At 36.0% G+C, this 144,179-nt stretch overlaps 1 pseudogene; it reads right to left on the bottom strand.

Annotated features, from left to right (window-relative positions):
* Positions 1–22,843: 22,843 nt before the first annotated feature.
* LOC122450034 lies at positions 22,844–120,612 on the bottom strand (annotated as a pseudogene).
* Between the last annotated feature and the right edge of the window lie 23,567 nt (positions 120,613–144,179).

Raw genomic sequence — 144,179 nt, 5'->3', positions numbered from 1 at the left:
AAGAGTCTTCTCCAGCGCCACAGTTTGAAAGCATAATTTCTTCAGCACTGAGTCATCTTTATCGTCCAACTCTCAAATCTGTACATGACTACTGGAAAAAAAAAAAAATAGCTTTGATTGTACTGACCTTTGTCAGTGAAGTGCTGTTTCTGCTTTTTAATACACTGTCTAGGTGTGTCAGGACTTCCCTTGTGGCTCAGATGGTAAAGAATCTGTAATGCAGGAGTCCCGGGTTCAATCCCTGTGTTCGGATATTTTCTGGAGAAGAGAAGGACTACCAGTATTCTTGCCTGGAGAATTCCATGCACAGAGGAATTTGGTGGACTATAGTCCACTGGAGTCACAGTATCTGATGGACATAGCTGAGTATAGATATATTTGGTTTATGTTTCTTCCTCGCTCTTGTGGCAGAATCCTTAATCGTGCTTGTATGTCTTGATCAAGAAGCAACAGTTAGAAAGAGACATGGAACAATGAACTGGCTCAAACTTGGGAAAGGAGTACCTCAAGGTTGTATATTGTCACTCTGCTTATTTAACAATTATACAGAGTACATCATAAGAAATGTCAGGCTGGAAGAATCACAAGCTGGAATCAAGATTGCCAGGAGAAATAGCAATAACTTCAGGTATGCAGATGATACCACTCTAAAGGCAGAAAGCAAAGAGGGACTAAATATCTCTTGATGAGAGTGAAAAACTGGCTTAAAACTCAGCATTCAAAAAGTTAAGATTATGGAATCTGGTCCCATCACTTCATTGCTGATATATAGGGGGAAAGTAGAGGAGGTGACTAATCTTATTTTCTTGGGCTCCAAAATCACTGCAGATGGTGACTGCAGCCATGAAATTAAAAGACACTTGCTCCTTTGGAGGGAAAGCTATGACAAACCTAAATAGCATATTAAAAAGCAGAGACTTCACTTTGCAAAGGTCCATATAGTCAAAGCTATGGTTTTTCTAGCAGTCATGTATGGATGTGAGCATTGGAACATAAAGAAGGCTCAGTGCTGAAGAAATGATGCTTTTGAATTGTGATGCTGGAGAAGACTCTTGAGAGTCCCTTGGACAACTAGGAGATCAAACAAAAGGAAATCATTTCTGAATATTCCTTTGAAAGACTGATGCTGAAACTTAAGCTCCAATATTTTGGGCACCTAATGTGAAGAGCTGACTCATTGGAGAAGACCTTGATGCTGGGAAAGATTGAGGGCAGGAGGAGAAGAGGGTGGCAGAGGATGAGATAGTTGGATGACATCACTGACTCAAAGGACATAAATCTGAGCAAGCTCTGGGAGATGATGGAGGACAGGGAAGCCTGTCATGCTGCAGTGCATGAGGTCATAAAGAGTTGGACAGGACTTGGTGACTGAACAACCAATAGGTTTGCCATAGCTTTCCTTCCAAGGAGCAAGCATCTTTTAATTTCATGGCTGAGACATTGTCTGCTATGACTTTGGGCCCCCAGAAAATAAAATCTGCCACTGTTTCCAATTTTTCCCTTTCTATTTGCTATGAAGTGATGGCACCAAATGCCATAATCCTAGTTTTTTGAATGTTGAGTTTCAAGCAGGGTTTTTCACTCTCCTCTTTCACCCTCATTAAGAGGCTCTTTAATTCCTTTTCACTTTTTGCCCTTAGAATGTTATTATCTACATATCTAAGGATGTTGATATTTCTCTTGGGAACCTTGATTCTAGTTTGTGATTCATCCAGCCTGGCATTTTACATGATGTAGTCTGCATATAATTTAAATAAGTGGGATGACAGCGTACAGCTTTGTCAAATTTCTTTCCCAATTTGGAACCAGTCAGTTGGATCAAATCCATTTCTAACTGTTGCTTCTTGACCTGCATACAGGTTTCTCGGAAGACAGGTTAGGTGGTCTGGTACTCCCCTCTATTTAAGAATTTTCCACATTTTGTTGAGATCCTCACAAAGGTGTTAGTGTAGTCAATGATGCAGACATCAATGTTTTTTCTGGAATTCCTTTGTTTCTTGTATTATCCAATGGATGTTGGCAATTCAATCTCTGGTTTCTCTGCCTTTTCTATCCAGCTTGTACATCTGGAAGACCTCCATTCTTCTAAAGCCTAGGTTGAAGGATTTTGAGCATAACCTTGCTAGTATGTGAAGTGAGCAAAATTGTGCAGGAGTTCGAACACTCTTTGTTATTGTCTTTCTTTGGGATGAAACTGAACTTTTCTAGTCCTTTTGCCACTGCAATTTTCCCAAATTTGCTGACATTTTGAGTATAGCACTTTGGCAGCATCATATTTTAGGTTTTGAAACAGTTCAGCTGGAATTCCATCAGCTTCCCTAGCATTGTTCATAGTAATGCTTCCTAAGTTCCATTTGACTTCACACTCCAGGATATCTGGCTCTAGGTGAGTGGCCACACCTCATACTTATCCTGATTATTATGATGGTTCTTGGTATAGTTCTTCTGTGTATTCTTGCCACTTCTTAATCTTTTCTGCTTCTGTTAGGTCCTTATAATTTCTGTCTTTTATCATGCCCATCCTTGCATGAAATATTCCCTTGATATCTCCAATTTTCTTAAAGAGATCTCCCTTCTTTCCCATTCCATTGTTTTCCTCTATTTCTTTTCACTGTTCATTTAATAAGGCCTTCTTATCTCCTTTCTAGTCTCTGGAACTCTGCATTCATTTGGATATGTCTTTCCCTTTATCCCTTGCCTATTGTTTCTTTACTCAAAAACTTTGCCTCCTTGAGTTTCTTTTTTTTTTTTTTTTTTGGTAAGTTTTGGTCACGGCCTCTTGTACATTTTACCATACATCTATAGTTATTCAGGCACTCTCTCTACCAGATCTAATCCTTGATTCTATTCATAATCTCCACTTATAATCATAAGGGATTGGATTTAAGTCATGCTTCCCAGGTGGCGCTAATGGTAAAGAACCCTCTGGCTAACAAAGGAGACATAAGAGACACGGGCTCAATCCCTGGGTTGGGAAGATCCCTTAGAGGAGGGCATAGCAATCCATTCCAGTATTCTTGCCTGGATAATCCTATGTGGTGAGGAGCTTGGTGGGCTATGGTTCATAGGGTCGCAAATGGTCAGACAGAACTGAAGCAACTTAGCACACACAGGATGAACATTCCTGAATGGCCTAGTGGCTTCCCCTACTTTTCCTATTTAAACCTGAATTTTGCAATAAGGGACTAATGATCTAAGCCACAATCAGTTCCAGGTCTTGTTTCTGCTGACTGTATAGAGCTTCCCCATCTTCAGCTGCAAAGAATATAATCAATCTATAATCAATCTGATTTCAGTATTGACCATTTGGTGATGCTCATGTGTAAAGTTGTTTCTTGTGTTGTTTGAAAAGGGTGCTTGTAATGACCATTGTGTTCTCTTGACAAAACTCTGTTAGATTTTGTCCTGCTTCATTTTGTACTCCAAGGCCCAACTTGCCTCTTATTCAGGGTATCTCTCCACCCTTTACATTTGCATTCCAATCCCCTAGGATGAAAATGTCATTCCTTTTTGTTGTTGTTCTAGAAGGTGTTGTATGTCTTCATAAAACCCACCAATTTCAGCTTCTGCAGCATCATTGGTTGCAGCATGAGTTGGATCACTGTGATGTTGTGTGGTTTGCCTTGGAAATGAACTGAGACCCTTCTGTATTTTTTGAGGTTGCACCCACGTACTGCATTTCAGACACTTTCATTAACTATGAGGGCTACTCCATTTCTTCTAAGGATTCTTGCCCACAGTAGTAGATATAATAGTCATCTGAATTAAATTTACCTATTCATCTTCATTTTGGTTCACTGATTCCTAAGATATCAATGTTCAATCTTACCATCTTCTGCTTGACCATGTCCAATTTAATTTTATTTGTGGACCAATATTTCAGGTTTCTAGGCAATATTGTTCTTTATAGCCTCAGACTTTACTTTCACCACCGGCTACATCCAGAACAAAGCACCATTTATGCTTTGGCCTAGCCACTTCATTCTTTCTGGAGCTATCAGTAGTTGCCCTCCACTCTTCCCCAGTAGCATAATGGATACCTTTCTACCTCTGGATCTCATCTTCCAGTATCATATCTTTTTGCCTTTTCATATTGGTAATGGAGTACTTAAGGCAAAAAGATGGGAGTGGTTTGCTATCTCCTTCTGCATAACTCTACACTTTGACCTGCCTATCTTGGGTGGCTCTGCAAGGCATGGCTCAGCACTTCACTGAATTATGCAAGTCCCTTCACCATGACAATCCCCTTCACAGGTCATAGACTTGTCATGGCAAAAGGGCTTGTGTAATGCAAAATCTTTGAGCCATGCTGTGCAGGGCCACCCAAGACAAACGGATCATAGTAAACAGTTCTGATGAAACATTTTCCACTGGAGGAGGAAATGGCAAACTGCTCCAGTATTCTTGCCATGAGAACTCCATGAGAAGTATGTCCAGATACAAGATTCTTATGTTCTGTGGAGGCAAACAAGAGGAAAGGTTGATTTTATAAATAATAAACTTTTCTTTATTTTCATATAGTGGAATATAATTTGCTTATAAATTAAAATCTATTCATTATAGTTAAATGTTTCTTAATATATGTCATCATTAATACATTTTATACATAAGCACTTAAAATCTATGGCTCTGAGATAAAAACTGCTTCCACATTACTATTAAAATACTAAAGCTTTCAAATTAAGTTGAGTTGAAATGTTTACAATATTTGTATGAAACTTACTTGAAAACTCCAGTAATTTTATTGTCTCTTATATTTACTACGTTTTGTCTATATAAAAATTTAAATCAGTATAAATAATGATTCTGTAGGCAAATGTCACTTCTGCTTACCATTCAGAAATGTTCTGTTGAGATTGTAATTAAATAAGAATTGTAAATTCTTCTTTAATACTAACAAATATAAGCAATTTTATTATTTGATGATTAAGTATGGTGAAAACTATTTGATAGTACCAGGGAAATATTTGATTCAAATATATACATTCTATGCAAAACCAAAGCTATCAAAAATCTTGAAAATCTGAAATTCCATACAAAATCAAATACCACTTTGAGTTTTAAAGATGTTGTGATCAGATCAACTATTTGAAAGACAATTTGTTAACTGGTTTATTTGTCACATTGTCAATTTTTTTGTCCTTTCATTCTAAAATGAGTCAGTTCCTCAGTAATTATGGTGTATCTGACAGTTGTAGAAATGTAGAGAATTGAAAAATGAGAGATGAGTACAACCCTCAAATAAGTTACAATTTAGTACAGATATTTGCAAAATTAACTGTAGTACAAAGTGCCGTGCAATGAGAAACTTAACTGAGTCATGAGTTCTGAATTAAAAGAATTCTTTCAATTGCGAAGTATCAGGCAGTGTTCCATTGACAACATAGCATTTGAGCTGAGACTTGATAGGATATTGAAAGCCACAAATTTTAATATGCAAACACAAGACTGAAGAATAAGTGAATGCATCTACGTCTCAGAAAACACAGAGTCCAAAACTAGACTTACTGATACAATGGGAAAAGATTGTTTAGGAAGTATGTTTGCATCCAGATTCTGTAATCTGGAGTAAATTACTTAATTTTTAGTTGCCAGTGCTTCTATGTGATAAACATTTTTGTTACAAGGATTAAACATGATGATTATCATAAATCATATTTTGGATAATAGGTGTGTAATAAAAGATAGTTTGCCAAAGAGTGTGTTCATAAAGGCAATAAACTCTCTTCCTTAGAAAGAGAACCAGCTATAGTGTGTACTCTATTCCCCGCTCCTTACATGCTTCCCTGCTTCTTTCTCTATAATTATGTGCATCTTCATTCTCCTCTACTCTATTTTCATCATTTAATGTTTTTCAAATCAAAGGCTCAGACCTAATACTTCCTGATTCTCTTCACTGAGCTATTATTTAGAAGTTATTTTTATCACATCAGTAAATAGGAGGGAACTTGTGATCCTTCACAAAATGTGTTTTTGAGCAGCAATACACATGCTGGTATTTGTTGATAGTACATGGCATTGCTCTGAAAGGAAAAGAAACATCATATATTCATCTTTTTCCATCAAAATAAGAAGAAAGAACAGTATGTCACACTTATTTCTTATCCAACCAACTAATCAGTGCTTTTCTTTTCTCCTACATACTCAAATTTTCTTTGCAGGACATTTTTCTTGAAAACAACCTTCAGTGTGATATGAAGAAACAAAGATTTTCAAACTGACTTTGCAGCATACTGAGGGATTGAATTAGGCAGAAAAGCTGCATGAAGCGTTTCACGTGCATATAAAAATAGCCTTTTAAATTAAAGAGAAACATTTTTGTCCTTGAATATTCTTGAGGACTTCATGTGGAACAAAAGTTTACAGGAAAACCAATTTTTGCATTTCCAAAATAGGTTTATGGCTCAGGCTCAAAGTTAACATTTTATGAGTTCAATTTTAACATTTGCCTATTTTGCTTTAACCAATAGTAATCTCCATTATACTGATTCATTGCACTCTACCTTAGATTTTATATACAGATGAACTGGAAGTTAGGCCTGAGAAAGTTTTACCTGATAATCTGAGTATAATTCATTTCATTCAGTAGTCAAATCTTCTCTTGTTCTATAGTCATTGTGTTGTTTTAACCTACAAACTATGTCAAATAAAGATGAATAATACATAATTTTAGAAGTTAAATAATGCTCATGAAACTGAACATTGCTTGAATTTTTTTAAAGAATTTTGGTATATTTTTAAAGCATCATTCTAATTCATAAATAATCGAGTTCTTTGTATATCTACATAATAAATGCCATCTAAGAAAAACTGGAGCAAATAATTTTGATTAAACAGAGACTAGATCAATAATTCATGAGTATCTGCATAGAGTGATAGCTAAATTATTCACGTCATGAAACCATTGAAAGGAAACCATACTAGAAAATTATGTTAATTATACCACATTATAAGACTTTATCAAGCTAAAAATGCCTTCAGTTCAGTCAGTTCAGTTCAGTCACTCAGTCTTGTCCGACTCTTTGCTACCCCATGAATCGCAGCACGCCAGGCATCCCTGTCCATCACCAACTCGCAGAGTTTACTCAAACTCATGCCCATCGAGTCGGTGATGCCATCCAGCCATCTCAGCCTCTGTCATCCCCTTATTCTCCTGCCCCCAATTCCTCCCAGCATCAGGGTCTTTTCCAATGAGTCAACTCCTCGAATGAGGTGGCCAAAGTACTGGAGTTTCAGCTTCAGCATCAGTCCTTCCAATGAACACCCAGGACTGATCTCCTTCAGGATGGACTGGTTGGATCTCCTTGTAGTCCAAGGGACTCTCAAGAGTCTTCAACACCACAGTTCAAAAGCATCAATTTTTCGGTGCTCAGCTTTCTTCACATTCCAACTCTCACATCCATACATGACCGCTGGAAAAACCATAGCCTTGACCAGATGGACCTTTGTTGGCGAAGTAATGTCTCTGCTTTTTACTATGCTATCTAGATTGGTCATAACTTTCCTTCCAAGGAGTAAGCGTCTCTTGATTTCATGACTGCAGTCACCATCTGCAGTGATTCTGGAGCCCCCAAAAATAAAGTCTGACACTATTTCCACTGTCTCCCCATCTATTTCCCATGAGGTGATGGGACCAGATGCCATGATCTTAGTTTTCTGAATGTTAAGCTTTAAGCCTACTTTTTCACTCTCACCCTACCTTTATTTAAAATTTACACTTCATCACTAATCTAAAAGTCATTTTCTTCCCAATGTCTGTTATTTTGCTTGAAATAAATATAAGGTACATAGCATAAAATTTGTCAAGATGATTGTCACATCAAATAGAGTAACATAAATTATTAAGTGGTACAATCTGCCTGCAATGGGTAATTCCTGGGTTTGATCCCTGAGTCAGGAAGATCGCCTGGAGAAGGGAACAGCAACCCACACCAGTATTCCTGCCTGGAAAATCCCATGGACAGAGGAGCTTGGCAAACTACAGTCCATGGGGTCGCAGAGTCAGGGCTGAGTGACTAACACACACAATCATTTATGCATAAAGACTTTATACTACTTTATACTACATAGTATGTGGTACATATACTACTAAGTAGAATAATTAAATCATGGTATTTTTAAACAAATGCTTTCAACTTAGGTTAATGTAACATGGGATAAGGATTTTGACCACTATTACTATTTGAATCATGGCACATTGGTCTCTGTGTTTCATTTTCTTCAACTGTACCATGAGGATAATAATATCTACCCTGTGAAACTGTTGCGTGGATTTAGTTAGAAATGGGATCTAAATTTCCTTGCACAGGATCTGGTAACACAGGACACTATGTTAGTTTTTGCTTAACAGGAAATGCATATTTAAAAACAATACTTAGATATTCAATTTTATAGGCATAAATGCTTAGGAATTTTTTTTTTAACATTAGTTAATAATGTATGAATGTGAAATATAGCAAATAACACTATTAATGTTAGGGCCCTTCTTTATTTTAAGTAGTTTTAATAGGGTGTACTTTTGAATTATGACAGTGGTGTGATAAGCTTGCCAACAATTCTCATCAAGCTATATGATTAGTCTTCTAAAAGCCAAAAGTGACTCTTTCTGCAAAGTGCACAGTTATTTTAGCATTCTCTTGTGTAATTTGGCAATATCAAACATGAGAAATGTTGCCTTTCACTTTCAATTATACTATAGTTTATGAACATTTTATTTGAAATTAAATCTGCAAAGAGCTGAAATGAAAGAATTAAGGAAGAGAGTAAATAGGAAGGACAATTGTGTGGTGACCTAGACTAAGCAGAAAGACTGCTTTACAAGACACAGGGATATTATAAATATATACTTCTGAGACTATGTATATCCAATCTGCCTTGAACATTGTTTCTGAAAGTAAGATCACCTTTAACTTTCACATGGCCAGATAAAAACAAATAATCTCATTACTCATCTGATCACTTTCTTCATCATTCATGCCAAGGAGAATTTGGAATAGTGGTTATTCTCAACAATTTCAGCTATGGTATGCAGTCAGCTCTGCATTTTAAGGACAACTCTCTTATTTTGTTGGATTTCTTTGAAAGTCTAGGGTCTAGTTAGAAGGATATATCTTATGAGAACAGACCTCAGTACTTAACCTTTCTTCTTCATTTATTTCCTGATTATTATTAAAGCTCAAGGGTGCCCAGAAGCATATGATTTGCAAATTCTTTATCCATATTCAGCCATTCCTTTAGAGGAAAAAAATATATATATAAAGATCTTCTGGATACCCTGGAAAATAACTTAGTCTTCAGAGATTAGTATGCAAGTGTAATACACTATTTTTCAATGGTTTTCTATCATTAGCTTCACTGGTGGGTCCTCTACTTATTAGTGGAATTCAACCAATGGGATTCATTTCACAATGCTTTCATGAAAGAATTAATCCTATTTTTGTTTAGTCTGATATGTCATATTTCTAGGTCACTCTCACAAATTATATCTGACCTAGGTTCTTTTAATCTGGGAACTGGAGTCTCTTTATGGACAAGCGTTGACCAAATGCACCATCTCAAGTCAAGTTTACACAGATTTACAGAGGCAATCTTTCTCGATTCTAGATGAACTGTCCCTACCAATTCTCATATTTTTAGGGGCTAGTTAGTTAAGTATGCTTAATTTTGATTTATTCAGAGCACCTTACAAAATGCAAAATGAATACATCAGTTTATTTTTATGAAAAGATTTAACCTATTCAGGTACTAGTGTTTACACATTTTTAAAAAATCTAATAAATTTTCCTAAATGTTCCTTCACAATTGTTGCTTTCTTTCTATGAATAGTTGAGGATTCAAATTTAAAATTGCATATTGCTTGCCTCAGATGAGCTTTGTAATTCATATGATAGAAATTTCCTCTAGTCTTAGTTCAGTCCCTAGCAAATGAGTGTTACTTGTGAAAGCTACATTTGTTTGTGAAGGTAGTCTGTCCAGACAGATAATTTTGCAGACCTGTGTGCCAATATGACTATGTCAATAGATTTTACTAGAAAGTGTAGTCATTATTCTAGTGAGAAATACACAGGCTAATCTAAGTGGGAAATTATAGATAAATCTATAGAATTGTTTGGTGTTCAATGTTCTGTTTTATCAATATCATCACACTAAGCCAATGTAAGATATTACTTTGAGCAAATAATCTAGTCTTTTGGATTTTCAACAGATCTTTGAATTTAGGCAAGTTAGTTAACTCTCTGATTATTTTCATCATCTATAAAATAAATGTGATACTTACTCATACCTCACAGGGCTATCTTGAAAGTTAATAGATTTAATCACATGTAAAACACTTAAAACAGCACTTGGCACATAATATTTTAGATTTTTCTTAGGTATTTTTACTGCTAGTTAGAATCCAGGTTTTGCAGTTATACTATAATAAGACCATTCCAGGTTATACCCTTGCTTAGGAATCAATTCTCTTCTGTATTTAATTTTTGGCATTGTTGTCCTGGAATTGAACATCTTTTATTATTTTATTATTGGACTAATGAAAAAAACATAAGGAAAATAAGATAGACTCAGAGTTATTACAGCTCTTTTTATGACATTCTGCTCTAGACACTCCTCATGGCATTTTAAAATTTCCTCAGGTACTTCGTAGAGTGTTTTCTCTTACCTCACTTAGATGGATTGCTGATAATTAAAAATCAATCTCATCTGCCATTATTATATTGTTAAGGTGGCAAAGATTAAGCTTTTTAAATATCAAATAGATCAGACACAGCTTCATCTACCAACTTCAGTCTATAGAAAATCTGTACCAAAATCTCTGTCCTTATCACTAAATCTCATGAGCAAATATCCAAAGAATAATACACCTATATTTATTTTTACTTGTTTATTATACTGTGATTGGAGTGGTCTGCTCTGATTTTGTTCATATTATGCCTCACTCACATGGACAAGGGTTTCTGTGGGCTTTGTATTTTTCAACCTCCCACCACTATATCAAATTTGTTTCTATCACAGTTATTAGCATATTTTCTGAAGTAAGGAAAGTATTCAAATTGATGAAATTATCTTCCTTTTACAAGTTTTTGTGAGGAGTTGTTAAAAAAAAAAAATAGTACCCTCTTAAATTGCTTACAATGTAAATTAGCTACACCTGTCTTGAAATCATTTTGTCATCTCAAGAAGAAAATTATATATTCTTCACTTTTAATTCAGTAGCTTTACATCTAGAAATTTGTGCTAATAAAACCCTTGGAGAGTTCCAAAAGAATAATGCATACAATTTGCATAATAAAATTATTTACTAAATTTTGGTAATAGAAAATAAAAATAAGTAATTATATAATATTGCCAGTGATGTTAAATTAAATTAAAATTATTTCACATAAATTTATATCAATCATATACAAATTACTATGCAAGTGTGTTAGGTATGGCAAGTGAAGCTTAAATGCAGTTAGCTATAATTTTGTTTGATTAAATTTATATTATATATTATATATTTGCATTACATATAATTTGTATATAATTTTATATCATATTGTATTATGCACTTATATTGTATATTTTTATAAACTCTCTCCTATTTAAATTAATCTTCATCTTGGAGACATAATAGGGAGGCAGAACAGTTGGAATAAAATGTGTTTCATCTTGGCTTTCAACTTAAATAATATACTGCAAAAACTGCCTATTAAGAAAAGAATCTATATTAATTCCCTCTTCCTTCTCTTCTTAGCTAAATAAAAATATCTGGGCTATAAGAATTTAACAGAGTAAAGTAATTAGGAACACCATAGATAACAGAATCTGATAGCGAGTAGATTATGTGCTTACCAAGTGGGGAATTGGTAAATGTTGCAGGAATTCTACCAATATCCTCATCTCATCTAAGCTTGACATAAAAAACATATATTGTAAGTACTACGTATAGTTTTAAGCATATAGTCAAGCTTCCCGGGTAGCTGAGCTGGTAAAGAATCCACCTGCAATGCAGGAGACCTGGGCTCAATCCCTGGGTTGGGAAGATCCCCTGGAGAAGGGCATGGCAACCCACTCCAGTATTCTTGCCTGGAGGAGCCTGGTGGGCTACAGTTCATGTGGTCACGAAGAGTAGGACAAGACTGAATGAGTCAATACAGCTTAACACAGCACAGACATATAGTCTCCTTTAGGCTAGTGTACCACTTTTATGTGTAGTTAATAGTGCCAGAAATGTGGTTCTAATAGTTTCCAGGTTTAGAGAGTTCTTGAAATTGTGATTATTAGCAAATATCTTCATGTGTCGAAGGCCAGAAAGAAAGAAGGAATTGTAATTACCTTTACAATTGATTGAGAAAACTCTAAATTAATTGAATTTACTAGGAGTCATGAGAATTAGATTTTTGATCATCAGCAGAATGGGTATTCAAGCCTTCAAAAAATACTACAAAGTAACAGTAATCAAAATAGTATGGTACTTGTACAAAAACAGAAATAGAAGTCAACGAAACAGGATAGAACACCCAGAAATAAGCTCACACACTTATTCTCAATTAATTTACAACAAAAGGATCAAGAATATACAATGGAGAAAAAAGTTTCCTCAATAAGTGGTGTTGGGAAAACTGGATAGTTATTTATAAAACAATGAAATTAGTCTAACACCGTATACAAAAATAAACTCAAAATGGATTAAAAATGTAAGTATAAAACCAGTTATTATAAAAGCCCTAGAGGAAAACAGGCAGAACACTGACAAATTACAGCAATATTTTTTTGATCCATCTCCTGGATAATGGAAATAAAAACAAAAATACTACTAACATAAAGGATCTTAAAAAGTACAGATGAACTTATTTACAAAATGGAAACAGACTCACAAATTTAGAGAATTAATTTAGGATTACCAGTTGTGAAAGGTGGCAGAAAGGAATAGGGAATTTGGAATTGACATGTACGCCCTGCTATATTTAAAATGAGTAATCAACAAGGACCTACTGTATAGCATAGGGAACTCTGCTCAATATTATGTAACAATATGCATGGGAAAATAATTTAAAAAAAAGATGCAAGTATATGTATAACTGAATCATTTTTAGTAAACCTGAAACTACATTTTTAATCAACTACACTCCAATATAAAATAAAAAGCAAAAGTAAGCAAATTAAAAATGACAATAGCAACCAAAAGAAAAAAAATGGACCTAATTAAACTTAAAAGCATTTGCACAGCAAAGGAAACCATAAAGAAAATGAAAGGAAAACTTACTGATTGGGAGACTATATTTTCAAACAAGGCTACTGAAAATGGATTGATTTCCAAAATGTACAGAAAGCACACGAAACTCAGTATCAATAAAAACAGCCCAATCAAAAACTGAGCAAAGACATAAATAGACATTCATCCAAAGAAGACATATGGATAGACAGCAGATACATGAAAAGATGCTCAATGTTGCTGATTATTAGAGAAATGCATGTCAAAGCTACGGTGAGGTATCCCCTCACACCAGTCAGAATGACCATCATCAAAATATCTACATGAGGAATACTGGAGAGGATGTGAGGAAAAAGAATCCCCCTACATTACTGCTGGAGATGTAAATTTTTGCAGCCATTATGGAGAACAGTATGGAGATTCTTTAAAAAACTGAAAATAGGGTTACCATATGAATCTGCTAGTCCCACTTTTGGTCATATATCCAAAGAAAACACTAATTCAAAAAGATACATCCACCTAAGCGTTCATAGCAGCACTATTTGCAATAAGCCAAGATACAAAAGCAAGCTAAACATCTATTGATAGATGAATGGATAAAGAAGATGTACAGAACAGACTTTTGAACTCTGTGGGAGAAGGTGAGGGTGGGATGTTGCGAAAGAACAGCATGCATATTATCTATGGTGAAACAGATCACCAGCCCAGGTGGGATGCATGAGACAAGTGCTCGAACCTGGTGCACTGGGAAGACCCAGAGGAATCGGGTGGAGAGGGAGGTGGGAGGGGGGATCGGGATGGGGAATACGTGTAAATCTATTGCTGATTCATGTCAATGTATGACAAAACCCACTGAAAAAAATAAATAAATAAATAAATAAATAAAACATAAAAAAAAAAAAAGAAGAAGATGTCGTATTTATACGGAAGAATATTACTGAACCATAAAAAAAGAAATAATGCCATTTGCAACAACATGGATGGACCTAGAGATTATCACATTAAATGAAGTAGGTCAGAGAAAAACAAATATAAATATATATCACTTACTTATAGAATTTAAAAAAAAAGATACAAATGAACTTCTTTACAAAGCAGAAATAGACTCACAGACATAGAAAACAAATTTGCAGTTATCAAAGAGGGGAGGAAGATAAAGTAAGAGTTTAGGATTAACATACCTACTGCTATATATAAAATACGCAAACAACAGGGATCAACAGTATAGCACAGGGAACTATACTCAATGTCTTGTAATAACATAATGAAAAAGTGATGTGGGAGTTTTGTAAAGTTAAGGACCAGGAAAGTCACCCTGCCAGGGAGGTCCCAGTCTATACATTACCCTCAAACATTTAGAACTTGTAATAAGTTTTTACTCTTCAATAATTGAATTCAGGGAATCAATCAAAGGTTAGTGACTGAAAAACAAGAAAAATCTTTTACATTAAAAGAGATTATTAAAAAGCGAAACAGAAAATGTGCAATTTTCAGGAAAGCAATTATGGAGGGTTAAAAATATCATCAAAAATTTTTAATTACATACTCAATTCAGTGAAATAAACAAGTTATTGCAACCATTGAACAAGTATAGTATACAAATTAAGAAAACAGAAATAAGGGCTCTTTGCTCTTGAACATTAAAAAACATGATAAAGAGAGGACTCATGAAAAGACTGTGAAAATGAAGTTGTTTATCTCCCAGAAAATAACTTAAAACAAAAAACAGAAATTGGAGAGAAAGCAGAAAAATTAGAAGACAAATCCTATTAGGGATAAGAGAATTTCATAAATAGAAAATGAAACCTAGGGAAAAAATTATCCTTGAAATGTGCAAGAACATTTCTTAAGAGGGAAAGACAATACTGACAGTGAATGAAAACAGACTGTATCATCACAGAACTGTCAAAAATATAGGACAAAGATAAAATGAGAATGATTTTGCAGATCAGTAAAAGTGCTAATATAAACACAAAAACTATAAAATTTATTATATGAACCATAACCTTTTTAACATCAAATGGGGGTACTATTAATAATTACATTGTAAAAACAGACATAGAAGGCTGTCTCTGGCAAATGGGGACATGCAACAAACCTACATATAATAACTCAGTACCAAGAATGACTTCATTTTCATGGCAAGACTGGAAAAGAAATGTTATGGGACACTTCCTTCAAAATTCTGAAGAAAAGATTTACAGTCAGCAATTCTATTTCTGACCAAAAGTAGTGTCAACATACACCAGATTTTGAAAGAAAAGAAAGAGAGCCATTGGAGGATTGTACTCTATCAACAAGTAAGACAAAAAAAAACAAAAACAAAAACAAAAAACATATGACACAGAAACAAAAGATGCAAAAATCAAGATAGGTAGAGAAATTGTTTAGATTATAGCAAAGGAGGATCCATGGTACAACAGATGGAGAAGGCAGCCAAATTTGATTGGTGTAGAAAAATGCACTCTGGAAAGGACTCTCTTAGGAATGCTAACTAGTGAACTTACATGGTATGTCTAAACTTCAAGATGATATTTAGATAACTGGCAAGAGTTTTTTTTTTTTTTTTTTTTTAATGAAAATTGCATGTCACATGAATGACTGATTTCCAGGAAAACAAAGAGTTGTGTAAGAAGGAAAGTTAATTATGATTTTTTTTTAAAAAATAGCTCAGATTTGAATAAGGTTTGGAGCATCATGTCAAAGCAAACAATGAATGGTGTTCTCACCAAAATTACAACATGACCAAGTTTCAAGAATAGGTGAATGAGAAGAGTACGTAAGTTGATGAGTAAGGTTGGAAGAGGAATGTGCCTGTGGAAGGACAGCAAAATACCCATGTTCTATACCAGAAGTGATTAGTTCATGCTTTCATGCCTAAAACTAAAAACTCTAGAGAGGCAATATTAACATGTTTCTTAGAGGCATGCATATAAATTCTAAAATAATTACTTGAAAGAGATTAAAGTTTGGTTTGCTCTGATGAGAATGAAGTTAGAAAAAAAAGGTGAAGCAGAGAAGCTGTTATTTTTCATCACAAACATTGTAGAATTGACTGACTATTAATATGTTCATAGAATTTTCTTTGAAATTAGACACTAAAAAGATATATAAGGCAATACATATATATGAAATAAATTGAGTTCTATCTACTTTTATGGTTCCAAGATGCAGTTTACTAAAGTGTAGGGAATATCTATGCTGTTCTCTCTTGTCCCAAGATAATAATTATCATCTTATTTAGACTAAAGGATACTAGAATATAGATGGTTCAGAGTTTGACTTGATGCACTAACCCTTGCTACATAATCTCCACTAAGGCATCATATATAGCATATTGAGAGTAAGTAAGAAATATTGTCAAATATATATCTACAGTGTTGGACGGCCTATAGAGTGTTTGAAATGGCAACCCACTCCAGTATTCTTGTCTGAAAAGTCTCTTCCACAGAGGAGCCTGACGAGCTATTGTCTCAAGGATTTCAAAGATTCGGACACAACTGAGCATCTTAGCACACAGCATTGTGTTTGTTTTATGTAAATTAAAATTATATAGGAATATTCACAAACTGACTAAACAGAAAGGGTATTCTAAATAGAATAATACTTAAATATCTCAAAATTAAGAATTCTTTTGAAAATATTGTGAAAAATGTAAAAGAATTAGAATTTTAGATTGGTACTTGAATTGTGTCAGTGGGCCATGATGGTGATTTGATGGTGGGAGTCATTTTGAAGATTAAATTATATTTTTGAAATCTTTAGTTGCATAATTAGGTACATAAATATAATTATGTTTGATCTAGCTATTTTGGTCCATGGAAATTTTACTGGTTTTAACTTTTAAATGATGAGAGGTTATAGATACAAATACTGTAAGATTGAAAACTACATGTAGAATGTGAGATGTTTTCATATGTATGTGGTGATGTGTCTTAACTGATGATTTAACACAGCAGTCCCCAAACATTTTGGCACCAGGTTTTGTGGGAGATAATTTTTCTGTGGATCAGGGTAGGGGGATGATGTTGGAATGATTCAAGCACATTGCATATATTGTGCACTTTACTTCTATTATTATTCCATCTATTCCGCCTCACATTATCAGTCATTAGATCTCAGAGGTTGCGGTCCCCTGATTTAACATATATATATATATATACACACACACACACACACACATACATACATGTATATACAAATATATATGTTTGTGATGAGTTATGAATTCATATTATAAAAATAAAAGGGTCTTTAATTAAGAAAGAAATGTTTGATGTACATTAATGTGAAGAGAGAAAAATGAGGTAGCTGAGATAAGTGATGATAACTATGAACATATGATAGCAATGTCACCAGAACTGAATCAAAAGGAATGTCAGAATCTCTAATTGTCATTGTCTAATTTGTTTTGGAGTACAAATGTGCTTATTTGACATTACATACAAAGGAAGTTAAGCTGGGAGAAGTATATCAATGGCTCAAGGGTACACAGCAATTTAAAGATTGAGATGTTAAACCCCAATTCAATCTGGTCACATATCCAAAGTTCAATATGCCATTGCACATTACTCTTTTATCTTACACAATTTCAGGGGAATTTTATGATTGTTCTATCACTGTTGTAAACTATAATCTTCTACTACCATCATCATCCCCACTGTACTGGGATAATATACTGTAGATACAAGCTATTGATAGAAGCTTTCCCATATTGTTTTTGCCAAGAGGGACCTGGTATACACCCACTGTATCAATTAACTTGGAGTTCTGCACATCCTGGGTGCTAAATGCATGTCTTGTGATAAATAAATGTGTGAAGTAATGAATTCATTTTTGGTGGTAAAGTTTTGACAATTTAAAATAATGCTCCCTGAGAAAAAACTGGTCATGTTTTGGCAAAAATTACCTTACTGTCCTGGTCAGAAGGAGAATATTCAAGCTTCACTGAACTATTTTTTCTGACTCAGTGTAGTATCCTGTATTTTCTTTAAAGATTTTATATTTTAGTATGCATTTAGTGGAAAAGTTACTTATTGAGATTTTGGAGCCTAGTCATGTAGTAATATGCAGAATTTCAAGTCGTAGATCAGATAATCCATCTCAAGCACATATTTTCAATGAAATGTGTTTTTATTTAATGGTCCTTTACTTAAAGATTTTTTTTTCTTTTTTTCTTTTCTTTTATGAATGACAATATAAGGAAAATAAATGAAAATTGAAGCAAGCCTCCTTGGGCTTGATTATCTGTACTTGATCAGAGGAAATACACTTTCATCATACAGTAAATTTCCACTGAAGTAAAATTTCCACATCTTATGAGAGGTATATATATTAAACAAAACAAAAAAACAAAAACAGGCAGATAATTCATGTGTTCTTCTACCTTATAACATCAAATAAAAATTCTGTTGTACTTTCAAAGTCTGTACATTCATTGACATAGATATTAAACTATGATTTGTTATGTTGTAAATTCAAATCTATCTAAGAAACAGAATGCTGCAAATTTCTTTCATTCAATGTTGAATATATGATCTAACATGGGTGTTCAAAATATATATAAGAATTACCTAATAGAGGCATCTTACACAGTACCTTTTATATTATACATATTTTGAAGAATAAACACTTAAAGTATACATTAGCTCTGTTCAATTCAGTTCAATTGCTCAGTTGTGTTCAACTCTTTGCGACCCCATGGACTGCAGCATGACAGGCCTCCCTGTCTATCACCAACTCCTGGAGTTTACCCAAACTCATGTCCATTGAAACGGTGATACCATCCAACCATCTCATCTTCTGTCGTCCCCTTCTCCTCCCACCTTCAATCTTTCCCAGTATCAGGGTCTTTTCAAATGAATCAGTTCTTCACATCAGGTGGCCAAAATATTGGAGTTTCAGCTTCAGCATCAGTCCTTCTGATGGATATTCAGGATTAATTTCCTTTAAGATGGACTGGTTGGATCTCCTTGTAGTCCAAGGGACTCTCAAGAGTCTTCTCCAACACCACAGTTCAAAAGCATCAATTCTTCAGTGCTCAGCTTTCTTTATACTTCAACTCTCACATCCATGCATGACTACTGGAAAAACCATAGCTTTGACTAGATGGACCTTTGCTGGCAAAATAATGTCTCTGCTTTTTAATATGCTGTCTATGTTGATCATAACTTTTCACCCAAGGAGCAAGTGTCTTTTAATTTCATCATCTGCAGTGATTTTGGAGCCCCCCAAAATAAGGTCTGTCACTGTTTGCATTGTTTCCCCATCTATTTGCCATGAAGTGATGGGATCAGATGTCATGATCTTAATTTTCTGAATGTTGAGTTTTAAGCCAACTTTTTCACTCTCCTCTTTCATTTTCATCAAGAGGCTCTTTTGTTCCTCTTTGCTTTCTGCCATTAGGGTGGTGTAATCTGCGTATGTAAGATTATTGGTATTTCTCCCAGCAACCTTGATTCCAGCTTGTGCCTCATCCAGCCCAGCGTTTCTCATGATGTACTCTGCATATAAGTTAAATAAGCAGGGTGACAATGTAAAGTCTTGATGTACTTCTTTCCCAATTTGGGAAATAAAGCAGGAGTTGAAGTTTTTCTAGAACTCTCTTGCTTTTTCAATGATCCAATAGATGTTCACAATTTGATCTCTGGTTCCTCTGCCTTTTCTAAATCCAACTTGAACAGCTGGAATTTCATGGTTGATGTACTGTTGAAGCCTGCCTTGGAGAATTTTGAGTATTATTTTACTAGTGTGTGAGATGAGTGCAATTGGGCAGTAGTTTGAGCATTTTTTGGCATAGCCTTTCTTTGGGATTGGAATGAAAACTGACATTTTCCAGTCCTATGGCCACTGCTGAGTTTTCCAAATTTGCTGACATATTGAGTGCAGCACTTTCACAGCATCATCTTTTAGGATTTGAAATATCTCAACTGGAATTCCATCACCTCCACTAACTTTGTTCATAGTGATGCTTCCTGAAGCTCACTTAACTTCACATTCCGGGATGTCTGGCTCTAGGTGAGTGACCACACCACTGTGATTATCTGGGTTGTGAAGATCTTTTTTGTACAGTTCTTCTGTGTATTCTTGTCACCTCTTCTTAATATCTTCTACATATGTGAAAGAAAAACAAAAGTGAAAAAACAGGAAGAAAAGATGACTTCATATACTTTGGTATCCCACTCTGTCCAATAGACTATAAGTAAAAATAGCATTATTTAGTATTTCCAATATTGTTTATCTTCGAAGAAATGTCTATTTTACACATAGATTCCTTTAGCCCAACACAAGAAAAGGCATCAACAAATAAGATAAACCAAACAGAGGAGCCTGGTGGGCTATAGTCCATGGGATCGCGAAGAGTCGGACATGACTGAGCAACTAATACAGACTTGCTCAGATACAAAAAAGAAAAAAGAAGGACTTATGCTACCTTACACTCACCTTCCAAAGTGTACAAAAATAATTCATATGTAAGGCAACCCACCAGCTTCCTCTGTCCATGGGATTCTCCAGTCAAGAATATTGGAGTGGGTTGCCATTTCCTTCTCCAGGGGATCTTCCCAACCCAGGGACTCATGGCGAGCAGATTCTTTAAAATCTGAGCTACCAAGGAAACTCTGTAAGAGAACAGACAGCACTCAAATATAATTTAAAAGCTTTTTCTGGTTAAAATTATAGAGATTATCTACCATTTGCTTAGCAAAAAGAGAGAAACAGAGAAAATTTAAGGAAGAAAATGATCGACCTAATGCTAAAAGCTCCGAATCACAGAGATAACGCAAGCTGTGCAAATCAGGGCGGTCCAACCGATCGTTTGCCATCAGCGAAGCACTATGAATCAGTACAAGGACCAAAGGCTCTGCCACCAACAAATATAATGAGAAAATAGCAACACAATTTCAGTGAAACAGAACTATCTACAGAAACATCAATGTTCAACCATACATAGAATATTATAAGTTACTTAGAGTAAAAAGGGCTAATAAGAACTGAAATGGAATAAGGAATAGTACAAAATCTTATAGATATTCCAATAGGAGAGGATGCAATATAGAGTCAGACCCAGTGGAAATATGCAAACATCCTCAGAATGACTTCATGGTTCAAGTGGCCCTTGAGTGTGTGAACAAGTTCATCCTATATCAAAATAAATATCTTTACAATCTACTTCCCGGCTTTATGTTCAGCCAGGAATCAAACCCAGGTCCCCTGCATTGCAGGTAGATCCTTTACAGTTTGAGCCATCAGGGAAGCCCCACTTTGGAAGTAACCATGCAGGACTCACACAAGCACACAAATGCACACAAGCACTAGTTTGGCTAAATAAACATAAACTATGGTACATACATACAGTGAACTATTATGAGTCTGTTAAAATAGATAAGAAAAAAATCGCTAAAAGCTGATATGGGGTAATTTCAGAATATATTGCTAAGTAAGAAAGCAATATGAAGAAGAATAGAAATGTTAATCCATTGCTGGTAGGAATACAAAATGGTACATCCACTATGGATAATGTTTTGGAATTTTCTTACAAACTAAACATGGGCTTCCCAGGTGGCAGGCTGATAAAGAATTCACCTACCAATGCAAGAGACTCAGGTTCAATCCCTGGTTTGGGAAGATCCCCTGGAGGAAGAAATGGCAACCCGCTACAGTATTCTTGCCTGGAAAATTCCATGGACAGAGGAGTCTGGAGGGCTACACAGCCCATGGGGTCACAAAGAGCTCATGCACAAAACGAAGCATACTTTTACCATATAGTCCAGCAAATCCCATCTTAGGTATTTAGCTAAAGTAGGAAATGAACTGTGGTGTTGAAGAAGACTCTTGAGAGTCCCTTGGACTGCAAGGAGATCTAACCAATCCATCCTAAAGGAGATCAGTCCTAGGTGTTCATTGGAAGGACTGATGTTGAAGCTGAAGCTCCAATACTTTGGCCACCTGATGAGAAGAGCTGACTCTTTTGAAAAGACCCTGACGCTGGGAAAGATTGAGAGCAGGAGGAGAAGGGGATGACAGAGGATGAGATGGTTGGATGGCATCACTGACTCAATGGACATGGGTTTGGGTAAGCTCCGGGAGTTGGTGATGGACAGGGAGGCCTGGCGTGCTGCGATCCATGGGGTTGCAAAGAGTCGGACACAACTGAGCGACTGAACTCAACTGAACTGAGGAAATGAATGTGTAATCTAAATGACAAAAAACTGAAGAGACATAACAAAACAGAAACAGTCGTAGATACAGAGAAAAAAAACACGTGTTTACCATGGTGCTTGGTGGGAGAGAGGAAAGAAATAAGCAAGGAATATTAAGAGGTATCGATTTCCACTGCAAAACAAATGAGTCACAAGTATAAAACAATAGTGTGGAGAATATAGTCAAGAATGAAGTAATAGTATCTTTGTGGTGACATAACATAACTAGACTTATGTTAGTGATCATTTAGAAAATGCATAGAAAATAACACCATGCTGCATGTATGGGAAGCCAGCGAGGGTAAAATAAAAGGGTTCAATACTCAAGTAACTGAATGCTAAAATATTAGAAATCATACAAATGATAGTTCACTATCACAGAGGTCTAGTGGGAAGATGGAGAAACTATTTCCAATTAAGTGACCGAAGCAATTTGTGCTTTTTCTTCTTAAAAGTCTGTATCTGTCCTCTGGCCTTTAAGAGGTGGATCTTCATGATTGTATTGATTTACAATCTGGTTCTTATAAAGTACAGCAGCAGGAATCCAAAAAGTGATGTATAACATTTCCTTATGAGGGTCCACATTTTTCACTAAGTGGATTGAACTGCATGGTTCTTAGGAGATGTCTAATACAGTTCCAGCTTGTTGCTGAAACATCCTCAGCTGGATTAGCATCTTTGGAAAAGCTGTAACAGTGCACAATGGGAAGGAACCCACTGCCACATGGCTGCTATCTAAGAATGCTTTGAAAGCGGTGAGAAACTCAATAGCCTTTGCTGTCAAATTCATGACAATGCGCACAGAGTGTTTTCTTCCTTTTGACAGTGGCCCCAGCTGCTGCATTAACTCTTCTCTGACTGGCCCTTGCAGGAAATCTTTCCCATCCAACTTAAAGACTTTCATCTTTTGGTCCACTTTATCTAATTTACAATTGTGCAGTAGCCATTTACAGGATTTGAGATTGGCATCACTAGCAAACACAGTGCAGTTTTTCTTTGCTGCTGGAATGGCCAAGGGCCCAGTCCCAGCAAAAACATCAAATAGGACATCCCCAGGTATGAGAAGTTCTGTGATGTGATTGTGTTCTGTGGAGAGACAAGGATTCCAGTAGACTTTTGAAAAATCAAATTCATAGGTGTAATTGTTTTTTCAAAACTTGGTCACCATATTCTCCTCTCCAGATAGTATTTCCATTTGGAAATTTCAGTAAGTTTTATCAATATCAATGATTTTATTTACTGCTGAGGTGATTCCTGGATTTTTGTCAATCATAACTTGGCCAATTAAATGCTTGTAAGGTAGTCGATGATGTCAAAGTTTCAGGTAGGCAGTGTGCCCAACTCTGCAAAAACGTGAGGTCACATCTTGAACTTCAGGAAGCATAGCTCTCAAGATTTTTTCTGACTTAAAGTTTTCATAAATTAGTTCCAAATTATATTTCAGTATCTGTGGATTGACATTCAGCTGCTTTAAAATACTGAGTTCTTCTTCCTCAAAGGAATCAACGGTAAACATTTTATAGGGATCCAACCTAAACAGTCTACCTTCTTCATCTTCGGGATCTTCAATCACACATTTTAGGCCAGGTTGCTGCAGTGTTGCCCTTTTAAGGGATCACAGCAGTTTCTGAGTATTTCTTTCCTCACTTTAATCTCTGGGATGGTGCCTGTCTTTTTACAAGCTATTCTATCAAGTTCTGTCATTCCTTGAACATCAGAGTGTGGGGAAAACAATTCAGAGTCTCTATGATTTGAGAGTCTCTCTATTTCAGGCATGATTGAGAATCTTTCTCTTTGATCCTACAAGAAAATACCAGGTGCTCTGCTAAGCTTCAGTCTCAGTGATGCCCAAGGGAGTAGAATCAGTGATGCTGACTCAGTCATTCTTCATCTTTCCACTTTGATAAGTCTTCTTAAGAATCCACATCGCTTCAGTAAGCTCCTCACTCTCTGGTGCAGCTCGGATCTTCACCATGTTGTATAATAAGAACTAATACAGCATGGTAGGTCAATTATACTTCAAAACAAACAGCAAGACATACAAACAAACTCATGGAAAAAGAGGTCAGATTTCTCATTAGCAGAGACAGAAGGTGAGGGAAGGGGAATTGGATGAAGAAGGTCAAAATGTGCTACAAAGGTAGACTTGATTAAGCTTAGTGAGGAAGGCTTGCAGAAAGTTGAGATAGGCGTAGGTAGGCTTCTTGTGCCTAACAATCAGCCAAGGTGTGAATACAAAAGACGAATTCTAGAGTAAAATTAAAAGTGCTAACCCACTGTGCACATGTGAATGATAAGACAAGGAAATGGCTCATTGACATGGAGACATTTTAGAGGTCTGGATGTAGGATCAAACCCATCACAACATTTCCTTAAGCCAAAGCTGAATGCAGAGCAAGGCACTAACTCTCCTCTATTCTATGAAGGCTGAGAGATGTGAGGAAGGTACAGAAGAAAAATTTGAAGCTAGCAGATGTTTGTTCATGAGGTTTAAGGAAAAAATATATTTACATAATGTCTTGTGCAATGTGAAGCAGCAAGTGATGATGTAGAACTGTAGCAAGTGATCCAGAAGATCTAGATAAAATAATAAATGAAGGTGCTATATTAGACAGCAGATTTTCAGTGCAGACAAAGAAGATTTATATTGGAAGATGATGTCATCTAAAACTTTCATAGCTAGTAAAGAGAGTCAATGCCTGGCTTAAACATTTCATAGAACAGAGTGACACTCTTTTTAGGGCCTGATGTAATTGGTGACTTAAAGCTGAAGCTGATGTTCTTTTACCATCTAGGAAATCTTAGGATCCTTAAGAGTTATGCTAGATTTACTCTGTCTATGCTCTGAAAATGGAAAAAAAAAAAAAAAAGCCTAGATTACAACACATCTGTTCACAACATGGCTTACTAAATAGATTAAGCCCACTGTAAAGAACTACTATAATAAAAAAAAAAATCCTTTCAAAGTAATACTGCTCATTGACAGTGCACCTGGTAAACCAAGAATTCTGATGGAGATGTGCAATAAGATTCATATTCCTTTTATGCCCACTGACATAAATTCATTTGAAACTCATGGATCAAGAAGTAAGATCAAATTTCAAAATTTTATTTTCAAGGGTTACATTTCATAAGGTATAGCTGCCACAGATATAGTGATTTATCTAATCAGTTCAGTTCAGTTGCTCATTTGTGTCCGACTCTTTACGACCCCATGGATCACAGCACCCCAGGTCTCCCTGTCCATCACAGAGTCCCGGAGTCTACTCAAACCCATGTCCATCGAGCCAGTGATGCCATCCAACCATCTCATCCTAAGTTGTCCCCTTCTCCTCCTGCCCCCAATTCTTCCCAGCATCAGGGTCTTTTCCAATGAGTCAACTCTTTGCATGAGGTGGCCAAAGTACTAGAGTTTCAGCTTCAGGATCAGTCCTTCCAATTAACACCCAGGACTGATCTCCTTTAGGATGGACTGGTTGGATCTCCTTGCAGTCCAAGGGACTCTAAAGAGTCTTCTCCAACACCACAGTTCAAAAGCATCAATTTTTCGGCACTCAGCTTTCTTCACAGCCCAACTCTCACATCCATACATGACCACTGGAACAACCTTAGCCTTGACCAGATGGACCTTTGCTGGCAAAATAATGTCTCTGCTTTTTAATACACTATCTAGGTTGGTCATAACTTTCCTTCCAAGGAGTAAGCATCTTTTAATTTCATGGCTGCAGCAGCCATCTGCAGTGATTTTGGAGCCCCCCAAAATAAAGTCTGACACTATTTCCACTGTCTCTCCATCTATTTCCCATGAAGTGATGGGACCAGATGCCATGATCTTAGTTTGCTGAATGTTGAGCTTTAAGCCAACTTTTTCACTCTCCTCTTTCAGTTTCATCAAGAGGCTCTTCAGTTGATCTTCACTTTCTGCCATAAGGGTGGTGTCGTCTGCATATCTGTGGTTATTGATATTTCTCCTGGCAATCTTGATTCCAGCTTGTGCTTCTTCCAGCCCAGTGTTTCTCATGATGTACTCTGCATATAAGTTAAATAAGCAGGGTGACAATATACAGCCTTGATGTACTCCTTTTCCTATTTGGAACCAGTCTGTTGTTCCATGTCCAGTTCTAACTGTTGCTTCCTGACCTGCATACAGGTTTCTCAAGAGGCAGGTCAGGTGGTCTGATATCCCCAACTCTTTCAGAATTTTCCACAGTTTGTTGTGATCCACACAGTTTAAGGCTTTGGCGTAGTCAATAAAGCAGAAGAAATAGATGTTTTTCTGGGACTCTCTTGCTTTTTTGATGATCCAATGGATGTTGGCAATTTTATCTCTGGTTCCTCTGCCTTTTCTAAAACCAGCTTGAACATCTGGAAGTTCATGGTTCACGTATTGCTGAAGCCTGGCTTGGAGAATTTTGAGCATTACTTTACTAGCACGTGAGATGAGTGCAATTGGGCGGTAGTTTGAACATTCTTTGGCACTGTCTTTCTTAGGGATTGGAATGAAAACTGACCTTTTCCAGTTCTGTGGCCATGGCTGAGTTTTCCAAATTTGCTGGCATATTGAATGGAGCACTTTCACAGCATCATCTTTCAGGATTTGAAATAGCTCAATGGGAATTCCATCACTTCCACTAGCTTTGTTCGTAGTGATGCATTCTAAGGCCCACTTGACTTCACATTCCAGGATGTCTGGCTCTAGGTGAGTGATCACACCATTGTAATTATCTGGGTCATAAATAGATTTGGACAAATTAAATTAAATGGTAAGGATTCACCATCCTAGATCCCCACAAGAACATTTGTGATTCAGAGGAAGAGGTCAAATATAAATATTAAAATGAGCTTTGAGGAAGTTGATTCCAATCTTGATGACTTGGAACAGTTCAAAACTTCAGTGGAGAGAGTAACCACAGTGGAAATAGCAAGAGAAGTGAGATAAGAAATAAATCCTAAATGTATGGGAGTTGCACAATCTCATAAGAAATATTTGAGGGGATGAGGATTTGCTTCATATGCATGAGGAAATAAAGTGATTTCTTGAGATGAAAACTACTCCTGGTGAAGATTCTGTGAAGATTGTTGAAATGACAACAGGATTGAGAATATTACATACATTTAATTGATAAAGACGTGTCAGAGTTTGACGAGATGACTCCAGTTCTGAAAGAAATTCCACTGTGGGTAAAATGGTATCAAACAGCATTGCATATTACAGAAAAATCCTTCGTGAAAGGAAGGATCAATCACTGTGACAACTTTCAGTCTAATTTTAAGAAATTGCCAGAATCACCCCAGCTTCAGCAACACCACTCTGATCAGTTAGCAGTCACCAACATCAAGACAAGAGCTTCCTCCAACAAGATATTATGACTCCCTGAAGACTCAGATGTTAGTTAGCATTTTTAGCAATATGATTTTTAATATGTACATTCTTTTTAACATATATTGTTATTGTATATTTAATGGATTAGTGTATAAACATAACTTTTTTATACACTGGGAAACCAAAAAATGTGTGTGACTTGTTTTATTGCAACTTTCATTTGTTGCAGTAGTCTGGAACTGAATCTGCAATGTCTCCAAGGTGTGCCTGTACCAAATTAATAACAAATACCTGAGAAGGAAAAAGTATAGCTAACCAAATAATTTTCAATAATCCAAGTAAATACATACACTGCTTATACAAGTTGGAAAGAGCTACAAAGAAATTTGAACATTATTTAATAGTTTAAAAAAATTAAATGTATGTATTTATCAATTTTATAACTTTTGTATATGTTGTAGTACTGAGTAAAGGAGTAAATACACTGGTAGAACTGACAAGCAGAATTTTATATGTGGGAGAAAAGTAAAAGTGTTAGTTGCTCTGTTGTGTCCGTCTCTTTGGAACCCCATGAACCATTGCCCACCAGGCTTCTCTGTCCATGGGATTCTCCAGGCAAGAACACTGGAGTGGGCATCCATTCCCTTCCTCAGAGGATCTTCTCAACCCAGGGATCAAACCTATGTCTCCTGCATTGCAGACAAATTCTTTAACATCTGAGCCACCAGGGAAGCAAATAAGGGAGGAAGAGATACAAAAGTGTAATGGGAGAATTACAAGGGAAAGCCTTTTGGTATTGGGATGGAATTTGAGATTTCAATATTAATCTATAAATTATGAATTGATAGTAAAACCTCAAATTCCAAATTATATACACTATGTGTGTGTGCGCTAAGTTGCTTCAGTCATGTCCAACTCTTTGACATCACATAGATTATAGCATGCCAGGCTCCTCTGTCCATGGGGTTCTCCAGGCAAGAGTACTGGAGTGGGTTGCCATGCACTCCTCCAGGGGATCTTCCTGACCCAGAAATTAAACCCACATCTCTTAGATCTCCTGCACTGGCAGGGAGGTTGCTTACCACTACCACCTGAGAAGCCCAATGTCAAAATTATCCTATGTATGGTAAATATTAAATATATATTATACTTTATTATCTATACAGAGATACAATCCCTAGCTTTGTCTGTTTAAAACACCAAGACATAATGATAACAAATCAGCATGCCTAGTACTGTAGACTGCTTGTGTACCCCAAAATTTGTGTGTTGAAACCTAATTGCAGTACAATGGAATCTGGAAGTGAGAACTTCAGCACAGTGATCCCCAACATTTTTGACACCAGAAACAATTTTTTTGAAAGATAATTTTCCATGGACTAGGGCCTAGGGGAGGAGGGGAATGGCTTCAGAATGATTTTCATAAGAAGTTCACAACCTAGATTCCTCTCAAGTGCAGTTCATAGTAGAGTTCGCAATCCTATGAGAATCTAATATCACCACTGAAATGATAGGAGGCGAAACTCAGACAAGTGATGAGAAATAGCTGTAAATACAGATGATGCTTAACTCACCCACTGGTTACTCACCTCCTGCTGTGTGACAAGTTCCTAACAGGCCATGGACAGCTACCAGTCTGTGTCCCAGGGTTTGGGGACCCATGCTTTAGGAGGTAACTAGCTCATAAGGGTGGCATCCTCTTGAATAGGATTAATGCTCATTAACACAGGTCCTTGGGAGCCACCATCTGAGGTTACAGTGAGAAGTTGGCCATCTATGAACTGTGAAGCAGAGCCTTACCAGACCCAGATTTTGTTGGCACCTTAATCTTGTACTTCCCAGGATCCAGGACTGTGAGAAAAAATTTCTCTTGTTTTGTAAACCATCCAGTCTATGGTATTTTTGCTATTTTTGTTTGTGAGTACATACTCAGTTGTGTCCAGTTCTTTGCTACCCTATGATATATAGTGCACCAGGTTCCAGACAGGAATACTAGAGTGGTTTACAATTTCCTCCTCCAAGGGATCTTCCCTATTTTTATTATAGTAGCTTTAAAAAGCTAAGATATCTAGAATCCCTCCATCTTAATATTGGTTTCTAAATACCATTCATTTCAAAATAAGTAGGACTTCTTGAGAAAATGTATGGATTCCATGACTGCTGCAAGAGAGTTACAAAGGTGAACCAGGAAACTCTTCTTGGGTCAGAAATTAAAGAAGGGTTCAGAAATGAATACAGACATGTTAAAAGAACATCTAACCCTTCAGAGGGCCATACAAGTGCCTTCTGAATGCTGTATTTCTCTGACATGTGTGATCTATTTGACTTCCTTTTCTCAATACCTTCTCCTTGGGCCACACTCCATAACTTTTGCTACTAAGGTCTCTGAGTTAAGGCAGAAAGTCTAGTCTTATTCAAACACTTTCTGAGGTGCTCAGTTAACCCACAAGAAACCTGTGCCTCCCTGTCAAACAAACAAGCTGGAGAAAATACTGACTTAAGCTGATCTGATGTCATTCTTCCTTCTGTACATCACAGGATGTTCAACCAAGAAAATAAAACCAATTGTCTGTCATTGCTGTCATCAACCAAGTTTATCATTGATTATTTTATCTTGCCATTTTAGTTTTTCTTTCCTGCAAGAGTGAGCTGATATTGTGGGTACTGAATCCAAGTGGCCCCTCTTAGTAAACCCCAAAGGAGTAAGTAGACTATACTTAATTTTTGACAGCTTTCTCTCTGTGTCTCTTGTATCACACAGAAGCAAGCATGCAAGCACACATGCATACATCCCACTAACACACAAACTGCAATACAGTAATGTATATGCATTTTTTCATAGTTTTTACACTCAAAATTATATCATAAACATTTCATATATAAGTTATCTTTGAAGCCATGAACTTAAAAATTGCACAATATTCTAATACTTGGCTAAATTTTCTAGATAATAGACCAACCAAGAATGTGTTGATATATAATTGACATACAGAGCACTGCCAATATTTACTAAAATAAATTTCACTGCCATGATTATTACTTAGCATAAATATTTGATCACATCTTTTATTACATCCTTAGGATCATTTCTAAGATTTATAATTAGACAGACAGTAATTAGTTTTTTAAAAGATCTAATTCCATCCATATAGCATTTCCAAATGGACTTTTAAATCATATTAAAGCAATACAAATTATTGTTAATTAAAGATTCATTAACTATTTAGATATTTAAGATGTCATTATTAGAAATGAAACATTTGTTAATAGTGACAGATGCTTACTTTATAATTTTTTTATTTAGAGTACAGTTCTGAAGAAGAATATGATACAACTATATGGTAATAAGTGATACCAGTTGCCATTTCATCTAAATAGTAAATGATGAAAGAAAAAGCAGATTGAAAAATTACAAGTAATTTATATCACTTAAGGGAGACTCCTTGTTAGCTTTTCTTAATTACCTAATTTCTTGTCATCTCAGTAAAAGCCTACCACAGCAGACCTTTTTGTTTTACCTCTCTAGTTCCTTCACAGTACCTGATAGTGTTTTGCTCAGTATGTAATGTGTAACTGGTCAACTGAAATAATATAAAGTTTTTTTTTTATCTAAAGCCTATTAGAAGTTATGAGCATTTCACTTTTATAAGTATGACCAACACTTGCAAAGCAACTCCAAGACAAATATATTTCTTGTTAAATAAAATAAAATTTTAAAAAAATCTTTCAAATTCTCTTCCATGTCATTTAATTTCAGATAACATTTGTACTTCTATTCTAATTTTTAAACTTTAAATTGTGTACCAAAAATATATATAAAGTATCATATAATAACACTCATTAAGTGTAAAATTTTAAAAAGGTTAAGTTATTTTTAGTGAGAAAACTGTTTTTTTCCTTTGGGAAATAAAGGAGATACATCATTAGCTAAGTTACTGAATAAAAAGTCAAAATTATTTGCAAGGATCACGTTAGTTTCAAAGTCATAGAGACAACATACTTAAATGTAATACATATCAGATTTTTGGCCGATAGAGATTATTTTAACAAAAGTCATACTAATTTAAAAATAAGAACATAGTAAAGACTGAATTACTGAATTTCTGTATGACTAAAAATCAGACTACGCCTTTGTCAATTAATCAATTCTAGTGATTTAGTATGGCCACTTCCAAGATTTTTATCAGTATCTAAGAGTCAACAAAGAGTAGCATGACATACTACTACTAATAGTTGAAAGATTAAAATTAATTCATAAACTTATTGTGATTTATTTATTTATTGGAAGACTCAGTATTAAAAAGCTTCAATTCTTTCCAAATGGATTAGAGTTGATGTAATCTAAAATTGTAATTTTTAATTTAACAGCATAGCAAAATATTTGCTAAACATTAGCAAAGTGTTTCTGAACTGTTTGGGAGTATTTACTTGTAAAAAAAAATATCAGGCAAAGTACTTGAATTAGATTATATAATTTATTATTAAAAATAAGAAACAAGTCCAAAAAAGTGTCCAAATAACTTGAAAAGATATTTTATAAGAAGATTTACAGCTATCCTATGAAAATGTGCTCAACTTTAATAATAATTAGAAAAATAAAAATTTAAACCCCAAACATATACCACTAAACACTGAGCACAATGACCAACATTAAAAAATGATATTAACTCCCAGGTTTATTCTTACAAAATGTGTGCACTTTTACAGCAGCAATAATGATGAAGAACTTAAAAAGAATGAGGACATTACCTATCAATAGCACAATATATGAATAAATTGTGTGATGTTTATACAAGAAACACTATCAGCAATAAAAACAAATGAGCTACAGCTAAGTAAACTACATTGGTCCATCTTACAGCTCCTAAGAAAATAAAACAACCTAGATATGAAAATTATACTTCCTCTCTTTCCATTTATATTTGTGTATGTGTACTGGAGTGCTAAGTCACTTCAGTCACGTCCAACTCTGGACATGAAACATTAACATCTCCAGTTATTCTTATTTTAAACTTCAGACAATAACACTGTCTACCTTATATACTGTGAGTCTTGACTTAATGGACATGAAGTGATGAACACAGTGAACATGGCTTAATATTTCATATTCAGTTTTTACAATAGGTATTCAGAGATGTTTTACACCTTACTCTAGTGACTTCAAATAATTCATATCTAACATAAGTTAAAAAAATAAAAATATGTTCTTAACAAAATTTTCAGTATTTTCTATACCCTAATAGAAATAAATTAAAAAAAATACACATTTGGCCAAATGGAGGCTGGACATTTCTATTCTTTTTGAACTCCTGTATCTATATTTATATTCTGTTTTACTCTAGGATTTTTGTCTATAAGTCAAGCACTATTTGGTTCATAGCCAAGTTTTCCTTTGCAAATTTATTTTAGAATTTGTCATTAGTTTACCTCTTCCTCTGTATCTTTCTCAACTGTGCAACCTAGGACCAGATCATTACTTGGTTTTAAACCTAAAATTGATTTAAAAATATCAAAAGGGACACTGGCCATAAGAAAAAAATAGGCACCATTTCATGCTTAAACATTATTACTCTACTTAAATACTTATCAAAAAAGGAAAAGTAAGACAAGAGGTAGACTGAATCTGACTAATTGACAGGAATGACCACTTCAAGTCATACATGGCATTTGTGTGCACATAGAGAAAACTCATTGCATTGTATCCAAAACCTTAGCTTCGGAAAGTTTCCTGGATGAGTCTTATTTCCTCTCAGTCCTCAGTAGTAATATTGGGCAAGCCCATTGCATTTTGAATCTGTGTCTTTTCACTTGTAAAATAAAGATAAAATCACATGTGCGACTAACAAGATTGTTGCAAAATAAAATAAAGCATATGAACACAATTCTTGGCAGTAAAGCATAATATACATATGTTATTTTTATTCAATATCAGCTCCCTGGTGTTTTATGAACTTAATCAGAATGTAACTTTGTTTATTCCTTTATGTAGTTTATAAGAAGAAATTTATAAGAAGCTTTTGTGATTAAAAAAAAAATTGACTAATAGCTACTCCCAGAGGCAAGTGATCTGTACAAGTGAATTAGGAGGGGTTCTAAGACGCTGTCTTGCTATAAGAACACTTTTAAAGGAATTCGAAGCCTCAATGAGTCCCCAAAGACTGGTTGCACAGGTCAATTACTGCTGCAGTGGAGAGAGTATGCCTAAGGGAAATTCACTGTTTATAATCACTAACTGAAGTAAAAATGAACAGCTATGAGAGTCCTCCAAAAGACAGATGAATAGAAGGAAATACAGTGCAGTATCTCAAAGAGCTCTCTGCTTAGAGGCAGAAATCGGGATTTAGGGTACTCCTGTCATCCCACTAACAGAGGGAGTCTCTGGCCCTTTAAGATTTGGGCAAACGTATTTTAGAGCATCCCTCCCAATACTTTAGATCTTCAGCAACTTCTCTCCTCCAGACCCTCTCTCTGCTCTAGAAAAAAAGAGGCACTGACTCTCGTTGGCCACATACTCATCTTTCCCTACTTTATTTAAAGAAAAAGGAGGGGGGCCTTCTTACATCTATGTTTTATGAGTTTGTAACTTTCTTGGAGAATTTTAAAGGCCAAGAGCAAGATCGCAATTTACCAAGTTCCTTTGACTACAATGAAAGTAGTCTCAGTCTCCTTTTTCCTCTGGACTCGGTGAGAATTAGTAACAGTCCTTCCTCTGCCAGTCTCTTATATCTAAGGCAGGTGAATCCACATACAGGTCAGCTTCTAACTCAAGCAGGCTTACATGAGAATTTTCCCATCAAAGTGGATAAGATCTTCTTTCCCTAAGAGAAATTCCTTACATATTGTTAGGAGAATAACATTTTCGCCTGGTCATTGTTTTATTTTCACTAGTTGAGACATTTAATAGTTTATTAAGTAGAAACTGAATGCGTCATGTTTTCTAAATGAAAACATCTATCTATCTAATCAGAATCAAGTGGAGACTGAAGTCAATAAGATAATCCTGGTCCTCCTTTTAAATAAGCTTAAGGTCTAATTTCTTTATACTACCCTAATTAGGTACTACTTGTTTAACTTCCAGGATATTTAGAGGGACCAATATCTTATTCACCAAATAGGACCAGGGATTCTACATGGCTTATTTAATCCTAACAATTATATTTTTCTCATTTTATTAATGAAGAACTAGTTTAGTGATTTTCAAAAGAGCCTATCATTATTAGATGGCAGAACATGTAGTACATTCTCAACTTATCTGACTTTAAGATTAACGTCCATTGCAAATCATCATGTTATTTTGGGGAAATTGAAAACCTCTTAAGGTATTTCCAAATAATATTAAATTTAAAAACTTTAGAAGGAAATCTTGCCATATATAGCTACCTGTATCTACCTGAAAGACATTATGCTAAGTGAAATGTCAATTACAGTAAAGCAAATATTGCATGATTATATTTTTATAAGCCATGTAAAATAGTCAATTCATAGAAGCACAGTTTAGAATGGTGGCTATCAGGGGCTGTGGACAGTGACATGGGGATATGTTCAAAGTGTGCAAATTTCATTTATGCAAGATGAATAAGTTCTAGAGATCTTCTGTGCAATATTGTGTCCACAGTTAACAATCCTGTGCATGTGTGCATGCTAAGTCTTTTCAGTCCTGTCTGACCCTTCACAACTCCCTTCACTGTAGCCTGCCAGGCTCCTCCGTCCATGGGATTTTATAGGCAAGAATATTGGAGTAGGTTTCCCTGTGATCCTCCAGGAGATCTTCCTGATCCAGGGATTGAATCTGTGTCTTTCTCATATCCTACATTGGCAGACAGGTTCTTTACCACTAGTGCCATTTGGGAAGCACTAACAATACTGATTGTATGATTAAAAGTTTGTTAGGAGCGTAGAGATCTTGGCAATGCCAAAGAATGCTCAAACTACTGCACAACTGCGCTCATCTCACACCCTAGTAAAATAATGCTCCAAATTTTCCAAGCCAGGCTTCAGCGGTACGTGAACTGAAATTCCAGATGTTCAAGCTGGTTTTAGAAAAGGCAGAGGAACCAGGGATCAAATTGCCAACATCTGTTGGATCATCAAAAAAGCAAGAGAGTTCCAGAAAAACATCTACTTCTGCTCTATTGAGTGTGCCAAAGCCTTTGACTGTGTGGATCACAACAAACTCTGGAAAATACTTAAAAAGATGGGACTAACAGACCTGCTGACCTGACTCCTGAAAAATCTGTATGCAGTTCAGGAAGCAACAGTTAGAACTGGACATGGAACAACAGACTGGTTCCAAATCGGGAAAGGAGTATGTCAAGGCTGTATATTGTCACCCTGTTTATTTGACTTATATGCAGAGTACATCATTAAAAATGCTGGGCTGGATAAAGCACAAGTGGGAATCAAGATTGCCAGGAGAAATATCAATAACCTCAGATATGTAGATGACACCACCCTTATGGTGGAAAGTGAAGACCTAAAGAGCCTTTTAATGAAGGTGAAAGAGGAGAGTGAAAAAGTTGGCTTAAAATTCAACATTTAGAAAAACCAAGAACATGGCATCTGGTCCCATCACTTCATGGCAAATAGATGGGGAAACAGTGGCAGACTTTATTTTTGGGGGCTCCAAAATCACTGTGGATGGTGATTGCAGCCATGAAATTAAAAGCTGCTTACTCCTTGGAAGAAAAGTTATGACCAACCTCGATAGTATATTGAAAAGCAAAGACGTTACTTTGCCAACAAATATCAGTCTAGTCGAAGCTACATTTTTTTTTTTTTTTTTCCCAGTAGTCATGCATGGAAGTGAAAGTTGGACTATAAAGAAAGCTGAGCGCTGAAGAATTGATGCTTTTGAACCATGGTGTTGGAGAAGACTCTTGAGTGTCCCTTGGACTACAAGGAGACCCAACCAGTCCATCTTAAAGGAAATCAATCCTGAATATCCATCGGAAGGACTGATGCTGAAGCTGAAACTCCAATATTTTTGAATTCCCGTTTGAGATTTATGGCACAATTTAAATGGAGCCCAGTCAAAAGAGTTCTATGATTTTCACCAGTCACATCCAACTGCTGATATGAACATGAAGAGAAGGTAAAGTTTGTGCATATTGGCATCTAAGATTTTCCAGGCAAGGTGACAGCATATGGAGTGAGTTACAACAGTAAAGAGTTTACAAACTGGATAAAATCTAAGCTAGAAAAAAGGAAAAAAAAAAAAAAGAAAACATGAGTAGTTGAAAAATGAAACAGCTGTATTTGTTGATAGAACAGAAAATGTTCACTTTGATTGTACTGGTGTAAACAAGCAAAAAACATAATATATGTGTAAAAAGAGTTACATGTGTGAAGTTGGGATTTCAGAGATGATATGGTAAGTGAGAAGGACAACGTCTAGGACATGTGAGGAAAATAAAATAGAATGAAGAAATAGATTACTGAAAGTGCAGATGCCAAAAACCTAGGAAGCCAGGGGACTGGACAGATTATCACTGTAAATTTAGACCTTGCCAAGAATAACTCCAAAAACACTGGTATGAGAGAAGGCGGTAAACTAGGTGAAAGAATGAGAATTCAAGCATGAAGAGGAATGAGAAATGTTAGTATATGTCAGCATCAAGGAGAGCTAGGAGATGGTAAAGTCTAATGGCACCATTTGAAAGAATCTTTGGTTTTTGATACATAACAAATGGTCTGGCGGGTAAAACAAAATACAAGGAAATATACCATCTTTGGGCTTCCCAGGTGGCTCAGTGGTCAAAAAAAAAAAATCAGTCCTTAATATTCATTGGAAGAACTGATGCTGAAGTTGAAACTACAATACTTTGGCCACCTGATGTGAAGAGCTGACTCACTGGAAAAGACTCTGATGCTGGGGAAGACTGAAGGTGGGAGAAGGGGACGACAGAGGATGAGATGGCTGGATGGCGTCACTGACTCAATGGACATGAGTTTGAGTAAACTTCGGGAGTTGGTGATGAACAGGGAGGCTTGGCATGCTTTAGTCACTGGGGTCGCAAAGACTTGGACACAACTGAGCAACTGAACTGAACTGAACTAGAGATCATGTTAAGTGGTCTATCACAATAAAATAAGCACTTTTAAAATTATTTGATTTTTGTAGCATAAGCAAAAGTGAATAAAATCAATAGCTTAATAAATAATTTAATTCTATAAATTACTGTGTTCAAACATAGAGTAGACTTAGTATTAGGATTTAATAATTTGTTTCTATTTTCTTACATATATTAAATTATGTTAAAGGACATTAAAAGTATTCCAATTTTTTCAACTTTATTTTGTAAGTAGGCTAAATGTTTTCATACTTCTTTTATACTATGCTAGTATTAATAAAAAAAAAAAAGAGCATATGAGGGAAGCCTTAATTTGAAGTGATCATTCACCTTTTCTCTAGAATAATCAAGAAAATCCTATTATAACTGTGCAGTTCTTGTCACCAGTAAAAAACATTCCACAAATCTGTCACCACTGAAACTCATCCCTATTCAGCTCTATGCATTCCTTAAAGGGACCCAATTTTCCTCCTTTCCCTACCTTCAAATCTTTGTTCCCTTTGCGCCACCTTCTACTATCCGTAGCTCTCATCCACATCCCACTTCAAACTCTGTCGTCTTATTTTGTTGAAGATATGACAGCCAATGCAGCCCTCAAAGTGGAAGCTTTCATTGTTTTTCTTTCAATACTCCGTGTATTATAAGGCCTGAAGATGGTATCTGTGCAGTCACTTCAGTTTGATTCTCTGCAACCTTATGAACTGTAGCGTGCCTGGCTCCTCTGTCCATGAGATTTTCCTGGCAAGAATATTGGCATGGGTTGTCATTTCCTCCTCCAGGGGATCTTGCTGACCCAGGGATCAAACTTCAGTCTCCTGCATTGCAAGTGAATTTTTTTTTTTTTTTTTTTTGACCACTGAGCCACCTGGGAAGCCCAAAGATGGTATATTTCCTTGTATTTTGTTTTACCCGCCAGACCATTTGTTATGTATCAAAAACCAAAGATTCTTTCAAATGGTGCCATTAGACTTTACCATCTCCTAGCTCTCTTTGATGTTGATATAAACTAACATGTCTCATTCCTCTTCATGCTTGAATTCTCATTCTTTCACTTAGTTTACCACCTTCTCTCATACCAGTGTTTTTGGAGTTATTCCTGGCAAGGTCTAAATTTACAGTGATGATCTGTCCAGCTCCCTGGCCTCCTAGGTTTTCGGCATCTGCACTTTCAGTAATCTATTTCTTTATTCTATTTTTTTCTCATGTCCTAGACATTGTCCTTCTCACTTACCATATCATCTCTGAAATCCCAACTTCACACATGTAACTCTTTTTAGACATATATTATGTTTTTTGCTCCTTTACACCAGTACAATCAAAGCGAACATTTTCTGTTCTATCAACAAATACAGCTATTTCATTTTTCAACTACTCATGTTTTCTTTTTTTTTTCCCTTTTTTCTAGCTTAGATTTTATCCAGTTTATAAACTCTTTACTGTTGTAACTCACTCCATATGCTGTCACCTTGCCTGGAAAACCTTAGATTCCAATATGCACAAACTTTACCTTCTCTTCATCTTCATATCAGCAGCTGGATGTGACTGGTGAAAATCATAGAACTCTTTTGACTGGGCTCCATTTAAATTGTGCCATAAATCTCAAACGGGAATTCAAAACGACCTAGCAAAAAGTGACAATTTCCCTGAGGAATTCATTCTTCTACTTTCCAAGAAGACAATTTCACATCTACTCTTTTAATAAATGAGTCTCTAGCACTGTCTTCCCATCCTCATTTTGACTTGATGAATTATTTTTAATTAATTGGGACAATAAAGAAAGCTACTTATCTGTAACTATGCATTTAATCTCCCACTCATACTGTTGGAAGGAATGAGTTTACCTGTCATACAGTCTGCAAGTCTTTTTTTTTTTTCCCCAAGATTAGGTTTTTCAAAAACTTTATTTATATCTGTGTACCTGGAGTTGGTTTATTGATTTTAGCTGATACAACCTTTTGCTGAATAAATAAATATGTATTTATTTTTCATCCTTCTGTTGATAGATGGCTGCATTATTTGTGTGTTGTCTCATAATGCTAAGAGTGCTGCAGTGAACATTCATGAATCTGTCTCCTCATCCCCCTATGGAAAAGATTTTCACAATGTCGATTTCTAAAAGCAGGATGACTGGATTCCAAAGAGTGCACATTCTCAAAACTTTAATTAGGTAGAGTTGAGTTGATCCCCAAATTGATTTTAACAATTTACACTTCCAGTAGCAATTTAAATGTTATATTCAACACGGGTTAAAAAAAAGAAAAGTTATTAGACTTTAAATCTTGCAGGCTTGACAAGTGTTAAAATCTATATCTAGTTCTAATTTGAATTTTTCTGATTATCAGTGATGTTGAGTATGCTTTCTTATTTTTATCAGTTATTCAGATTTTCTCTTCCATAAATCATGTGTACTATCTTTTGCCATTTTTTTCTGCTAGAAATTTTAATGTTACACAAAATGTGTATAAAATACAAATGCAAGCAAAAATGCAACTAATCTATAGTTCCATCTCTTTTCAAAATTTATAGAAATTAAATTGTCCAGTATGTATTAATTTTGTTTATGTCTTCTTCCACTCAGCATAATAATTACAAATTCATCTAAGTTATTATTATAAATATAATTCATAATTTTTATTACTCAAGGTATTCTTTTGTATAAATTAATTACTATTTGTCCATTTTATTCTTAATCTTGAGTTGCTCCAACTTAATTTATCATGATACCATGAACATATGAGTACATACATTAAGTGCAAATAAGCATGCTTCTGCCAAAAAAAAAAAAGTGTTTAAGTAGATTTGCTGAATTGAAGAATACATGAATTCTCAAGTATAGAAAATAATATCTGTTTTTGGCTTTCAAAATCAATCTGCAACCCTTCTGGACTTGTTTATATTTCTACTTCTAGTATAATTTTTGATTGCTCCAAATTCTTCTCAACTTGCTGTTTTCAGACTATGTATTTTAAAACCTTAAGTCTTTTGGATATGCAATGTGTATATAATTGCGGTTTTACTTTGGAATTTATCAAATACTAACTAGATTTGTTACCTGTTTTAATATTTGACCATATATATGTCCTCATTTCTGAAGAATTTATACAGATTCCTTTTAAGAAATCTCTTTTCCATCATCCCTTTCTTCACTTTTTTCCTTCCTTTTTTCTTTGCTATGAATTTTTCTATCAAATTGTTTATTTTTCTTTCTAAAATATTTAAATTGTAAAAATATTACAAATATAATCCCTTCACCTGTTAAATATGTGGCAATTCTCTTCTCCTACCATATGGCTTGCTTCTCAGTTTTTAAATTTTGTGTCTTCATTATATGACCTTAATGTAGTCAAGTTTACAAACTTCTTCATTTATACATAGATTTTTTTTTTAATGTGCCATTTAAGAAATCTATTACTGCTCAGATATCATGAAGGTATTCTTTCATAGTATCTTCTAATGACATCATTTTCTCTTTAACATTAGTAACATGAGGCCTGTAGAATTGCTCTGTATGTGTACCTCTGTAGTTTTATCTTTGTCATATATTAAATATGTATGCATGCAATATTCTGGCTTCTCTAGTTTGCTTCCCTCTTCTTGTTTTTGAGTATTTATGTCCTGTTCAGGGATTGGCAAACTTTATCTTAAAAGGTCAGATGGGAACTATTTTACACTGTGGGTTATAAACTGTCACTAGCCGGTGTTGTATAGAAGCAACCGTAAACAATACATACATGAGTTCCAATAAAACTTTATTTTTAAAAAATAGTGGTTCATGTGTGGAGCAAATGATGCCAAATCTCTGTCTGGCCTAATTTTGATAAAGTCCTATTTAATAACTATCGAGTGTGATAAATGTTATTCAGTAGAACACTTTTACCATTTTTTTCTTCTTTAGATTACCTGAGTTAAACTCAAAATTTTGTATTTTTTCATAAATTTTAAAATGACTGTGTCAAATTTCTTCAATCACCCTCCCCAAAACATGACATTTAACATAGGCTATGAAATATAATCTGTATTTCTATTTGATATCACTTGACATTTTGAGCTTTCCAAGTCATGGTATTGGTGAATATGCCCACTTGTTAGAGTTTTCAGCAATATCTTTCAATAGAATTGCATAGTTTTCTCCATAGATGTTTTGCATATAGTTTCTCAGATTTATTCAGAGGCATTAGATATTTTGATGCTAGTTTAAATAGTCTTATTTTTAATTTCTAAATCTTACTGGCAAGTGTTCCTCACTAGTTACTATAGCAATCTCACTGTTGATTGTTAGTAGAGATCTAAATGTTATTAGTTACTTTTATTTTAGTTGATGGCTGTATGTTGGAAATACTGTGAGAGAAAAGCTAAGGCTTCCTAATTTGTAAAGCTAAAATAAAAACAGCTTTAATCTAAAATATTTTTGTCTGTTTAAATGTAGTCTAAGGACAATCCTCTTCAGAATTACCCCAGGGCTTATTGAAATGCTGATTGTGCCATCCCATCCTTGAACTGACGATTTAGAATACCCTGTTGCAAGAATCACCACCTCATTAACAAAAACTAAACATGAATGCATTTATGACACACAATCTATAAGCAACAAAGAATATTTCTTGAGCTTATCAACCTGAAATATTCAATTACACTTTATTAGATGGATTTAACAAAATATAATAGTCACATACATGTTTGCTTTAATTTACCAGTCCCAAGGAAATGTGAAATATTTGGGCAAAATCTGAAAAATGTGCACACCCCATCATAACTTCTTGAAAAAATAGAGTATTCTTCTTCTAGTCATCCTGTTTCAGATCTCTTAATTAGAATTTGAAAGAACATGGCTTTTCAGTAATTTTGCAAATTGATTTAGTCCTGGGAATTCAAACAGTGTTGTTCATAAACAATAGATCAGATCAGAGTCCCCTGGGCTCTTCTGCTCTCCTTGCTGTAAGAAAACTATGTTTCAGACAATCCTTATACTTCTGTTTTTTAAGATGACAGTAGGTTTAGAGGCTCAGCTAGAATCCAACAATGAAACTATGCCCTGTGACTTCTTCCCTTGCAACTTCTTTTGTTTAGAATTACATAAAGAGAAAACTGACATTTTCTTTTATATCTTTGTTCAGATTCCCTACTGATGTTTAGGCTTATTTGCCCCATTTTAATGGTAAATTATTGAGCAAAATACATTTTACCTGTAACATTTGGATAACTTAGACAGCTGTTTATGACTGTGGCATTCGACTAATATGACTTTTCTCAGAAAAGTGTTTTATTTATATTAACATAATGACTTGAGTGATTCACTTCAGTTCAAATCAGTCCTTCAGTCACGTCTGACTCTTTGAGACCCCACGGACTGCAGCATGCCAGGCCTCCCTGACCATCACCAACTCCCAGAGTGTGTTGAAATTTACATCCATTGAGTCGATGATGCCATCCAACCATCTCATCTTCTGTAGTTCCCTTCTCCTCCTGCCTTCAGTCTTTCCCAGCATCAGGGTCTTTTCCAATGAGTCAATGCTTCGCATCAGATGGCCAAAGTACTGGAGCTTCAGCTTCAACATCAGTTCTTCCAATGAATATTCAGGACTGATTTCCTTTAGGATGGACTGGTTGGATACCCTTGCAGTCGAAGCGACTCTCAAGAGTCTTCTCCAACACCACAGTTCAAAAGCATCAATTCTTTAGCATTCAGCTATCTTTAAGGTCCAACTCTCACATCCATACATGACTACTGGAAAAACCATAACATTCACTAGAGGGACCTTTGTTGACAAAGTAATGTCTCTGCTTTTTAATATGCTGTCTAGGTTGGTAATAGCTTTGCTTCCAAGGAGCAAGTGGCTTTCAATTTCATGGCTGCAGTGACTATCTGCAGTGATTTTGGAGCCCAAGAAAATAAACTCTCTCACTGTTTCCCTTGTTTCCCCATCTACTTGCCATGAAGTGATTGGACCAGATGCCATGATCTTAGTTTTCTGAATGTTGAGCTTTAAGTCAACTTTTCCACTCTCCTTTTCACTTTCATCAAGAGGCTCTTCAGTTCCTCTTCACTTTCTGCCTTAAGGGTGGTGTCATCTGCATATCTAAGATTACTGATGTACTCTGCATATTAGTTAAATAAGCAGGGGGATAATATACAGCCTTGACGCTCTTCTTTCCCAAGTTGGAACCAGTCCTTTGTTCCAATTTGAGTGATTGACTATGTACAAAGCTGGGTCTTTTGTTTCTCTGTACTGGTATCTCTGCAGGTACATTGAATAGGGGAAAGCTGAGGGTTTTTCCACTTTGTTCAAAAAATAATCTGCTTGTTCTTGGCCATTTGTGATTAAAGCTCATGTTGCTTTATTTCTCAAAGGGTTTAGATTGGGAATAAATTAATAAAATCCTTGATTCTCTGAAGGTTTCCACCAATTCATCAGTAACCTAGTCCAAATTTAAAACAGGGAACAGTTATTGATTTATCTATAGCCTATTGTTCTCAGTTTCTTGCTATCAATGCAATGTAGAAGGAAACCAATTCCCCACCTCCCGCCCCCTGTCCCCCACCCAGGGAAGGCCAGTTAGCTGTTTCTCCAGAATTTTATGTGGACAACTACAATGGCTGCTAAAACTTCTAATACATTTCAATAGAAATGTAAGCTATTAATAAACATCATTACCAGGAACTAGGAGCATAGCACAATTCTCGAAAGAGTGTATTTGAGATCCTGGAATCCTCTAGACTCCCTGGGCAAGCAATGGCTTTTGTGCTCATTCCACATGGAGTGTGTTTTTCTTCACCTTGTCAGATGAGAAAAATCTCCATAGGAAGGGGAAAAAAAAAAAAAACTAGAAACAAAATCAAAAAACAACTGCAGCAAAAACACTAAATGTTATTGTATTTCCTAACTAGGCCATGGATTATTCAAGGTAATTTTACGTACTACATTTTCTTTCCTTGCTCCTAGATCCAAATTATATCATACTGTTCACAGAAAATGATTAACACCCAGTTTTATTTATCTGTATATGTGTCTCTCTACCAGTCCTTTCTCTCTCTCTACGCCTCTCCCCACCTTTTTCTCTGTCGTCTCTCTCTCTCTTCCAATCTCCCTGTCTCTCAACACAAAAGGACAAACTGAACACACCCATATTATACAGTCATATTATTTGTGAGAAAATTAATCTTTGCCAAAACCTAATTGATGTCTGAATAACCTTTAAAATATAATTCATAACAAACTTTCAATAACTCATTTCTCTTACAGTCAATATGTCTGTATTATTATTCATTCTGAATGTACTATTTTTCATCCTGAATCTGTATCTGTTATTCCCAGGATGCTTACCCACTGATAAAAGTGATTAAAACCCAACTTTGGCATGTGGTAATGCTGACTAACAGTATGAAAGGGCAAAATGATAGGATACTGAAAGAGGGACTCTCCAGGTCGGTAGGTGCCCAATATGCTACTGGAGATCAGTGGAGAAATAACTCCAGAAAGGATGAAGGGATGGAGCCAAAGCAAAAACAATACCTAGTTGTGGATGGGACTGGTGATAGAAGCAAGGTCCGATGCTGTAAAGAGCAATATTGCATAGGAACCTGGAATGTTAGGTCCATGAATCAAGGCAAATTGGAAGTGGTCAAACAGGAGATGGCAAGAGTGAATGTCGACATTCTAGGAATCAGCAAACTAAAATGGACTAGAATGGGTGAATTTAACTCAGATGACCATTATATCTACTACTGTGGGCAGGAATCCCTTAGAAGAAATGGAGTAGCCATCATAGTCAACAAAAGAGTCTGAAATGCAGTACTTGGATGCAATCTCAAAAACGACAGAATGATCTCTGTTTGTTTCCAAGGCAAACCATTCAATATCACGGTAATCCAAGCCTATGCCCCAACCAGCAATGCTGAAGAAGCTGAACTTGAACGAATCTATGAAGGTCTACAAGACCTTTTAGAACTAACACCCAAAAGAGATGTCCTTTTCATTATAGGGGACTGGAATGCAAAAGTAGGAAGTTAAGAAACCCTTGGAGTAACAGGCAAATTTGGCCTTGGAGTACGGAATGAAGCAGGGCAAAGGCTAATAGAGTTTTGCCAAGAGAACTCACTGGTCATAGCAATCACTGTCTTCCAACAACACAAGAGAAGACTCTACACATGGACATCACCAGATGGTCAACACTGAAATCAGATTGATTATATTCTTTGCAGCCAAAGATGGAAGAGCTCTATACAGTCAGCAAAAACAAGACCAGGAGCTGACTGTGGCTCAGACCATGAACTCCTTATTGCCAAATTCAGACTTAAACTGAAGAAAGTAGGGAAAACCACTAGACATTCAGGTATGACCTAAATCAAATCCCTTTTGACTATACAGTGGAAGTGAGAAATAGATTGAAGGGACTAGATCTGATAGACAGAGTGCCTGATGAACTATGGATGGAGGTCCATGACACTGTACAAGAGACAGGGATCAAGACCATCCCCATGGAAAAGAAATGCACAAAGGCAAAATGGTTGTCTGAGGAGGCCTTACAAATAGCTGTGAAAAGAAGAGAAGTAAAAAGCAAAGGAGAAAAGGAAAGATATTCCCATTTGAATGCAGAGTTCCAAAGAATAGCAAGGAGAGACAAGAAAGCCTTCCTCAGCGATCAATGCAAAGAAATAGAGGAAAACAACAGAATGGAAAGACTAGAGATCTCTTCAAGAAAATTAGAGATACCAAGTGAACATTTCAGGCAAAGATGGGTTCAATAAAGGGCAGAAATGGTATGGACCTAACAGAAGCAGAAGATATTAAGAAGAGGTGGCAAGAATACACAGAAGAACTGTACAAAAAAGATCTTCATGACCCAGATAATCACAATGGTGTGTTCATTCACCTAGAGCCAGACATTCTGGAATGTGAAGTCAAGTGGGCCTTAGAAAATATCACTACGAACAAAGCTAGTTGAGGTGATGGAATTCCAGTTGAGCTATTTCAAATCCTGAAAGATGATGCTGTGAAAGTGCTCTATTCAATATGCCAGCAAATTTGGAAAACTCAGCAGTGGCCACAGGACTGGAAAAGGTCAGTTTTCATTCCAATCCCCAAGAAAGACAGTGCCAAAGAATGTTCAAACTACTGCCCAATTGCACTCATCTCACGTGCTAGTAAAGTAATGCTCAAAATTCTCCAAGCCAGGCTTCAGCAATACGTGAACCATGAACTTCCAGATATTCAAGCTGGTTTTAGAAAAGGCAGAGGAACCAGAGACTAAATTGTCAACATCCGCTGGATCATCAAAACAGCAAGAGAGTTCTAGAAAAACATCTGTTTCTGCTTTATTGACTATGCCAAATCCTTTGACTGTGTGGATCACAACAAACTGTGGAAAATTCTGAAAGAGATGGGAATACCAGACAAGCTTACCTGCCTCTTGAGAAACCTGTATGCAGGTCAGGAAGCAGCAGTTAGAACTGGACATGGAACAACAGACTGGTTCCAAATAGGAAAAGGAGTACGTCAAGGCTCTATATTGTCACCCTGCTTATTTAACTTATATGCAGAATACATTATGAGAAACGCTGGTTTGGAAGAAGCACAAGCTGGAATCAAGATTGCTGGACGAAATATCAATAACCTCAGATATGCAGATGACACCACCCTTATGGCAGAAAGTGAATATCAAGTGAAGATCCTCTTGATGAAAGTGAAAGAGGAGAGTGAAAAAGTTGGCTTTAAAGCTCAACATTCAGAAAACTAAGATCATGGCATCTGGTCCCTGGTATCTGGCATCACTTCATGGGAAATAGATGGGGATATAGTAGAAACACTGTCAGACTTTATTTTTGGGGCTTCAAAATCACTGCAGATGGTGATTGCAGCCATGAAATTAAAAGACGCTTACTCCTTGGAAGGAAAGTTTTGACCAACCTAGATAGCATATTAAAAAGCAGAGACATTACTTTGCCAACAAACATCTGTCTAGTCGAGGCTATGGTTTTTCTAGTGGTCACGTATGGATGTGATAGTTGGACTGTGAAGAAAGCTGAGCACCGAAGAATTTTGCTTTTGAACTGTGGTGTTGGAGAAGACTGTAGAGTCCCTTGAGTTCTCTCCCAAAGAGATCCAACCAGTCCATTCTAAAGGAGATCAGTCCTGGGTGTTCATTGGAAGGACTGATGCTGAAGCTTAAACTCCAATACTTTGGCCACCTCATGCAAAGAGTTGACTCATTGGAAAAGACCCTGTTGCTGGGAAGGATTGGGGGCAGTAGGAGAAGGGGACGACATAGGATGAGTTGGCTGGATGGCATCACGGACTCTATGGACATGAGTTCAGGTAGACTCTGGGAGTTGGTGATGGACAGTGAGACCTGGAGTGCTGCGATTCATGGGGTTGCAAAGAGTCAGATATGACTGAGCAACTGAACTAGACTGAACTGAATGCTGACTACATGTCTGTGGTGAATTTTCACCACAAAATTATTTTGAAAATCTTATATCTTGGAGATAACTTAGTGGTCTCTGGGGAATAATTTGCATCCATTAGATTTCAAATACTCCCTAATAATACTCATATTTCTTCTGTCACTGCTTTGCAAAACTGTAGTAAAACTACAGTTACTACATTTAATCAGCTGTCTTTTTTCACTTCCCTGATAGTCAATTGAATAGGATAGACAAAATGATAATCTGGAACTGATCTGATTAAGGTAAATAAAACACAGCATTCATGATTTATAATTATTCTATCACTACTAATTATTCTCTATATATTAATTACTCATAATTCTATACTTTAATTATCCTATGGTTATGATTTAAAATTATTCTATGGTTATTATCAATTACTGGATTGACAAGCAAGCTCCTTACTATGCTTTAGGAATGCTCATAAATTTATTTTGATTTTATCTTTGAAAAGTCCAGAATACAGTTTCACTGTTCTCATTTCAAAGTAAACCAAAGATTCCATTCTTCTTTTTTTTCTTAATAAGACAAATTGCAAATATAACCACCTACAAATATTCATTACCAAAAATCACACATGAACACAGTCATCAGTTTGTTTTGATATAGTTATTCAGGTGTCAACTCAGATGACAATCTTACAATTAAAGGTGATTTTAAAAAAATTTTCCCTGTGAGAAATATGCATACAAGAGGAGAATTGTGAAAATTATGAGCACTAAACTTTATATACTTTCATACCTCTCCAGCTACACCATAAATGTTTAATCCCCACTGATTTCAAAAAGAGATCAGTTTATGGAAATGCTCTGCAGGCATGCAGTGACTGAATGAGTGCAAAATGCCTGTGAAATAGTCAATTTAAGAAAGCAAATGCTAGAGGAAGGTATCTGGGGAAACCATAGAAATGGAGCATTTTTGAACACTTCCTAAAAGTCAAAAAAAATAAAATAAAATAAAGTAAAAACACCAGTAACCAACCAAACCAAGAAGAAAGAAAAAAAAAAAAAGCTCAACACAAAGAAAAATATAATTACATCCAAGATTTTGCCATTTAAAACTTTTCTAAAGATTTCTGACACCACAGAGAAAGTCTTATTCCAGTTACTTCTATTGAAACAACAACAATAGTTTTAGTAGACTAATTATTTTGCATACATTTTTAAGTGGAAATGATACATTAGATGTCAAATATCAAAAATAATTTTCATAATTGCAACTGTTTAAGAAGGTTTTTCTTTATAATCTCCCTTGTTTTAAAACAGATGCCTGTAATATGACTACTTTTTCACAGATATTGCACTGTATCTCCTATTTTTCACCTCAAGATTTATTTCCAGATTTTTCTTTACTTCTCTATGGCTTCACTGCCTATTTTGTATTCTTAACCCCCAGCTTTACTATAATATGTCTTGCAGTTTGTTGGAGGACAGATCACTTTCTCACTCAAAATTCATTTAGATATTCAGCCTGATGACATAGCACACAGACCAAAAGAATTACAAATATTTCACCTGAGACATTCTGGGGAGAGTAGAATCAGTACCCTTTGGCTTAAGTGAAAGAGCAACCAAGAGGTTTTGGATTTTTTGTGCTTATGTTCCACTGGTTGCTAAAGTTAGGGTTCCTCCATGGGTTTGGGATTGATGGGGTTTGCAAAAGCCTGGCCACCTGATGTGAAAAGCAGATTCATTGGAAAAGACACTGGGAAAAGATGCTGGGAAAGACTGAGGGCAGGAAAAGAGGGCAACAGAGGATGAGATGGTTGGATGGCATCACTGGCTCAATGGAGATGAGTTTCAGCAAATTCCAGGAGATAGTAGAGGACGGAGAAGCCTGCTGTGCTGCAGTCCAGGGGGTTGCAACAAATCAGACATGACTTAGCGGCAACAAAAATGTATCAAAAATGGAGCAATGAAATTTTCCTATCAGATTGTCCAGATATACTCTTTCTAGATATGGGCCGAGTGGAAAAGGGGGAGAAATGAGTGCTGAAAGCTGTCAGCAGTCAAACATTAAAAATGGAACCAGACATTTCATCACTTACTGAGAAGCAGGTTTCTCTGTAGAACTGATAAATTTCTAATTGACAAATCCAATTGCTCACAGTCAGCACTCGGGTCATGCTTCTCTGTGGTAAATAGTTCTATTTTTTGGTTAGCATCTTGCAACCAGGGGAGAGGGTCTTTGGAGGTGGTGATTATTCAAAGTAGCTTAGACTGTTATGCTTACAAAAATTACCTAAAGCCCAAAAGTTAGGAGTCACATAAGAATATGGCATCTTTCTTGATTGACATGTGGCTGCAATAAACAATTACAAATTAAGGGATTAATTTTGTTTAATTTAAAGATTAAAAATAAACAGATTAAATTTCTAGTGGTGGCAGAAGTGTGATAATTAAACAATTGTGTAATAATCTTGTAAGTTGTCTCCTATACTGATTTCCATAAAGCGAAATTTGCTGTGAAGACTGTCACCATGTCTTGGCTGCTGTCCACCACAATAGATGGTTACTGGTCCAGGACCTTGCTTCAGATCTGTAGGCTCCCCGTCCATTACACCACTGATGTTGCTGTTGCTGATTCCAGGCTCTTCCTTCAGTCAGAAGCTGGCCAAGTACTGTCCTTGTAGGCCTGTGGGGTTCAGCCCAACGATTGGTGGAGCCAATTGGGGCCTATACCCAAGACAAAACATGCAAAATGGGGTTTGTACCCAAGACCAAACAGAGAAAGGAACTCAAAGAGAGGGTATGCTCAGGCCAATCAGGGAAGTCGGTGTGCCTGGGCGTTTTCATGCCCAGAGGCTTTCATTCTATCAGTGCCTTCCTCTTTCACAGGCTTTCTTTTCTTTGCCCTCCACATCATTCTTCTACTTGCCACTTTCTCTACCTGCCATCTTGGACCCTTTTTTCCTATTCTAACTGCCTAACTAGCTGAACCTGGGGCATGAGCCAGCACCCCAGCATTGAAGTCATCAATGCTTTCTATCAGAAGATTTGCAATCAAAAGGGGAAATGATTTAAAAAATCTGTATGTATTGAGGTATGGGAAAGTCAGTTTGGCTTAACTTAAATTCTACTGACCAGAGCAGCTTGTTTTGCGGTCTTTCACACATGTATTGTATATCTGCTTTGGCAGACCTATACTGTTACTGCTGACTCCTGGCTAGGCCACTAAGTTGTTTCTTTTAAAGCTGAGCTTCCTCTCCCTGTGTGGGTTGCTCTGGGATTGTGAAAACCAGGGTGGCCTTTCCTCCCTTAAAACTGGGGAGGGCACTGCTGCTATTGACCCCATTTCCATTGAGCTGGTAGGCGCTTGGCTCCAAAATTTGCCCGTATCCTAGCAAATGACTGTTCTGAGCATACTAGGTGTGACTTACTCTGGATACTCTTTGGCTGCAGCTATCTGTATTTTATTTGTGGTATCTGGTTGCAGTGTCCCCAACATACCTCACCTTAGAGATAGCACAGAAGAGGAATGGACCAAGATTAAAGGATCATGCATGATCTTCAAGGGTGGAGTGTATGGTCAAGCTACTCAAGATGGCTGTTTTCTCGCTGTCTGTATATCCCCTGTCTGACCAGTGCCTGCTTCACCTATGCCCTGTTCACGTTACTGACCTTCCTACTTACTTATCCCGGGGCTCAACTAATAATAGCTCATCAATGGGGTGGTAAAGAGCATGCCCCTCTACTGGCTTCCCTAGTAAATAACAAGCCCACCTGACTTCAGTTTTCCTATAACAGGTAATCTCCCCTTCCCCCACAGGAGCAAAGACTGCCATGTCCGGCCTGTATGCACCACACATGGTGGGATGTTGCTCCAGGATCTTGTTTCAAATTCATAAGCTTCCTCGTCTATTAAGTCATTGATGCCTCTAAATAGAGAAAGAAAGAAATGTTAAAAGTAAAAGCATTATATTCAACCACTAATCCCACCTTGGGGCCCACTGGCTGTACTTTCTTTCACACTTCTAAGTATTTTATATAAAAAAGCTCCTAAATTTAGGAGTTTTCTAAGTTACTAGACATTTATATCATGATATTTATATTATCTCAAATTTCAGTAAGCATATTTGCATATTTTTATTATAGTTAGTTTATAGCTTTATATTAGTTTAAGATGTATAACATAGCGAATCAATATTTTTATAGATTATACTCCATTTAAAGTTATTATAAAATATTGGTATATTATCTATGCTGTACATCATCATATCTTATTTCTTTAAATACATACATATATATATATATAAATTTATTTATTTGGCTGTGTCAGTTTTTAGGTACAGCACACAGGCTTTCTATTTGTGCTAGCAGGCTTAGTTGCTCCATGGTATGTGCCATCTTTGTTCCCTGACCAGGATCGAACCCATGTCCCCTGCAATGCCAAGCAGATTCTTAAACACTGGGCCAACAGAGAAGTCCCTGTCTTATTTATTTTACATAGAATTTTGGATTTCTTTATACTTTTCCCAAATCCTGCCCCTCTCACATCTCTCTTCCAACTGTTAACCATAATTTGTTTACTATAGATGAGTCTGCTTCTGTTTTGTTATATTCAGCATTAGCTTTATTTTTTTTTAAATTGCACATATATGTGATAATGTAAAGTATTTGTCTTTCTCCATCTGACTTATTTCATTAAGGATAATGTCCTCCAGATCTATTCATATTGTTACAAGTGGCAAAAGCTATTTATTTTTTTATGGCTGAATAATTGTTGTTGTTTTTCTGTCACTAAATCGTGTTATACTCTTTGAGACCCCATGGATTGTAGCATGCCACACTTCCCTGTCTTCCATTATTACCCAGAGTTTGTACAAATTCATATCCACTGAGTTGGTGATGCTATCTAAACATCTTATCTTTTACCACTCCCTTCTTCTTAAATCTTTCCCAGCATCATAGTTTTTTCCAATGAGTCGGCTCTTTGCTTTAGGTAGCCAAAGTATTGGAACTGCAGCTTCAGCAACTACTCTATAAACTTTTGTTGGAAAAGTGATTTATTGACACCACTTTGAAGTGGGGTGTTGAAATCTCCTAATATTGTATTATATTATTGTATTGTATTTTTGTATTGTAATCATTTTCCCCATAATGTATGTTAATAGTTTCTTTATATATGTAGTTGCTCTTGCAAATGTTATTTTATAACAAAGGTTATATCTTCTACTAGTATTGATCCCTTTATCATTATATAATATTTTGTCTTTTCTTACAAACTTTAAGTATACTTTGATGTCAACATTGCTGTCCCAGCCTTCTTTTCATTTGCATTTGCAGTTTGCAGGCAATATTATTTTCCATCTCCCTCAGAAACATCTGTTATTTGCAACTTTTAGCACATTGACATTTAAAGTGATTATTAACAGATATGTATTTATTGCCATTTTGGAACTCATGTTTTGGTTGTTTTGTAGTTTTCTCTTTTTTCCCTCCTGAGTTGCTTCCCTTGTGATTTGATTTTTTTTTTTTTTTTTTTAGTGTTATCCTTGTGTTCTTTCTCTCTAATTCTAATATGGGTTTTTGATATGTGGTTACTATGGGTGAATACATGTACTCATTTAAGTTCAAACATTCTTTAAGAGATCTCATTCACATTTTTACTCTTCTCAACATTTTGTGTTTTTGATGTCATATTTTATATTTTTATGTGTATCAGTAACAATTTATTGTAGTTATAGGTGATTATGCAATTTTTTAATCTTCATAGTAGCTAATTTATGTGGTTGATTTATAGCCTTTACTGTATATTTGTCCTTATTACTGGGATTTTTCATTTTTTATAAATTCTTAACTTCTTATTATAGCTATTCTTCTCTAATTAAAAAAATACTTTAATACTTCTTATAAAGTAGGTTTAGTATTGATGGACTTTTTTAGTTTTTGCTTTCTTGTCTGAAAATTTTTTTATTTCTTCTTCAATTTTGGATGATGACCTTGCTGGGTAGAGTCTCCTATGTTGTTTTTCCGTTTTAGCACTTAAATATATCATTGCAGTCTTTTCTTGTCATCAATTTTTTGGCAGAAAGTTCAGTAGATATCTTATGGGGGGTTCCCGTATATGTGGCTTCTTTTGTTTTTCTCTTGCTGCTGTTAAAATGCTCTCATTGTATTTAACTTTCACCATTTTAATTCTGATATGTCTTGGTGTTGGTCTTTGTCTTGTTGTTTGAGACTCATTTCTGTACCTGGAAATCTGTTTCTTTCTTCAGATTCAAGAAGCTTTCAGTCATAATTTCATAAAATATATTTTATACTCCTTTCTTTCATCTACTTCTGGATCCCCTATATTACAAATGTTGATAGGCTTGGTATCGTTCTAGAAGTCCCTTAAAACTATCTTCATTTTAAAAAATTTGTTTTCTCTTTATTGTTCTGATTGGGTGATTTCCATTACTTTATCTTCTAGATCACCTATTCATCCTTCTTTATCACCTAGTCTTCTGTTAATTTCTTCTAGTGTATTTTTTCATTTCAGTTATTGTGTTCTTCAGATCTGACAGGTTCTTTTTCATACTTTCTAGTTCTTTATTATAAACCTCACTGTGTTCATCTATTCTTTCCCCAGGTTTCATTTGCATTCTTATTATTAATACTTTGAACTCTTTTTTTTTTTTTACTTTGAACTCTTAACCTGGCAAATTATTTATCTCTGCTTTATTATAGCTTTTCCTTTTACTTTCATTTGAAACATATTCTTCTGTCTTCAAGTTTTGCCTGACAGTCTCTTTGTGAAATAATATGAAATGGTTATGAATCCTGTCTTGAAGGCATGTCTCTCTGAAGGAGCATCCCTTTGAAACCTGCATGTGCTCAAATGGCTCTGGTGGGAGACCTGGATATTAAGTGAGAATTTGCTATATCTTTTTACAGTGTGTGCTGGCAGTTGCCACTTTGGTAGGATGGAAATGGGAGGCTAAAGTCTGAGCCAGAAAGGAGCTATGGCTTCTCTGATGCTAGCTCTATGGCAATCACTGTCCTATCAAGGGTGGGACTGGGGCCTGAGATGCTGGAGCAGAAGCCTTGAGGTTTGGGTGCAAATTGATGTTGTGGTCTTTAAGTGAGCAACCCTCCCTATGACCCCTAGTAATGGCATATCCACTACAATGGATAGCATCACTGGCTGAAGAGGGACTGGTGCAGTGCCTGGTGTTGGCCAAAATGCATGATGAGAAGGTCCTGGCAAGTCCATCAGAGCCTTAAGCAGATTCAGTTTACTTTCTCCACCTTATTCTTTGGAGTAAGCAATAGTGTGTTTATTTTTCATGATTAAAGTCTCAGTATTTTGCAGTTCTCTGATAAATCCTTCTGATTTTCAAGTCAGCTAAAATAAGTCATCTCCTTGGTGTCAGATTCCCAAGGCTGAAATACCCAATATGTGGCTCACAAATTCCTTCCACTCCAGGGAAGATCCCTGAGCCTGTGATATCCCACTCCACTTCTGAGTCCTCTGGTAGGGACATGGGCCCTGACCTGATTATTTCTCCTACCTAACTCTATGTGGATCTTTCTTCACATTCTTAGTTTTAGAAGACTTTCTGCCAGTCTCCAGATGGTTTTCAGCAGAAGTTTTTCCACATGCAGAAGTATTTTTTAATGTGTTTCTCAGTGTCCTCTTCATCTAGCATCTTGATCTCCCTCTGATTTAAAACTCCTGAGCATCTTTGCATATTAATGTGAGATAATTACCTGTAAGTTTCTGCACACCCATGAAGGAGGCATTAATAGCCCTTTGATGCAAACTATTTTTTCAAGGATATTGGTAAAGCAAAATGCCTGGGAATTCCCTTGGAACAAGGTAAAGGTATGACAACTGCATAGACATATATGTGGAAAGAATTTTTAAAAAGGGTGGATATATGTATAACAGACTCACTTTGTTTTACAGCAGAAACTAAGACACACTGTAAATCAGCTACACTCCAATAAACTTTTTAAAAAATATGCTGTGATGTAATAAGTTAACATCTCCCTTCAGACTAAAGAATTGGCTGTGTATGTTAGTTGCTCAGTCGTGTCTGACTCTTTGCGGCCCCATGGACTGTAGACTCTCAGGCCCCTCTGTCCATGGGATTCTCCTGACAGGAATACTGGAATGGGTTACCATTTTCTTCTCCAAAATGGTTGGCATGCTTACTGTCTATTATAAAATGGAGAGATTTCCTAAAGAATCTTTTTCTGTCATATTGTCCACTGTATACACAGGTATCACTTTGTCCTCTTTACCTTGCTCTGAGGGAACTGGAGTTTAGGAAACTGGTGGTGAAAGATAATACTTTCTATGGCTATAATATTGTGTGTGATTGTCTGTGTGTTTATGATTACAGTTAGCTGTTATCTCTGTTTACCCAACTCCTTTCGAAGAAAAAAAAAACAAAAACAGACAATTAAAGGCAGAGAATAATGGGTCAGATTAACTTAAGAATTGATCTCTCCTTTGATAGTCTATGTGATCATACCTATACACATGTTTATATACCTATTTCTATTTCTGTGTACACCTGTAGAGAAATATATATATATATATATACACATAATCTATAATTAAAAATTAATGTGCTGTCAAATATAAATAAGGTGCTTATAAAAGTGAATGAGATAAAATTTTACAGTAATCAAATATAAAAAGTGATTTAAAATGCATCAAAAAGATATGAAAAACATTGAAAATTATATTTTGCTGTTATCAAAAGATGAACAAAAACAAATCATATATATAATTGTGGAATGTGTTTTTAAGCAATGCTGGAAAAGCCAAGGCAGAAAGTGTTTGAGTGTATTCAAGGAACTTACAAAAAGGCAAAATGGATGGAAAACAGTGATTAAGAAATAGAATAATATGGGCAATAAGTAAAAATAGTGGAACGTAGACTGCTAGTCGCCCTTAAACATTTTCATTCTCCTCTAGTGACAGAATTCCAAGATTTTTCTTGACACATTATTCTATTCTTAACTCTGTCTTAAAAATAAGATGATCTAATAACCACCTTGGGCCATCAAGCTGAGGGCCACATACAAGATATAACAGAATGGTGAGTGTAAGAACTGTGAAGTGCATGAATTTCTTAGCACAATTTTTTATTAGCATGAATTATTAGCATGAATTTATTAGTGAATTCATGCATCTCATATGTGAACCCTATGCTTCTTACCTTGGGGTTAAGTAGGAAATAAATATTTCCTTGTTTATTAAAATCATTGTTACTTTAGGATTTTCTGTTTAAGTGCAAAAACAAATCCCAATTAACACAGATAGGAAGAGATCTGAAATAAAGAGATTTATAGGTCATTTAAAGAAGTTTATAGTTTATTCTAGGCAAAAGAGAATGCTACTGAAGGATTTTTAATGTGTTTAAGTTGTAGATTTTAAACATCATTTTTGAAAGTTCAGTGTTCTGAGAGTATAAATAGTTACTAAAATGGTGAATGTCTAAAGGTACATCTTCCCCTAAATTATATCTTTAGTGTTTTTGGTCATAATTTTTAATATTGAGCATATCTTAATGCTCTAGTGTCAGTAATAATTTTAAAGAAATAAAGTAGACACTTTAGTTTTAGTTAACCATATATCTAGTTTATGGACTCAGAAAATTAGATTCTTGATATTGGCTTCACCATTCATTAACAATGAGTGTTTGGCAACTTCCTTTTATTTACTGGTTATTGTGCTGTAAAAATATACAACTTTTGTACCAGGATACCAAGATTAATGAATTCACTTTTGAAACTGCTTTCTAGAGCACAAGACTCTATATAAATGACCTACTTAAAATGTATGTGTGGTCATCAAAATAATTAAGCATTATCTTTTAAATTTTGTACTTTCAAGTTATCTACTCTGAAAATGAGTGAATTCAGGAATTATGCTAAATATTTAGCCTGAAAATATGACTAAAGAAATTAAATAAATTAAATTTCCTATCGGTTTAACAAATTATAGAGACCTTGTGATAACTGCCATTAAATTTAATGATGATTATTAAGTAATATCAATATTTACTATATTAACAACATATTGTCAAGATGTAGTTTATTCTGTGAATATAATTTAAATGGATATAATACAGTGGCTTGAGTTACCAGTTGTTTTCAGTTCCATCTTTCCTTCCTGAACACGTTTTAAAATATGAGAATATTTGAAGTCAGCCTACTTCACATGAATACTTTGTGTTGTAAGAAGTTCAGCTATGATGACAATGGAAATAAACTATGAAAAATATTAATTAGAGGTATTAGGAAATAAATGCAACACAAACAAGGGAAGTATGATAAAAGCCATCTTTGAATCCAGGAATGGAAGGCATCTTACCAAGTGTGATTTGAGTGACTGTAAATGTTTCTGACTTCCACTAATTAGCAATCAAAACCTAAAACATGATAACCATTATGGAGTAGAAGGACGTGCACTCAAATCTCCTGTGAGAACTCCAAAATTGCAGCTTGCTGCTGAACAACCATTGATTGGAGAATGTTGGATTCCACCAGAAAAAGACATCCCACATCCAAGGGCAAAGGAGAAGCCCCAGCGAGATGGCAGGAGGAGCAAAATCATGTTTAGAAACAAACCCCATACCTGCCAGAGATGCTCAAAGGTCTCACCCAAATCCTTGCGCACACCAGGGCACAGAGACCCCACAAGAGACTGAGGCAGACCTGCCTTTGAGTGGTTGAATGTCTCCTGTGGAGGCACAGATCACCACTGGCCTGCCAGGGACAGGAGCTCTGGCTGCAGTGGAGCTGGGAGGCCCGGTGTGGGGCGAAAGTCCTCTCGGAGGAGGTCGCCATTAGCCCCACAATAGAGCCACCAAACAGACAACCCACAAACTGGAAAACAACTATATCAAAGAAGTTCTCACATGTTGAAAAAGTTCTAGGGCCTACAACAGATCCCCATCCTGAGAATCCCCAGGGAATTTGACTTTGAAGGCCAGAGGGATTTGATTACAGAATTTCCACAAGACTGGGGAAGACTCTTGGAGGGCACAAACAAAACTTTGCGCCTACCAGGAACCAGGAGAAAGGAGCAGAGATCCCACAAGAGACTGAGCCAGACTTGGCTCTGTGTGTTGAGGAATCTCCTGCAGAGGGGTGGGTCGTCAGTAGTCTGATGTGGGATGAGCACTGAATACAACAGTCCAGGAAGCTCAAAAAATCAGTGCAGTTACTGCAGCCATGACATTAGACAATGCTTTCCTTAGAAAGAAAGCTATGACAAACCTAGGCAGAGTATTAAAAAACAGAGACACCACTTTGCTGACAAAGGTCCATATAGTCAAAGCTATGATTTTTCCAGTAGTCAAGTACAGATGTGAGAATTGTACCATAAAGATGGCTGAGGGTGGAAGAATTGAAGCTTTCCAACCGTGATGTTGGAGAAGACTTGAGAGTCCCTTGCACAGCAAGGAGATCAAACCAGTCAATCCTAAAGGAAATCAGCTCTGAATATTCATTTGAAGGACTAATGCTGAAACTCCAAATCTTCGGCCACCTGATGAGAAGAACTGACTCATTGGAAAAGATCCTGATGCTGGGAAAGATTGAAGGTGGGTGAAGGGGATGACAGAGGATGAGATGGTTGGATGGCACCACTGACTCGATGGACATGAGTTTGAGCAAGCTCTGGAAATTGGTGATGGACAGGGAAGTCTGTCATGCTGCAGTCCATGGGGTTACAAAGAGTCAGACATGACTTAGTGACTGAACAACAACAATTAATAATCAAATTATTAATATATGAGCATGTTAAAATTTTAAATTTTTTCCATTCTTAGCAAATTTTCATTATTCCTTATCTCCTTACTGTCTTGTATTGTGAATATTTTATTTTCTTTTGTATCCTTCCCATTGCTGTTGGAATGAATGCATTGTTTTGAATTAGAGTTTTCTTTGGGTATATGCCCTGGAGTGTGATTCCTGAATCATATGTTAGTCAGTCCTATTTTTTATTTTTTTTTTGAAGAAAACTCCATGCTATTCACCATAATAATTGTACCAATTTACATTTCCACTACCAGTGTAGGACGGTTCCCCTTTCTGCATACATTCTTCAGCATTTATTGCTTTTAAACTTTTTCATGAAGATCTTTCAGACCAGTGTGACATAATACCTCACTGAAGTTTTGATTTGCTTTTCTCTGATAGTTAGTTACTTTTCATCTGCTTTTTTGTTCATCTGTTTGTCTTCTTTACCAAAATGTCTATTTAGATTTTCTGCCCATATTTTGATTGGATTGTTTGCTTTTTTGACATAGAGCTACACAAGCTGTTTGTATATTTTGGGGATTGAGCAACTGTCAGTCTTTCATTTGCAAATATTTTTCCCATTCTATAGGTTATTTTTTCATTTTTTAATGGTTTCTTTTGCTCTGCAGAAGTTTTTAAGTTTAATTAGGTTTTATTTTATATTTTTTTTACTTTTTAAAAATTTTCTTTACTCTAGGAGTGTATCAAAATGATGTTGCTGTGATTTATGTCAAAGAGTGTTTTGTTTGTTTTCCAAAAGAGTTTTATTTTATAGTATCTAACATTACATTTAGATTTTTGACACATTTCAACTTTTGTGTATGGTGTTAGAGATTTTTCAAGTTTCATTATTTCCCAGGTAGCGGTCCCATTTCCCAGCAACACTTACTGAAAAGATTGTCTTTTCTCCATTGTATATTTTTGCCCTTTACATAGATTATTTGACCATAGGTTCAGGAGTTTATTTCTGGGTTTTCTATATGGTTCCATACATCTGTGTTTCTATTTTTGTGCCAGTAACACACCATTTTGATTAATGTAGGTTTCAGTATAAAGTCATGGGATTTGATTTCTCCAGTTCCATTTTTATTTTTCAAGATTGCTTTGACTATTCAGAGTTTTATGTGTTTCAACATAAAATTTAGAATTTCTTGTACTAGTTTTGTGGAAAATGACATTGGTAATTTGATAGGGATTACATTGAGTCTGCATATTGCCTTGGGTAGTGTATTTATGTTGACAGTACGGAGCTTTCCAATCCAAAAACATGGTATATCGTTGATAGACATCAAATCACAAGAGAAGAAAACAAAAGAGGAAGGGAGGAAAAATACCTTCAAGACAAATTCAAAACAATTTGAAAAATTGCAATAAAAACATTCCTATCTATATTTACCAAAAGTAAAAACTGATTTAATGCTCCAACCAAAACACATAGAGTAACTGAATGGATTACAAAAAAAGAAAATAAGACCCATATATATGCTCTCTACAAGAAACTCACTTCAGATTTAAGGACACACACAAACTAAAGTGAGGGGATGGAAAAAGGCATTCCATGCAAATGGAAATCAAATAAAGCTGGAATAGTAATACTTATATCAGACAAAATAGACTTCAAAAAAAAAATATTGCAAGAGACAACAGCTACATAATGATCAAAGGATTAATCCAAGAATAAAAAGTTACCATTGTAAATATATATGCACCTAACAAAGGAGCACTTCAATTTATAAGGCAAATAATAATAGCCATAAAAGGAGCAATCAACAGTAACACAATAATAGTGGATGACATTAACAGCCCAGCCTTATCAAAGGACAAATCATCCAGACAGAAATCAAAAAGGAAACATAGGCCTTAATTGATATTCTAACCAGATAGACTTAATTGACATTTATAGAACATTCCATCCTAAAGCAGTAGAAAATATTTTCGAGTACACATAGAACATTCTCTAGGATAGATCACATCTTGGACCACAAATCAAACCTCAGTAAATTTAAGAAAGTTGAAATCATACCAAGGATCTCTTCTGACCACAACACTATAGGATTATATTTTATTTCAAATTTCTTTTTATTGGCAAATATATTTTTATGAAGGACCAAAGAAAATATACATAATTGTAACATATGTACACCAGCTTTATAGATTTTATTTACACACAAAACTTTAAAAAACAAACATTTGGAGGCTAAACAATATGTTACTCAACAGCCCACTAAACAGATCACTGTTACTAAACAGATCACTGGGAAATCAAGGATGAAATTAAAAAAAAAAAAAATCTAGAGAAAAATGACAGTTCAAACATGACAGTCCAAAACCTGTGAGGTATAGCAAAAGCAGCTCTAAAAGGGAAGTTTATAGCAATACAATCTTACCCAAGGGAACAAGAAAAAATCTCAAATAAACAATCTCATCTTACATCTAAAGCAATTAGAGAAAGAAGACCAAAGGAAACCCAAAGTTAGTAGAAGGAAACAAATCATAAATGTCAGAGCAGAAATAAATGAAATAGAGATGAAAACAAAGGCAAAGATCAATGAAACTAGAAATTGGTTCATTGAGAAGATAAATAAAATTGATAAACCTTTGGCCAGACTCATCAAGAAAAAGTAGAGGTCTAAAATCAATAAAGTTAGAAATAAAAAAGAAGTTACGACTGATACTACAGAAATGCAAAAAATCATGAGACTACTACAAACAACTATATGGCAATAAAATGGACAACATAGAAGAAATGGACAAATTCTTATTAAAGTATAACCTTTTAAGACTGAACTAGGAAGAAATAAAACTCATGAACTGATCAGTCACATAATGATATTGAAACTTTGATTAAAAGTCTCCCAACAAACAAAAGCCCAGGACAGGATGGCTTCACAGGCATATTCTAGCAAATATTTAGAGAAGAGTTAACACCTATCCTTCTGAAATTATTTCAAAAAATCACAGAATAAGGAGCATTCCCAAGCTCATTCTATGAGACCACCCTCACCCTGATACCAAAACCAGACAGACATATCAATTTTCTTTTTGAAACTTACAGGCCAATAACACTGATGAACATATATGCAAAAGTATTCAACAAAAATACTAGCCAACTGAATCCCACTACACATTAAAAGGGTTGTCCCCCATGATCAGGTGAGGTTTATCTCAGGGATATAAGGCTTCTTCAGTATCTGCAGATCAATGAATGGGATATACCACACTAGCAAACTAAAGAATAAAAATCTTATGATCATCTCAATTGATGCAGAAAAGCTTTTGACATATTTCAACACCTGTGCATGGCTAAAATTCTCTAGAAAGTGAGAATAGAGGAAACTTACCTCAGCATAATAAAAGACATACATGACACACCCACAGCTAACATTCTCAATGGTGAAAAGCTAACTTCTCTCAGTTTTAAACCTTTATCCTTCTTGACACTAACTTAGAGTTATTTTGGGGGAGGGACTTATATTTGTTTTTTTGCTTCTAAAACATCCTCCCTTATTGGATGTAAAACTTTTAATTTAATATATCCACCCCAGGACTTGTCTTTGAGCACCCAAAGTCATATCCAATTTTATATCCAATATTTCAGAGATTTCAGTTAAATTTTGCATAAACAGGACTCAACTTAATACTTATGTCCCAAAGCACATTCTTTTCCAGGGAACGCACATCCATCCATTTTCTTAAGTCAGAAAACTAAGAGACACCTTGATACCTTCTACCTCATGGTTCACACCAAATCCAACTCCAAGTTCTCTTGATTTTATCCCTCAAATGTCTCTCAAATATACCCATATCTTTCTATCAATCCTGACTCTGAATTAGATCAGAATAGTAAACATTAATTAAGTCAAATTTATTACCACTTTCACATTAGTCTGAGAACCTATTCCTTATTCAATCCCAAATTATATCCTGATGCATTATATAAAATGATGATAGAGTTTTTATAATGAAATTAAATAGCAACATTAAGGTACTCCAATAAAATTAGTATAGAGATATTCCTAAGATGGTTATAAATTTTACCATTTTTAATTACATGGAGAGACACAAACTGAAAAATAATGTAAATAAATTAAAGTGGCAAATAAAAATATTCTGCTTTTATTAAATAAGAGCTTCTTCATGCCCTTCCTGTTTCTTATTGTTTATTCTCACTGATAAAAGATATTAATGATTAGGAAGAACAAGAGGGTGTCTAACAGATGTGCTATTTTCCTTGAAAGCATTAAGTCTGCTGTGCTTTACCTAAAAGTTCAAAATTGCTGAAACTCACCGATGTCCATACCACTATGCCTAACAAATTAATTAAATGGCCATCCCCAGTCCCTACACCTTTCCTCTGTGGAAAGTATAGTTATAAGAAGTGAAGTCGCTCAGTCGTGTCCGAGTCTGCAACTCCAAGGACTGTAGCCTACCAGGCTCCTCCGTCCATGGGATTTTCCAGGCAAGAATACTGGAGTGGATTGCTATTTTCTTCCCCAGGAGATCTTCCTGACCAAGGGATTGAACCCAGGTCTCCCACATTGTAGGCAGATGCTTTGCTGTCTGAGCCACCAGGGAAGGCATAGTTATAAGAAGTCATTACTTATTATTATCAAAGAATATGGCAGGAACTCAAAGATTTCTAAAAGAAGGAAGCTGTATCGTTCTTGTTTGGTCTCACCAATTAAGCCAATGTTATTTGCCCAGTTTTTACTACATTTGAACTTTCGAAAAATTGGTTAACATGCCTCCCCCAAAAAGATAAACACTGTCATGATTTCCCCAGATTGTAGAGGGGGACATTGACTCTTGTGTCAGTGAGTGACTGTCACTTAAAGACAAGTTTTCTCTCCCAACTAAAGAGTAGACAACCCTAGCCTGTCACCATATCTGATTTGCAGTGCCCTTCTTACTCATTTATTGAAAGAAAATTTTCCAATTTTTATTTTTCATTTTAACCCTATGTTGTCAGCACCCTAGTCATATTTCACATATGGGCTTATTCAGTGTCATACATTTTTTGATTGATTATTTAAAATATTTATACCACACTAGCTTCTGCTTTGCAGTTTCACTTTCTGCTATGGAATTACATAAACCAGTGGAATCTGTCTCTAGGACAAATTTTGCTTGCACCTGAGGCCACACCTTAGTTTCAAGGAATCTGAAGCTACAATTTCTGTCTTTGAAGCTTGTGTATACTCAATTAAGACCAATTGCTACCACATGTTCCTGAAGGCATTAACTTCCTTCAATTAATTCCTTTGAATTTCTAGGCCTGAAATAAAATTTCTGTCATTTTTTCCATCAATATTAAGGTAAGATGCTAGTGCTATATTCTTTTTCACTTAAATTGGACTCTGTTAAATCATAATCAACTTAATCAACTACTTTAAGCTAAATTCACTTGGAACATGTCAGTTAATGTGTTTGCTAGAATTAAGAACCTTCATTTTACCTTTTGATTATTCTTTACTTTCTGACCCAAACATTTGCCTCCTTAATATAATCTCTTGAATTTACTGTATTAGTCTTCCTAGAATGTGAGTTAGCAAAAGAATAGATTCTATAGGTCTCTAAAGTTTTATTATATATATATATGTGTGTGTGTGTGTGTGTGTGTGTGTGTAATATCTCTATTGAATGCATTCCATCCATATGGTATTGGATGATTCCATGTGGATTACATTTCCCATAAAATAAGCTTCTAATCCAATCATGCTCCCTATTGAGTTGCCTTTTCATTTGTTGTCGTTGCTGTTCAGTCGCTCAGTCATGTAAACTCTTTGTGATCCCATGGACTACAGCATGTCAGACTTCCTTATCCTTCACCATCTCCTGGAGTTAGATCAAACTCATGTCCATTGAGTCAGTGATGGCATCTAACCACCTCATCCTCTATTATCCCCTTCTGCTCCTATCTTCAATCTTCACCAGCATCAGGGTCTTTTTCAATGAGCCTTTGTAGAGTTTCTTTTTTATCTCTTCTTTGCTTTATTTTTAATTGGAGTTTCAATTACATAAATTTTGAGAATTATTCTTCTCGAGATACAGTCCCATCTATGCCATCTTCAAACTCTTCAGAAATTCTTTGGAATATTTTATACTGGACTTTCCAGTATTTGTATCTCAAGCCTATCCAGTGTCATTTACATTCTAGAGTAGCTTTTTCATCTTCATAGAGTGTCTCCTTAACTGCTGTTAGAATGGACTCAATCCACATATCAAAAGTTCCCAGCATTTGGCCTCCTCTGAGGGTTCTTCAGTCCTTTCGCTATACCTCTGCCCTGTTAGATTTATTTTCTTCATCACTGTGATCTAATAATAAGTAAAATGTCTTCCCCACTTTCTAAGGGCTATTTTGAGAACACTTAGACTTGGTGCATTTCTTCATATTTTTATATCTACTGCATCCTGACTTTTCAGTTCATTTCACCTTCATATATATTTACTCTCTCTTGTAGGATTTAGCTTTCCCCTAGGAGAAATGTCTTTATCTAACTTAACTAAACTGTCTTCCTTTATTTTATTTTCACTTGCCAATGGTCTTCATCTGAAGACAAGAATAAAATATGTTTTCAAACTACTCCATAAAAAATAGGCTTCTTTCCAATAGAAACTATGATTCAATCACAAGCATGTTATTGGAGATACATATACATACACACACACACACACACAATATAATAATTCATTGAGTTTTGGGTTTTATTTTAAAATATATATATATATATATATATATGTATTTAAACAGAAGTCCAAACTTTCTTATTTAATTACTGATAAGTATATACAATTTGTCAGTGTACCACAATTTCAAGCTCTGAAATCTTAGATCATATTCAAACATTATTTTTAAATAAACTGTACTTCAAATCCTCCTTGCAATACTAATTTAAGAAATTTATAGAAATGTACTGCATTCACGATAATACCATATATTCAAACAAGGATGTGTATTTCTTTTTAATATTGTTCACTGATAGTCTTTTTTTTTTTTTTTGAATAGTGTATAATTCATGAGGTGTAGCTGCACTGGAGATTGGGAAATTGACTATATGACTAGCAAAATATAAAAGCCAAAGAGACCCTAGAACATATAATAGAACATATAATGGTTCATGTCCAATCATCCTGCTCTGTAACACATGTACTCCAATTATGGAGTGACTTAGGGATGGATATCAGAAGCTGCTATACTCAGAACCTTGTCTACTGTATCTACCACTGTGCATATCTGTCTTGTTTCTTATATTGAAGGTAAGAAAACTTGACACTAGTGAAGCTTAATGTGTTTTGTAAGTTTGATTTTCAATTTGAAAAGAAAATTGCTACTGCTGGCTGAGAGGAGTGTGACTTACAATTCAAAATATTAAAAAGGAAATAAAAATCTGAAGAAGCTATTCTTGCACTGCATACCACATATGTAGCTTTAACAATTTAAGACTAGACATTGCCCTCAATCTTTCCCAGCATCAGGGTCTTTTCCAATGAGCCAACTCTTTGCATGAGGTGGCCAGAGTATTGGAGTTTCAGCTTCAGCATCAGTCCTTCCAATGAACACCCAGGACTGATCTCCTTTAGGATGAACTGGTTGGATCTCCTTGCAGTCCAAGGGACTCTCAAGAGTCTTCTCCAACATCACAGTTCAAAAGCATTAATTCTTCAGCACTCAACTTACTTTATGGTTCAACTCACATCTATATGTGTCTACTGGAAAAACCATAGCCTTGACTAGTCAGACCTTTGTTGGCAAAGTAATGTCTCTTACATTTTAATATGCTGTCTAGGTTGGTCTTAACTTTCCTTCCAAGGAGTAAGCATCTTTTAATTTCATGGCTGCAATCACCATCTGCTGTGATTTTGAGCCCAGAAAAATGAAGTCTGTCACTGTTTCCTCTGTTTCCCCATCTATTTGCCATGAAGTGATGGGACCAGATGCCATGATCTTAGTTTTCTGAATATTGAGCTTTAAGTCAACTTTTTACTCTCCTCCTTCACTTTCAACATCAAGAGTTTCTTTAGTTCTTCTTTGCTTTCTGCTATAAGGGTGGTGTCACATGCATATCTGAGGTTATTGATATTTCTTCCAGCAATTTTGATTCCAGCCTGTGTTTCCTCCAGCCCAGCATTTCTCATGATGTACTTCTCATGAAGTTAAATAAGCAGGGTGACAATATACAGCCTTGACGTACTCCTTTTCCTATTTGGAACCAGTCTGTTGTTCCAAGTCCAGTTCTAACTGTTGCTTCCTGACCTGCATACAGTTTTCTCAAGAGGTAGGTCAGGTGGTCTTGTATTCCAATATCTTTCAGAATTTTCCAGAGTTTATTGTGATCCACACAGTCAAAGACTTTGACATAGTCAATAAAATAAACTATTTTTTGGTTTGGCCTAGTGAAATAAACTAAAAAAAAAAAAAATTAGTTTGCAAATTTTTACATTAGGGCCTGAAGACACATGAAAGTATAAAAGCCCAGTCCTAACTCAGGGAGCTCTTACTAGCATAATCATAAAATATGCATAAGTGTCATAGGTATGCTACAATAGTATTTTGATACAACCCTGGAGAATAAAACTAAAGCACATAGGTATTTTAGATAGGCTTCACCGTTAGATGAAAAAATAAGTTTAGTATTAGTAGGTATGCAGAAATGAACATATTCTCTGAGCCAAGACCAATATCAAAGAAATCATATATGTTGGGTCAGACATATCAAAATATATTTATGTTATGAAACAATGCTTGAATTAAGAGAGATGATTTATCCAAAAATGGTAACTGACAGTGGGGAACTATGTCTAGGAGGAAAAATTGCTAATAGTGAGTAGGCATGAAGACAGGGCTCCAGCCAAGTGATTTTGTTTTTTAAAATAAGGTTTATAATAGTGAAGTATTCAGCTATTATTCAGAAAGTGCAAAACCAAACAACTTTATTTATAAAGAGTGGTTGAACATGAAAGTGAAATCTGTAATGAAGTGGTAATGTAAGTTCATGATTAGGGGAAATAGTCTCCTTTCTAAAGATATAAAAAAGAAATCAAGCTAGTAAAAATTTTTGAGCTAAAAATAGAAATAAAGCATGGAACTCTTTCTCGGATACTGCATTTTAGTTAAGAATGAGTTGGAAGGATGCAATCAAAAACACTTTAAAGATGATTTAAATAAATGCCTGCTGCCTAGGGTGTAGAAAGCTGAAAAAAAAAAAAAAAAAAAAATCAATGCTCCCAGATTAATGATAATATCAAATCAGATTCTCTAGACAATAAACACCCCATGAACCCATCAGAGAACTGAAATTGCAGGACAAACCAGTAGCTAGAATTTAAGGGAAATCAGACTTCTCCAAAAAAGTCAAGGTGTGAACGCTGGCTTCCGTGTGGCATCTATGGGAGAAGCCAATCCCGCTGTATAAGTGGACATAGACTTAGCTAATATTGTTAATGAACTGGCTGAATACAGGCTGAAGGAGTTCTGGGAAGAGGCCCCATTCCAGGGCCTGAGAGTGGACTCCTGTCTAACACTCTGAAATGAATTGTGTGAGGAGACAAACATACTGACAAAGCAAAAGACTTTATTGGAAAAGGGCTCTCCAGTGGAAAGTAGCAGGGTGAGGTATGAGAGCACCGGGAAAGCTATTCTGCCATGTGGCTCATAGTCTCGGGTTTCATGATAATAAGGTTAGTTTCCAGGTTTTCTCTGGCCAATCATCTTGCTTATGCCCATATTTGGTCCGACTTAGGGTCCTTCCTGGTGGCAAACACATCTCTCAGCCAAGATGGATTCCAGCCTGAGGGTTTCTGGAAGGTTGGTGGGACATACAGGCTGGAGCAGCCTCCCTCCTTGTGGTCCATCTGGAGTTCTGGTTGACGGCAGCTTGTTGGCAGCAGCAGGCCAGGTCGGTGTTCCCTATTGGGCAGGACCTCCAGTTGTGAGGTAACGCATGGTCGGTTATTATTTTGCCTAGCAAGGGACGTGATTTCAGTCAATGGTTCTCTAACAATGGGAGAACCTTTGTTAGCTCAGGGAGCCAGAGAGGTAAGGAGGATTCTCAGGTATTTATAGATTCTTCCATTGGCTCTCCTGGGGTGTTCATGAAAGAATGAGGGCAGAGAGGGAGACAGGAGAAGTGTGTAACTGGAGAAGGGGTGCAGATTCCATTTTAGGAAAAGCATGGAATCCTGCCCAAATCCTTTTGACTTAAGAATCAAAAGCCTAACTATAAAGGAAGATAGAAAAAAAAAAATTAAGAAAGGAATAAGATGATAAATCATGTTTTATTGACTCAATTCATAATCAGTTCTGTAAATCTGCCAAGTTTTTAAATACCAAAATGTATTAGAAAGTCATGCATGCATGCATGCTCAGTCGTTTTGACTCTTTGCAACACCATGGACTGCGGCCTAACAGGATCTCCAAGGGATTCTTCAGGCAAGAATGCTGGAGTGGGTTGCCATTTCCTCCTCCAGAGGATCTTCCTGACCCAGGGATCTATCCTGCATTCCCTGCATTAATAAGCAGATTGATTACCACTGCGGTATCAAGGAAGAAGCAGAAAAGTCACTGGTCTTCAAATTATTTTTCTCTAACTGAGGTCCATCACAATCGCATATAAAGAATTCAATTTCAACTACAAGGAAAGTGCAGTAAATTTTCAAATGGGACTGTTTAAATATCTTTTTTTAGAAGTAAATCATATTTATTTTAAAGGATAAATTTAAAAAGCTAAATTTTTTTTTTTTTTTTTTTTTAAGTAACAGAATCCTTACTTCTCAGATTTGCTTCAGGGAAAGTCGACATTATTTAAGTACTCTAGATAAAATGATCCCTGCTGAGGCTGCTGCCGCCTGTAATACTAAATACTACATTTACCACCATTGGGCTTCCCTTGTGGCTCAGCTGGTAAAGAATCTGCCTGTAATGTGGGAGATCTGAGTTCAATCCCTAGGTTGGGAAGATCCCCTGGAAAAAGGGAAAGGTTACCCACTCCAGTATTCTGGCCTGAAGAATTCCATGGAATGTATAGTCCATGGGGTCACAAAGAGTTGGACACTACTGAGTGACTTCCAGTTACCACCATTACTGTGAATCTTGCCAGTTTGTTTATTCCCATGATAGCATTAATCACACTCAATGTGTAACTTCTTCCAGATATACCACACCCATGAATTTAGCATGGTGCTTGGTAAATAAAACCTATTTAAAACTGACATTAAAATGCCAAGTTATATTCTCTCTCACATATTAAATCCAAAAGTGATGTGTTTATATTCTGTAAATTAATTAAAGAGCTAGTCTTCTTTCCCTTGTTGCTCAGGTATCTTAGGGTATCACTTTCATTCCTGTGATGTATGGTAGCTCCAGTGCATGTATGTATTTCATCTAGAAAATGAAAGTGAAGTTGTTCAGTCATATCCAACTCTTTGCGACCCTATGTGACTGTAGCCTACCAGGCTCCTCTGTCCATGGGATTTTCCAGGCAAGAATACTGGAGTGGGTTGCCATTTCCTTCTCCAGGAGATCTTCCTGACCCAGGGATTGAACCCAGGTCTCCCACACTGTAGGCAGACACTTTACCGTCTGAGCCACCAGGGAAGTCATAGAAGAGATGTTAATACGAGGAAAGGAAATGTCTCTCTAACATCAAAGCTAACTCTTATAAGTTGCCTGGATGATTTGGAGTTCTATTTATTTTGTTGGTTATATCTAGCTATTATGAGTTGGGGAAATATCACTTTTCTTTAACAGTGATATGATAAGCCAAAATTTTGAATTCTTAGTATCCTTAGGAAAAAATGTATTTGAAAAGTCCTGGGTTACCACAAATGTGGTACCTTGGATATAACTTTTATCATTGTTTAACTTTCTTTTCCTCTGTGTTTCAAAGTTTCATCTTAAAGTATAGTGGCCTATAATGATTTTACTAAAAGCAATTGAAAACAATTATGATGATGAAAATCATTGCAAAGAATGTGAAATGAAAATAGTGCAGATTTTAAGATTATCTAAATAGAGAAATTTAAATATACATTTGTTTATTTGACTTATCTGAAAATACTTATGGCAGTCTTGTGCAATTAGGGTAAAAGAGTAATTTTTACATAATAATGACAACAGTATAGATAACAAGATTTTCTTATTGAAAAAGTCTTGGAGTTTTTTTCTTATTCAATTTTTCTATTTTATAACTTAGGACATAGATTTTAAATGTCAAATTCAAAATGTTTTAGTAAAAGAGATGGGAATGAATACCAGTATTCTTGGGGCTTCCCAGGTGGCCCTAGTGGTAAAGAACCTGCCTGACAATGCAGTAGACATAAGAAATGCAGGTTCAATCTCTGGGTCAGAAAGATCCTCTGGAGGAGGGCATGACAACCCGCTCCAGTATTCTTGCCTGGAGAATCCCAAGAACAGAGGAGCCTGGTTGGCTATGGTTCATAGAGTTACAAAGATTTGAACAGGACTGAAGTGACTTAGCACATGCACACAAATATTCCTTCTACCTATGTTCTTTGTTTTATGCCATGATGTTGTTAGGTTTTTAATAAAGGTATCATTTGAATAAGAGGGGTTAGTTTGCTGTCTACTCTGTTGTTGTTTAGTCACTAAGTCGTGTCCGAGTCTTTTGTGACCCCATGGGCTGTATCCCTCCACTGATCCTCTCTCTGTGGGCTTTGCCTGGCAAGAATACTGGAGAGGGTTGCCATTTCCTTCTCTGGGGGATATTCCTGGGCCAAGGATTGAACCCACAACTGCTGCATTGGCAGGTAGCTTCTTTACCACTGAGCCACCAGGGAAAACAATCTAGTCTGTAGTCCCAGAGTAACATGAAGGACAGAAAGCTATTATTGATCAGCTGCCATTACTTGCTCAGACTCCATTATCTAAAATGGTGGCTGAAGTTTGTATAATTTCAAAGGAAAGAAGATGGCCCCAAACTGAAAGATACTGGAAGAGTTACCAGTTTCTCAGAAATTGCACTCAGACACTGAATACAGAAACTTCCCCATCAATATACACATCAAAGCTGTCAATAGGCTTGAGATGGTACTAAACTGCATCTTGACTTGAACAGATTTGTTTAAGTGTGTATAAGAAGTCCAACTTGTTAACAGTATACATTCATTCCCAGCATTTCATTAATCCTTAAATGATGTGATTCTAGAGGATATACAAGTTAATATTTTGGATGCCATCATATCAGGATTTTACTACTAAAAAGCAAACCCAATTTAGCTATTGAACCCATATGCACTGACACAGGTATACAAATTATATAAATAGTGAAATTTGTTTATATCAGTTGGTAAGTAACCACTGGTCTTATCTCAGTCCCCTCTCTTACATCAGATTTGGTTCAAATTGGCTCAAAGATAGAAATTAATATAGTAACAGTCCAATAAAAGCCTCCAAGGTCTTGATTCAGTTCTATGGATTGATTCTATTCTAGTTAGTCTTTACGTGTGTCTTCCAACTGTTAAATACTTTAAAAATTACTTTCAAGCAACTCAAATTAAAGCCTCTAAGTGTTATTTTCCCCTGTTTTAAATTGTGTGCTTTTTCTATTTTGAGGTAATTTCCAGTAGTTTTCTCTATCTTCATTTATCTTAGTATCTTGACTACTACCTTTATGAATAAATGTATTTATTTTTCCAAAAGTAAAAATAAATTTCATGTAAAAAGTAATTTAGGTCAATACTTACTTAGCTGGAAAGAGGTGGTTTTATTTCCACTAACCAATATTTTAAAATTATATTTTCAATATAAAATGATTATTATTAATAGCAAAACAAAGGGCCAAATAAAACAAATTACTTCCTACTCACCAACAGATTTTTAGAGTATTAAAATACCAAAGCAGTATTTTAAAATGTCATGTAGGTATTAATGAATTCATCTTTTCTATTCAAAAAACACTCGCTGAACCACTAAAGTGTTTGAGGTCTTGTGGAAAGTGTATATTTGGGGCACCTTTCCTTCTTTTAATGAAGTTCCTATCAAGAAAATAAGAAAGCATAGAGCCAAATGAAATTCATTTAAAATGTGAAATTAATCATAAGAGAATTTTCTAAAATCACACTTAAATTTGGGTGGGGGATACCATTTTCAAATTTCAAATTCTTGAGGTCAGAAGTCAGAAATGGATTTTAGTATGCTATTAATAAAATTAAAGTGTCAATAGGATTCTGTTCCTCCTGAATTCTTTAAAAGAGGGTGTTCCTAGAAACCCCCAGCTCCTTTTTCATGTTCCCACTCCTCCATTTTCAAACCCAGCAATGTGGTGTCAGGACTCCTTATTCTGCCATCTCTCTGGTTCTACCTCTTCTGCTTCCCTCTTCCACTGTGTGGTTTCATCTCCGAACCTACCTGACCATAATCCAGGATAATCTTTCTATCTCATCGTCAGCTGATCAGCAGCCTTAAATGCATCTGTAAAATTTAATTTCTGTTTGTCATGTAGCACACATATTGACAGGATTCAGGAATTTAGACAGGGACATCTTTTGAGAAGGCTTTATTCTGCCTGCCACCACTTGCTACTATGGGAGCACACATGAGAAATCATAAATACAGGTCAAGAAATAGTTCATTACCAGTGTATACAAAACACCCTACATGTCATCTGTGAATCATTGTGGGAATGATTCAAACACTACCTTGAATTTTAAAATTATAAGTTAGCTCATTGCTTTGGGAGGTTTAAAAATAGCACCATATGGTGTATATTCTTTTGTGTTTGACTTTTGTTCATTCAAGATTTTGCATATGATATTAATCCTTGTTCTTACTGATACATGTTTACTGTTATGTAGTATCTCACTGTATGAATAAAGTATAACTTATTTATTCATTTGAATGTTGATGCACCTTTGATTTCTTCCAATTTGGGATTCTTTCAAATGCTACAGCAGAGAAAATTTAGTACTCATATTTTATTGCTTATGTGCATGTACTGTTGTTGCTCAGTTGCTCAGTCATGTCTAACATTTTGCAAGGACTGCAGCACACCGGGCTTTCCTGTCTTTCACCATCTCCAGGAGCTTTCTCAAACTCATGTCCATTGAGTCAGTGATGCCATGCAATCATCTCATCTTATGTCATTCCCTTCTCTTCCTGCGTTCAATCTACCAGCATCAGGATCTTTTCTAATGAGTCAATTTTTTGCATCAGGTGGTCAAAGTATTGGAGCTTCTTCAGTCCTTCCAATGAATATTCAGGATTGACTTTCTTTAGGATTCATAGGTTTGATCTCCTTGCAGTCCAAGGGACTCTCAGGTCTCTTCTTCTCAAGAGTCTTCTCCTGACTCTTCTCAAGAGTCAGTTCAAAAGCACCAACTCCTTGGCACTCAGCCTTCTTTATGAGGGCTTCCCTTGTGGCTCAGCTGGTAAAGAATCTGCCTGCAATTCAGAAGACCTGGGTTCAATCCCTGGGTTGAGAAGATCCCTTGGAGAAGGGAAAGGCTACCCACTCCAGTATTTTGGCCTGGAGAATTCCATGGACTACAGTCTCACATCGATACATGATTATTTGGAAAACCATAGCTTTGACTATATGGACTTTTGTCAGCAAAGTGATGTCTCTGCCTTTTAATATGCTGTCTAGTTTTGTCATAGCTTTTCTTTCAAGGAGCATTCAAAGAGCAAACATATTTTAATTTCATGACTGCAGTCATCATCTGCAGTGTATACCAAGTATAAAAATAGTGTGAAAATGTTAGTTGCTCAGTCATGTCCAACTCTTTGCAACCCCATGAACTATAGCCTGCCAGGCGCCTCTGTCCAGGGAATTCTCCAGAGTACTGGAGTGGTTAGCCATTCCCTTCTCCAGGGGATCTTCCTGTCCCAGGGATTGAGCTCAGGTTTCTGGCATTGCAGGTGGACTCTTTACCACCAGGGAGGCCCATACCAAGTATAAACCTAGCAGTAAAAATCTGGTGCCAATGGGTAGGGATATGTTCAAAGTTGCCAGACAATGTCAAAGTATATTTCCCCAGTGGTCATACCTGATTACACTCCCAACAGATGTGTAGGAAAATTAGTTTGCTAAGGCAATTTGCCAGAACTGGACACTGAATTTTATTGCATTTTTTTTCTGAATCTAATGTATTAATTAGTTTTTTCTTCTTTGTTCTGACAGTATGTTGAATTACTCCAAAAGATTTTCAAATATCAAAACAATGTTATCTTCTTGGAGGAAAAAATAGTTGGCTCATGACATATAATTTATCTATCAGCTCTATCTACCATCTGACCATTTCTGGAAATCCAATTAATTAATATACTGATTAGGATTTTTGCAACTGGGATCAAAAGTGAAGGTGGATTCTTCTTCTTCTTTTTTTTTTTTAATCTCATGTCATATCTCTAAAAAGGTTTTAGAACAAAGTTAAGCTAACATCATAGAATATTATAGAAATTGATCACTTTATTGTGGTTACTGGAAAATTTTCACTTTTTCTTTCTAAAATATTAGTAGAATTTACTATAGAAGCCTTCTTAGTGTTGAAGTTATGGAAATGCATTTGTGTGTTGTATGTGTTGTGTATATGCAGTGTGTGTGACAATTTTTAATTATGCTTTAGTTACTATTCCAATGATTGATTTCTGGATTAAAAATACCTCATAGTTTAGTGGCTCTAAATGATAATTTTATTTTGTGAGTCAAGAATTTGGGGAATGCATAGCTGAGCAGTTCTTGGACTGGGTTCATTTATGGGATAATATCCAAATATTGGCTGGGCTTTCCATCAACTGAGGGTGTCACTGGGCTGGCATTTAACATGACTCACTTACACAGCTATGAGTTGATGGTGACTGTCTACTGAAAGTTCATCTGAGTTTTTCAAGTGCCTACATTTGGCATCTCTAGGCAGCAGTATCAGAATAGTTCAACTTCTTACATGATGACTGACTCCTCGAGAGCAAGTACCCTATGAAGGTCTGGCAGAGGCTTCATAGCCTTGAATTTCATCTTGATCTACCAGTTACTGCTGGAGATGTGTTAAAATGTCTCAGTATGATTATATCTCTGGCTTTCTCTCTTTGAAGCTTACAAAATTCAGAAAAAAACTTTAGTCCTTACATCTTAAATTTTTTTCTCTCTTTGCTTTTTTCATTTCTCATTTTGAGACTCAGATTCATGAAAGTTAGATCACTTGATACTATTTCACAGGCAATGAAACTCAGTTCTTTTTTCCAGTCTTTTATCTCTCTATTTCAATTTATAGCTTCTAATACTATGTCTTCAAGGTCCCTGATATTTTGTACTGCAATATCTAATCTGCAATTAATGCCAGCCAGTGAATTTCTTAGTACAGACAATATATGCTCATCTCTTGCAGTTTGGCTTAGTTTTGACTAAGACATTTGAAAATGTCTTTCATTTATTTCCTTATACTATTCATGTTTTTCTTATCTATGTGGTCATATCTGTAATAGCTACTTTAAGACCTTGACAGCTAAAAATTAATAAATTAATTAATTAATTTTAAAAAAAAAGACCTTGACAGCTATTCTCCTAATTTTACCATCTCTGGATTTCCTTCTGGCTACTGATTTTTCTCCTTGTTGTGGGCCACATGTTCTTGATTATTTTTACTAGTCCAGTAATTTTTTTTTTTTTTTAATCAGAAGCTTCACATCATGTATTAAACAATTTTGAATGTGTTTATTTTCTGTTTGCCTTAAAGAGCATTGAGCTTTGTTCTGGCAGTTAGCTAATTTATTTGCAGATTATCTGGATCCTTTTCTGACTTGTTTTTAATTTTTTTTGAGGATCAGAGTAACCTTTATTTCAGGATTAGTTTAGTCATATTATTAAGGCACAGGCCTTGCAATGATTCTAGCTTGGTGTTTGTAAGAATTTTTTTCATTTGCTGACAGGAATTTGAATGCCTCCAAATTCTGTGTGAATATTGTTCAACATACAACTTCCTCCTGATCATTCTTTCCCAGCCATATGGAGTTTCACCCCATGCATGCCTCAATATTTATCAATAGACTCAGAGGCAATCTTTTCAGATTTTTGAGTCTCTGTGTATTTCCCCTCTCTTCATCACTCTTGTCACAAGATTTCAAGTGACACATCCTCCCTGAGTCTGATCTCTGTCTCCTCAATGCAGCAAAAAGACCATGCTTTAATAATACATTATTGGGCATTAGACATGAATCTCTGATAAAGCAGAAATGATTTAATGTAGTCCAATCACATTTAAGACCAAATAATTTTAAACAGAAATAGAACTGTGATAGCAAATTTTACACTGGCTATTGGTGAGCCAGTTATATTATTTTCTTTTATAAAAATTTTTAATTTTTTTCAGTTATATTGTTTTCATTCACAAATTAATTCACTTTTAGGATTTTATGTTTAAACAAATTTTTCAATACAAATTTGTAAAGCAAATCATATTTTTAAATGGCATAAACTTATGAAATAAATTACTTTGGATAGATAACACTGTATTACTACATTAAGGTTATTGCTTTATAGGTTTATCTATGTAATAAATATAAACAATGGTTTCAACTCATTCAGTTCAGTTCAGTTCAGTCGCTCAGTCACGTCCAAGTCTTTGCAACCCCATGGACTGCAGCATGCCAGGCCTCCCTGTCCGTCACCAACTCAACTCATTAGTGACATACAAATATTGTTCAGTTGCTTAGTCATGACCCTTAGCAACCCCATGGACTGCAGCATGCCAGGCTTCCCTGTCCTTCACCATCTCCTGGAGCTTTCTCAAACTCATGTCCATTGAGTCAGTGATGCCATCCAACCATCTCATCCTCTGCCATCCACTTCTACTTCTGCCCTCAATCTTTCCCAGCATCAGGGTCTTTTCCAATGAGTCAGTTCTTCAAATCAGGTGGCCAAAGTATTGGAGTTTCAGCTTCAGCCTCAGTCCTTCCAATGAATATTCAGGGTTGATCTCCTTTAGGATTGACTGGTTGGGCCTCTTTGCAGCCCAAGGGTTTGTCAAAAGTCTTCTTCAACACCACAGTTCAAAAGCATCAATTCTTCAGCACTCAACCTTCTTTATGGTTCAACTCTCACATCCATACATGACTATTGGAAAAACCATAGCTTTGACTATACAGACCTTTGTAGACAAAGTGATGTCTCTGCTTTTTAGTATACTTTCTAGGTTTGTCATGGGTTTCCCTTGTGGCTCAGCTGGTAAAGAATCTGCCTGCAATGTGGGAGACCTGGGTTTGATCCCTGGGTTGGGAAGATGCCCTGGAGAAGGGAACAACTCCAGTGTTCTGGTCTGGAGAATTCCATGGACTGTATAGTCCATGGGGTTTCAAAGAGTCGGACACAACTGAGCAACTTTCACTTTTAGGTTTGTCATAACTTTTCTTACAGGGAACAAACATAAATATTAGATTCAAATTTAAAAGATATGCCATTACTGTGAAATTATATTTATTGATTTTTTCTTCATTGAAGGTTTACTAGATACTTTGTCTTCTAAACCTCATTAAGCCAGGATAAAACATCAAAATGGACAGTGCTAATCTTTTAAAATCTATTTGGTTTATGTGCTAAATTGCTTCAGTTGTGTTTGACTGTTTGTGACCCTATGGACTGTACCTCGCCAGGCTTCTCTGTCCATGGGGATTCTCCAGGAAAGAATACCGAAGTGGGTTGCCATGCCCTCTTCTGAGGAATCTTCCTGACAAATGAATTTTCTGAACAAAGGATAGAAACTGGCCATTATTGTGTTAGTATGAAGAGAAATTGGATACTACCATGGTTAAGCAAATACTATGCTGTATTTTAAGATGACAGGCTTTGAAATCAGCTTAATTTGGTTTAGATCCTCACTTGACTAGATACTTACAGTGAAACTCGCAAAGTTATTTAGCTTATCAGTTCCTCAGTTTCTTCATCTGAATTAGGAATGAATTATAGCAAACATTGAGTGTTGTGAATATAAAAATTACAGGTAAAAAATACAGGTAAAATTTGTAGCACAGTGACTGGTGCATGAGTTAACACTGAAAATGGTTACATGGTTTTGCAGATATGTCTATTACAAAGTAGAGACGATGGAGAAGCAGAAGATTCTATACTCAAGAACATATGTGTAAACATTCAGTACATTTAAACAATGGATTAGCCAGATTCCTTACTCACATGAGTCCCTCTGACTTTGGAAATAGCCTCTTAAAAAGAGAAGAAAAATTTTATAATACAATCCTAATTGCATCAAAATGAATAGTTAGCATCAAATCTATTGCTTAAATTGGAAAGGAAAACAAGAGTTCTACTAGTGATGTAACGTTTCTTCTTGACAATGACTCACCAACTTTGCCAAAATTTAAGTTTCCTGTAATGTGATTCTCAAGCTCTCTTCACTGACCTCAAAAAAGCACACACTTAACATATACTCTGTTGTATCTGTGTGGCTACTTCTATCCTCCACAAATTTTGAGTTCTTTGAGAGTAGGTTCATTTTATTTCTTGGTGTTTACTTATATTTCATTCAAAATACCAACAGATTAAATGATTTTAAATATCTATTGAATGAATATATAAAGAGAAATGGAAGCATACTTTAATGCTTAACCTTGGATTTTATCATGGTGGGTGGTAGGTATGTGGCAGGTTTTTTTTGTTGTTGTTGTTGCTTTTTAAATCATTATTTAAGAATAACATAAAAGATTGTCATTGATCGTCACACTGGTAAAATTATCCATAGTCATTTTGGGAATGCTGTGCCTTCCTCCTTTTTTCCAATGCTTAATTTCTGTGTAAGAAGTTATTTTTAAAATAATTTGAGAAAAATAGTAAAGGTACTGATAGAAAGAGCTAATATTTTAAGAAAAAAATGAAAAGAAAAAGTGGTATAAGATAATGTACCAACCATTTCTTCTCTTCGTATCTCTAAACCTCACTACTGAGTTCAAAATCTCCCACAAGTGATTGGTCTCTTGAAGCATCTGTGCAGATAATGTTTTTTAACAAGGGCAATCAGTGATACTGTAAGGAATAGTGAAGTGGAAAAGCATAAAGAATCTAAGCTTTAATGATGTTGGCTTACAAAAACACGTCATTGTGGAGACAATAATAGGCAAATTTGTATATCTTCTAGCATTTTAGGTTAGACAAGGAAGTTAATTTGATATTTTTGAATTGAGAACAATTTCCAATTTATTTAAATGATCACTCATATTACCTGTCAGTATACATACACACATGCATGAATACTCTTGCCTGAGCACATAGAGATTGTAGATAATTCTCAAAGGTACAGGTATGATCTGGGGTGCACATAAAAAGAAGATGTGGTAAAATTACAACTGGGAAGTTATATGGAAGTCATTTTCAGAATTTCCTAATTGAAAGTTATTTGCATATTTACTGGGGACTTTAAATGTGCCACAATACTGCATTTTGTGCAATATCCATTTCTGTTATATTCCTGGTTTCTGCAAAGTCCATAATTTGCCTTTGAGGATGATAACTTAGTTAAAAAGTGCTAAGCAATGTGTCAAAAGTGCCAGGTTCAAGAATAATATTTTTCAATTTCTTACTCTGTGACCTTAAGCATATTATTCATTTTCTGTAAACATTTTAATAGACTCAAAAAACTTTGTCACTTACTTTTTTCTAAAAAAAAGTAATTTACATGGTGAAAGTGTAATTAATAAGATAGAACATTATTAACATCACATCCAGATACCCAAAATAGTCCACTTTGAATGATTTGAGAGTGAAGAAGCTGGCTTAAAATTGCAACATTCAAAAAACTAAGATTGTGACATCCAATTCCATCATTTCATGGCAAATATATGGGGGGAAAATGGAAACATTGACAGACTTTATTTTCTTTGTTTTCTAACATCATTGCAGATGGTGACTGCAGCCATGAAATTAAAAGATGCTTGCTCCTTGGAAGCAAAGCTAGACAGCGTATTAAAAATTCCAGAAAAATAAATGACCCAATCAAAAAATGGGCCAAAGAACTAAACAGACATTTCTCCAAAGAAGACATACAGATGGCTAACAAACACATGAAAAGATGCTCAACATCGCTCATTATTAGAGAAATGCAAATCAAAACTGCAATGAGGTACCATTACATGCCAGTCAGGATGGCTGCTATCCAAAAGTCTACAAGCAATAAATGCTGGAGAGGGTGTGGAGAAAAGGGAACCCTCTTACACTTTTGGTGGGAATGCAAACTAGTACAGCCACTATGGAAAACAGTGTGGAGATTTCTTAAAAAACTGGAAATAGAACTGCCATATGACCCAGCAATCCCACTTCTGGGCATACACACTGAGGAAACCAGATCTGAAAGAGACACGTGCACCCCAATGTTCATTGCAGCACTGTTTATAATAGCCAGGACATGGAAGCAACCTAGATGCCCATCAGGAGATGAATGGATAAGGAAGCTGTGGTACATATACACCATGGAATATTACTCAGCCGTTAAAAAGAATTCATTTGAATCAGTTCTAATGAGATGGATGAAACTGGAGCCTGTTATACAGAGTGAAGTAAGCCAGAAAGATAAAGAACATTATAGCATACTAACACATATATATGGAACTTAGAAAGATGGTAACGATAACCCTATATGCAAAACAGAAAAAGAGACACAGAAATACAGAACAGACTTTTGAACTCTGTGGGAGAAGGTGAGGGTGGGATGTTTTGAAAGAACAGCATGTATATTATCTATGGTGAAACAGATCACCAGCCCAGGTGGGATGCATGAGACAAGTGCTCGGCCTGGTGCACTGGGAAGACCCAGAGGAATCAGGTGGAGAGGGAGGTGGGAGGGGGGATGGGGAATACGTGTAACTCTATGGCTGATTCATATCAGTGTATGACAAAACCCACTGAAATGTTGTGAAGTAATTAGCCTCCAACTAATAAAAAACAAAATAAACAGAAAAAAAAAACAAAAAACAAATGGAGACATCACTTTGCCAACAAAGGTCCATATAATCTAATCTATGTAGTATTTTTCCAGTAGTCACATATGGATGTGAGAATTGGGTCATAAAGAAGGCTGAGTACCAAAGAATTGATGCTTTGAACTGTGGTGTTGGAGAAGACTCTTGAAAGTCCCTTGGATGGCAAGGAGATCAAACCAGTCAATCCTAAAGAAATCAACCCTGAATATTCATTGGAAGGACAGATGCTTAAACTTTGGCCACCTGATGTGAAGAGCCAACTCATTAGAAGAGACCCTGATGCTGGGGCAGATTGGAAGGCAGGAGGCGAAGGTGATGATGAAGGCAAGATTGTTGGATGGCATCACCAACTCAATGGACATGCATTTCACCAAACTCCAGGAGATAGTGAAGGACAGGGAAGCCTGGTGTGCTGCCATCCACGGGGTCGCAAAGAGTCTGACATGACTTAGCGACCGAACAACAGCAATTGTCCTAGCTTCAAACCATTTAAGTTCACACAGGAGCCATACTCTATAATTTTTATTATTTACTGTGTGTGCACATGTGAACTTGGGCATAATCTAACTCCTCAATGTATAATACATTGTTCTCACTCCATACTGAGTTCAGTAATATTTTCTTAATTATTTAATTTCTTTTAGGAATATTAAACAAATTTACTTAAATCAGATTATAAAAACAGTAACTGAAGTCTATGAATTAAAAATAATATATAACTCTGATGCCTACAAATAAAAGACTAAGTAAACAACAACTTGTGTATTCAAATCAAAGAGAACTCGGGGGGTCTGTCTTACTTTGAAATTTGTTTGTTTTGTGATATACAATGTTATTTAAATTCTCTAAGTTTTATTTTTCTCAATAAGAAATTAGACTAATAAAAATGAGCTTTCTGTACTTAATATATGTAATATATTAAGGCAGGATATAAATACTTTAAATATATTTTAAAATGTAGTCCTCATGGTGATCTTATAAATCAGGATGTATTATTTATCCTTTCATTTATGGCTGGGAAAAGTTAGAATAGTTGAGTGAAAGGACCAAATTTGAAAAAAAACCTTAGACGATAGAGACTGGATTTCAAAATTCTATCAGTCAGATTCCAGAGACACTCCATTATTCTGCCTCCCTGGCAACTTCTAATGAAATGAAGTAAAGACATTCACCTGAAGAGGAAGACAGCTGGTGCTGATAACCTATCATCTATTACAATATCAAAAAGCAAAGAAAGAAAAAAAAAAATTGAGAAAAATCACTCCCATTCCTGCCACTGCTGCTGTAACTGTTACTATGACTATGGCTTCTAGTTACGATGCTTTTCACTGTCAAGATATCTAAGGTTCACAACAGCTTCTTGCATTTGCCCACCTTTTCTTTTAGTGGAATAAAAATACAATGAAAAGAAACTTTAAAGCTAAATATAACAAAAGCTAGCATATTATACCAGTCCATCCTGAAGGAGATAAGTCCTGGGTGTTCATTGGAAGGACTGATGATGAAGCTGAAACTCCAATACTTTGGCCACCTCATGCGAACAGCTGACTCATTGAAAAAGACCCTGAAGCTGGGAGGGACTGGGGACAGGAGGTGAAGGGGACGACAGAGGATGAGATGGCTGGATGGCATCACTGACTCTATGGGCATGAATTTGAGTAGACTCTGGGGGTTTGTGATGGACAGGGAGGCCTGGTGTGCTGCAATTCATGGAGTCGCAAAGAGTCGGACACGACTGAGCGACTGAACTGAACTGAGCATATTATAATATTTTACTAAATATGCCAGTGACTGAGAGACATTTTTCCTAAACTACACTTCCCTGAAAAATATCCCTTGATCTCAATTTGTATTATTTACTCATAGAACATCACACTGTTGCAGAAGATTTATGTCTTTATCTTCTCATTTTGATTTATTATAAAGTATAATAGCCAAGTTTCATACTGATTCTTGATTAGAATTAACTCTATCCTTACAAACTAAAGTGTGAGACATGCAACTATTTCACATTAATATGATGGCTCTATTTTCAAAGATCACATCATATTACACTTGTAAGCATGCATGATCCACCCAAGAGAATTCCATCCAAACATGCTCTCTTACCTAGACAAAATTTTGCTTTGGTATTGGTCTGGTACAAGCATTCCATAGAGAAATATATCTATGATTAAAAACAACAACAACAAAACACTTGTTATATTTAATAATTTTTCCATTCTGTCATAATAAATATCCCCAATTTGTACTACAACATTGTATTCTAACTGGCAGGCATGGCCTCCTCTGGTGCATTATATTCTTAATGTTGGAATCTTCAACATTTCTTGAACTCCTGCTAATCCTACCCTGTTTATTTAATTCTAAACATAATTCAAATTTACATTTTTACAATCAGGGTTCAGATGGAGATTTTAAACCTTTAGGGCATGCTCACATTTTAAGATAAATTTCTAATTACTTTATCTTCATATAATGCTGTACTTTGTGGATTAATTTGTGCTTCCTAGAGTAAGGTTTTTGAGCAAACAAAAAAAAATGTTTATTTTATTATGAAGACCAATTTCTTTTCTATATCTCAGTTGTATGTCATCCAATGCAGGTTGTGAGTAGAAAACCTCTAATAACTGTATCTGCCCATTGGTATTCTCATGTATGTGTGCTGTGTTTAATGAAACAATGGGTTATTTACCCAAAAGAGAATTTGTCCCCCCTCCACTTCTTCTCCCCCCTCAAAAAATATAGAGTCATAGGCAGTTCTGCTTTTGTCAAAAGCATTACTAACTAGTAATTGCTCTGATTCAGTCAGCATGATCAGGTAGATAAAAATAGAATACCTAAACTATTTCCTACAGGGGAAAAAAAAATCACAAACAAAGAAAAATTCTATTCAATATTCTTCAGTCTGGAGTTAATCTCAGCTTTGTTATTTCATAAACAATTTCATCTACAAACATTGCTTGAGTGTCCATTAAAATCCAAGTGCTATCTATGTATCACCAAAGACATAAGCAAAACATATGCTATTCTCTCAGAGTTTACAGCTCAGGTTGCTATTGTTGTTCAGTCGCTCAGTTATGTCTGATTCTTTGTGAACCCCATGGACTGTAGCACACCAGACTTCCTGTTCTTTCACCAGCTCCCAAAGCTTGCTCAAATTCATGTTCATTGAGTTGGTGATGCTGTTCAACCATCTCGTCCTCTGTTATTCCCTTCTTCTCCTGTCTTCAATCTTTCCCAGCATCAGGGTCTTCTCTAATGAGTCAGCTCTTCACATCAAGTGGCCAAAGTATTGGAGCTTCAACTTCAACATCAGTCCTTCCAATAAATACTCAATATTGATTTCCTTTAGGATTGATTGGTTTGATCTCAGCTTAGGTAGTGTAGATGATTTTCCAGACTGTTAAATTTGAGACATCCACTCAACTATAGGTTCTCTTTGAAAATTAAGTACAGCAGGGTACTCAAATTATGGGGTTCCCTGGTGGGGCATGGGTAAAGAACTCTTCTGCCAATGCATGAGATATGGGTTTCATCTCTGGGTCAAGAAGATCCAATGGAGAAGGAAATGGCAGGCCACTCCAGTATTCTTCCCTGGGAAATCCCATTGTCAGGAACCTGGCCGGCTGCAGTCCATGGGGTCACAAAGAGTGAGACACTACTAAGCGACTAAACAATAACTCAAATTATGAGCTATCCTGATAAGAGATTATTAAACAATATATACTTCTGCCCTTTCTACCTTTCTGGTTGTGATTCAATGCTATGATTACAAGTTAACTGCACTATATCAACATTACTAAGCTCTAAAGAAAGCTGAGCACCGAAGAATTGATGTTTTTGAACTGTGGTGTTGGAGAAGACTCTTGAGATTTCCTTGGACACCAAGGAGATCCAAACAGTCCATCTTAATGGAGATCAGTCCTGGGTGTTCATCAGAAGGACTGATGTTGAAGCTGAAACTCCGATAATTTTGCCACCTGATGAGAAGAGCTGACTCACTGGAAAAGACCCTGATGCTGGGGAAGATTGAGGGAAGGAGAAGGGGACGACAGAGGATAAGATGGTTGGATGGCATCACTGACTCAATGGACATGAGTTTGGGTAGGCTCTGGGAGTTGGTGATGGACAGAGAGGCCTGGCGTGCTGCGGTTCATGGGGTCACAAAGAGTCGGACACGACTGAGTGACTGAACTGAACTGAACTAAGGCTCTTTAAGTACCCTAGATGGACTAAATTAAAGATTGTCTTCCTTAAATATTTCTTTTGATAACTAATTTAATGTCCTATATAATTCTGGTCCTAGGATCCTTCTCTTCAAAATATCTATAGACTATCAGTGGTAATTCCCAAAACACAGTATGTTAACCTCTGCTTCACAATACTTCTGTCTGAATTTGGGATTCCCTGGTACTTTGATCATGTTACCTATAGGTCACTCCTATGTATCACCTTTAAAATCCTTCTCTGTTGTCCACTATCATTCTTTCTTTTTAATTGAAGAATAATTGCTTTTAGAATTTTGTTGTTTTCCGTCATACATCAACAAGAATCAGCCATAGGTACACCCATGTCCCCTCCCTCCCAGGCCTCCCTCCCATTTCCCTTCCCATCCCACCCTTCAGCCTGTTGTAGAGCCCCTATTTGAGTTTGCTGAGTCATATAGCAAATTCCTATTGGCTATCTATTTTGCATATGGTATTGTAAGTTTCTATTTTACTTTCTCCAAACAACTCCCCGTCTCCCTCCTCTCCTCCCACTGTGTCCATAGGTCTGTCCTCTATGTCTGTTTCTCCATTGCTGCCCTGAAAATAAATTCATCAGTGCCATCTCTTCATTCCATATATATGTGTCACTACATGATGTTTATCTTTCTGACTTACTTCACTCTGTACAAATAGGCTGTAGCTTCGCACACCTCATTAGAGCTGATTCAAATGTGTTGCTTTTTATAGCTGTGTTCCTTTTATAGCCTTTTGATAGTATTCCATTTTGTATATGTACCACAGCTTCTTTATCCATTCATCTGTCGATGGACATCTAAGCTGCTTCCATGTTCTAGCTACTGTAAATAGCGCTGCAATGAACATTGGGATACATGTGTCTTTTTCAGTTTTGGTTTCCTCAGGATATATGCCTAGGAGTGGGATTGCTGGGTCATACATTGGTTTTATTCCTACCTTTTTAAGGAGTCTCCATACTGTCTTCCATAGTGGCTGTATCAGTTTACATTACCACCAGCAATGCAAGAGTGTTCCCTTTTCTCCACACCCTCTCCAACAATTATTGTTTGTAGAGTTTTTGATGATGGCATTCTGACTGGATGAAAGAAATCAAAGACAACATAAACAGATGGAGAGATATTCCATGTTTCTGGGTAGGAAGACTCAATACTGTGAAAATGATTATACTATCAAAAGCAATCTACAGATTCAATGCAATCCCTATCAAATTACCAATGGCATTTTTCACAGAACTAGAACAAATATTTCACAATTCATATGGAAACACAAAAGACCCCAAATAGCCAAAGCAGTCTTGAGAAAGAATGGAGCTGGAGGAATCAACCTTCCTGACTTCAGACTATTCTACAAACCTACAGTCATCAAGACAGTATGGTACTGTCACAAAAACAGAAATATAGATCAATGGAACAAGTTAGAGAACTCAGAGATAAACCCATGCACCTATGGGTACCTTATTTTTCACAAAGGAGGCAAGAATATGCAATGGGGCAAAGATAGCCTCTTCAGTAAGTGGTGTTGGGAAAACTGGACAGCTACATGTAAAAGAATGAATTTATATCACTACCTAACACCATACATGAAGTTAAACTCAGAATGGATTAAAGATCTAAATGTAAGACCAGAAACTATTAACCTCTTAGAGGAGAACATAGGCAGAACACTCGATGACATAAATCAAAGCAAGATCTTCTATGACCCAACTCTTAGAGTAATGGAAAAATAAATAAATAAACAAGTGGGACCTACTTAAACTTAAAAGCTTTTGCACACAAAGAAAACTACAAACAAGGTGAAAAGACAACCCTCAGAATGGGAGAAAATAATAGCAAAGGAAACAACTGATAAATAATTAATTTCCAAAATATATAAGCAACTCATACAAATCAATACCAGAAAAACAAACAACCCAATCAAAAAGTGGAAAAGGGACCTGAAGAAATTTCTCCAAAGAAGACATACAGATGACTAACAAACACATGAAAAGATGCTCAACATCACTCATTATTAGAGAAGAAGCAAATCAAAACTACAGTGAGATGCCCACTATCATTCTTGATTGTAATTAGACTTCGCGGCTTGCATTACCTGCTTTCACTATTAGGACCTGTGTGCTGTTCATCAACAGTGTCTCCACATACATACCATCTGTTCTTTTTTTGTCTACTATAAACAATTTACCACGGTCACTGAATCTCAGTCAATGATATTCTCAGCTTTAAAATAATATGTTTTTTTTAAATGGCTACCTTTGTGGTTTGGGGTGTTAATTGTCCTGGGGAGTCTTGTTTGACATATATTACATTTATAGAGAAGCTATTTTGTTCTGATTGAATATGTTTTGTTTTGGTAAATTTTACCTCAATTATTGAGAGAGAATGTATCTAAGTGCCCATTCATGAAGTTTCACTCATGATTTTGATCATTTTTTTAAAGAAGAGATAATTTTTAACTCATTCCAATGTGCCTATAATTCATATAATTATATTTTATTTGAGTTATCTGCTTTTCCCTGGAGTAGGGTACAACTTTTCAAGATATAGAAAAATAAAAAGTATCACTTGGTATCTAAACAGAGTATTAATCAGTGGAAGGTTTTGTTAGAATCATCCACATTCCCACCACCTAGTCATTTATTTTTATTCTTTTCTCTTACTCCTTGGTACCAGTCTTATTCTGATATATGAATGCACTATTTTAAAAGCTATCTTCATATATGCAAAATTTCTCTAAAGTATATATATGACAAAATAGAATAATAAAAAGAATCAAGTGAACTATAAATATCTTTGTACTAGACTGATTGTAAATATGGAAACATTGCAACAGATTTCTAGGGAAAATCTACCTTCTTGAATATGAATAATGTTGTATAATATTCTCACTTCTATAGAGAATTGAAACAAAATAAATTATTAATAATGCCTAAATATTGAAAATCAGCTCCACCTCCAGAAATGAGAAATCCAGTTTCTACTTTTTTAAATATATAGTTTGTCTTTAGCATTCTTGAAGCACTTCTAAACAGAGTTCACTGATAATATGTTAAGATTTCTCTTTAGATATGGAGAAATTGCAGCTTAAAAATAATACCAAAGAAAGCTCCACTCAGCAGAAACTTCAAATTTCTACATAATTTGGACACATGCTATTAAAGGAGATAATTGAAAAGTTGGTATAAAAACTTCTTTGTCCTCATTCACTTTTGAGGACTCTGAAAGAAATCAAAAAATAGAGGTTTGTACCCAAACATATGTTAAGTTTTAAATTAGGATTTTTTTTTTTTAATAGAAAAAGATAGTACAAAACAATGAAATTAGAACCATTCTGTCTCAGGTTTCATATACAATCTAATTTATCTAACTTACCTGAGTCAACATTTTCTCATATTTAGAAGAGGTGCATGTGTGTATGTATGAGTGTTTTTGTCCATGACTAAGAAATCCACCTGTCAGTTGTGCTTGCTCATAACATGCAAATCATTACTTAGGTCTCCTGAACACGTGTGCCCTAAATAGGGTGGTGAGCTCTCAGCATAGCTATCAGCAAAGGAGTAAATACTGAACAGATTACACTCCTCTTTGCTGTACATTTTAATTATTTTTCACATTCTCCACCCAAGATGTCCCAAGATTATCAAACATTACTGTCAGAGGAACTTCAAAGCAATGCAAATAACTTGTAATTGAGTGTTAAATTCCTCTAATTTAGGAGTCCCTATTCATCTACCACTTCAAAGATCTTGCTGGCCATCACCCTCTGTGGCAGTTGCCTTTCTGCCATGTTGTGGGGCTGCCTTCACCCTCCCCGGCTCCCTTCTTATTTATCTCTTGTCTTCTTCCCTTCTGTGTCCTCTTTTCTAACTTTCCTCACTGCCTTTTAATGCTGTATCCAGAGACGTTTCTGAACATTTTCCCTCTCTCTCTCTCTAATCCCCATCCCCTTGGTCAACTCATATTCTTTTGTGCTCCAATTTTGTCACTCTTTTATTTCTAACTCACATCATCATACTTTATTTTGGTTCTTTATCTTCTTCTTAAAAGGAGTGTATGAAGGTATTCTTAATTGAATGCAAATCCTTCTTAAGAGAAACTCTGGTTCTAGCTAGTAGAATAATAATTCCTTCAATACAACACACAAATAATCATTTTATGTACAACAAAAAGAAAATTTATAGTGGCATGTGGGTAAGTCTCTTTTTCATAAATATGAAAATGTTGCTTATTATTATGCCTTTTAATCACAATAATTTGTTAAATTATATGATTTGAATATTCTTTGTGTAAAAATGCTAAGTAGCTTAGAAAATTATGTATTGTGATTGGAATCTTGCATTCACATATAAGAGTATTAGTTTGAAAAATTAGGGCAACAGAGCTCATAAAATGTCAGCTTTGTGCATTTAAAATTATTTTGAAATGCTGAAAACATGCAAAGGATATAAAGTACACAAGCCTCCCATACCAACATACCTTCCAAGTTGCCTGCAAAATTTGACATCTCCCTAAAGGGCATCCCCATTCTTTCTAGAAAGATAGATAAATAAGGAAATAGATTGATTTATATATAATTTTAAGGCTATATAATGTATGTATATCTATATTTAGCAGTCTGTAATTATGCATTCAATGTTTTATTTTATACAAATCATGTGACATTTTATATATTTCTTCAGAAATTTTAATCTTAATCTATTCAATCTGATAGATTTATGGGTTTTCTTAAGTAACTCTTGCATTCCTGGGGTGAATTCAACTTGTTCATAGTATTTTACAAACAATCATATGCACGTATATATGTGTACATAATTAAATGCCTGGCAACAGAGAGAAGAGTGTGCTTGAATTACAGTTGTAATAATTCTTAATCTTTTTTTACCTAGTGTCATAAATCATATTATCTTATAAAGATTAGTTTGTTCAGTACTTCCCTATATTATAGTTCAAAGTCTTACTAGTCTTTTAAAATTAGTGGAGCTTACAAATGTGTTTAACATTTTATGCTAGCCGATTTTTATATATCTGCAACTAATGAGTCACTGAATGAATGTAAAGGTGTATGTACCTGCTTTATTTACTGCAGATTTTTTATATATCATTTCAAGTGTGCACTGCAGTGGATTTTAGCATACTTACTATGTTTTGCAACTATCTTCTGTCAAGTCACTTCAGTCGTGTCTGACTCTTTGTGACCTCATGGACTGTTGCTGACTAGGCTCTTCTCTCCATGGGATTCTCCAGGCAAAAATGCTGTAGTGGGTTGCCATTTCCTCCTCCAAGGGGACCTTTCTAACCCAGGGTTCAAACCAGCATTTCCTCTGGCTCCTACATTGCAATCGGATTCTTTACCGCTCAGCCACAAGGGAAGCAACTATTTTACCTACCTAATTTCATGACATCTTCATAGCAAACACCCTGCCTCCCCACCAAAAAATCTCTTGTACCTATTAGCATTTTTAGTCTCAATACCCCTTTCCTTTATCCCCTGACAACCAGTAACCAACTTTCTTTCTCCGTGCGGTTTCCTAATCTGAGCTTTTCATATAATAAAATCACATAGTATGCAGCCTTTCATTCCTGACTTCTTTTAGTTAACAAATTTTCAATGCTCATTGATATTGCAACATCTAATTATGCTATAGTCCTTGCTCTTATTGAGTACTATTTCAAAGAGGATTTGACGTTTAAAATAAACGTGTATTTACCAAGTTTATTTATTTATCAGCTGTTTCTTCACTTTTTGGTTGTTACAAATAATGTTGTTATGAACATGTGTGTACAAGTTTTTGTGTGAACATACATTAAGGTCTGTATTTACATAGGTTTGGAATTGCTGGGTCATACGACAACTGTGAATCGAATTTTGTAAAAAAAATTGTATTCTTTGATTATCACTAGCAACATGGGTGGTGGTGGTTTAGTCACTAAGTCGTGTCTGACTCTTGTGACCCCACGGACTGTAGCCAGTCAGGCTCCTCTATCCACAGGATTTCCCAGGCAAGAATATTGGAGTGGACTGTCATTTCCTTCTCCAGGGGATCTTCCTGATCCAGGGCTCAAACCCAGGTCTCCTGCACTGCAGGCAGATTCTTTACCAACTGAGCTACCAGGAAGAAACATGGGAGGATTCCATTTTCTCTACATCCTTGTGCCTCCTTGTTACTTTCAATTTTTTTGATTGTAGTCCATCCTAGCTGGTACAGAGTGGTATCTCATTTTGGTTTTGATTTGCATTTACCTAATTATTAGTGATATTAGCATCTTTCCACATGCTTATGGATCACTAGCATATTTCCTTTAAAGAAATGTGTACTCATACCATTTCCTTGTTTTAACATTGGTCTATTCATCTTCTTATTATTGAGTTGCAAGAGTTATAGATTTTGTATTCTAGATTTTTATCAGAAATATAATTTGCAATTATTTTCACCCATTATTTGGGTTTTCTTTTCAGTTTATAGTATTCTTCAATGCACAGAAGTTTTAACTTAAAGTCAAATTTATCTACTTTTTGATTTCTTGTTGTACTTTTGGTGTCACATGTGTTTTCCTGATGGCTCAGATGGTAAAGAATCTTCCAGCAATTCAGGAGACTGGGGTTTGATCCCTGGGTCAGGAAGATTCCCTGGAGAAGGGAGTTGCAACCCACTCCAGTATGCTTGCCTGGAGAATTCCATGGGCAGTAGAGACTGGCGGGCTACAGTCCATGGGTTTTGCATAAGAGTTGGATATGACTGAGCAACTTTCACTTTGGTGTTATATCTTAGTTGCATAAAGTCTTGGAGATCCATCTTTGCCTTCAACTGAGATCTTGATCTTGTTAGCTCTTACAGAGGAATTTGTTTAAACTCTATTTCCAGTTAATTTTTGTATGTTGTGTGAGGTAGGTATACAAATTTACTCTTTTGCATAAACACTTGGATATACATGTGTTTCTGCACCATTTGTGGAAAATACTACTCTTGCCACACTGGATAGTTTTTACACCCTTGTCAAAATCAAATGATCATAAATACATGTATTTATTTCTGGGGTCTCAGTTGTATTCCTTTAGGATACCTGTTTATCATTATGTCAGTAATAGTGAGAGGGTAACAGGCAGGAAGGCCAGGGGTCTCCAAACGGAGGAAATAGGCTGCAAGTGTCAGACATTTTTATCTCTCTTAAGCAGCAGGAGGAAACAAACTGGTGATATAAATAAATATATATATATATATATATATATATATATATATATATATATTGTTTTTTTCTTCTCTATACAAATTTAAAAGGAGGTTTCTCTTAAAATGCTGTGTTGCCATGACACCTGGTTTCATCTGAAGCTAACTATTCTCAAACCTTGAGTTAACCAATACATTTTTCTTATGGAAATGTTTATCTTAAAGCTATGTTAATGTCCTATGCATTTACCCCAGACTCTAAGTTCCACCAAAATGGCTCAAACTACTTGACAAACCAGTATGTTATACTCAGGTATTGTTCCCCTAATCTATGTAAACAAAACTATTTGTGTGGTAATCTGCCCTTCTACAAGATTCAAGTCAATCATTTTATGGCCTGAGATAAATTATCTGGTGCCATTCTGAATTTTAAGACATCCCTTTCTTTTCATTAACAGACTGTGAGTGACTATATAACATACAGATGAAGACTAGCAGGGGGGTACTCTTTTGCCCCTTTCTGATGCCTATGTCAGAAGTTTTCTCTATCTCCTTTATACTTTAATAAAACTTTATTACACAAAAGCTCTGAGTGATCCAGCCTCTTCTCTGGCCCCGGATTGAATTCGTCTCCACCGGAGGCCAAGAATCCCGGCGTCTCATCGTTCAGCAACAACCTTTCAATAGTGTCTTGGTTACTGTATTTCGCAGTACATCTTGTAGTGAGGAAATGAGTGCTCCAACTATGTTCTTTTTCAAAATTATTTTGACAATGCTCTGTGACCTCAATTCCATATAAATTTTAAGATCAGCTATCAATTCCTTTATAAAAGAAAGGCTACTGGAATTTTGATAGTGCTTGATTTAATCTATAGATAAATTTTGTGGAGGATTATCATTTTAACAATAATAGATCTTCTAATCTATGACCACAGGATATATTTGCAATTTTTTATTCCCAACTTTTTGAGGAATAATTGACTAATATAATTATATATTTTTAAAGGGCACAATATAATTTAGTAATATACATATATATTGTGGAATGATTACCAATATCAATATAATGAACATACTTCTCATGTCACAGAGCTAATTCTGTGTGTGTGTAGTAATAATATGTAAGATTTATTCTCAGCAACTTTCAACTATGTAATACTGTATTATTAAATATAATTACCATGCTGTACATTAGGTCATGAGAATTTATTTTACTTATAGCTGAATGTCTGTAGCTTTTGACCTATATCTCTTCGTTTCCCTTTTCCAGAAGTGGAATTTCTGGGTAAAACGGTAGGTCTTAACATTTCCATATTGGCATATCCATATTGGCAGTATCCATTTATATTCCTGACAATGGTGTACAAAGTTTCTTTTTAATTCCACATCCTCACACACACTTGCTTGTTTCATTTAGTTGCTCAGTCCTGTCCGACTCTTTGCAACTTTATGGATGGAAGTTTATTGTTTTTGGTTTTACATCAAAGCCTTTGATACTTTTTGAATTACGTTTTGTTAGTGGTTTCCTAGTGGTAAGAACCTGCTTGCCAATGTAGGGGACATAAGAGAACTGGGTTCAGTCCCTGGGTTCGGAAGATCCCCTTTAGGGGGGCATAGCAACCCACTCCAGTATTCTTGCCTACAGAATCCCGTGGAAAAAGGAGCCTGTCAGGCTACTGTTTATGGTGTTGCACAGTTGAACACGACTGACGTGATTTAGCTCAGTGGTAAAAGAGAGGGGTCCAGCTTCATTCTTCGTTTATGGATATCTAGTTTTCTCCACCCCATTTTTTGAAGACTATCTTTTCTCCTTTGTATGTTCTTGGTACTCTCCATAAAAATTAGGCCGTTTATGTGAAGGATTATGTCTGGGCTCTCTAGTCTGGCCCATTGATCTATGTGTTTGTTTTTATGCCAGTGCCATACTGTTGATTGCATTTATTTTTATAATTTTCTGTAGTTAATTTGCAATCTGCTTGTATTTAAGAGTGTAAGTCTTGCAATTCTTTTTTAAAGATGATTTCTAAGTGTGGTGTTACTTTTGATGCTATTACATATAGAAATATAATAGGGAGAAGGAGAAGAGTTCACCAGAGTATGAGATGGCTGGATGGCATCGCCGATGCAAAGAACATGAACTTGGGCAAACTCCAGGAGATGGTGAGGGACAGGGAGGCCTGGCATGCTGCAGTCCATGGGATCATGGAGAGTCAGACAAGACTGAGTGACTGAACAACAACGACATATATCAAAATTAATTCCTAAATTTTGTTTTTAGATTTTCCAGTGATCGTGTATGAAAATGAAATTAATTTCTATATATTAATTGTGTATCCTGCTCTAATATGTTTTGTAGCTCTTAATTTTTTAATATATAAAATTATTGCATCTCCAAATAATTTTGTTTCTTCTATTCTAATATTTATCTTTTTTTTGTTTTTTAACCTAATTGCCCTAGCTAGAACCTTCAGTGTAAGGTAAAATTAAAAGTGGTGAAAGAAAAACTTTCTCGTTGCTTTTTATCCAAGATCTTGGAAAGATTTCAGGCTTTCATAGTTAAGTATGGTGTTAGCTGTGGTTTCTCTTATGGATGTTCATTTTCAAATTGAGACTGTTTCCTTCTACTCCTATTTTTGAGTATTTTTTAAAGCATACTGTGTTGGGTTTTTGCGACATGCTTTCTTCTGTATATTGGAGATCATATCTTCCCCATATGTATTTCATCATATTAATACTTCAGTTTAACTAACATGGTAAGTACATTGTTTGAATGTTGCAAGTTGAGTCACGTTATACTCCTGGATAAATCCCATTTGGTCATGATGTAAGATCCTTTTAATACTAGCTTTCTGGATTTCTTCACCAGTATTTGTTAAGTATATTTTGCATCTATATTCACAAAGGATGCTAGTATGTAGCCTTTTTTCGGGGGAGGGGTTGTTTTTATTGTCTGTTTCTTGTGATGTCTTTTTCTGGCTTTGATATTAAGCTAGTGAGTTATATAATGGGTTATGTGGAAAAACTTAATGAAGTGATTCTTCCTTTTCTATGTTTTTGAAATGTTTTAAAAAAAATTGTGTTGACTTTTCTTTAAATAATTTGTAGAACTCAGTGAATTAAAGTGGTCTTGGTCTTTTCCTGTTGAAAAATAAGTATTCAGTTTTTTTTTTTTTTTAAGTTATTTTTTAATATTTTAGTTTACTCATTTACTTTTGAAAATTATGACCTCCATCTCTTTACTTGTTATAGGCCTATTTAGATTTCTCTTTCTTATCTGATAAATTTTTGTAGCTTGGGTGCTTTTAGGTATTTTTCAATTTCATTTCGGTTACCTAATTTTTTAAAATATTCCCTTGTCATCCTTTTTATCATCTTATCTTTGCATGGTGGTAATCATGCCTTTTCTTCTATTACTACTTTTATATTTGAGCCTTTTCTCCTTTTCCATAATTAGTTATGGAGAAATGTTGCCAAATTCATTGATATTTTAAGGAAGCAAATTTTGATATTTTGCATTTTATTATTATTTTTTTCTATTTCATGTATCTCTTCTCTAATACTTATTATCTCTTTCCGTCTAACTTTGGTTCTAGTTTGCTCTTCACCCCCTGCCCCAGTTCCTTAACATGTAAAAGTTATTGAGGGTTGTTTTATGGGCTTTTATATTTTCTAGTCTTAAGAATATTCCAAGTATGTTTGAGAAGAATATGTATGTCTATTTGTTATATGATGTTGTTCAATTATTCTATCTTTTGCTGATTTTCTGCATATTCTATTATTGATAGTGGATATTGAAATCTTCAACCATCATAATTTGTCTATTCCTCACTTCACTTCTGTTTGTTGTTGTTGTTTAATTGCTAAGTCATGTCCATGTCTCTTGAGAATCCATGAGCTTTTGCCCACCAGGCTCCTCTGTCCATGAAATTTCCCTGGCAAGAATACTGGAGTGGGCTGTCATTTCCTTCTCCAGGGGGTCTTTCCAACCCAGGGATTGAATCCACGTCTCATGCATTGGCAGGCAGATTCTCTACCACTGAGCCCACCTGCTAGATTTTGTTTAATGTATTTTGGAACTCTGTTTTCATTGCAAGTATACAATTTTAATTGTTATATATTCTTGAAGGAATGAAATTTTATAGTGTATAATGTCTGTCTTTGTCTCTAGTAGTAATTTATGTTTTAAAACCTATTCTGTAAGATGCCCATGCAGCCATTCCAGCTCTCATGTGAGTAGTGTTTCCCTCTAATACATTTTTCAGTCATTTTAATTTCAACCTATTTGTATTTTTGAATATAAAATGAATCACTTGAAAACATCTTATAGTTGAACCATTATATATTTCTTTTCTTCTGCTGTTTTTTTTTAATTTGAGACTTTATTACATTTATATTTAATTTAATACTGACTTAATTTCAAAAATATACAACTTTATTCCTGTATGTGTTCATCTCTAGCCTTTATGCTGCTATTGTTAAGATTTCATCTATATTCATTGTATGCTCACTTAAAGTTATTTTTGCTTACTTTGATACAATTATCTTTTAAATCACATAGAAAATATTTACAAACAAAAAAATACTTATATTGTATTTTATATTTCAAAATGCTGTCTTAGAACAGTTAAATTTTATGTGTTTAGTTCTAATACTCATAGCATTTATTGCATACAGAGTTCATTAGCCTTTTGTTTGAGTAGATTAATGCATGGAAATTTTGGACATTATTTCCTCACATGTTCTTTCTTCCCTTTGTGTGCTCAGTCACTTTAGTCATGTCCGACTCTTTGCGACCCCATGGACCACAGCCCGCCAGACTCCTCTGTCCATGGGATTCTCCAGGCAAGAATACTGGAATGGATTGCCATTTCCTTCTCCAGGGATAAAATATGAAGTGAGTGAAGTGAACTCACTCAGTTGTGTCCGACTCTTTGCAACCCCATGGTCTGTACGTAGCCTACCAGGCTCCTCTGTCCATGGGATTTTCCAAGCAAGAGTACATTTTAAGTGAAGTGAAATAGAAACTTGCTAAATCATGTCCAATTCTTTGTGACCCCATGGACTATATAGTCCATGGAATTCTCCAGGCCAGAATATTGGAGTGGGTAGCCTTTCCCTTCTCCAGGGAATCTTCCTGACCCAGGAATTGAACCCAGGTCATCCACATTGCAGGTGGATTCTTTACCAACTGATCTTTCAGGGAAGTCCTAGAACCCCACAAGGGAAGCCCAAGAATCCTTTTAAGCCTCCCTACTATAGAGATACTCTTATACTTGTGTGTTCTAATGGTCTCTGAGGGATTTTTCAGTTTTTTCTATTCTTATTTTTCTGTTCTTTAACTTACATTATCTCTCTGTCTACAATTTATAATATATATAAAAGTATAAGCTACACCTAATATATATATATCACTATTCTGACCAAATTATAATTTTGTTTCTGACTGAATTATAATTCCATATAATATTCTTTAGCACCCCCCACCTCTTTTTTTTTAATGTGGGTTATCATTAACTTACGAGGCTCTTCTAAGATTTTTATCACCATATATTAAAGTTGAAAACACATAAGTACAACATATTTGAACTGAGGAAACTCAAAATCTAAGATTTGAAAATATAATATGACCATTTCCAAGTAAATTTTAAAATGATAATATAATAGATATTAGAGAAGAAAATGCCAGGATTTATTATCTTTATCTTGTTTGTCATAAGAAAGATCAAATATTTATTAACTCTATAATGAGCCTAACACTGTGATGATATTAACGCTTGTTCACTCACATGGAACTGTCAAAAACTTTTCTTTGACAGTACTCCATTTTCTTTCATACAGTACTTTTTGAGACAAAGTTGTAAACTCATGATACAACTAATTTGTTTTAATATATGACTTCTCTTGACATGTAGAAAAGTATAACATAAATCACTGTCCTACCTGCTTTATATAACATTTCACTCTAGTACCAAAATCAAGTGTCTTTTGTTCTACTGCTTATATCTTACTCAGTTTGGGTTGAAGATCATACCAAAAACCCCTATTGAGCCAGACTTGGCTATGCTGAATACCTATTAAAGGTATCTAAGTTTAAAAAAAAAAGAAAAAAAAGGAAGGAGTTCTATTTGGGGCTTAAATTAGTAACAGCAAGAGAAGGTGCAGTGCAGCAACCTTAAGAATAGGAGCCCCCTTTCACAACATCTTTTCTCAACTCTTCTTTTCATTAAAACCACAGGTAATTCACAATTGTATCCCAACTAAGTTTATTATGAAAGAATGGTGATAATAATAAACATTTGTAGAGTGCTTCCTGAATGCTACTCAGTGGCCTGTTTTGCATATATTATTTTTAATCATTTTTCCTATTAAAATATTTATGTCATACTTGAGGAAACTGAGGTTGTGAGAGGTAATTCAGTCACTGGTACACCATTATTAAATTTCAGAGCTAGGGTTTGAACTCTTAAACTGACTGGATAGACTGTACTCTCAGCTTCTTTGTTATAGTTCTTTACCCCTCAATTCTCTACATATATCCATCTGGCACTAAGCAACACTAAGAGCAAGGATATGCTTATTACTATTAACTCTTTTGCTTTTTCTGGCTTAAGAAGGTAAATTTATGTTTATTATATTTACAGATATTTTTGTGGGTAATTTTCCAAGTCAGTAAAACATTTTTAATTTTATTATTAAAATAGCTATCTTACTTCTTTATGAAAAACTTTATTGTTTTCATGCATTTTGTCATCTCCCAAGAAAGGTAATCACAAACACAAATATATATCCATATATAACTTTACATTTTAAATAGCAAAAATAATTATCTTTAAATAATTAAATTAATTAAAAATTAAAATTAATTAAAATTTTAATTAAAATATTAAAATTTAATCTTTTTGTATGATATTATATAAAGAGAAGCTCACACTTTTGTGATTTTTATGGAAAATTTTAGACTTCTATGTTACAGCAAACTCAAAAGAATCATTGACAAAAATTAATTAATTGTCAACTTGAGAAAGAAATAGAGAATTTTATTTGAGCCACTCAGGATTATATGAGCCACTCTGAGGATCATATGGCTGTGAAAAGAAGAGAAGCAAAAGGCAAAAGAGAAAATGAAAGATATCACCATTGAATGCAGAGTTCCAAAGAATAACAAGGAGAGATAAGAAAGCCTTCCTCAGTGATCAATGCAAAGAAATAGAGAATGGGAAAGACTAGAGATCTCTTCAAGAAAATTAGAGATACCAAGGGAACATTTCATGCAAAAATGGGTACAATAAAGGACAGAAATGGTATGGACCTAACAGAAGCAGAAGACATTACTAAGAGGTGGCAAGAATACACAGAAGAACTATACAAAAAAAAATCTTCACGACCTACATAATCCTGATGGTATGATCACTTGTCTAGAGGCAGACATCATAGAATGTGAAGTCAAGTGGGCCTTAGGAAGATTCACTATAAACAAAGCTAGTGGAGGTGATGGAATTCCAGTTGAACTATTTCAAATTCTAAAAGATGATGCTATGAAAGTGGTGTACTCAATATGCCAGCAAATGTGGAAAACTCAGTAGTGGCCATAGGACGGGAAAAGGTCAGTTTTCACTCTAATCCCAAAAGAAAGGCAATGCCAAAGAATGCTCAAACTACCACATAATTTCACTCATCTCACATGCTAGTAAAGTAATGCTCAAAATTCTCCAAGCCAGGCTTCAACAATACATGAACCATGAACTTCCAGATGTTCAAGCTGGTTTTAGAAAAGGCAGAGGAAACAGAGATCAAATTGCCAACATCTGGTGGATCATTGAAAAAGCAAGAGAGTTCCAGAAAAACACCTACTTCTGCTTTATTAACTATGTGAAAGCCTTTGACTATGTGGATCACCACAAACTGGAAAGTTCTTCAGGAGATAGGAATACCATACCACCTGACCTGCCTCTTGAGAAATCTGTATGCAGGTCAGAAAGCAACAGTTAGAACTGGACATGGAAACACAGACTGGTTCCAAATAGGAAAAGGAGTATGTCAAGGCTGTATATTTTCACCCTGATTATTTAACTTATATGCAGAGTACATCATGAGAAACACTGGGCTGGAGGAAACACAAGCTGGAACTGAGATTGCCAGGAGATATGTCAATAACCTCACATACACAGATGACACCACCTTTTATGGCAGAAAGTGAAGAGGAACTAAAAAGCTTCTTTATGAAAGGTAAAGAGGAGAGTGAAAAGTTGGCATAAAGCTCAATATTCAGAAAATTAGTCACATGGCATCCGGTCCCATCACTTCATGGCAAATAGATGGGGAAACAGTAGAAATAGTGTCAGACTTTATCTTTTTGGATTCCAAAATCACTGCAGGTAGTGGCTTCAGTCATGAAATTAAAAGACAATTGCTCCATGGAAGAAAAGTTATGACCAACCTAGATAGCATATTCAAAAGCAGAGACATTACTTTGCCAACAGAAGTCAGTCTAGAAAACTGTGGAAAATTCTGAAGGAGATGGGGATACCAGACTATTTGACCTGCCTCTTGAGAAACCTGTATGCAACTCAGGAAGCAACAGTTAGAACTGGACATGGAACAACAGACTGGTTCCAAATAGGAAAAGGAAGACATCGAGGCTGTATATTCTCACCCTGTTTATTAACTTATATGCAGAGTACATCATGAGAGATGCTGGGCTGGATGAAGCACAAGCTGGAATCAAGATCACTGGGAGAAATATCAATAACCTCAGATATGCAGATAATACTACCCTTATGGCAGAAAGTGAAGAAGAACTAAAGAGCCTCTTGATGAAAATGAAAGAGGAGAGTGAAAAAGTTGGCCTAAAGCTCAACATTCAGAAAACTAAGATCATGGCATCTGGTCCCATCGCTTCATGGCAAATAGATGGGGAAAAAGTGGAAACAGTGTCAGACTTTATTTTTCTGGGCTCCAAAATCACTGCAGATGGTGATTGCAGCCATGAAATTAAAAGACACTTACTCCTTGGAAGGAAAGTTATGACCAAGCTAGACAGCATATTAAAAAACAGAGACATCACTTTGTCAACAAAGGTCCATCTAGTCAAGGCAATGCTTTTCTAGTGGTCAAGTATGGATGTGAGCGTTGGTCTCTAAAGAAAGCTGAGTACTGAAGAATTGATGCTCTTGAACTGTGTTGCTGCAGAAGACTCTGGAGATTCCCGTGGACTGCAAGGAGATCCAACCAGTCCATCCTAAAGGAGATCAGCCCTGGGTGTTCATTGGAAGGACTGATGTTGAAGCTGAAACTCCAATACTTTGGTGACCTGATGCGAAGAGCTGACTCATTTGAAAAGATTGTATTGTTGGGAAAGATTGCGGGCAGGAGGAGAAGGGGACGACAGAGGATGAGATGATTGGATGACATCACCGACTCAATGATCATGGGTTTGGGTGGACTCCGGCAGTGGTGATGGACAGAGAGGCTGGTGTGCTGCGGTTCATGGGGTCTCAGAGTCGGACACAACTGAGCAACTGAACTGAACTGAACTGAACTGATTCAAAGATATGGTTTTTCCAGTAGTCATGTATGGATATGAGAGTTGGACTATAAAGAAAGCTGAGCATTGAAGAATTGATGCTTCTGAACTGTGGTGTTGGAGAAGACTCTTGAGAGTCCCTTGGACTGCAAGGAGACCCAACCAGTCCATCCTAAAGGAAATCAGTCCTGAATGTTCATTGTGAGGACTGATGCTGAACCTGAAACTCCAATGCTTTGGCCACATGGTGTGAAGAACTGACTCATTTGTAAAGACCCTGGTGTTGGGAAAGATTGAAGTCAGGAAGAGAAAGGGATGACAGAGGATGATGGTTGGATAGCATCACCAACTCAATGGACATGAGTTTGAGTAACTCTGGGAGTTGATGATGGACAGGGAGGCGTGGCATGCTGCAATCCATGGGGTCACAAAGAGTTGGACATGACTGAGTGACCTAACTGAACTGAACTGAACTGAACTGAGGATTATAACCCAGGAGACAGTTTTCCAGGAAGCTCTGAGAACTCTTCCAAAGTGCTAAGGTGTTTAGACCAGTATACATGTGATTTTGGGAAACAAGAACATACAATCAAGCAAACTCCTTGGTAGAAGATTATGGCTACTCTCAAGGACAATATCTCTTGATTAATGATTTTAGTGCTTTCCTAAGTATGAGAAGATTCAAGAAACAAGGTCATAAAGTTTCTCCTAAAAATATCTAACTATGAGCACCAGTTCTTCCAGTTTTCCCAGAGCACTAAGTGCCTCATACTGATATTTGCCCTGAATTCCTTTTAGGGTATTTTGTAGGTCAGAGCCTATAGACCTGAGTGGAGGGCAACATTATTTATTTTACTGTCCCCTTAGTTTCAGTCTTAATCTCAACCATGGTTTTGTGACCAACTTGTCCCTTGGTGCTAGAAAATCTCATCTCCAGCTCAGGTGATGATTTTGTTGGCAGGCCATTCAAGTGTACTATTATTGGACTAGACCCTGCTAAACGTGGGCAAATGCCTCTGGGACACCTATCTACTAATCTATTATGTCCAGGAAATTGTTCCCTCTTCTTACTATTTCCCATATCTAGAGCTTTATTATTGACTATATGTTTGATCAGTCATTTGAAGTTCCCTAGTACCATTACTTTTACTGGGGGCTCAGTCACACATTTGATAATATAGTAAATAATGATCTTATAAAATAGGCAGAATACAGGTAACATAGCTATAACATTAATAAGGTCATGATTACGTATTTAAGCTAAGGGCTTCAATCAACTGTGGCCTTGCATATCCCCAGGTCATCTGACCCAGTCTGTTCCAATATACTTGCATTGTATGCAAAGTTCACTAAGATATCTGCATGTACAAAGTTAGTGGTGGGTAATTATGACCCCTTGTAAAATTGAGAGAGGAATATCATCTTCTAAGGAGTTATATGGGTGGCACCCAGAAATATTGGTCTTTATGATTAAGCAATTATTTCTATCACTGGGGAGGTTTCATTAATGCATAAGGCAGATGTGCAATGCACAGCAAAGGGGTGGGAATAAGACCAAAGGACAGAGGAAATGTTTTATGTTTACATTTTTCTTGTTTTCCTTTAAAATATGAATTTTATTTCATTAGAATGAATTTAATATGCCAATGAAGTAAATATGAAATCAATATTATTGACAGAATATTTATGTTAATTGCATCTTTGATTAAATACATTTTCAAATAAAAATACCAATTCATATTCTCTCTAAGGCTTTGTCCCTTAAAAAATAATCAATAGTAATTTGATAAATCATCTCATATTCAAGAAAAGTGAGTGGGGATATCAGGTATTCCAAGATGTGATAAGACTTTGAAAGCCACTGCTTGAATTATTTGTATCATTACTGACATTGAACTCTACTGATACATGATAGAAAACAGATACAGGAGGAAATGCAATGAATGTCAGTCACTGAGAAGTTGTGTAATATTTTACTGGCCTATAATTTCTCATGAATCATATTTTTAAACCCTCTGAGTTAACTGGGTTTTGTTGCTGTTACGTTTGTTTCTCTGTTCAGTTAAAGCTCTGTAATTTTATTTTATTAAGCACAATTTATTTTTTTAAGCAGTAAGTGGTTTCATTTTAAAATGTGAATGCTCAAAATAACCTTCATATTAATCTTTTTCCTTGTGCTAAGCAATTTAAAAAAAACCCAAAAAACTACAAACTCTATTATACAATTCTAATCTTCTTAAAAGAAGTTTCATCACTTTCTACAAAGTGTGTTTATATGATGAAAAATATTTAAATAAGATAAGCTTCCGGTGGAAGCCTAAGTATCATGTGGGTGTACAGTAAATGATATATAAGGAAATGACAGACAGCAAATTCCACTTAATCAAATCAACTGTCTTTGAAAGTCTAAGCTATTATAGATGTCAGAGGTATAGAGAGGATGAAAATATTGGCTCTAATCTAAGACATTTAAATTATTTTGCTGGAAATAGACATTCTTTTAACTATACAAAAGGTTATTTGCTTTTTTCCTAAATATTAATCAAAATTCATTACACATTAAGTAATATGTGAAATTCGTGATCCTTTTGTTCTTAAAGCTCAAATTGAATTTTCAAATGTAGAAAGAAAATACTCACTTTTTCAACAAATAAATATCTACTTTTGCCAAAATGTCTCTGCATGTGTGTATTTTCAAGAAGACTTCATGGAGATAGTAATATCTATTCTGTGCCGTCCCATAGAGGAATGCTTCAATGAGAAGAGAAGATACAGGTAAGGGGAAAGAAAGAACACTAAGAGCTAGAACTTAGTGCTTGAAAATAATGTTCAAAACAAGAAGTAACAAAGCTTAGGATCAAAGGAAGGATTGTATACTGACTGGCATGCTATAAAAAATTACTTGGTCATATATGTTTGTTTGTTATCTAGATATGATGTCTTAAATCATAGTATCTACACTATAAATATCACCCTTCTGGTCATACGGAGGCTATAGATATGGAAACATTAGGTTGGTGTGTTCAGCAAGGTCATGAGAGGGGAGAGCATTTTTAATAACCAAGAAGAGGTCAAAAGACAAGGATGAACTTCCAATAGATGAATAAATGGCCCTAAAAAGAAACAAATGTTAACAAACAAATAGACCTCTGTATCTGTGTTATTCTGTATCTCTTCAGACAGTAGAAGTGTACCCTTCACAGGAAAAAGAGGCCAGAAGTAGTCATGGCATTCTTCAAGAATTTCCCTTCTGCCTTTGTATCAATGTGAAGACTTTGATGGTCATGATGGTGTTAATTTTGGCACCATAGCAGTGACATGTACTGTAATAACCCTGATGTGTCGTAAAATTAATTACATATCTGCCTAGCTAAACATTACAAATATTACTCTTTAATAACTGGCTGGAGAGAGGGGTGGTGGAGTAGAAAATGGGACTGGAAGTTGTAACTATAGGAAATAATATTCTAATTTTGGTCTGAAGGCTAGAATATTACAAAGGGGTATGACATCATGTAACATAATACTTTCAAATTCTCGAGCTAGTTGTACTAAAGGTGTCCTAAAATTTTGAATACTCACCTTTACTCACAGTTTTTCAATATTTGGATGTTTCCTTTTGTTATTGATTGTTGACATCTATAGAAGCCTGCCTGTGATATCCTAGATAGCTTATCAAGTTCATGATATTTTCAAAATAACTTATTCTAGTGCCATTTCTTATAACTAGGGCATATTTGGATGTTTGCAGTATAATATAACATGCTTCTACATCTTATCTTTTATAGTTTTTCCACAGCTGTTCAAATGTTTCATCGCTATCTTTCTTGCTTAAATTTGATTCCCTCTTGAATATTGATGTCAGATTTGAATTGGCCTTTCTTCCTTTGATCTGTCTATTTTGGAAGCAGTTATCTCTCAAAATTTTTCTTATTTTGATGGGCTCATTTAGTCTAAGCTCAGTCTCATTTGCTTCTTGAATATGATAAACCTAGCTATATATTCAGGTTTATATTAATCTCTTCTTTTAAAAGTTTATAGTAATTATACTGATGGCCCAAGTTTTCTTCCTATATAAATATTAGTCCAATGACTAGTTTAAACATTATCTTGTAGAATCTGGAATAATCATTTCATTAAACCTATCTTTCAGAGCAATTAAAATTGTACTTTCTACAATGCATATTCATGGTATTTCCTCTCTGCTTATTACTAATAATTTCCTCAATATTGTTACACATATAAATCAATATATATTTAAAATACACATTTTTAAATACAATTGATCAAGCTCAGAAAATACAGTTATTTTTAGAATATTTAAATTTATTTTATTTTTTTTAAATTAATTTACCCATCATTAAATGTATTTATTTCTTTGAGCCCCTTTTTTTGGGGGGAGGGGGCAAGAATACTGGAGTAGATAGCCATTCCCTTCTCCAGGAGATTTTCCCAACCCAGGGATTGAACCTGGGTCTCCCTCATTGTAGGCAGATGCTTTACTGTCTGAGCCACCAAGAAAAATTAGAGATATCAAGGGAACATTTCATGCAAAGATGGGTTCAATAAAGGACAGAAATGGTATGGACCTAACAGAAGCAGAAGACATTACTAAGAGGTGGCAATACATAGAAGAACTGTACAAAAAAATCTTCACGACCCAGATAATCATGATGATGTGATCACTCACCTAGAGCCAGACATCCTGGAATGTGAAGTCAAGTGGGCCTTAGAAAGGATCACTATGAACAAAGCTAGTGGAGGTGATGGAATTCCAGTTGAGCTATTTCAAATCCTGAAAGATGATGCTGTGAAAGTGCTGCACTCAATATGCCAGCAAATTTGGAAACTCAGCTGTGGCCACAGGACTGGAAAAGTTCAGTTTTCATTCCAATCCCAAAAAAGGCAATGCCAGAGAATGCTCGAACTACTGCAAAATTGCACTCATCTCACACACTAGTAAAGTGATGCTCAAAATTCTCCAAGCCAGGCTTCAGCAATATGTGAACCATGAACTTCCAGACATTCAAGCTGGTTTTAGAAAATGCAGAGGAACCAGAGATCCAATTGCCAACATCCGCTGGATCATCGTAAAAGCAAGAGAGTTCCACAAAAACATCTGCTTTATTGACTATGCCAAAGCCTTTGACTGTGTGGATCACAATAAACTGTGGAAAATTCTGAAAGAGATGGGAATATCAGACCACCTGACCTGCCTTTTGAGAAACCTATATGCAGGTCAGGAAGCAGGTTAGAACTGGACATGGAACAACAGACTGGTTCCAAATAGGAAAATGAGTATGTCAAGGCTGTATATTTTCACCCTGCTTATTTAACTTATATGCAGAGTACATCATGAGAAACACTGGGCTGGAAGAAGCACAAGCTGGAATCAAGATTGCCAGGAGAAATATCAATAACTTCAGATATGCAGATGACACCACCCTTATGGCAGAAAGTGAAGAGGAACTAAAAAGTCTCTCAATGAAAGTGAAAGAGGAGAGTGAAAAAGTTGGCTTTAAAGCTCAACATTCAGAAAACTAAGATCATGGCATCTGGTCCCATCACTCCATGGCAAATAGATGGGGAAAAAGTGGAAACAGTGTCAGACTTTATTTTTTTGGGGCTCCAAAATCACTGGAGATGGTGATTGCAGCCATGAAATTAAAAGACACTTACCCCTTGGAAGGAAACTTATGACCAACCTAGATAGCATATTAAAAAGCAGAGACATTACATTGCCAACAAATGTCTGTCTAGTCAAGGCTATGGTTTTTCCAGTGGTCATGTATGGATGTGAGAGTTGGACTGGTGAAGAAAGCTGAGCGCTGAAGAATTGATGCTTTTGAACTTTGGTGTTGGAGAAGACTCTTGAGAGTCCCTTGGACTGCAAGGAGATCCAACCAGTCCATTCTAAACGAGATCAGTCCTGGGTGTTCATTGGAAGGACTGATGATGAAGCTGAAACTCCAATACTTTGGCCACCTCATTTGGCGAAGAGTTAACTCATTGGAAAAGACCCTGATGCTGGGAGGGACTGGGGGCAGGAGGAGAAGGGGACGACAGAGGATGAGATGCCTGGATGGCATCACTGACTCGATGGACATGAGTTTATGAGTAAACTCCAGGAGTCGGTGATGGACAGGGAGGCCTGGCGTGCTGCGATTTATGGGGTCACAAAGAGTCGGACGGGACTGAGTGACTGCACTGAACTGAATTGAAATGTGTTTAATGATTAGATTCTAAAAAGATCTGAACTAACTCTTCATACATCAATTATTAACACTATTAGAGGATTTGTTTTTAGGGCTATCTTGAGCAACGTTATGATTTTCATTCAAGTTAAATTAGTATTGCTTTCTATTAAGTTGACTATTTCTAGTCTTAAGCATCCCTACCCACCTGCTTCTTTGAATGAGTAGCACGTTTTCTTACTCAAACATTTAAAATATTCAAACTTGAATTTAGGTATTTTATATTTACCAAAGTGTTAAGTTAATTGCCATTAACTAAATTAAATCAATTTGCCTCTGAAAACTTTGTTTTCCTCAACAGTTGAACTCAGCTGTTAAAAGTTTCTAAGAGATTTTAAGTATGGTATCAAAAGATTAAATAACACAGCTTAATATAATCGCTAAATACAAGATGTTTGATAACTTAGAAGAAGAAAAAAATGAAGGGTAGTTGTCTATGTGCTTGATGAAACGAAATGTTATAATGTCAGGAATATCTAAATATATATGTCAGATATGTTATAGTTATAATAATGGAAGTATATATAATATGTAGCTGTAGGTGTTTAAGAATGATATTACACAATCCAGAAAAGCAAATTCTGTGGATTCTGATTTTAATATGCAACTTTATATAAATGCTGATGATTGATATTTTAGAATTTAATATTGACTTGCAGTGAAATCATATGTTTTTGTTGTTGTTCAGTCACTCAGTTGTGTCTGACTCTACCATCCCGTGGGCTGTGGCATGCCAGGATTCCCTGTCCTTCCCGATCTCCCAGAGCTTGCTCAAACTCATATTCATTGATTCAGTGATGCCATCCAACCATCTCGTGCCCTGTCGTCCCCTTCTCCTCCTGCCTTCAATCTTTCCCAGCACCAGGGTCTTTTCCATCTTATCCTCTGCCAACCTCTTATCCTTTTAAGCACCCTAGAAAACACAGAACACTTATTTTAATTCTTACTCTGAATATTATGTACTATTGTCTCCATTAACAGATAAAAGAACTACAATTACAGTTCATCCAAGTTCATACTGTGAGTAGGTTATGGGTTTGAGATTTGAATTTGTCTATCTTTGAGATTCCTTACCAGTTACAGCTTGTCCTGGATTTGCCAATCCTTGAACAAAAGTAGCCTGACTCCAAATACCTTGCTGTTTTTATTACAATTTGTATAATAGCTAATACTATGGCATGCTTAACTGTGAATCATTTTGAAGTATTAAATGTGAATATGACTTAAATAAACATTTATTCAGTTGAAGTATGTCAAAATGCTAAAGAACACATTTGCCCCAGAGGGAAATGAGTTAAACGAATAATAAAGATCGTAATGTCTTATCATAAATACAAAGATTAAAGGGGAAAATAATTCTGAAGTTTTATTATAAAACAATATATAAAAGAGTTTGTCTCATGAAGAAATTTCAGAGTACATTCATTTCTAAAGCAGATAAAAGCCTAAAGATTATCATATTGGAAAACTTTGAAACCACTGAAGCATATCTCAGCAAATGTCAAGAAAACATCTTTAGAAAGTGAAAAAAAAAAATTACTACAGTGATTATCATTGGAAGCAACTAAATTGAATACCAATATAGCAGAGTAGGACATTCTGATTATTCTGATGAAATGTGGATATTTAGTGAGCACAGAAAGAAAATGAATGTAACATACTGGCACAACTGAATCTAAATTCTTTGGGTGAGTATCTTTCTATTCTCAAAGAAAAATGCATTTGCAATTCAACGTGTAAAATCAAAGGACTCTTTTGAAAGTTCTAAGTTCTCAAACCAAAAGCAATCCATTCCAGATAAGAATGACTTCAAATATAGTGAGATTAGGAAATGTTCAAGCAGAAGAACCCCAGCTTTTAGCCCCTTTTGTATTTCAAATAAGAAGTTTTGATTCTTTCCACAACATTTTACTGAGCAATAAATATAAACTAGTTCTGAGAGTCCTCAAAGGAAGGTTCAACTCAGCACTGTGGTTTCTTTCACAAGGAAGGAGTAAAGGAAGGGAATTTTTCTTAGGAAAGAGTGTGGGTTAAAGAAAAAAAAGAAAAAAAAAATCAAGCAGCTTCACAGTGTGTGGATCCTCAATACGTCACTGTGGGTGAAAGTTTTCTCTTGCAAGTTGCTTTCCATTTATTTGACTGAAACATGTCAAAAGGAACAACAAAGAGTATATCTTAATCCCTTTCACAATTTAGTGGACCTAGCCATCTATCCTGATGGGAGTAGAGTAAAGCTTGAATCTCAAACATCACTAGTAGGTTATCTCTAATGAGATGATCTTAAAGAAATTCTGAAAATAAGCATCAGGTTTCCAGAATGGTTATATATTTCAGGATGGTCTCTCTGAACTGTTCTTAGCAAACACATGGAACTACTAGGATTCAGTTAAAATCTAACCAAATTCAAGAGGTTATTTTGGAATGCTGAATGTGCACAAAGGCTCTGCTTATCTTATTCTGATATGAAACCATCATTATGATGATGCTTAACTGAAGAAGAAAATGTAACATTTTCCCTTTGAACCAGTGTCTGTTCTATTGGATGAAAATTAATATATGAAAAGAGATAATATGGTATGTTAATTGCTCCTCTATCAATTGAATTGAAATAAAACCAATAGTGAAATTAAACTTGTCCTGAGATAACCCAGATGAAGTTCATATTCAATATATGGGTTTCTTTGTAAAGGGCATTCAGAGAGAAGTATTCCCTGCAAAGCAACTCTAAAGTGCAGTAATGGATGAAGCTAGATTTAAATTACATCTCTGCCATTTAATCACTGTGTGGCTGTGGCCCAGTTATATGTCTCAGAGTTCTTGCTTTTTTTTCTGTGCAACATGTTAGTAGTTATGTATGATTTGCAGTGTTGTTGAGAGGGTAGTATATAATGTATATAATTTATTTAGCACAACAATAGACAATGATATGCAGTTAATAAATGGCAAAAGCATGATTAGGCAAGTTTGATTATGAGGTTATATATAGTTCATTCCATTCCTTCATTCTTCCATCATTTATTATATTTTGACATTAACCAGGCTTAGAGGCAAAATCTCTGTTCTCAAGAGTAGGTATCAATTATAAAATAGGATAATAACAGCTGCAATAAACTTAAGGAGAAAGTGGATGTTATTCTATGTGTGTGCATTTTGTTTTCTACTTTGAAATAGAATATTGCATTAGTTCTAGTCTTCATAAATCCAATTGATATTGCACTATAAGCATAAAGTTTATTATAAATTTTACATTTATGAGAACATATATCTAGGATAATTCTACATAAACAGTAAACATTCTTTTAAGAAATTTGACTGATTGGCAATAGAAATAAATTATCAATGGACAAAAGGCACAGTGTAGAACAAGGCTATTGGTACATATATTAGGTTTGAGTCAGCTTTCATCTTTTTTTTTTTTTTTACTATCTATGTGATGTTGGGCAAATTTCTCAACTTCTCTGTGCCTCCTTTTAAGTTTCCTTATATTTATGATTATGCTTTCATCATAATCAATATTTGTATAATACTTAATGTCTGAAATGGTAAATCTAGTTGAAAGGAAAATTGATTAGTCAGTCTTTTGAAATTCTAAAAAGAACAAGACAACAAATTTTGGCCTGTGCATATTGAAAATAAAATAACACCCTTCTTCCCTATTTCTGGTGAGTTTGTTTTTAAATCAAAAAGATGATATATAGAAAGAATAATCCCAGAATAAAAGAAATCCAGATATAATTTGATCAGAAGAATCAGATAGCCAGTGGTGTTAAATATATTTGATTGAAGTATCACATGTACCAGGTTTTAAAAAGCTAAATAGTAGCATAAAGCTTAGGAGCTTTTCAGTTGTCACTAGTGGTAAAGAACCCACCTGCAAATCAGGAGATGAAGGAGACATGGGTTCAGATCCTGGGTCAGGAAGATCCCCTGGAGGAGGGCATGGCAAACCACTTCAGTGTTCTTTCCTGGAGAATCCCATGGACAGAGAACCCTGGTGGGCTACAGTCCATTGGGTTACAAAGAGTCAGACCATAACTGAAGTGACTTAGTGTTGCAAGCAACATGAATTTTATAATAAAAAATTCAGTCTATTTTATAACTGTACTTTTCAATAATTACCATCCTGGGGTTGGGGGAGGAAACTATACCTTGTTTTAAAATATTTCCTAATGTGGAAATCAAATCTACATCAATGTTTTAATTTTTCAATTGCAGACATGATTTATTTACTTTTTGCTATGGAAAATGTGTATATAGCATTCTTTTACCACTATTCCAATTTCTTAACATGCACAAGTTTCACTAGAAAAATACATCTATGTTCTATGAATTAGTTAATAAGACTTGTTACAATTTAAAGACATGTATTGATTCTTTTGAAGATAATGAACAAAAAATAATAAATCTTTTCTTACCTGTAAAGATGTAGAAGATACTGTTCACCCCAATAACCAATATCTGTTATAGTTTCTTGCATGATTACATGGATATTTTCTTTTGTATATAAATATTAAGAAACTGTCTTTCTGTAAGATAAAATGAATTGTTTATACCATCACATTTCTTATTTATTTTAGTCATAGGAATTCTACAAAGAAATGTCACATTCAATCATATCCATATATATATACAGTCATATATAATATACTTTCTTAAATATTTTTTTGAAAAGTAAGGGGAAGACCAAATAACAAATAATGCATGTAAATTTTCATATATTTTATTCTGCCTTATTTTATAATTATTTAATATTATGTTTTACTTCTTTATGTGGGCATGTATGCATGTGTGTGCTCAGTTGTGTTCAACTCTTTGAGACACCATGGACTATTGTAGCCCACCAGGCTCCTCTGTCTAAGGAATTCTCCAAGCAAGAATACTGGAGTGGGATACTGTTTCTTTCTCCAGGGGATCTTCCCTACCCAGGGATCAAACCTACATCTCTTATATCTCCTACATTGCAGGCGGGTTCTTTACCAGCTGAGCCACCAGGAAAGCTCTTACTTCTCTACAGTTTAAGCTGTTTGGGTACAATAATCGTGGCTCAATCATAGTTCTTACCATGTTATGTTACATAAAGCTGATTATCAATAAATACTCATTGAAAGGGCATATATAACTTTTATTTACCTAGAGTTTCTCAAAATTTGATACCTTTATATTCAGTTCTTCTGAACAGAAATCTTTTTGCAGTTATCTTTCAGAGGAAATGTCCAAACATTAGTGCCATTCTCAATTGTTGTATTTTACTGTGACAGAAAAATGCAAGGCTCTACATAGCATTAAAAGACTAAATAATTTAAAAAATTGTCTAAGTTTATTCACCACAAATTTAATTTTCTATGCAGAGGAGTAAGAAGCTATTTAAGTAAATCTTTGAATTTTCAGAGAGCACCATCCTGGGGGAATTCCATTTACAAGGATGCCAAGCTTGTACCCATCATCAACATAAACTTGATATATTTAAATCTTTGCATTGTTATGACTGAAAGGGAATTGCTTGCAAGACATTACGCTGCAATTCAGCAGCTACCAAAAGATTCTACTTCTCAGCAGGAAATGATGGCCTTCAGAGCTGCAACCCCCTTCAAATGACTGTAACAAGAGTTCTAAAGGGTTTTTCTCACTGTGTTACCACGCACTGTGTCTCATTAGGCTACCTATAGTGCAGTAGTTACAGAAAGACTTGACAGATCTAAAATGTCAGTACAATCACTTTTACCAAGTGCTGTCACCCATACTTAGTCTGCTTTTAGTTTTGTGGAAAGAAATGTAGAAAGGCCATAAAGGTCTTTCTTAATGGGAACAAGCAATTTGGTTTCAGCTCTAAAATAAGGACTTTTGTTAAACTCTGTGAGCATCTTGACAGAAATTCACCTTGGTGAACACTGTATTTATTAAGATAAAGGTCATCTTATCTCCATCCATCCACTGACTTGATACTACTCATAAAATGTATCTATTTATCTAGCTCTCTCTTTGTATATGTGTGTGTATATAAAAATATAAGTATAGGCATACATACTCAGTAACACGCATTTTTATAATTTATTATTCACATGATCTATTGGGATTTGAGGGACCAAAATGGAGAAGGCAATGGCAACCCACTCCAGTACTCTTGCCTGGAAATTCCCATGGATGGAGGAGCCTGGTAGGCTGCAGTCCTGCTCCTGCTGCTAAGTCACTTCAGTCGTGTCTGACTCGGTGTGACCCCATAGACGGCAGCCCACCAGGTTCCCCCGTCCCTGGGATTCTCCAGGCAAGAACACCGGAGTGGGTTGCCATTTCCTTCTCCAATGCCGGAAAGTGAAAAGTGAAAGTGAAGTCGCTCAGTCGTGCCTGACTGGTAGCGACCCCATGGACTGCAGCTCACCAGGCTCCTCCGTCCACTGGATTTTCCAGGCAAGAGTACTGGAGTGGGGTGCCATGGGGTTGCAAAGAGTCGGGCCCGACTGAGTGACTTCACTTTCGCTTTTCACTTTCATGCATTGGAGAAGAAAATGGCAACCCACTCCAGTGTTCTTACCTGGAGAATCCCAGGGACGGGGACGCCTGGTGGGCTGCCTGTCCATGGGGCCGCACAGAGTCGGACACGACTGAAGCGTCTTAGCAGCAGCAGCAGAGGGACTAAAAAAGCAGCACTCATTTTTCTTGCTTGAACTGAAAATGAATATCAATCAGTTGGAAGCCAGAATATTAATGTTGAGATATGTGCTATTAGTGTGTGGACAAGTCAGTACCCTAACACTAAAGCCCAGATTCAAATTAGGAGAAATAACTATTGTTTCAGTTAGATTAAGAGAAAGAATATGGGTAAAGATCTAGGAGAAAATAGGCACATAACAGGCTGCTTAAACTCACTGAGATTACTGTCTTCAGCTAGATTAATCTTGTGGTTAAGGAGCGCACCAACCAAGTTGATAAATAGGAAAGATTACATAACAGTAGGTACTAGAAATTTTGTTGTTGTTGTTCAGTCTCTCAGTCGTGTCTGACTCTTTGTGACCACATGGACTGCAGCATGCCAGGCTTCCCTGTCCTTCACAATCTCCCAGAGTTTGCTCGAACTCATGTACTTTGGGTCAGTGATGGCATCCAACTACTTTATCCTCTATTGCCCACTTCTCCTCCTGCCCTCAATCTTTACCAGCATCAGGGTCTTTTCAAATGAGTCAGCTCTTCACATCAGGTGCCCAAACTATTGGAGTTTCAACTTCAACATCAGTCCTTCCAATGAATATTCAGGGTTGATTTCCTTTAGGATTGACTGGTTTGTTCTCCTTTGCTGTCCAAACCTTAATAATCATTTTTCTTTAGAGTATTTCCCTGAAAGACCGTTTGGGCAAGCTTGTCTTAAGGATTAAGAATAGAGGCTATGACTAGGATAGGTGACTAACACCCATTCTCTTTATATCAGAAAAACACTTAGATAAAATTTTATTTTATTTATTTGTTAATATTGACTATCTGCTCTTATCTTAATGTAATTTTAACCATCTATCTCACTAATATCTTGTGAGTTGGATGGTTAATCATGGTTAATTGACTTTAATCATCCAACTCACTAATATCTTGCCTACACAGTGTGTGACACACACAAATGAGACAACATAAGTAAATGTCTGAATAATAAAAATTATGAAGTTTAAATATTCTGCACTTTATTTTGAATGCCACCACTTTTGTGAAACAATATTCTAGATACATTGTCAAAAATAATTTCCTTCTTCATGTTATCATAGCTTTTTACATGCCAAGAAAGTAGAATTTAGAGTTGGCAGTTTACTTTTTTCTTTGCTTTATTTTTATCAATTTAATATGGATTTAACACTAGTTCTTACCAATATCTCATACCTTGTCATATTTAATAAAAATTAAATAAAGTAATATATATATACAAAATCAATTAGACAAGGGACCATCATATAGTGAGTAATTTATAAGTATTGGCTAGAATGATTATTATATTGCTGTAGCATTATACATATATTTCCAATAACTGAAAAGACCTTCATATAAACCTTCTTTCAGTGTTGTATGAGTTTCTACTCATAGCACTGAATGACTAAAAAATGAAAATGAAAGGGAATAAGAAAGAAAAGATGCAAGTGAGTGAGTCTTAAGTCTGATGTATTTGAAAGTTCTCACTTGTTTGCACCCTTTTTTGAAATGCATTTGCAAAAATTATCTATGAAATGTTAGGTAGTTAGAATAGGAAAAAGGAGTCCAAATGGTGGTGGCTAAAATACAAAGAAGGGAAAAGCCCGTGAAAATAGAACAGAGGAAGGTCAAAGGAAGGTCCAAGGACTGGAGTGAGGACTTCAGGTAGTAACAGCACTCCTGCCTAAGTCCAATTTGCATGGGGCAGGCCCAGGAGGAAGAAAAAAAAAACATATAAAAAGAGGAGCCAAAGGGCTCTGTCTCTCTCTCCCCAACATGTGTACACTCTCTCTCTCTCTCTCTCTCTCTCCTCCCCTCCCCCCTGTGCTCTGCACACTGGCGAGCTCCTCCACTCTTCTCTTCTTTGAGGATGAATTCTCCTGCTATCTTCTAAATAAAATAGAGCTGTAACACTGATTTGTCTAAGAGCTATGACATGGTTTGTCCAAGAGCCGAGAGCTGTGACATGCCGAGGGCTTTACTGTCCGTCGCTCCAAATCATTGTTGTGACGAAACAAGAACCGAGGCGCATACACTCACCTGACATCTGTGGTGCCGTGACTCGGGTTTAACCTGGCTGAAACAACGTCTGCGCGGAAGAGGCCAAGCACAGCAGGAGCCCAACTCAGTGAAGCTCCTGCGGTGGAAGCCAAACACGAGGAAAACCCAGCGCAGGGGAAGGCCCTTCATGCTGGAAACCGGGACAGTGAAAAACAAACCCAGCCCACATGGCTCAGTCTCAGATTCCAGAAGACCTCCAGCTAAGGTAGGAGATCCTTGCTCTTATGGCTGGAGGGACATGCCTAACAAAATCTTAATTCCTTTACAATCTCTTGTTTCTTGTTTCCTTGAACCCCCCACGAGTAGATGGTCGGCAGTGGGCGCAACTGAGGGACTCTGGAGAGACTACTCTTCAGTATGTCCCAAAGGCACTATCTGCTGGGCCCCAGTAGCTGTTACCCAAGCCGGTGGGGGTTCTTCTGTCCCTACTCTTGTCTGTGCCAAGAATCAGGCCAATGAAAACTGTGAGCACAGGTCAGGCATTTAGCAGATTTTCCGGCAGGCTATGAAGGGGGTTCCCTGGCACGTTTTTCCCACTGCTTTTTCCTCCTGTCCTTCAGCTCTCTCCTGGGACTCAAGCCCAGCCAAATCCCAGAATGTCTGGATTCAGGACATAATAAAGCTCAGGCTCTGAGGTTTTACTGCAAAAATTCAGTGACAGACAAAGTCATAGGTAAGAGGTGGATTTGTTAGGATTCAGAGGGAATCTTCAGGGTGTGGGCCATTGCCTAGGGCAACGTGGTCTGGGTAGGTTTTGCTAGTGAATTCATATGCTAATGAGTGGGAGCATCATCCCAGACATTGGGGAACCATCCACTCCTCCCTCTTTTGACAGTGCCTTAGAGCTGTCCTGCCACATCTGGATGTGTCTTTTGGCTTATAGATTGGGGATTAAGGTTTACTTGAATTTGACTTGTCATGTTGGACCCAATTGACTTTTAATCGGTTTACCTTATGCCCTTGTGCTGTGTCATTCTTTCAAAGGTTGTGCTCTGCCTCCTTCCCTCCTGTTTCATGCTCCTTTCCTCAGCCCCATCTGGGCCCACAGTGTTGCCTCTACAATCTTCTGGAGGGACAACCAGAAAATAGCTGGCCTTGGGAGGGAAATACTGTATAATATCCAACCCCTTAATCCTACCTAGCACTGGTCACACTGGAGAACTTGGGGATGCCCAACTCCAGTCCAGGCATCCCAGGAGGTCATCACGCCTTGACCTGCCTAGGGATCTGGCCCTCAAAAAGTTGTCACGCTTCAAACTGCTCAGGGATTTCTGTGTCTCTTTTTCTGTTTTGCATATAGGGTTATCGTTACCATCTTTCTAAATTCCATATATATGTGTCAGTATGCTGTAATGTTCTTTATCTTTCTGGCTTACTTCACAGAAATACAAAACAGACTTTTGAACTCTGTGGGAGAATGTGAGGGAGGGATATTTCAAAAGAACAGCATGTATACTATCTATGGTGAAACAGGTCACCAGCCCAGGTGGGATGCATGAGACAAGTGCTCGGGCCTGGTGCACTGGGAAGACCCAGAGGAGTCGGGTGGAGAGGGAGGTGGGAGGGGGGATCGGGATGGGGAATACGTGTAAATCTATGGCTGATTCATATCAATGTATGACAAAACCCACTGAAATGTTGTGAAGTAATTAGCCTCCAACTAATAAAAAAATAAATAAATAAATTAAAAAAAAAAAAAAAAAAAACTGCTCAGGGATCTGCTAGTCCCAAGGGTGCCAGGAGGTCATCACGCCTCGACCTGCCCAGTTACCCAATTCTCGGGAGGCCATCACGTCTCGACCTGCCTGGGGATTCGAGCTCTAGGAGGCTATCACACCTCAGCCTGCCTAGGGATCTGCACCCTGATTCAGGGACGCCTGACTCTCAGGTTGCAACAGTACTAGGTAGGATGAGCTTACATCATGGTACCTATTCCCATCAATGGTGGGCAAACCAGCAATGAGTTAAGATTCAGTTCAGTTCAGTTCAGTTTCTCAGTCGTGTCTGACTCTTTGCGACCCCATGAATCGCAGCATGCCAGGCCTCCCAGTCCATCACCAACTCCCAGAGTTTACTCAAACTGATGCCATCCAGCCATCTCATCCTCTGTCATCCCCTTCTCCTCCTGCCCCCAATTCCTCCCAGCATCAGGGTCTTTTCCAATGAGCTAACTCTTTGCATCAGGTGGCCAAAGTATTGAAGTTTCAGTTTCAGCATCAGTCCTTCCAAAGAATACCCAGGACTGATCTCCTTTAGGATGGACTGATTGTATCTCCTTGCTGTCCAAGGGACTCTCAAGAGTCTTCTCCAACACCACAGTTCAAAAGCATCAATTCTTCAGCACTCAGCTTTCTTCACAGTCCAACTCTCACATCCATACATGACCACTGGAAAAACCATAGCCTTGACTAGACAGACCTTTGCTGGCAATATAATGTCTCTGCTTTTTAATATGCTATCTAGGTTGGTCATAACTTCCCTTCCAAGGAGTAAGTGTCTTTTAATTTCATGGCTGCAATCACCATCTGCAGTGATTTTGGAGCCCAAAAAAATAAAGTCTGACACTGTTTCCACTTTTTCCCCATGTATTTGCCATGAAGTGATGGGGCCAGATGCCATGATCTTAGTTTTCTGAATGCTGAGCTTTAAGTCAATTTTTTCACTCTCCTCTTTTACTTTCAAGAGGCTGTTTAGTTCTTCTTCACTTTCTGCCATAAGGGTGGTGTCATCTGCATATCTGAGGTTATTGATATTTCTCCCAGCAATCTTGATTCCAGCTTGTGCTTCTTCAGGCATGCCCAGATGTTGGCTGCCCTCCAGAGAAGCCCTATGGCACACCCCAATTCCTTGAAGGACAAGGCAGGAGGCAAATGCCTAATCTGTAGACAGGTGGGGCATTGGGCCAAAAAGTGTCCAAACTGACAAGCCTCCTATTAAATGGCTTGCCACAAATGCCATCATCTGGGACATTGGGCGGCACTGTGCCCTTGGGACCTAAGAGCCTCAAGGTCAAGCACCAAGCCTTCCTTCACAATGATTCAAGAGGACTGAAGCAGCCCACTCCGGCCAGCCCGCCTGTCACAGACAACCATCACGGGGCTGGAGCCAAGGGTACAACTGGATGTGGCAGGTAGGTCCGAGAATTTCTTGGTTGACACAGGGGCTACCTGTCTTGATCTACTCTGCAGCCTTCTCCTCCCAAACCTGTACCATTTTGGGTGCTACAGGAAAAGCACTCCAACTTTATGTCCATGAAAGAGAGGGAATGGCTTTGGGAATGTTAACTCAAAGTTTAGGATCTGAGCCCCAGCCTGTAGCTTACTTACCCAAGAGACTTGATTCAACTGCCCAAGGCTGGCCCCCTGCCTTCGAAATCTTGCAGCTATTGCAATCATGATAGAAGATGCTTTAAAACTCTCCTTTGGGGGCAAATTAACTATTTTTACCAGCCACCAGGTAAAAAAACTCCTAAATGGGAAAGGCTATTTATGGATGTCTGAGCAAAGAATCCTCAAATATCAAGTAATGCTGATGGAAAATCCAGACCTCACTCTATTCCCCTTGTGAGGTTCTTAACCCAGCCACCCACCCGCCTACACTGAGGGCTCTCTCCCCTTTCACTCTTGTCTAGAAACCTTGGACCACTGGACAAAACCCCTAGAGGGATTGTCAGAAGATCCTCTGACCAATCCTGAGGAAATCTGGTACACTGATGGAAGCAGCTTTGTCTTAGATGGAAAAAGAAGAGCCGGATATGCAGTAGTCTCCAATTTTGAGACCATAGAGCCTAAGCCTCTGCCACCCAGTGAAAGTGAAAAGTGAAGTCTCTTGGTCGTGTCCAACTCTTTGCGACCCCATGAACTGCAGGCTTCTCTGTCCATAGGATTTTCCAGGCAAGAATACTGGAGTGAGTTGCCATTTCCTTCTCCAGGTACTTCAGCCCAATTAGCTGAGCTCATAGCTCTGATTCTAACTTTAGAGCTGGGAAAAGGAAAAAGAATAGCCATTTACACTGACTCCAAGTATGCCTTTCTGGTGCTACATGCACATGCGGCTATTTGGAAAGAAAGGGGCTACTTGACCACCCGAAGGTTCCCAATCAAATATGGTGATCAAATTCTTAGACTCTTGGAGGCAGTCCACCTGCCCACTGATGTTTCACTCTCCCACTGTAAAGGACACCATAAAGGGAGCACAGAAGTGGCATGAGGAAACCAAGCAGCTGATAAAGCAGCTAAGAGAGCAGCATTACAGAACCGTGACCTAATAGGGATTGCCACCTTAGTTCCACAGACTAATTTGCCAGAAACTCCTTCATATACTAAAGGTGAGACTCTTAAAGCTAAGAGTAAGGACTTTCAAGAAGATCATATGGCATGGTTTCAAAAGGAGGGACTCCTTTTTCTGCTTGGGAACCTCCAATAGCATGGTTTGTCCAAGACCCGAGAGCTGTGATGTGCCAAGGGCTTTAATGTCCGTCGCTCCAAATCATTGTTGTGATGAGACAAGAACTGAGGAGCATACACTCGCCTGACAGAAACATACCATATAAGCTATTCTTAATTGTTTTGAATATATTATCTTTATGTCTTGACTAAATAAACCCTTTTGAAATTTAAGCCATGCCAATAAAACCCTACTTGCAATAGGATTTCTTCCACTTCATGTCTCTACAGGATTTAATGCTGTCAGAAATTGATCTGTGATATATCTGGTGTACTTCTTCATGTACCAACCAACTCTTCCAGTTGTAGATGTGTGATATTGGTGTGGGGAGGAAAACTCCTGGTAATCTTTATGTTTTAAATTGAGTCAAACAGCCTTTTTCTTTAAATCTTTCCAGGAAGATTTTAATGGTCCTTATCCTATGTTCTGAGAGGCTTTTACAAAACTCCAGAAACCTTGTAGGTGCTTAGTGAGTATTTGTGACACAAAGAATGAGCTGAGAACAAGGATATGCGTAATTTAGACAGTGATCCCTTAAGTTATTTTATCCAGGAGCACTGCTGTTTGCATCTTCAATGATTTGCAAGTATTAAGGGTAACAGGAGAGGAGGGTTCTCTTACAAATCAGCTATTCAGTGGATTTTAATCAAGAAATATCCAGAGGGAGGAACTGGAGGGATAGATGAGCAAGACCTCTTATCAGATGTGGGAGGATACATTCAGTTTCCTAAAGATGGAAAGTAGATACTATAACTGTCTCTTTAAAATCTACATTTATTGCCAAGATTTTAATTCTATTATGTAGTAATAGAAATGCTCAATATTTATCAGACTTTGAAAGATAGTTCTTTTTGCTATTTTTAAATCAGCATACATTGTACATAGATGAGTCCCAAGCCACATTTCACACTGACAGAACTTTTAATTAAGAAAATTAACAAAGCAGTAATAAGGTTACTTCATGGTAAAAGTATTATAGGTGCAAAAAAAGTTGGAAAACCTCAAATTCACCACATCAGTTTGAAGGTCTAAGAGGCAAAATTAAAAATAAAATATTTTGTAATTATTTACATTGAAAAACAAAGCCAAATAAGTAAGTTCAAATTCATGATTTCAAGGGAATATTCTTCTATATAAACAGAGGCATTATTTCAAAATCTGGAAAAATATGAGCTAAATGACAAAAATTATGGATAAAATGAAAAAATGATCAAAACAACTGATGCTTTTCTTTTTCAGAATGATTTTCTCAAATTTAGAATGGGAAAAAAACTCTAAAACTATATAGATCAGAGGAGTAAATAACCTAGATGAGAAAAAATGTATCTCTGGTATTTAACTTGACTCTGAAAGATTAATAAAATCATATTCCTTTAGTAAGCAGACACAGTGGCTCTATTTTATGTAGATAATCTTTTTAAAATAGACTGAAGGAAATGTAAAATACTTTTCAAAATAGAGGCTCAGCGAATATAGTCTACATTTTTATGTCATTGTATGTCATTATCAATTCAAATGATGACTAGAAAATGAATTCCTCTTATTCACAGAATGAAATAAAAAATTTAATAATCATGGTGGAGTAGTTTTATATAGATTTCTATAATGAGTTCAAAAAATCTGATATTTAAACCATTTGTATAAAATGCTATTTTTATATGTGATTGAAGTTTTTCTATTGTAGAACCAACCTGTAGTAAGTTTGATTTTTCCTTGATAAAAATACAGTTCACATTTTACCTTTGGTGAAACATACTAAGTAGCTGGATGAGCTTATGATAATCAAGGGCTAGTGTAATCATTTCATTAGTAACAGAGTTTTATTTTTGGCCAGAGAATAAATGAAAAATAAAATGGCTCAATGATCCTAGGTGGTTGGTAATTTTATCTTCCTTTTTTTGGATAAGAAAATTGAAACACAGTGAAGTTAATAGCTTGTCCAATGTCACATGCTGAATAAGTAGCATACTCAGGATGATTATAATAATTAAGTCACGGAATGCATCCTGGCACTCAAAACACTGTTTGTTAAATAGGAAGCCACTATATATGTTAGCTATTTTTTTTTTACTCACCAGAACTTTCATATGAATATTAATGATCACAAATGAATTATAAGAAAAAAAAAATAACTTTACTGCTAATGTAAAAGACCTTAACATGAAAACTAATTAAACACTGTTTGTTGTGATGTGGACCTCAGAAAATAGGCAGCTGGGTTTGTAGGTTAATACATAACTAGTCCTTTAGAGTGGATCGTCGAAAAATCAAGACAGTTTCCAAAAAACATCTATTTCTGCTTTATTGACTATGACAAAGCCTTTGACTGTGTGGACCACAACAAACTCTGGAAAATTCTTAAAGAGATGGGAATACCAGACCACCTGACCTGCCTCCTGAGAAATCTGTATACAGGTCAGGAAGCAACAGTTAGAACTGGACATGGAACAACAGACTGGTTCCCAATCAGGAAAGGAGTACGTCAAGGCTGTATATTTTCACCCTGCTTATTTAACTTGTTTGCAGAGTACATCATGAGAAATGCTGGGCTGGATGATGCACAAGCTGGAATCAAGATTGCTGGGAGAAATATCAACAACCTCAGGTACACAGATGAAACCACCTTTATGGCAGAAAGTGAAGAACTAAAGAGACTCTTGATGACAGTGAAAGAGGAAAGTGAAAAAGTTGGCTTAAAACCCAACATTCAGAAAACTAAGACCATGGCATCTAGTCCCATCACTTCATGGCAAATAGATGGGGAAATAGTGGAAACACTGACAGGCTTTATTTTTTTGCGGGGGAGGGGAGGTCTCAAAAATCACTGCAGATGGTAACTGCAGCCATGAAATTAAAAGACGCTTGTTCCTTGGAAGAAAAGTTATGGCCAACCTAGACAGCATATTAAAAAGCAGAAATATTACTTTGCCAACAAAGGTCCATCTAGTCAAAGCTATTGTTTTTCCAGTAGTCATGCATAGATATGAGAGTTGGACTATAAATAAAGCTGAGTGCCAAAGAATTGATGCTTTTGAGCTGTGGTGTTGGAGAACACTCTTGACAGTACCTTGGCCTGCCAGGAGATCCAACCAGTCCATCCTAAAGGAACTCAGTTCAGAATATTTAGAAGGACTGATGCTCAAGTCGAAGCTCCAATGCTTTGGCCACCTGATGGGAAGAACTGACTCAACTGAAAAGACCCTGATCCTGGGAAAGATCAAAGGTGGGAGGAGAAGGGGATGACAGAAAATGAGATGGTTGGATGGCATCACTGACTCAGTGGACATGAGTTTGAGTAAATTCCGGGAGTTGGTGATGGACAGGGAGGCCTGGCGTGCAGCAGTCCATGGAGTCGCAAAAAGTCAGACATGACTAGGCAACTGAGAACTGAACTGAGTCCTTTAAAAGGAAGCCTTAGTAGAAACTATAAGTTTGGCTAGCCTCAGCTGGGGAAGTCCCAGAATGGTAAATCTTTAACTTAATGGTTAATCTGAGAAAATAGACAACTCAGTCATGTTATTTTCTTAATGAGCACTCAGTCCTTAAGTCACATTTTAGTGAGACTTGCTACTGAAATATGACAAAAGAAAATGTATCTATAGATCAAAGATGGTTGAACATGTGTTTTTCTTAATATGTTTAAAGATTTTCAACAAGGAAACATTACTTCTCCACATAGAAAGAAAATATATAAACTCAGTCTCTGTCCAAACTCCAGATGGAAAAGAGTTATTGCTGTTATTATTTACTTGCTTACTCTGTTATTGATCTGTGTTTTTTTTGTTGTTGGTGTTGTTTTTTTCCTCATTAATAACTTTTGGAAATTAGAACAGCCTTTTGCAACCATTGGTTATTGTAAACTCTTTCATAAGAATCCACATGAAGTACTCAGAGACTTACCAAGAAATGCTGGGAGAAAACTGGAAAGAATAAACAATTTTTTTTTTTAATTTTTTTATTAGTTGGAGGCTAATTACTTCACAACATTTCAGTGGGTTTTGTCATACATTGATATGAATCAGCCATAGATTTACACTTATTCCCCATCCCGATCCCCCCTCCCATCTCCCTCTCCACCCGATTCCTCTGGGTCTTCCCAGTGCACCAGGCCCAAGCACTTGTCTCATGCATCCCACCTGGGCTGGTGATCTGTTTCACCATAGATAATATACATGCTGTTCTTTCGAAACATCCCACCCTCACCTTCTCCCACAGGGCTCAAAAGTCTGTTCTGTACTTCTGTGTCTCTTTTTCTGTTTGCATATAGGGTTATCGTTACCATCTTTCTAAATTCCATATATATGTGTTAGTATGCTGTAATGTTCTTTATCTTTTTGGCTTACTTCACTCTGTATAAGGGGCTCCAGTTTCATCCATCTCATTAGGACTGGTTCAAATGAATTCTTTTTGGCGGCTGAGTAAAATTCCATGGTGTATATGTACCACAGCTTCCTTATCCATTCATCTGCTGATGGGCATCTAGGTTGCTTCCATGTCTGGCTATTATAAACAGTGCTGTGATGAACATTGGGGTGCACGTGTCTCTTTCAGATCTGGTTTCCTCAGTGTGTATGCCCAGAAGTGGGATTGCTGGGTCATATGGCAGTTCTATTTCCAGTTTTTTAAGAAATCTCCACACTGTTCTCCATAGTGGCTGTAACTAGTTTGCATTCCCACCAACACGTGCAAGAGGTTCCCTTCTCCAACAGCCTCTCCAAGTCATTTATTGCTTGTCACTTTTGTGATAGCAAAGCCATCCTGACTGGTGTGTAATGGTCCCTTCATTGTGGTTTTGATTTGCATTTCTCTGAGAATGAGTGATGTTGAGCATCTTTTCATGTGTTTGTTAGCCATCTGTATGTCTTCTTTGGAGAAATGTCTGTTTAGTTCTTTGGCCCATTTTTTGATTGGGTCATTTATTTTTTCTGGAATTGAGCTGCAGGAGTTGCTTGTATATTTTTGAGATTAATCCTTTGTCTGTTGCTTCATTTGCTATTATTTTCTCCCAATCTGAGGGCTGTCTTTCACCTTACTTATAGTTTCCTTTGTTGTGCAAAAGCTTTTAAGTTTCATTAGGTCCCATTTGTTTAGTTTTGCTTTTATTTCCAATATTCTGGGAGGTGGGTCATAGAGGATCTTGCTGTGATTTATGTCGGAGAGTGTTTTGCCTATGTTCTCCTCTAGGAGTTTTATAGTTTCTGGTCTTACATTTAGATCTTTAATCCATTTTGAGTTTATTTTTGTGTATGGTGTTAGAAAGTGTTCTAGTTTCATTCTTTTGCAAGTGGTTGACCAGTTTTCCCAGCACCACTTGTTAAAGAGGTTGTCTTTTTTTTATTAAAGAAGTTGAGTTCTTTAAACAAATATGTGAGGAATAATGTGCCATCATTTCAACAGCAGATGATATAAATGATAATGCACAAATTAACTTCTCTATGTCTTGGCCAAATTTAAAAATTTCTCTATATGTAATTGTATACTTTTAAAATTAAAGTTATATATGTATAATCAAATGTGAATTTTACATGAATATAAGAGTATTGACATAAATTTGTTTACAAATTAAAAAAAAAATAATAAATTCTTTGTAAGGAAAAAAAAAAATGGTTCACAAAATGTGCAGAAAGCCAGGCTTTGAGAGTGAAATGGCTTTGGATTTATTTTTATTTCAGTACAAATACCTCAAGCTATCTGACTTGTGTCATTTTTCTTACATATTTTGATATATAAATTAACAAATTTTAATCTAAGTATCCATAGACTATGCAGGGAGATGGTATAGTTTGCACTCTACATAAATAGGAGAGAATCCCACCCAAAATTTCAGTTTCAGATGTCAAAGCTGAAACATAGTACACTCCAAGAGGATATGAAAGTTTACTGCTTACATAATTGAGGTTTCCTGGGGAGAATTAATTCTTTGTGGAGGACAAGGCAGTCCTCCAAAATAAGTCTGAAAAGTCTTGAGAAAGGAAACAGTTTGAGATTTTTATTGTGGTCGGGGTTGGGACCCAGGTGGCATAAACAGGAATTTAGGTGGTTGACTCTCCCTCTAGGGCCAAGGAGGAGGCAAGGACAACCTACTCCAGTACTCTTGCCTGGAAAATCCCATGGAGGAAGGAGCCTGGTAGGCTGCGGTCCATGGGGTCGCTAAGAGTCAGGACACGACTGAGCGACTTCACTTTCACTTTTCCTTTCATGCATTGGAGAAGGAAATGGCAACCCACTCCAGTGTTCTTGCCTGGAGAACAGGCAATGGGGTGCCTGGTGGGCTGCTGTCTATGGGGTCGCACAGAGTCGGACACGAGTGAAGCGACTTAGCAGCAGCAGCAGCAGCTAGCGCCAAAGGAGGACCACCCAGACTTTCTTACTAGAGAGTTCTCAGGTGTGAGGTACAAGGAGAAGAGAGAGAAATGAGGCTTAAAATCTGTCATCTGTTAAACATCAAAAAATGGGGTCAGACATTCTGATACAAGGGGCATAAGATTTCCTCCAGGAAGGGGTAATAGCTGCGTGGAAATGTTTCAAAACATTGACAACGACTCAAAGTTTTTGAAAGTTTTTATAAGGGATTATGGACACAACACCCTTATAAATTTGTTTTTTCTTCTCATCCTTTTTCTCTATATTTCTTTTGTCTTTTTATTCCTTCTATTCCTCCGTGAGTGCATATGTCCTGTGGCTTCATTCCTGTCTGACTCGTTAGGACCTATGGATCGCAGCCCACCAGGCTCTCTTGTCTATTCTTCCAGTTTCCATTAATAGATAGCCCACATTTCTTCTATTTTCATGAAACATAAAGTCTAGTAAAGGGAAAATGGACTCCAAATTAAGAATTACAGAACGAACCTTTATAATTTCTATAAATGTCATAAAGAATTTTAGGTGCTATGGAGACATATAGTATGAATTTGAGGTGTTCCTGACTAAATGACCTAAACACATCGAGACCTGTGGATTAGTTATGCTTGGCAGGTAAATAACAAAATGATTATGGATGATGGGATCAGGGTCCCAATTTTTACATGATATTTTGTTCGGTTATTAAGTTGTGTCCCACTCTTTGTGACCCTATGGACTGCAGAAAATCATTATTTTGACATAAATCATCTCCTACCTCACTGGTTTCTTGTATATGTTGCTATAATCTTAGTATAGATATTACTTGACTGATATTTTTCCTTATTTAAGAAGATGTTTAGAAAATTCACTTATTTGTTGTCAAAAATGAAAGGTAATTTAAAAAAGAAAGGAAACAGAAAAAATTATAAAACAAAATTTTTTATTTTCTATCATTCTATCCCATTTCCCACACAATACTTTTGAATTATAGATGGTCACTAAGTGTTGGTAGAATAAAGGGTTTACTATGTAAATGCTAGAGAAATAAAAGTAGGCTAAATATAAGAATATTTAACTTTTACTTAAAATTACAGCTTTTTATGGAGGTCATCAAATATAATTTTTAAAATAGGTGTATAATCTCCCAAGACAGATTCAGAAAGGAATATAAATCAATTCCAGTTGGATTTTAAATCTAAATATGAAAAATTTAAATTTTTTTGAAAGAAAATTGAAAAACATCTTTATGAAATTAGCATAGGGAAATGTTTCTTTAAGAGGACAGGAATGCACTAATCATATATAAAAATGCGTTTTTTTGTTGTTGTTGTTAGAACCTAGACCAATATTCTCTGATACTATCAAAAGATCTATATCCAGAAACACAAAGAACTCCTAAAAATAAGTAAACAGCAGATAGTCCAATTTTAAAAAGAGAAATGGACCTTGAACATTTCGTAAAAAAGGCTATCTGAATAGGAAATAGTTATATTAAGGAATCTTTAATTTTACTAACTTTGTTAATATCATTAGTTCTCAGATAAAGGTAAGTTAAAATCACAAAGAATTATCTTACACAGCCAGAAGAATGGCTAAAATGAGAAAGACAGACAGTATCAAATCCTGATGAGTAAAGTATATAGTACGAGTAAAGATATGAGAATTCTATATACTTGTTGTTGTATAATTTATAGCAATCATTTTGGAAAATGTTTTCTAGTGTTTGCTAAAGCTGAAAATACAAATAAACTATAACTCACCAGCTTTACTTTTGGCATATATGGGACTGAAATGCATACAATGTTGATGAAATATGTCGATCAAAAAACATGAGAAAGTATCACTGAAGCATAATTTAAAATAGTCAAATCTGGAAAAAGTATTCATTAACAATAGAATACTTGCACAAATTATGACATACTGACACAGTGGAATAAATGAAAATAAGCAAACTAAATCAAACTGCTTAACTACATAGAGCAACACTGGAGAATCCCACAAATAAAAAGAGAATCCAGGTATCAAAGAATATATTCTGTATGAGTTCATTCAATTGAAGTTTAAACAGGAAAATTGATTATGACACTGGATAAGGGTAATAGCTAACACTTAGTGTAGCCACTATCAAGTGGCAAGGCAGATTAAACAATGTCAATTATTTTCTATTTCATAATCTGACCATTGCAAAGATATATTACCAGTTTTATCTAACTGTACCTTTTTATTTATATATATTTCCATATGTTATATTTTATTTAAAGTTTAATAAAAACAGAGAATATTTTAATTTTTTAAACAGTTTAGTTTACTACGGTGGTGGTGGTTTAGTTGCTAAGTCGTGTCCAACTCTGCAACCCCATGGAATGTAGCCTGCCAGGTTCCTCTGTCCATTGAATTCTCCAGGCAAGAATAATGGAGTGGGTTGCCATTTCCTTCTCCAGGGGATCTTCCCAACCTAGCAATCGAACCCAGGTCTCCTGCATTGCAGGCAGAGTCTTTACCAACTGAGCAACAAGGGAAGCCCTTTAGCTTATTATAAAGTCTGAAAAAAAATTAATATTTATTTATTTTTTCCTTCAGTTCTGATTGAAAAATACAAGCAGAGGGATTATGTATAAGTGTGCACGAGCATATGTATATAGCTGTAGCTATAGAAATAGCTTTCAACAAACTCTATATTTAAAGAAAGAAAACATATCATATCAGATATGAACTTTTAGACTAACTCCTGAAGACCCCTTTCAGATTAGAGTTTATGAAGGTCAAATTATCAGTGGAATTGGGTTCAGGTTTATCCCATAATGGACCAGTGCATACTTAATTAAACTCCCACCCTGAGCTCCTATCTACTCCTCCCCGGTATCAGAATGCTTAATTCTAATAGACATGCTCATCAGCTTCCAAGATCTCTATGGGAATCCACGTAGTGAGAATAAAAATGGCAGAAGAGGCCACGATAATAAAATAGCCTGTACATATTAAATAGTAAACTAGCTGAATATAATAATCCTCAACAGATTGCAGAAACATCACACTATCAAGGATTAGAAAGATGCAGGTCCTACTTTCTTTCAACTTCTGTATTTGGCCAAAGCAGACTGATAATGGATTATTATAAATTTAATCCTGTGGTGACTTCAATGGTCACTGCTCTTCCTTGTTTTATTTTATTGCTACAGGAAATCTACACATCCCATGGTACCTCTGGCACCTAGTATCAGCTTCTATTCCTCCGTGTAGCAAATCACTTTTTTTTTTCCCTCAATACATAGTTAGTGAAGATCTTCAGACATTTGTTTTAGTGGGCAGGGCCAAGATTAACCTTCAATGTCCTATTTCCAAGCTTGTTCAGGGATTAACCCTCCAAGTCCTCCTTTCAGGCCACATCAACTCTGTAGCACTGCCAGTCAGTGGAGAGGTCAGAATAGTATGCCAAATGAGATGGTATTTTCTCAAGAATCTGAAGAGGCCCAATAGACATTGAAATTATTTCTTAGTGATAGGAGGGACAATATACAGCAACTTGTCTTTTACCTTCCAAAGATTCCTAAATATGCTACATACCAACAAGGTAGTAGGCGCTTGATTTTTTCCATGGGCTTTATTTACCATTTCTTGTCTCACTTAAGTTTTATTATGTGTCTACAGTAGTTGCTACTTCCTGCTCACCAGATCCAATCAACTTTATATTACCAGTAAGTTTTCATTCCTTCTCTTTGTAATGTGATTCTCATTGATTGAACTTTATCAATATATTTGTATTTAATACAAGCCCAAAATAAGATGTTTAAATCATGAGAGAATCTAACATTTTCCCTTATTAATCTATATGTTTTATTTCTTCTATACTGGGTTAAAACAATAAATTTGGCTCAACAGATATGAATAGAAAAGCACAAACTATTATTCTTACTCTTCAAATCTGAAAAAAAAAATGTATAATATAAAATAGATACTTCTTTTTCTCAGTGTTTTCAAATAGTAGATGTTTTCCCATCAAAATATTTATTTTTACACCATAGAATTTTTATGCTAAAACTGCTTTTAAATGGAAACTTAAAAGCAAATTTTCTGAGATAAGAATGACACTTTTAACTATTCCTTATGAATATTTATAACCTTATAATAAAACACATTTTATGTGTAATCTGAGAATGCTGATAATATCAAGATTCAAACTGTGAATTTACAACTTGTATTTTGTACTTTTAGTATCCAGTAGCCAATTGACTATGCCAAAGCCTTTGACTGTGTGGATCACAACAAACTGTGGAAAATTCTGAAAGAGGTGGGAATACCAGCCACCTGATCTGCCTTTTGAGAAACCTATATGCAGGTCAGGAAGCAACAGTTAGAACTGGACATGGACCAACAGACCCATTCCAAATAGGAAAAGGAGTACATCAAGGCTGTATATTGTCACCCTGCTTGTTTAACTTATATGCAGAGTACATTGTGAGAAATGCTGGGCTGGATGAAGCACAAGGTGGAATCAAGATTGCCAGGAGAAATATCAGTAACCTCAGATATGCAGATGACACCACCCTTATGGCAGAAAGTGAAGAGGAACTAAAAAGCCTCTTGATGAAAGTGAAAGAGGAGAGTGAAAAAGTTGGCTTAAAGCTCAACATTCAGAAAACTTAAGATCATAGCATCTGGCCCATCGCTTCATGGGAAATAGATGGGGAGACAGTGGAAAAAGTGTCAGACTTTATTTTTCTGGGCTCCAAAATCACTGCAGATTGCAGCCATGAAATTAAAAGATGCTTACTCCTTGGAAGGAAAGTTATGATCAACCTAGATAGCATATTAAAAAGCAGAGACATTACATTGCCAACAAAGTTCTGTCTAGTCAAGGTTTTGGTTTTTCCAGTGGTCATGAATGGATGTGAGAGTTGGACTGTGAAGAAAGCTGAGTGCCAAAAAATTGATGCGTTTGAACTGTAGTGTTGGAGAAGACTCTTGGACAGCAAGGAGATCCAACCAGTCCATCCTAAAGATCAGTCCTGGGTGTTCATTGGAAGGACTGATGCTGAAGCTGAAACTCCAATACTTTGGCCACCTGATGCGGCGTTGACTCATTGGAAAAGACCCTGATGCTGGGAGGGATTGGGGGCAGGAGGAGAAGGGGATGACAGAGGATGAGACGGCTGGATGGCATCACCGACTCAATGGACACGAGTTTGAGTAAGCTCCCGGAGTTGGTGATGGACAGGGAGGCCTGGCGTGCTGGGATTCATGGGATCGCAAAGGGTGGGACACGACTGAGCCACTAAACTGAACTGAACTGAGTCATGTATAGATATGCAAGAGTTGGACTATAATGAAAGTTGAGCTCCGAAGAATTGCTGCTTTTGAAGTGCGGTGTTGAAGACGACTCTTCAGAGTCCCTTGGACTGCAAGAAATCAAACCAGTCAATCCTGAAAGAAATCAACCCTGAATATTAATTGGAAGGACTAATGCTGAAGCTCCAATACTTTGGCCACCTGACGCGAAGAGCCAACTCATTGGGAAAAACCCTGATGCTGAGAGAGTATGAAGGCAGGAGAAGGGGACGACAGAGGATGAGATGGTTGGATGGCATCACCAACTCGATGGACATGAGTTTGAGCAAGCTTCGGAAGTTGGTGATGGCCTGCGAAGCCTGGTGTGCAGCAGTCCATGGGGTCGCAAAAAAGTAGGATGCAACTGATCTGAAGAAGCAGTATGTAAGTATTGTTCTAGAGGGTAAATACATGTTTAAGAAAGAACTGCCAGAGATGTCTAGAATTATTATTTTTTCTAAACTAAAAGGAAATATGGAAGACAAAGCAAATACAGATCAAATTTGGCCAAAATATTCAGCCAAAAAGAAGTGATCACATAATTATATCACATGTAATTCCAAAATAAGGTTGGAAAAATATCCAGAATCAATATTATCAATCATTGTTTTAGCACATGATAAAATGCTTTATGAATCAAATTGATCAATTCAGAAATGCTATATTTATTTCAAGAAAAAAAAATAGTTGACATAGATTTTAGCACTAATTTAAGTCATGCAAGTCCATCAAGTTGAATGAGAGACTACATGGGATAAAAAATGCATAATTTCACATAGTTAAAAACTGAATTTGATTAATTGTGGATAAAAATTGCACACAGTTAAATTTTTAAAAATACATTATTAGTAAAATGGACATCTTAGTTTTGTTTACTGTGAAAGATCATGAGTGAAAAAGAAAAATGAGATAGTGATCGAGTATTTTTTTAAAAATAGAGATAGCTGTTTTATCATTTTCCTAATATTTTAATGAAAGATTTGATTGATAAATATATTCATTATTCTAAATTTTATGTTCTCTTTCTCCTCACCACTCCCTACCAAATAATCATGTATCCTGGAGGACACTTGGATTACTATCTACATTTAAAGTCATACACAGGTTGTGTTATAATGTAACAAGAGCAAGTTCATAATTTTACCAGCTCCTCTATCAAAGACATTTTGCATCCAGCTACTAATAATAATGAAAGACTGAATGAAATTGCTAAGCCATGGAAAATGTGACTCTCAGTAAAACTAACTCTTTCATTCCATCACATTGAGAAAATGTTTGTGTGTATATGTAACTCTATCTCCCCATAGACTGTGGACATTATTGTGGGCAGAAACTCATAGTCCTCTTCCTTACCAAGCATGAGTGTTTTCATTCTAGTTGCATTACCTTTTCAGGGTAGATAGTCTATTTCTGATTTTCTTTCCTCTTTATTTTAGTGATTGTCTTGCATTTGTCTGTCTATGATTTTACTGTTTAGTATCTAGTATCCCCACAATTATTCCTTAATAGGCACTGGGTTATCCTGATTCTTGGGTGGATTTCTGATCAAGGAAATTTTGTCTAGAGCTTCAACTTGCCACTAGAACTTCAACTTACCATGAAAAATTTTACTTAAGTGACAGACCTCCAAATCTTTGTACAGTTCATTTCCCAACATTTGTAGGGTATGTATTGTGCCAAGAATTCCCAATGCACTGGTTACTCCTTGATTATCCTGTCTGACTGCCATAATATTGTTGATATAATGGATCATTATGATGCTCTGAAGAAAATACAGATTATTCAATTCTCTTAGGACTAGATTTCAGCAAAACGGGAAAGTTGGAAAAAACAAAACAAAACTGGGACAATGTTGTGTACATTCATTTTGTCTTAATGAGATCTGTTTCTGATTCTGTTTTCTAATTGGGTAGAAATTAATGTCTTTGCCAAATCAATAGTTACATACCTTGCACCTTGTACCATATTTAACTGCTCTAGCAGCAGTCCTACAACCTCATCCGGGATTGGGGTTCCAACTTTATTGAACATCTGGTAATCTGTTGCCATTCTCAGGGACACATGTGTTCCTCTCAAAGGATGAAAAAACAAATTAAAAGGAGATAGATAGCATCTACCACTCCTACATTTTTTAGAACTTTAAATTTAGTAGTAGTCTATACTACCTCCACCTCAATGAAGTATTAATTTTGATTTACTATCTTGACCAGAGGAAGATAGTTTCAAATATTTCCTCTCAGTTTTCTCACTAAAATAGATTTTTTTCTATTGAGATAATTCTTAAATTGGTATGGGGGTTAGTCCAGCTATCAAGTATATCAGTCTCAATTATATATTCAGAGACTGAAGGAATGATCACTGAGTAGACCCACAAACTCTGAACTCACTGTCTGCTTGACTGGGGCCAGGACTCCATTTGCCACCCAACTCTGATTTACTCACACTTAAAACAGTTGAACCATGTGAGGTTTTAAGTTGCTGAACTGGGAGCCAGTGTAACAGGTAACATGTAGTTCTAGCAAGAACTATTCTGTGTTGCCTGGCAAGTATATATCTGTTTTTAGGTTTAGAACTTCCATCTCTAAGAGCCAAGATTTTGTGAGAGGAAGCAAAATCTGCCAATGAGTCACTGAAAATGATGGCAAAGCCTATTTCCACTCATTGATTCCTAGGGCCATATATCCTTCCTCTTGGGAAGAGAGTATTACAAGAGATTCTAATTTCATAAATACATTATTTGCTTTGAAATTTTAAGAATAGAAAAGCAAAATGGCCAGAAAACATGCAAAAAGATTTACAAATATTGAACTGATTGTTGTTGTTCAGTCACAAAGTCATGTCCTACTCTCTGTGACCTCATGAACTGCAGCACATCAGACTTGATATGAGTAATATTCATATATAATTAACATATAATTATGTAAAAATCCAGATTTCTTAAAAAATATTGGGATTTTGGAAGTAGCTAGCAATACTGTAGTTAATCAAATATATAATCAAAGGTTCTTATTTATTCTTTTTGTTTCATGGTGCATGCAAATTAGCTTTTGTCTTGGGTAAATGTAAATGGAAGTTGTGGAGAAGTAGAATTTGTGTTTTGGAAAAAAAAGCCTCCCTGTAGGGTCAACTGTAAAGTTTTATATGATTTTTGACTGTGCCAAGGATCAGAACATCTGCATCTCCTAACTCTCACATTGTTGTTGGAAGGTCAATTGCACATAAACAACTGGAGATGTGTACTGTCCTTAAGAATTAGAAGAATCCTTGATAGTTTTAAGATGCCAAATTCTTCTCAAATTGACCTATAGCTTTCCTCTAATTTCAAAAAACGCGAGATTCTGTTGAAATTTATAAGTTAATTTTTAAATTTGTAAGGAAATAAAATGAGTAGGTCTGAAACAATGCATTTTCGCTATTTAAAAACATTGGAAGACAAATTATTTCAAGTTACAACTGTTTAAGATTGTGGAAGCTGCTCAGTCATGACTGGCTGTTTGCAACTTCATGGACTTTACAGTCCATGGAATTCTCCAGGCCAGAATACTGGAGTGAGTAGCCATTTCCTTCTCCAGGGGGTCTTCCTAACCCAGAGATCCAACCCAGGTCTCCAGCATTGTAGATGGATTTTTTACCATCTGAGCCACCATGGAGGCCCAGGGAAGCTTTACAACTGTTTAAAGCTACAATAATAAATAATGTGGTATCCGAGTCATGATAGAAACGTATCAGTTCTCAGGATATGAAGGCTTCAAAAACTCACAGATAACTATTTAAAAGATTCACATTTAAAGACAGTGCAAATAGCAAGAAAAAGTCTAAAAGGCAGTGGTGAACATGAGTTGGTATGTTCGAAAAGGGGCTTCCCTGGTGGGTCACGTGATAAAGAGTCTGCCTGGAATGTGGGAAAACTGAATTCAATCATGTTAGAGCAGATCTCTCTAAAGCTGGCAATTAGTTTCAGGTATACAGCAAGGTGATTCAGTTTCATGTATATAACAAATATCTATTTGTTGTCAGATTCTTTTCCCATATAGATTATTATAGAGTATGGTAATTAGATTGATTGCCTTTCAGTTTACATCTTCAGGCTTAGTAGAGGCAAACAACTAAAATGAGAAAGAAAGTAAAGGACCAAATCACCACCCTCAAAAACAAACAATAAATGAAGATAAACACACAAAAAGAAGACACAGAAAATATGAAATACAATTGCTGTGAAAAGAAACTTACAAGTAGATCAACTATCAGAATCCGTCGTTAATATTTCAGCTAGGAGGCAGAGGCATTGTTCAAAAGTCTTAAAATCTGATAATATGCCCTTCATAAAGAAAATATTTTGTTCACACATTGATAAAACAATAAGAGGTAATAATTTTAAATTTCTATTCAAAATGAATTTAGTATATACAGCAAATAGACAATGTAGTGGACCATTATAAAATACTTTCCTCTAATTGGTAGACAGATTAGTCAAAATATTAATATGTTTATCCATTTACCTATTATTATTTGAACTATTTCTAGTTTGGGGTTACAACAAATAAAGCTGCTATGAAAGCTCGTACTATTTACAAGCTTTTGAGTGAACATACCCTGTCATTACTAGAAATTCCGAGCTTTGAGTTTGTTTCTTCTCTCATTCAAGTGTTGTTTGATAGAAGATATTTCAGTTTACTTATGTAAAGACCTTTGTCTTTTTAAAAAAATAATTTCATATTTAAAAATGAAATGGTGAGCAGAGAGGGTTTATTGTGTTATTTGTAACTGATATAACTTACTAATGTTTATCTTAGTATAATATATGATCAATATAGAATAATATATGATCAACTTTTGTGAATGTTTTGTGAGCTTGAAAAGAAAGCGATTTATTATTTAAATGTAAACATTAATATTGACTAAATATACTCTTTGATGATGCTGTTTAGTTTCTATTTCCTTACCGTTTGTGCACTTGATCTGTTACACTAAGTGGTATACAAAAAAGCCCAGAATTTCTGGTTGTCTCACATGTTTTTGTAAATTCATTTTATAAAATTTATAGCTTTCTAATTTTATGAATAAATATTCACAATGATTACATTCTTATTGTGAAAAATTAGTATAATAGTTGAATTATTCCATTTATATTTATAAAAGAGTCATATATTTTTGCTTTCAACTCTCATATTAATGTTATGTTAAAATGGGTGTGTAGTTTTTTGTTATTTTGTTTATTCATATGATAACTTGGCCTTTTTATGTTAAAAAGTCTTTTGTTATTTAAGAAGCTTTTATATTTGTTCTTGTAATTATCTGTGAACTTATAATATTTACAAAGTACTCCTGGACTTCCCTCATGGTCCAATAGTTAAGAATACATCTTGCAATGCAGGGAACACCAGTTCAATCCCTGGGCCTGGAAGATTCCACATGCGCAGGGCAACTAAGCCTGTATGCCACAACTTCAAAGCCCCCACTCTAGAGTCCAGTGAGTCACAACTATTGAGCCAAATGTTGCAACTCCCAAAGCCTGCTTGTCCTACAGCCCATGCTCCACAGCAAGAGAAGCCACCACAATACAAAGTTGCAACTAGAGAAACCCTGTCCTCAACACCAAAGACCCAGTGCAGCCAGAAATAAATAAATAGATAAAATTTTAAAAAATGCTTGTCACTCTCTCTTATTGTTGGATCTTTTACCATGAGGTCTTCCAGTGTTTATGTGCTATGCTGTGCTGGGCCTAGTCTTTTAGTCATGTCCTACTCTTTGCGACTCCATGGACCATAGCCCGCCAGGCTTCTCTGTCTATGGGGATTCTCCAAGCAAAGAATACTGGAGTGGATTGCCATGCCCTCCTCCAGCGGATCTTCCCAATAAGAGATCAAATCCAGGTCTCCTGCATTGCAGGCAGATTCTTTACCAGCTGAACTACCAGGGAAGCCCTCCAGTGTTTATAGTATTCTTTAAATCTCATCTTATAGTATTCTCATCATTCTTTATAGCATTCTGTAAATGCTTATACAACCAATGAACCTTCCCTCACTTATTTAACAGCATATTTCTACTTTGCCAGATCATGAAACACAGAATACACACAATGTATATACTAATATGATTTCATCTTTGTCCCCATCTTGGCAACTTTCATCTTAAAATTCTTCAGAATGGTCAGCTTTATGTGTTTGAAAATTATATATCCCACATTCTCTCTTCTCTTTTTTGTTTGGAGGGGGAAACTCGCGTCTTATCTTCCATTATTTCAATGTATTTTTTCAACGTATGGAATTCTGAGTATTTCTCATTTATTTCTTAATCCTCTCTTGGCTAATTTTTCATTGTGCTTCTAATTTAGTTATTATTTCTAGAGGTCAGTATGGAATTTTTATTTAAATCATTTCTTCCATATCTCATTTCTTAGAGAAATGTTTTCAAGGGACATTGGGGATGTTAGAATATCGTATAAATTGGATATTTGCTTCATTCTACAATTGTTAATGCCAAAACAGCAATTTCCTTGGTCCTTTCCTCCCAAAGGAAAGCATTCAATCAAAAGACACATAGAGCAGTTTTAAGTAGCAAGTGTTTTATTAAGCAAATCAAAGTTCCCTCTCCAGAGAGGGAGAAGGGAAGCAGGTTGTCTGGAAATCAAAAGCCTCACTCTTGAGAAATGATGAGAGTAGGCTGTCTACAAACCAAAAGCATTCCTACGATGGGAAATGGGTTGATTTCTCAGAGTGATGGAAAGTCCCTCCTGGTGTCCTGTGTCATTTGACTGACAAGTTGATTGACAGTTATATAACTTGTCTTGAGCACCTGTGTGAAACTCACAGAGGGGCAAAAACTCTAATGCTAATTTATAACAAATGTAGCATAATGAAACCCAATTTTCTTTGAGTCACCTTTTAGGTCTTGGTACACCTGCATCAAAATGTACTGGCAGGTTTTATCTTGTTTGGTCCTGTGAGGGCTGGAAACTTACCAGTCCTTGATCACAAAAACAGAAGATCTTTGGGCCTGTTCTGATTACCAGTGTTGGAGGAGGAAGAGAAAGATGAACCATCCATGATATGTGTGGGGGCTGAGGGGCACTCATGTCTCACTAATTACCTAACAATTTCCATACAGCTATTGTCATAACAGCAATACCAACACTACAACCAATATCAATTTCTTAAAATAGTTCCTTTTAGATTTTAGGTCATATTTTACAAGGAATGCATAAAACAGTGTTTAAATCTATTTGTAATGAGACTTTCCTTGCTGTGTGACAGATACAGATTTACTTTCTCTGGTTTTAATTCTTATTTTCTGTTTTTCTTATTTTAATAAACTTTTTATTTTGTATCAGAGCGTAGCTGATTAACAACATGTGATAACTTTCAGTGACAACAAAGGGATTCAGACATACAGGTACATATATCCCTTCTCCCTCAACATTGCCTCCCACCCGGTTGCCAGGTGACGTTGATCAGAGTTTCCCTGTGCTGTACAGTAGGGCTTCCCTTGTGGCTCAGCTAGTAAAGAATTTGCCTGCAATGTGGGAGATCTGGGTTCAATGCCTGGGTTGGGAAGATCCCCTGGAGAAGGGAAAGGCTACCCACTGCAGCATCAGTCTACCGGGTTGCAGAGTCAGCCATGACTGAGCGACTTTCACTTTCATAGGGTAGATCCTTGCTCGTTATCCATTTAAAATTGAGCATTTTGTTTTATGGAAGACTTCATTTATTTTCTTAGCTTTCGAAAAAATATATTCCTTATTTGTCTTCTAGATAAATGTTATATACTTTCAAATTATTTTATAGAATTTAAAATGTCCCCCCATTCCCCATATTACTGTTAACTAGAATTAAGTTGAAATTACGCACTGATATAAAGAAAAAAAAATTAAGATATTTAATAAAAAAGATTCTTTAAATGTGTTCGATTTTTTTCTTTTCCCACATTTTTAAAAGTTTGTATTTACCTACTAATTATTTTGATAATTTAAAACAATTTTTATAAGCTTATTTTAATCAGCTGTCTTGTGTTTTCTTGTTATTGAATCATGCTATTCTCAAATAGTAATGATTTTTACTTATCTCATAAATATTTCTTTACCAGCTGAGCCATAAGGGAAGGCCTATATTCCCATGTTTTATGATACTAATGACAAATTTGAATATAATAGACTTAGCTATATTAATTGTTCCTTGTGTTCTTATTTTTATGGGAACATTTTACTGTTCCATAAAGCTATGTAATTTAAAACTCATACTCTTTTTTAAAATTCATTTTATTTAAATTGTTGATTTACAATGTTGTATTAATTTCTATTCCACAGTAAAGTAATTCAGCTTTATTATTTTTCATATTCTTTTCCATTATGACTCATCACCCTGGAGGAAGTCATGGCAGCCCTCTCCAGTATTCTTGCCTGGATAATCCCATGGACAGAGGAGCCTGGCAGGGTGAAGTCCATAGGATTGCACAGAGTCAGACATGACTGAAGCAACTTAGCATGCATGGTTTATCAGAGGTTACTAAATATAGTTTCCTGTGCTATTCTTTTTTGTTGATCCATCCTGTATATAATAGTGTACATCTACTAATCCCAAACTCCTAATCTATCCCTTTCCCAACTCTTCTCCCCCTTGGAAACCACAAGTCCCTTTTCTATGTCTGTGAGTAGGTTTCTATTTTGTAGCCAAGTTCATTTGTGTCATATTTTAGATTCCACATGGAAGTGGTATCATATAATATTTATCTTTGTCTGAGTAGGTTCATTTAGTATGAAAATCTCTAGTTGTGTTCATATGGCTGCATATGACATTATCTCATCATTCTTTATGGTTGAGTAGTAGTCCATCTCACATATGTGGTGCATCTTCTTTACCCGTCTATCTGTCAATGAACATGTAGGTTGTTTCCATGTCTTGGCTATTAGAAATAGTGCTGTAGTGAAGAGTGAGATACATGTATCTTTTCAAATTATAGCTTTCTCCAGATATATGCCCAAGAGCAGGAAAACATGGCAACTCTACAGTTAGTTTTTTAAGGAGATTCCATAGTGTTTTTCATAGTGGGTACATCAATTTACATCCCCACCAACAGTTCAAGAGGATTCCCTTTTCTCCACACTTCTTCAGCATTTGCTATTTGTGAACTTTTAAATGATGGTCATTATGACTGGAGTGAAGTGGTACTGGATTGTATTTTTGATTTGCCTTTCTCTAATAATTATCAATGTTGACCATCTTTTAATGTGCCTGTTGGTCATCTACAT

This window comes from Cervus canadensis, chromosome 11 (assembly GCF_019320065.1).
Source record: "Cervus canadensis isolate Bull #8, Minnesota chromosome 11, ASM1932006v1, whole genome shotgun sequence".
NCBI classification, from domain to species: Eukaryota; Metazoa; Chordata; class Mammalia; order Artiodactyla; family Cervidae; genus Cervus; species Cervus canadensis.
Note: the sequence above shows the minus strand (reverse complement) of the source record. Positions and strands in the feature narration are given on the sequence as shown.